The 144,179-nt window shown below is 37.7% G+C and overlaps 2 long non-coding RNA genes across 2 annotated transcripts; both read right to left on the minus strand.

Annotated features, from left to right (window-relative positions):
• Positions 1-9,832: 9,832 nt before the first annotated feature.
• Positions 9,833-12,381, minus strand: LOC114678669 (uncharacterized). The gene is made up of 2 exons (XR_003730128.2): positions 12,246-12,381; positions 9,833-11,171 (listed from the first exon to the last, which is right to left on the minus strand). It is a non-coding gene; the product is annotated as an uncharacterized LOC114678669 (long non-coding RNA).
• Positions 12,382-30,613: 18,232 nt separating this feature from the next.
• Positions 30,614-108,331, minus strand: LOC106998667 (uncharacterized). The gene is made up of 3 exons (XR_003730245.2): positions 108,185-108,331; positions 83,121-83,239; positions 30,614-31,425 (listed from the first exon to the last, which is right to left on the minus strand). It is a non-coding gene; the product is annotated as an uncharacterized LOC106998667 (long non-coding RNA).
• Positions 108,332-144,179: the final 35,848 nt, after the last annotated feature.

Genomic DNA, 144,179 nt, shown 5'->3' on the forward strand with positions numbered 1-144,179 from the left:
CTTTCATTCTAGAAAGAAAAAAGATAACCACAGAATGAATAATTAAAGTCTAAAACTATGTCATCTAGCATGGTAGCCTCTAGGTATGTGTGGCTCTTGAGCACTTGAAATGTGATCAGTTCAAACTGAGATGTGCTGTAAGTATAGAATACATGCTGGCTTTTAGAGACATTCTATTAATATGAAAAAAAAAGTAAAACGTCTCATTCATAAGTCTTTATTGATAAAATGGTGAAATGATAATTGAGATATGTGGAATTAAGTAAAATATATTGTCAAAATTAATTATACAATTAATTAATTGCCAAAAATTATGTAATTTTAAAATTACATAGTGGCTACTAGAAAATTTAAACTTTCATATGTGGCTCACACTATATTTTATGGGACAGGGTTGATTAGGAATGTAGAGCCTGACTACTCAGTGTGTTTCAAATTGTAGCCACATACCATAACAAGCTGGAAGCTTGTCAGAGATGCAGACTTTCTAGCCCCACTCAGGCCTACTGAATCAGAGTCTGTTGTTCAACAGGATTCCCACATAAAGTGTAGGCATGTCAATGAGAATCACTGATCAGTAGTGTGCACTTTTTGGGTGTTAAGGTGAAGAACAAAGCAGGGAAAGAGGATATGACATCCAGGTAGTTGCATGATTTTTGTTTTCATACAATTTTTGGTATGATGTCTAGGGGATGTCCTCACTAAGTCTGTGGGAAGATCTCCCTAGGAAAACAATAATGGAGTAATCATTCAGATATATTGGAAAGACTATTCCAGGAAGACAAAACAACCAGTGCAAAATACTGAGGCATGTATGTTTAAGAAGATAGAGATAGTAAGCATGGGTGAAGTCAAATGACTGCAGGTGTGGTTGGGCAGGTCGGGGGCCAGATCCCATAGAGCCCAATAAGTCATAATGATGACTTTGGCTTTTGTTCTGAATGGAACAAAATGAGGTCTTTTAGTGACGTATAGCTGTCTGAGAAGGAAACAATTTTTTTTCCAACATAGCAAGCATAGGAAGCCATAGTCAGATTTTGAGCAGAGGTATAACATGATCTCACTCTTGTTTCAATACAAACACTCTGGCTGAAGTGTTGAAGAGATTATAGTGAGTCAGGAGTGAAAACAATAAATCTAATTATATTGCAACAATCTAGGCAAGAGATCATAACGGTTTGCTACTGTGATAATCTAACTTAGATATAAGGTGGCTTGAACATGAATAGTAGCAATTAAGGTGATGAAAAGTTAGACTCCTGGTTTAGTTTGAAGAAAGATTCAGCAGGATTCTTTAGAATAATCAATGATAACTCAAGATTTTTTGGCCTGAACAAATGGAAATTTTTGTCATTTTTCTGAGGTAGTAGACAGTAGGGTACATGCAGATGTAGGGGAAATATTAGGAGCTTGGTTTGAACAGGTAAAGACTAAGATGCTTATGGCTATGCAAGTAGAGTTGAGGTAAGCAGGTAGATTTATGAATCTGAGTTTCAAAGGGAGGTTTGTATAAACTTGAAAGATTTTACATATAGTTGATACTTAATTCCTTAAGATTAGAAAAGATCACAAGAAGCTGAGAGTAGACAGAAATGAGGAAATAAACTACTCAATTTCTCAACACCAAATATTGGTATTTTAGATGGAAGGGGAGGAGCCAGAGAAGGAGACTGAGGAGTAGCCTGAAAGAGAACAGGAAAATTAAATGAGTGTAGAGTCCTGGAAATTTAGAGGAGATGGTGTTTGAGGGAGTAAAGAGTTATCAGGTAGGTCAAAGAATGTTGGTTCTTGTATTAGTTCACTTTCACATTGCTATAAAGAACTACCTGAGACTGTGTAATTTATGAAGAAAAGAGGTTTAATTGACTCCCAGTCCCACAGGCTTAACAGGAAGCATGACTGGGAGGCCTTAGGAAACTTACAATCATGGCAGAACATGAAGGGGAGCGGGTGCCTTCTCCACATGGTGGCAGGAGACAGAGAGAATGAAGTGGCAAGTACTACACACTTTTAGATAACCAGATCTCATGAGAACTCACTCACGAGACAGCACTAGGGAGATGGTGCTAAACAACTAGAAACCACTGCCATGATCCAATTACCTTCCACCCGGTCCCTCCTTCAACGTGAAGGGATTACAATTTGACATGAGATTTGGGTGGGGACATAGAGCCAAACCGTATCAGTTCCCAGTTAAGATAAGGACTGAGAACCAACTATAGAATTTAGTAGCATGGTATTGCTCAGTGATCCTGAGATGAGAAGTTTTTGTAACATATAGGTAAGAAAGCTAGATTGGATTTTATTCAAATAAGATTGAGAAGAGATAAACTGGTGGTAGTAAGTATAGTTAACCTTTCTGTTGTTATAAAATGAAGGACAGATTAGATGGTAGTTAGACTGGGAAAGTGGGGGGTCAAGAGAGAATTAATGTGGTGGGAGAAATAGCAGCATGCTTGGTAATGATCTAGTAGAGGAGAAAGTTGATGATGTGGAGAGAGAGAAAAACCACTGCTGATGGATGTCCTTGAGCAGGTTACAGGGCATAGTATCTGGTGGATCAGTGGATCTGGTGGATTAGCTGGGAATATAGACTATTTTTGCAGAAGAAAAGCTCATGACTGAGGATATATACATGTGCAGATGCATGTGTAGATGTACTGGTAGCAGCTTGAGGAAATTTCCTTCTGATTGCTTCAAATTTCTCTGTAAAGTCGGACAAGCCCATGAACTAAGAAAAAGGATGGGAGAGAAGCTGTCAATTTGAAAGGAGAGGAAGAAGGCACAATATAATGGTTCAGAAGAGTGGGAGGCAGAATGAACTGAGGATGCATAGCAGGATTGCTGGGTGGCATTAAGGACCCACTTGAGGTTAATGACTGTAGCAATGACTGTTAATTGTCAATCAAAACCCTTTATTACTTTCTTCCATTGTCATAGAGTTTTAACTGGGCACTTGGTTACCCAGCCAGTTTTACTGTCATGGCTTCCTCTGTAGCTTCATGTGGCCATTTTACTCATTTAAAAAAAATAAACTATGAAAAGAGATGTATACCCCAACCACATCTGGGCCGTATCACTTTGGATATGAATTCCTCCTAGTTCTTTCCTCCTATAGCTTATTAAATAAGGTATATAAGATATATATATCTTAAAAGCAGCCAGCCCCCCAAAATATCTTTTATATATATTTATATACATCTTAAATATATACGAGAATATATGTTACATTTAAACTATGTATCTATTTAAATATATAAATATAAGTATCTTTAAAAATATAAGTATATAGATCATATATATGTATGTCTGTGTGTATATATATGTCTTAAAGAATATAATATAGCCTTTGAGGACTGTGGCAGATTTTATTTTTCAAAGTAGCCCAAATCAAGAAGTAGAGTCTATGTCTCCTTTCTCTTAAGTATTGGTGGAACTTTATGACTACCTCTTTCCATAGTATATGGTAGAAATGACACTATGTATTACAAAATGTCATACACTGCTACCTTATTTTCTTGGTATAGTAGCCTGTGGAATCCAACGACCGTGTTGGAAAGAAGCTCAATGGACAAGACTTAAAAACTCTGGCACACACTCCTGGCTGAGCTGCCAATTAACAGCCACTGTCAACTTGCCAGTCATTAGAGTAAGCCAGCTTCATTCTATATTCCCCAGCTGAGCCTGTCTAGTTGGTTCTGTTTGGAACAGTGACAAGCCATTCCTATCAAGCCATAACCAAATAGCAAATTCATGAGTAAAATTAATAATGGTAGTTGTTTTAAGTCACTAAGTTTTGGAGTGATTATGCAACAACAGACAACTATAACAGATTTTGTACCTAAGAATGAAGTACTTCCATACAATAAAAACCAAAACAAAAAACTAAAGAAATTTGACATAGACTTTGGGATGAGTAATAGGCAAAAGCTGGAAGAACTTTAAAAAGAATGTTAGTGAGAACCTAAAGGACCTCAAGGATAATGTTAATGGGAACGTAAAGGGAAGCTGTCAGTGAGGGCTTAGAGAAATGTGAGAAAAATGTTACTGGAAGTTGGAGAAGAGAAAATCCCTGATAGGAAGTTGTGAATGTTTTGCAACACTGTCATCTGTGGTAGCCTTGAAAATAGGGAATACACCTAATGAAAGACATCTTGAAGATTTAGCTAAATTTCCAGAAAGGTTATCAAAACTTTTCTCCCTTGTGTATAATAAAATAAAAGAGGAGAGAGATGGGCTAAAGAATGAACTGTTAAAGAAGCCAGGACTTTCCCAGCTTTTCTGGACCTCAGTTTCCAAAGTAGACTAAAGATAAGATCCAGAGTGGAATTGTAAGGTTTTGTGTGTGTGCGTGTGTTTTTTGCCAGAGATTCAGAGATTCTGAATCTCTGGCCAGAGGGCCAGAGGGCCAGAGAAAGATTCTAAGGGTCTAAGGATCTTAAGACATCACTTCTCACAGATTCTCTCCTTTAAACACTTTGGCTTATAAGAATCTTAAGGGCATTGTCCAGCAGTAGCCTCAAAGGGAGGTAAAGAAGGCTTATCTTGAAGCATGTTGTGTTTTTGGCTTTTGTGTAGAAGAGAAAAGTCACAACATTTTTAAAAGACTTTTCTAAAATAAATACTTCCAAAGTGAGCTAAAAACAGACAGACTTAGCACAAAATAAGAAGAGGCTTTAAAACAAACAAACCATGAAGATTGTATCAATCAGGCTGATAAAACCACATAACTGCAAACATGGGCCACTTTTAATAGGAAGTCAGAAGGACTCAAGAACTTTTGGGGGAGAACCTCAAGGAATAGGATTTATAACTAATAAGCAACTGGCATCTGCTGCCTAGCTGGATTTCAGAATCACTGTGATCAATGACTGCTATGTACCACCTGATTTTACCATTTTTGAACAGGAATGTCTAAAGTGGTCATCCTATGTTTGTCCCACCATTGTATGTTGGGGGTATGTGTTATGAGATAACTTTTCTTTTTAGTTCATACATTTTCAGAATGAGAAGAACGATGATTAAAGAGCTGTACCTGAGAAGCTACACTTGCAGAACTCATCCATACCTGGATCTGATTTGGGAGATAATATTCTGAATCTTAAGCCTAAGCCTTATGCTATGCAGTGAGATTTGAGGTCTTGGGGTGAGGTAGGAGGTGAGACTGAACATTGGAGGTGGGGATTCACACACTAGCCCAGATCGAGGACTGGCTAAAACAGGGCCAGGGTGGAAGCAGCTTTCCATAAGACCTACACACTAATGTGCCATGTCAGTTTATCATTGCCATGATAACACCCAGATGTTACTGCCCCTTTCCATGGCAATGACCTGGCGACCTGGAAGTTATTATCTTTTTCCTAGAAATTTCTGCATAAACTACCCTTTAGTTTGTATATAATTAAAAGTGGGTATAAATATGACTGCAGAACTGCCACTGAGCTGCTACTCTGAACACACTCCCTATGGGGTAGTCCTGCTCTGCAAGGATCAGTACCTTTGCTGCTGCTGTAACACTGCTGCTCTAATCAAAGTTGCTGTCTAACACCAGTAGCTCACCTTTGAATTCAATTCCTTCCTGGGTGAAGCCAAGAACCCTTCAAGGTTAAGCCCCAATTTGGGGGCTTGCCTGTCCTGCATCAGGCGGAGGAAGAAAGTGTATTTTTGATGTGGGAGGGATGTGTATTTTGTGATGGAATGGAGGACTATGACAGATTGCATGTTCAAAGGTGTCTGAAAAATTATATCTCATCCTACATACTCTTAAGGAGACTTGCCATGTCTCCTTGCCTTGAATCTGAGCACTGTTTGTAATTTGCTAGACCAATAGAGTATGGTGAAAGTGTTACTAAATAACTTCTTCTGAGATAGGTCATAAAAATGCCATATGCTTCTGGTTTGTTCTTTTGTGGTGCCAGCTCTTGGAACCCAAACACCATACTGTAAGGAAGCCCAAGCATCCTGTGAAGAGGCCCATATTAGAAGCATTTGCTTGCCTTGTGGCAGGTAGATCTTTCAATCCCCAGTAGAGACTCCTTACCTGATACTTCATGAGACAGAGATGAAATATCCTTGTCACATCCTGCCCAAATAATAGATTCTTGAGTAAAATGAATGATCATTTTTGTTTTAAGCTAGTAAATTTTGAGGTGGCTTTTTATTAAGCAATTAAATAATGGAAACTCAATTATATCAAGATACCACACCACTCTGTTTTAGCTTCCACTGTTGCTGCTCAGAAGTCATCTGTCAGTCTAAATCATGTCCCTCTACTTTTTATCTTTGTGCTTCTCTTAAGGCTAGACTTTGTCTTTCTTGTTTTTCAGTTTCATTCTGTTGTATATAGGTGTCAATTTATTTTAATTTATCTTGCTTGGATTCATTTGACTTCTTGAAACTACGCTTTGATCTTTCACCATATCTGGAAAAACTTAAAGTGTTGCCTGTGTTCCATCCTTTCTCTGCTCCATCTGGAACTCAAAATATTTGGATGTTAGTGAATATTTGTTAGTTTTAACAATGAAATATTTAGAGTGCCAGGAAAGGAGAGAGAATGGAGCAGGCAATATTTGAAGTGATAATGGCTGAAATTTTCCAGATATACTCACTCTAATCTCCATGTGCCCTCTTCTGTGTCTAATACACTATTAAACCTATCTACCAAATTTCCATTTGTAATTACATTTTTCATTTTTAAAAGTTTATTTGCTTTCTGCATAAGAATACAAGATCATTACTTTCTTTTACTTTGTAGATATTTGCGAGCCTGGCTTTTAATTTTTACTCTGAAATGTTGGTTATTGTTAATAATGTTGGTTCCTTATTCCTTCAAGAATTAATTGTAGGAAGATTTTGAGGTCTAGAATGCAGGCAAATTCCTGCAGGTAAGATTTGAGTTTGCTGTTGCCAGGTTCTTGGGAGCCATCCTAGTCTGGACACTCTCTATACTGAATGCACTGCGTGAATTTGCTGATCTGAATTTGGGCAAAAACTCAGTACAAAAATTAGCTTGTCATTACCATTTGTCTTTCTTCTTTATTTTTCTTTTCTTCTGCTTCGCTTATTGCCAAAGCAACTAAGCAATTTTCTTGCTGTCTTTAGTAATGGGGAGGTGTTACTTTTTCTTCCAGTTAATCCTTAAGCTGAAAGTAGAACCTTTTGGGGTCCCAGCTTTATGGGGGGAAGGCCTATTATTAGACCACCCACGTTGTCTGTGTTCTGCATGTTCTAATTGGAACATGAAAATCACCACTCCAGTTCCCACTTTGGCAAATGCCCTCAGGCCAAAAGGACTAAACCACATGGCTTCCTATTATAGCTTTCAGCTTTGCTTAGATTTTGGCCGTTGGCCGCAGACAGTCTTATTATCTTGCAGCTCATCAATGCTTTTAAGATGATGTGTTTTTTTGTTTGTTTTCGCTAGAACTTTTAGTCATTTTTCATGGGAAAATCAGGCCTAATACCTCCACACCATATTACTAGAAATGCTTCTCTCCCTGTGTGGCATAGTCAGGCCTTCTAAGTGCTTCCCAGGTCCTTTGGGCCTTGTTCCATGTGGATTTTACAAACATGAATTTAAGCCAATGGCCAGATATGGAATATAGACTAAAGATTCCCGAAGCCCATTAGAGAGAACAGATGGGACTTGCTTCCATCACTACCCCACAATGGAAAGAAATAATTTTGGAAACAGAGGGAGTTCCTAGCAGAGTAACCAACATTATGTTGCCTTCTTTTACACACATGGCATATTTAATCAGAAAACAGAATTTAAATGCCACATGCATGGCCTTCAATAGTCTTTGGCTTTTGATTAGGGATTGAAAACAGTCCCCCAGCTGTGGCTATTTGTTTATTTGCTAGCATAGAGTTTCTAAATGACATTTAGGGCAACTGTTCACTTGTGGTGGGAAGGTCCATTAAAAATACAGATGGCTGTTAGATGGGCTTTATTAAGTTTAAGACTAGAAGCAGTTTTCAGTAGATAAGAAAATGAGATGATAATGTAAAATAGCATAAAGAAAATGAGATTTGCTTTAAAATATCAGTGTTCAGAGTATTTGAAGAAATATCCAGGCACAATTTTACCTTAATTTCCCCCTCAATTTTTCTCCAAATCTTACATCTCACTCTGGAGTAAGTATTCATGATTTTGAGAAACACTTATGTATGTTTTGCAGTCTTAAGAAACACACAGCAGTTCCCAAGGGTATAATTTCACAAGAAAAAATACTACCCACAAAATTAGGATTTACTAATAGATAAAAGGAATCCTATAATGACATTTGAGAAGAACTATCAATTACCATGAACATAATTGTAGATGCTTGGGGCTAGGGACAGAAAGAACTAACACCAGCTCTGCACTGCATAGCTTATTCTTTTCCAAGTGCCTGCCACATCCATTCTCCACTTCTTAGAAAAAAAATTTTTTTAAAAAGTTTTTTGCATCTTGATTTCTAAGAGATGGGTCATAAAACCCTGTAGATTTAGCTACTACTGATGGGTTTGGGGATGATGTCTGGACTTAAGGAAGCTGAGTGACTTAGGATGTTATCCTGAATAAGGAGCTCTGTATAACAGAGGCAGTCTGTTCTTCTTGGTGCTAACTTTAACAAACCAATTAGATCTTATTTTTGGGGAAGTTTAAATGTAAGATAAGAAAGACCAAAATAGATAGTAGAATAAAACAGGGAGAAGAGGCTATCAGCAGAAAGCAATGATGCAGTAGAAGCTATGAATTGGCAGAACCTATGAGGTAGGGCAGCAAGCAGAGAGAGGCAATTTTGAATGGCCAGAGAAAATGGGAAGGAGGAAGCTGAGAAGAAAGCTGTTGGATGACAGTCCTATCATTGGGATGCTCATCTTCTTAGTTTCAGGAACAGCATCCAGCTCTCCAGGAAGACTATTTGATTACTACATCTGTTTTTTTTTTATCTTAAATTACTCATGTATCATTCCAATAAACTCTCAGTACTTCAAGAAATGTGTTTCTCTTCCTCCCTCCCTCCCTCCCTCCCTCCCTCCCTCCCTCCCTCCCTTCCTCCCTTCCTTCCTTCCTTCCTTCCTTCCTTCCTTCCTTCCTTCCTTCCTTCCTTCCTTCCTCCCTTCCTTCCTTCTTTCCTTCCTCCCTCCCTCCCTCCCTTCTCTCTCTGTCACTCTCTCTCTGTCTCTTTCTCCCTCTCTCTCTTTCCTTTTGACATGGTCTGGCTATATTGCCTAGGCTGGTCTCTAACTCCTGGGCTTAAGTGGTCCTCCCACCTAAGACTCCCAAGTGTCTAGGGCTATAGGCATGTGCCACTGCACCTGGCTTCTGTTTCTTAATAAGTGGAAGATATTAATCAAACCAACTCTGATGGACAATAAACAATGACCAAATGGGCATTTTAATAAATTTTTCATGAGCTGATTAGTCAAGGTGGTACAGTAGGTATATATTTTGAGACCCCTTCCTCTTCTTCAAACCAAAGCAATAATAAATTTTAAAAAATTATATATTTTATATATATATACACACATATATATGTGTGTGTGTATATATATATAAAATTTACAAAGAGAAAAAATTTAAAGTCATGGCCATAATGAAAATAAAGTTGTATTTGGGAGGCAGAAGGGGGCAGATCACATGAGGTCAGGAGTTCGAGACTAGCTTGCCCAACATGGAAAAACCCCTTCTCTATTACAAATACAAAAATTAGCCAGGAGTGGTGGCACACACTTGTGGTCCCAGCTACTCAGGAGGCTGAGGCTTGAGAATCACTTGAACTTTGGAGGCAGAAGGTGCAATGAGCTGAGATCGTGCCACTGTACTGCAGCCTGGCTGACAGAGTGAGACCCTGTCTCAAAAAGAAAAAAGAAAGAAAAAAAAAAAAAGAAAATCAAGTTGGAGATGTCTTGAACTGAAGCTGAGCTAAATATAACTGACACAGGAGCATAGAACCAACAAGGCAGAGGTCCAGATGAAGAAATGGGCAAGAAGACTGTGTGTTCCATTCCTGTTTGTTCAAAGAAAATAAAAGTGCTCTGTGTGAGCTGGGTGGCTATGACCGGCCTTGCTGCTTTACAGCATATGAAAGGGAGGTGAAAGCTGTGCCCATATTCTGCCCCAGACCCACTTCTTAGGGAATGAGGAAGAGGCAGACTCTGTCTCATCCGCAGGATGTGGCCAACTTTCACTGGCTCAGGGTCAGGAGCAATAATGGCCTAATGGGACAGAGCCTTGGGTAACTGGATGGAGGCAAATGGAAAACTGTTGGATAGAGAAGGGTGAGCTCAGAGCCAAAGAGAAAAAAAGACAAAAGAGCAAACAAGCACCTACTCAAGCTGAACAGAAGATGGCAATTTAGAATCAAGACTGCAACATCAACTCTTACCTGAGCCTCCAGACTCCTGGCCAGACTTGCCAGCTCCATAATCCTGTGAGCCAGTCTTTCAAAATATGCCAATATGTGCCCTCCACCCTATATACTTTTGCTTTTGTTTCTCTAGAGAACCCTGATTAATACAACAACTATTGAGTGTCCAATTGGAGTTTCAACACACACACACACACACACACACACACACACACACACAAACGCACACACACACACGAACAAGAGAGAGACAGGAAAAAGGAGAGAGAGAAGAAACTTTTAGTTTGTTATGATGGCAGAGAACTCTAGTAACTTGGTATATTTAGCACTTTCTTTTCTGAAAAATCAGACTTCCTATGGAAAGGCATTCTCAGGGTCAGCTCACTTACTGGGGCTTCTCTAACTTAGATTTCAGTTTGGGTTCAAAGCAGCAACTCTAGTGCTCCTGTCTGTGGTGAGCAGCAGAATATTTCAGAACACTCTGGTCTCGGGAAGAAAAGACCCTGTGGCATTTTCAAAGCCAAAAGGATCATTGGTCGGAGTCAGCATTAAATGCAAGTTCAGGAGGTCTTAAAAGTCATTGCTCTTCAGGTTGTTTACTCTGACCTTTGTTTTCATTTTTCTTTTTCTCCAATCTTCACTTTTTCCATTTCATCCTCTCCAAGTGGAGAAGGATTGTGAAAGCATTTGGTGCACACCATTGGGCCTTTTTATTCATTTCAAAGAGTGCTCTACTATGGTTATGTGGATGTCACGTCCAGTCAATGGAGTTTAGGAGGTGCATAAGTTTAGGAGGTGCGTAAAAAAACATACCTGTAAGAAAGACACACAGTGATACTGGGTTAGGCATGAGGGATATAAACATGTGGACACATCCATTTCTTGAAAGTTGAAGAGCTTTAGGGAAGACAGACCAAAGAACAGAACATTTCAATACACAACATGATGAGCATGGTGGGCAGGTAACTCTTACAGGAGACCCAAACTCATGCCTAGGAGGGAATGAGCTGAGGTCAGTAAGGCTCCTAGAAGAGGAGTCACACTTGAGTTGGTGAAGTGTAAGAGTTCACAGGCTAAGTTATGCTGGTTCACTTTAGGTCACAGGTCAATGTAAAGCCACTTAAAGCTTGTTCTGACCACAATTTAGCCAGATTTATTCTATCCTCCTATTTAACAACTGTATCATAACAGTAAATTGTGTGGTTGGAACATTGAACACTTTGCGTCCAACCCATTATGTTAGCCATGAAACTTCTTGAATAGATCTAACATATTAGGTAGATTTATTTAACATGTTTATTTTAGGGAAGCCTAAGCTGTATAGACAATTTCATTTATCCTGATATCAAATATCACTGAAAGGTTAAACTTGGTGTTCAGTGACATTGTGCAGCCAAAACTTCCAAAGCTAAAATGGAAAATAATGGCTGTGGCATCCTTTCCAAGAAATCTCTATGACACCCAATCTCAAAACTTCAGAGGACTCAGCTGTTTCAAACTGGAGCTCTGAATACTTCAACTGGACAGTGTCATGGGACTTGGATTCCTCTAGCAAGCAAGAAGTAGAAGGAAGGAAAGAGCAAGAAAGGGAAATAGAAAAAGAAAGAAGAAGGAAGAGAAGGAGGGAGGAAGGGAGAAAGGAGGCAGGAAAAGAGCACAGGCGAAAGAGAGAGAGAGAGAGAGAGAAAGTGGTTGATCATTAAAAGAGGTCCCATTTCCATTACTGATGAAAAGTAATTAAAGGAGATACCCTTGGAGGAGAGAAGTGGAGCAAATGGTGGGCTAGAAGGCCCTACCAATCATCCATTCTATGGGAACACCAAATTCAACAAGTATCTACACAAAAAAAGTATCTTCATAAGAGCCAAAAATCAGGCGAGCACTCACAGTAGCTGGTTTCACTTCATATCACTGAAATAAGCACTGAAGGGAGTAGGAAAGATAGTCTTGAATCACTGATGCCACTCTGTCTCATTCCCGTACAGCAGGAGAAAGATAATCTGTGCTTTTGAGAGAGGGAGAGAACAGTGATTGTGAGGCTTTGCATTGAACTCAGTGCTGCCCTGTTACAGCAGAAAGCAAAACTGGGCTGAACTCAGCAGATGCCCACTCATGGAGGGAGCATTCTGACCAACCCTAGCCAGAGGGAAACCACACATCCCAGTGGTCAGAATGTGAGATCTGGCAAGTATCACCACTACAGGATAAGGTGCTCTGGGGCTCTAAATAAACTTGAAAGGCACTCTAGGCCACAAGGGCTACCAGTCCTAGTGCCGAGCTGGGTTCAGAGCTAGCGGATTTGGGGAGAATGAGACTTACTGACACACCAGCTGGAGCAGCTAAGGGAGTGCTGGTACCACCCTTCCCCCAACCCAGGGTAACATAGCTCACAGCTCCAAAAAAGACCCCCTGCTTCCATTTGAGGAGGGGAGAGGAAAGGGTAAAGAGACTTTTGTCTTACATCTTGGATATCAGCTCAGCCATAGTAGGATAGGGCAGAGGTCAGAGTCGTTAGGCCCCTATTCTAGGCCTTAGTTCCAGAACCAACATTTCTAGACACACTGTGGGCCAGAAGGGAACCCATGGCCTTGAAGGGAAGATCCTGTCTTGGTAGGATCCATCACCTGCTGACTGAAGAGCCCTTGGGCCCTGAATAACCAGTGGTAATTACCAGGTAGTACATGGTTGGTCTTGAGTGAGGCTCAGATGTGCTGTTTTCAGGTTCCAGTTTGACCATAGAGGGTAGAGCACTAGGCAGACTTTTAGGGTCCCCAATCCCAGGCCTTGGATACTGAATGGCATTTCTGTCCCTTCCCTAGGCCCAAAGGGGAGCCCACTGCACTGAAGGGTATGTTTCAGGCCTGGCAGCATTCACCACGAGCTGACTGAAGAGCCCTTGTGCCTTAAATGAGTATCAGCAGTAGCCTGGCAGTACTCCTGGTAGACCTATGGTGGAGGTGGCCACGGAGTGAGGCTCCTCTTCCTGTGGAAACGGGAGGGAAGAGGGGGAAGAACCGTATCTCATGGTTTGAGGGCCAGCTCAGCCACAGTAGAGTAGAACGCCAGGTACACTTCTAAGGTTTTGACTCCAGTGTGTAGCTCCAAGACATCTCTGGACCTGCCTAGGGCCTGGGGGAACTCACCACTTTGTAGGGAAGGACATAAGCCTGGCTGGCTTTGCCACCTGCTGATTGCAGAGTGCCAGGACCTTGAGCGAACATAGGCAGTAATCAGGTAGTGGGATAGTGGTAATAGCAGGCCTTGGGTGAGGCAGTGCTATGCTGGCTTCAATTCTGATGCAGCACAGTCTCAGTGGTGGAAACAAGGTTATTGTGTCACCCCATCTCAAGCCCAAAGAGGCTCAGCACAGACCGACCCCATTTCTTTGGGAGAAAGCTAGGGAAAATAACTGTATTTGTTCTTTTCCCAGTTTTTGAAAAGAATCAGCCTCTGCCTGGAAATACAGATGGTTATTCTGGAACTTATGCAAGACCACCAAGGTGGTACCTCTACAAGTCTGCAAGAACCACAGCATTACTGGGTATGGGATACCCCCTAATGCAGATACAACTTATATCACAACACCCAATTCCTTTCAAATACCTGAAAAGCCTTGCCAAGAAGGATGGGTACAAATAAGCCCAGACTGTGAAACTACAGTAAATACCCAACTCTTTGATGCCTGGACACTGATAAACATCAAACATCATTGCCGTCCAGAAAGAAACATGATCTCACAAAACAAACTAAGGCACCAGGGACCAATCCTGGAGAAGCAGATATGTGAACTTTCAGACAGAGAATTCAAAATAGCTGTGTTAAGGAAACTCAAAGAAATTAAAGATAACACAGGGAAGGAATTCAGAATTCTATCTGATAAATTTAACAGATTGAAATAATTAAAAAGAATCAAACAAAAATTCTGGAGTTGAAAAACGCAACTGAAATACTGAAGAATGCATCAGAATCTCCTACTTGCAGAACTGATCAAGCAGAAGAATTAGTGAGCTTGAAGATAAGCTATTCAAACATACACAGTCAGAGGAGACAAAGGAAAAAATATCGATGAAGCATGCTTACAGGATTTAGAAAATAGCCTCTAAAGGGCAAATATAAGAGGCATTGGCCTTAAAGAGAAGGTAGAGAAAAAATAGGGATAGAAAGTTTATTCAAAGGGATAATAATAAACAACTTCCCAAACTTAGAAAAGGTATCAATTTCCAAGTACAAGAAGGTATAGAACACCAAGAACACCAATATCAAGCATCTTTTGTCTTCACAAAGAAGACAACCTCCAAGGCATTTAATAGTCAAACTCCCAAAGGTCAAAGATAAAGAAAGGATCCTAAAAGCAGCAAAAGAGAAGAAGCAATGTATAATGAAGCTCCAACATTTCTGGTAGCAGACTTTTCAGTGGAAACCTTACAGGCCAAGAGAGACTGATATGACATATTTAAAGAGCTGAAGGAAAAAAAACTTTTACCCTAGAATAATATAGTCAGTGAAAATATCCTTTGAACATGAAGAAGAAATAAAGACTTTCCCAGACAAACGAAAGCTGAGGGATATCATCAACACCAGACCTGTCCTACAAGAAATGCTAAAGTGAGTACTTCAATCAGAAAAAAAAGAACATGAATAGGCAATAAGACATCATCTGTAGCTACAAAACTCACTGGCAGTAGTAAGTACACAGAAAAACACAGAATATTATAACACTATAACTGTGATGTGTAAAATACTTTTAAGTAGAAAAACTAAATAATGAACCAATCAAAAATAGTAACTACAACTACTTTTCAAGATATAGACTGTCCAAGAAGACATAAATAGAAGCAACAAAAAGTTAAAAAGCAGAGGTATGAATTAAAGTGTACAATTTTTGTTAGTTTTATTTTTTCTTGTTAGTTTGTTTATGCAAGCAGTGTTAAGTTTTTATCAGCTTAAAATAATGGGTTATAAGATAGCATTTGAAAGCCTCATGGTGACCTCAAATAAAAAAACATACAAGAGGTACACAAAATTTAAAAAGCAAGAAATTAAATCATACCACCAGAGAAAATCACCTTCCCTAAAAGGAAAATAGGAAGAAAGAAATAAAGGAAGAGAAGACCACAAAACAACCAGAAAACAAATAACAAAATGGCAGAAGTAAATACTAACTTATCAAGAATAACACTGAATGTAAATGGACTAAACTTTCCAACTGAAAGACATAGATTGGTTGAATGGATGAAAAAGAAACAAGACCCAATGACCTGTTACTTATAAGAAACACACTTCACCTAAAAGACACACATAGACTGAAAATAAAGGGATGGAAAAGGATATTCCATGCCAATGGAAAGCAAAAAGCAGCTGGAGCAGCTATACTTACATCAGACAGAATAGATTTCAAGACAAAAACTATAAGAAGGGACAAAGATTGTCACTATAAAATAATAAGAGCACCCTAATATGAAGCAAATATTATTAGAGTTAAAGAGAGTGATAGACTCCAAACAATAATAGCTGGAGATTTCACCACCCCACTTTCAGCATTGGACAGATTTTCCAGATAGAAAATCAACAAAGAAATATTGAAATTAATTTGCACTATAGACCAAATGGTCCCAACAGATATTTATAGAACATTTCATTCAATGGATGTAGCATACACATTCTTCTCAGCACGTGGATCATTCTCAAGGATAAACCATATGTTATATCAAAAAACCAATCTTAAAACATTCAAAAATTTGAATTAATATCAAGCACCTTCTCTGCTACAATGGAATAAAACTGGAAATCAATAACAAGAGAAACTGTGAAAACTATACAAACATATGTCAATTAAGATCTAAGAAAGTGAGTGCAAACCAAACCCAAAATTAGAAGAAATAATAAAGATTAGAGCAGAGATAAATGAAATTGAAATGAAGAAAACAATGCAAAGATCAATGAAACAAAAAGTTGGTTTTTTGAAAAGATAAACAAAATTGGCAAACCTTTTGTCAGACTAAGGAAAAAAAGAGAGAAGACCTAAATAAGTGAAATCAGAGATGAAAAAAAGACATGACAACTGATACTGCAGAAATTCAAAGCATCATTAGTGGCTACTTTGAGCAACTATATGTCAATAAATTGGAAAATCTAGAAGAAACGGATATCCTAGACAAAACCTACCAAGATTTAACCATGAGAAACTTCAAAACCTAAATAGATCAATAACAAGTAACAACATTGAAACTGTAATAAAGTCTTTTAGCAAAAAAAAAAAAAAAAAAAAAAAAAGGCCCAAGGAAAAGCCCAGTATTTGATGGCTTCCCTGCTGAATCCTACCAACCATTTAAAGAAAAACTGATGTCAGTTCTACTCAAACTATTCCAAAAAAAGACAGAGGAAGCAGGAATACTTTCAAACTCATTCTCCAAAGACAATATTACCCTGATACCAAAACCAGACAAAGACACATCAAAAAAGAAAACTACAGACTAATATAACTGATGAATATTGATGCAAAAATCCTCAACAAAATACTAACAACCCAAATTTGACAACACATTAAAAAGGTCATTCATCATCACCAAGTGGGATTTATCCCTGGTATGTAAGGATGGTTCAACATATGCAAATCAACCAATGTAATACATCATACCAACAGAATGAAGGCCAAAATTTATATGCACATTTCAATGAATGCTGAAAAAGAATGATAAAATTTAACCTCCCTTCATGATAAAAACCCTAAAAAAACTGAATATAAAAGGAACATACCTCAACATAATCAAAGCTATGTATGGCAGACCCATAGCTAGTATCATATGAAATTGGAAAATACTGAAAGCCTTTCCCCTAATATCTGGAACATGCAAAGATGCCTACTTTCACCACTGTTATTCAACATAGTACTGGGAGTCCTAGTTAGAGAAATCAGATAAGAGAAATAAATAAAGTGCATCCAAATTGGAGAAGGAGAAGTCAAATTATCCTTGTCTGCAATGATATAATCTTATATTTGCAAAAACCTTAAGATTCCACCAAAAACTATTAGAACTGATAAATTTAGTAAAGTTTCAGTATACAAAATCAACATACAAATATCATTAGCATTCCTATATGATAACAGTAAACAATCTGAAAAAGAAATCAAGATAGTAATCACATTTACAATAGCTGAAAACAAAATAAAATACTTAGAAATTCACTTGACCAAAGAAGTGAAAGATCTTTATAATGGAAACTAGAAAACATTGAGGCAAGAAATCAAAGAAAACACAAAAACATGGAAAGATATTCCATGTTCATGAATTGGAGAATCAATATTGTTAGAATGTCCATACTACCCAAAGCAATCTACAGATTCAATGCAATCCCTATCAAAATACCAATGAGAGGCCGAGGCAGGTGGATCATCTGAGGTCAGGAGTTCAAGACCAGCCTGGCCAATATGGTGAAAGAAATCCTGTCTCTACTAAAAACATAAAAAATTAGCCAGGCGTGGTGGTGTGTACCTGTAATCCCAGCTATTGGGGAGACGGAAGCAGGAGAATCACTTGAACCTGGGAGGCACAGGTTGCAGTGAGCTGAGATCGCACCATTGCATTCCAGCCTGGGCAACAAGAGCAAACCTCCATCTCAAAAGAAAAAAAAGAAAAAAAAAAAAAAAAAAAAAAAAGACTAACAAGGCACATTCCTTGCCAATCATGACCCATGGTCATAAGATGTTTATAGCTGAGGAAACAGCCTAAGATACCTACAAAAACACACCCCTACAAAAGCAAAAAGTCCAGATGTCCCAATACCCGTAACAATATATGCTTTCAAGATAATTGTAGTTATGCTTTGATGTATTCAAACAGTAGAATGCCAAGGATCCTTTTCTTTAAATCAATAGAATAATAAATTTTGACATGCTGTCAGCCCATGTGCACATAGGGACAGCTTAGTTTTGTCTTTATAAGAAAAACTTAAAACGGTGCACTCCTCCTTTTGCTTTCTGAGGATACCCTATGCTGTAATGGAGTAGCTTTCAGTAAACTATCTCTTCTCACAGCACTTTGTAACTTGCCTTAAATTCCTTCCTGCCTAAGATCCAAGAAACCTCTCTTGAGGCCTAGATTGAGACTTCTTTTTTTCTTAGTAACAAAACCAACTTTAGAAATGAAGTTGGTGAGAAGTTGTCAGATTTCATATATGTTTTGAAGGTAGAAACAAAAAGATCTGCCAATGGATTTGAGGTGTGAGAAGACAGGAGTCAAGGATGATTCAAAGGTTTTTGGTCTGAGCAAATGGAGTTAATATTTACTAAAAATAAGGAATATTACAGGAAAGGCAAAGGATTTGATTTGGAAATTCGTTAAGTCTGAGATGTCCAGTAGATATCAAAATGGAGATGTCGGCCATAGAATCAGCTATAAGTATTTGGAAGACAGTGAGAAGTACAGCTGGGAAATAAAGCTTCAAGTTAGTGTATAGATGGCATTTAAAAGCATGATACTCAGAAAGATCTCTCAGGTGCCAAATATATAAAGAAAATAAAAGTGAGCCAGAATTGAACTCTGTAAGGTGGACAGGACAGTTATTGTATATTACAAACAAGAAAACAGATTTAGAAAATTTAAAGAATTTGCTTAAAGGAGAGCAATTAGGAAGACCCCAGGATTTCAAATTAGTTCTTTGGCTTCCAATTTCTTTCTTGTTTTAAATAATGCAGTGTCTTTTTTATAAACCTTTCTGTAATAGGAAAAGTTTGATCAGTACAGATGGATTCTAACCTATTCTCTTTCTTACTGTTCCTGATTAAAAGATGTAATAACTAAAAATAAATTGAAATTTTAGTCATTTTATGGACACATGATTTTTTTCTCTGACCTAGTATAATAGCCTAAATTGTCACATTTATCCATATATTTACATCAGAAATGAGTTTGCATTTGAGACAATCTTAAGTAAACTTCATCAGTTCCAAACCTAATTCTGGATTTCATTAAAATGAAGTTATGCTCTGAAAATCTTATCTGATGGTATCTTATTGATGTTCTTCTCATTCCCATTTTGGGAATGGATAGCTTATGGTTGGTTTATTGTATATTGTCTTATGCAGCTGTGATTCTAATACAGTTTTGGCACACAGTAAGAGCTTAGTTAATGCTAGTTGTTATTAGTAGTATTTTCAAATAACAGAGAACCTAGCTGATGCCCTAGCTCTTCCACTAGCCCTGTAATTTCAGATGCTATGTTTTCTATGAAATTTTGTTGAATCAAATACATTTCACTTTCCTGCTTAGTACAGTAATTGTGTAATTTAAAAGTTGCACACCACCACAGCATGATTAAATTAACAGCAACAGCAAAAGCACTTGTCTTCCAAAAAGGAAGAAATAAATTCTAGAAGCATAACTCCTAGAACATTAGAATGGAAAGAGACTTTATAAATCACTGATTTTAACTGCTTCAGTTTATAGCTAAGTAGAGCTTTACACTGGAGGAAACTGAGGCCTAGAGGAGTCTGGGTACAGGCCAGCTGGGACTGGAATTCCAGCCTTCTGATGTCAAGTGCTAGGGCTCCATCCCCATATGACAGAACAAAGAAAAGAAGGTGGTAAATTAATGCATTTGACTGGCACCCTCAAACATTTCATTATAGTATAGATTTAGAGGAGAACAGAAAATCAGGAAAGAAATGAAAAAGGCAAATTTTCTGCAGTATTTGGGACTAAAAAGTGTTTTAAGGAGCACCATAGCCAAAGCATAGGAAGCAAACCCTATCTTCATCATTCACTTACTAGGACATCTCCATTCCTTATGCCTTCATTTCCTCTTCTGTAAAATGGAGATAAAGATAATTGGGCTGTTTCGAGGATTGAATATAGTGAGATCCACAAAACATTTAAATAATGCTTGACACATAGTAAGAGCTTAGTTAATGCTAGTTATTATTAGTAGTATTTTCAAATAACAGAGAACCTAGGCTGATGCCCTAGCTCTTCCACTAGCCCTGTAATTTCAGATGCATAAATGAATGTTTCTGAGCTTCCGTTTCATGCTGTACAATGGCATCATAGTAGTTTGCCTGCTGATCTTATGGTGATGTCAAGCACGAGGACAAAAATGACAATGGTAAGAACAAGGGTCCTGAAAGGGAGAATATCATTTTAATAATTCTTATTTCCATGCACTGTGTGTGATATTCTCTTTGTAAATACCTTGTCTGAATACGTTTTTAGTCATAGTGTTGACATGATTATTACTATATTAGTTGGAAGAATTAACAGAGCAGCTTGTTTCGATATTGAAGAAAAAGATACAGGACGCTATTAAAGACCAAATATTAGAAGTTTAAAGAATGTAATCTAATAAATTATTTTATATCAAATGAGATCTTCCTAAAGTAATTAGTGAAAAGTACACATTAATCTAGTTTTCCTGGCACAGTGACAAGTCTAATTAGCTTGCTTTTTAAAGCAGTTGGATGGGATTTATAAAATGTTAAAATTACTGAAAGAGTATGGTAATTGTGAAACTTTTCCGTATAAATACCTTTTGGAATATGAAAATGGGGCAGAAAATAATTTTTATTAACCAGTGGATAATTAAGAATCAGAAGCCGTGATGCTTGTTTATGAGTTCCATTTGAATTTTCTGTAGGCACTTTCTTCATTTATGCTTCATTTATTTCATCTTTGAAGGTACTGTTGATTTTTAGCTCTTCTGCTCATGACACTGAATTATGAGGCTTGCATTATAAAAGCTCCCCTGAGTTAGTAACAGAATATTAACTATTGTTTGAGATAGTTACCCTTGTGAAAATACTATTTTAATTGAACAAAGGAAACATGATTAAAATTACAAAACACAGGGTGGTGGAGTATGGCATACTTTTATATATTTATAGTCTTACTTTTTAGTGACATATTCATTATATTTTTATGTGTAATTTTCTTCACAGTTTTAAAAATTAGTCACTTTATCACTCAGGTTACTGGTGCCTAATGAAAAATTTCACATAAAAGTTTGAGTTAAGAGGAGTAAATACTAGTTCTTTCTATCATGTCAAAAATCAGACATATCAGATTTCCATACTGATTTCCAATGAAATATCTCCTCCTAAAAGGAGGCCTGTAATGAATGAGGGATAAAGCAGGCTGCTCGGTAGGTTGTTCCCAAGGCAAAACTGTGATATAAGTAGGTCTTGGCATCTGCTTGTTTCTATTTCTGGGCTTGTTTCCCATTTTCTTGGTCTCTGCCTCAATTCTCCTTTGGCAGGTAGGAACTTCTTTCCTCTCAGCCTGTCTTCCCTCTCAGTTTTATCAAAACATGGACTAAAGAAGGGCTTTGATTTCAGTCCATTTTACTCTGTGTGAATTGAAGCCAGTGAATTATTTTTCCCATGGTTACTTACATTTGAAGTCTTAGCAACAAATATTGAAGAAAATACTTTCTTCTTTTTAATCTACATTTACATCCTTAATAGGTAAAGGAAGCATATTTTTAAGCAGAAAATCAAGTCTCCCTTAGTGACTCCATGATCATGCATTTAATGCTTAAAATGGGTAATGATGACCAGCATCATAGTGAGCACTCCTATTCAAAATGCTGGTGGGATAAAGAGAGGAGATACATGAAGAATTTTGCCTTTGAGAAACAGAGGCATATTTGAGAAATCTTTGGGATTTTTTTTGAGAAATCAGCATATTTAGTTCTGATTGAAACTCTCAAGCTTACTTTCAGATCTTGTTCTTTTGAATTTTATCTTTTTTTAAAAGATGATAAACAAAGCTTTTTATTTTATTCATTACTTTTTAAACTTTTATTTTCAGTTCAGAGGTACATGTGCAGGTTTGTTATATAGGTAAACTTGTGTCTTGGGGGTTTGTTGTACAGACGATTTTGTAACCCAGGTACTGAAATGGAAGAGAACCACGATCTGTATCCTCTTTAGTTGCTTATTTCATTGAATATGTCATTAAGTTTTATTTACATGCTCACTCTTCTCAGAGACAAAGAATGGTGAGTGAGAGTTATATAATATGTAAACAAGAAACATTTAAGAAGAATGACCACGTAAATATGGACCATTTGTTTCTGACATACAGTTGTCATCTCGTTAACTTAGACTGTCTCTGATAGGCAAATACATTTCAATGGAAAGGTAAAACACTCTACCTAGAAAATGATTGTTGGAAAATCAAATATGAAATCTGAATTATTCGCAAACCAGAAAGCTCAAGATTTGTGCTCTCACCACTAGTTTAACTCTGCCCCCTTGTGCGCACAGGATGCATTGAGATGGGGCCAATAAGCTTCCTAGAAGACAAGGCAAGTCCAGTGTCTTTCCTTAAAGGATTTGATTTAAATCTCCTGGAAAAATCATTTACAATTTCTGTATCTTATAGAATAATTTTATAAGGTATTCATTAAATAATATGATAAACATTCTGTGGAAAAATAATAAACTACATTAAATTATATTTACGAATAGAACATCTCTCTAAAATTTGTATAAACTTTACACTCTACAGTGAAAATGATATCCTCAGGAACAACTTGTGCTGCAACAGACCAATGGGTGAAAAGATAAGACATATGAATCTATACCCAGGTGATTTTTGGTATAATTCCCCGTCTTACCTCTATAATATTCTCAAGTATGACTGTACTTCCTAAAAGAGAAAACATTTTGACTTAAAATTCTAACTTAACAAAAGATTATTTGTTTTTTTCTAATACATTTACTACAGTGCTTTAAATACCAAACAACTTAAGTACTCATTAAAGTGAACTCTGAAGTACTCAATTAACTTTGAAAGCGAATTGACTTTTTATAGCAAAAGCCTTAACAGTGTACTGAAGGGTTTGTGATATATGTAGAAAGAAAACAACAATAGTAGCCAAAGATGGAAGAGGCTGCAAATGGAAATAGATGGTTGTAAGACTCTGTTATAGTGAAGTGATATAATGTTAATTTAAGACTTACTATGATAAGTTAAAGATGTATAATGTGATCCCTTAATACATATATAGCCAATAAAAAACCAATAGAGGAGATAGAATAGAATACTAAAAAAGTATTTGATTAATCCAAAAGAAAGTAGTGGTGAGGACTAAAAGAATTAAAAAAAACCCAGAAGGAATAACAAGAGAGCATAGCAAGCTGATAGAATTAAACAAGATTCCATTAATAATTGTGTTCAGTTTAAATAGGCTAAAAACTTTATGTAGAAGGTAGGTTGTCAGACTAGGTAAGAAAAACAACATATAAGTATATGTTGTTTATGAGAGAGTCCCAATAAATATAAAACAAAGCCAATGGAGAAGTATAAAATACAATACACTAGGCAAATTCACACATTATTGCACAAACTAGACTTCAAGGAAATGTGCTTTACTAGAGGTAATGAGGGTCATTTCAGAGTGATAAAAGGATCAATTCATCAGGAACATAAAAACATGAAATGTATACACATAACAGAGACACTATGACATAAAAAAAGGCAGAACTTAAAGAGAAACAGAAGAGTTCACCGTAATAGTTGGAGATTTTAGCACTCCACTGTCAATAATAATTAGAAGACATATATGAAAATCAAAGCATTCAGATTGATGAACAACTATAATGACCAACAACAAAACCATCTAGAACATTGTACTCAATAACATAGAGTACACATTCTTTTCTAATACATGTGGAACATTCATCAAGACAGAATACATGACAGGTCATAAAACATGTTTTGATAAATATGTAAGAATGGAAATACACAATATAGTATTCTGAACATAAGAAAATTAAATTAGCAATTAATAAATAAATCTACAAAATAACAAAATATTGGGAAACAAGCAACCATTCTTTAAGTATGAATTAAATAATTCATTAAGTATGAAATAAACATTCATTCAGTATGAATTAAATAATATGAAGACACAATATATCAAAATTTATAAGATGCAGCCAGAGCACTACTTAAGGGCAAAATTATGGCTATAAATATGTAGATTAAGAAGCTATAAAAATAAGCCATAAAAAAGAAACAGAAATTAAAAATAAAAAACACAGAATTACAAAAATAAGAAGTAATAAATATGAGTAGAGATAAATAAAAGAGTAAAACATGAATAAATCAATAAATTTGATATAAAAATAATAAAAGTAAGAATAGCCTATCTAAATTTGTTCTCCCCTGCAAGGAAAACAAAACAAAACAAAACACAAAGAGAGAAAAAACACAAACTACTAATATCAGGAATGAAAGATAACACTTCACTACCAATCCTGCAAGCAATACAGATGACAGAGGAGTATCATGAATAATTTTGTGCCAATAAGTTCAACAATTTAGATGTGATGGAAAAATTTCCACAACAAGCACAAGAAGAAATTAAAAATCTATATACCTGTGTCTATTTATAAATTTGAATTTTTAGTTAAAAATTATCTTTCAAAAAATTGCCTGGCCCATAGGTTTCACAGATTAATTCCTTCAAACAAAACACTCCTCAATTCCTTTCATCAGGACATATATCCTTGATACCAAAACCTAAAAATGGCATTACAGGGAAAGGAACTTATAGACCATTATCTCTCTTGAACTTAGATTCAACAATTCTCAAAAATTTACAAATTAAATCCAAGAATACAAATAAATGAATAATTCATCATGGCTAAGTGGGGTTTATCCCAGGAATGCAAGGTTGGCTTAACATGTCAAAAATCTTTCAATGGAATTTGCCACACTAATCATAAAAGGAAAGGAAAACATGACCATGTTTATATGTGCAATGAAAGTATGACAAAACTCAGCACACATTAATGATTGAAAAGAATTCTTTCAATTTTTCTGTATATTTTAAATATTTTTATTTTTACTTTTTATTTTATTTTTAATTTTTTGAGATGGATTTATTTATTTATTTTTTCACTCTGTCACCCAGGTTGGAGTGCAGTGATGGAATCTCAGCTCACTGAAATCTCTGCCTCCCAGGCTCAAGCGATCCTCCCATCCAGCCTCCCAAGTACCTGGGACCACAGTTGCATGCCACCACACCTAGCTAATTTTTTGTATCTTTTTGGTAGAAATGGGGTTTTACCATGTTGCCCGGGCTGGTCTTGAATTTCTGAGCTCAGGCAATCCATCTGCCTTGGCCTGCCAAAGTGCTGGGATTACAGGCATGAGCCACTATGCCTGGCCTATTTCAAATATTTTAAAATATACTGTTGGGAAAAAAATTGTAGAGACATGATTATGTACAATATTATAAAAATATAATTATCCTTAATTGATCTATAGATGCAATGTAATCCTATTAAAAATACCGGCAGGGTGTTTGTCTTTTTTAAGAAACTGTTTCTAAAGTATGTTTAGAAACACATACACACACCAAAAAAAAAAACAGGAAGAATGAAAACAAAGAACAAATTTGGAGGACTTACCCTACCTGATTCAACACTTACTATGAGGATATAATAATCAAGACAGTGTGATCTTGGTCTAAAGATAGGCATGTAGATTAATTGAGACGTCAGAAATAGATTGATCCATATATAAATTTCTTTTTTGATAAAGACACCAAATTAATTCAATGTGGAAAAGGAACCTTTCAACAAAAAGCTCTGGAGCAGTGGATATCTGTAAGGAAAAATAATAAGCTTCAGTTCCTGCCTCATGTAATATATAAAATTAATTATAAAGTAAAACAAAAATTGTCTAGAAGAAAACATAGCAGAATATCATTTTGACTTTAGAGTAGGCAAAGTATTCCTAAACAGGGTAAAAAGAGACAGACATGTCTTTTTTCCTATTTATGTTACAAACTGTAAGTGCTTTTATCCATTTTAATGGCTTGCCTGTTCCCAGCATTATGTGGATCTTCAGCACAAGCTTCTCACTTATATAACAAAATGCAATTTTACTGCTACGGGACATATTACATTGGAGGTGTAATGGTAACACTCAAATAGATATTCAAGGTAATTTTTAAGGAAAAGCAGAGTGAGTTAGAGTGCTTTGGTCAAACTTCCAAGGAAGTGAGACTTGAACCTTGCAGGCTGGTTTATCAGTTTCCTATTGCTGCCGTAACAAATTACCACGAACTTAGTGGTTTAAAACGCAGATTTATTCTTAAAGTTCTGGGAGTCAGAAGTCCCAAATCAGCTCACATCAAGGTGTCAGCAGGGCTGCATTTCTCCTGAGGCTCTAGGGGAGGATCTGGTTCCTTCTGGAGGCTGCAGTATTCCTGGTTCATCTTCCTAACCTCAAAGTCAGCAATCACATAGCTTTGTCCTCTGCTTCCATCTGTAAATGTCCTTCTCTGACTGCTTCTCCTGCTTCCTTCTTTCACTAATAGGGATCATTGTGATTACATGGGGCCCACCCAGTTAATCCAGGATAACCTCCCCATCTCAAGATAGTTAACAACCATATCTGAAAAGGTCCTTTCGCTGTCTGGTGACATAGTCACAGGCTCCAGAAATTGGGGTCCTTATTCTGATGATCATATCTGGATAGAATTAGGATAGCTAGAGAGGAAGCACCTTTTAGATCATAAAAAAATGAGTATGCTTTCATTGCAATGAGGAAGCTTTCTACTGGGTTAGAGTCTCACACTGGGAGGTAATGAGAGAATGAATCAGCAGAGGGGTGTTTCAGTGGGCAGCCAGGTAATCAGGAATATTGCTTTCCAGGCACAGCAGTTTTTTTGACTTTTCTGGTCAATGGGAGTATTTTGAAGTTTTTAAAGTGTGGAATCAAAGTTCCTGGAGCTTTATAGCATCTTAGGGGAAGTCCTGACCCCATCCTGTGCCTTCAGGCATATGAAGTGTGATGAAGTTCATTTTAAAGATAAGACCACAAAAGTCTAGCTGTTGCCTTACCTGAGGCATAATTGTGGAGTATTAGCTAGCCTTGTTACTGCATGAAGAGTGATTCTGGTTTGGAATTGGTGATACAAATTGTCTACACATTATCTTCAAGGGTCATTCATTTGTTAACTTTTCCTGTGGCCACATAAAGAAGAGATGAAATGTGTCTGGGCTTTTCTGCCAATCAAAACTTCTCGAAGTCACAGATACCAATTCTAATGACAGTCAATTAGCATGTAATATTTTTATATTCCATGGGAAATAATAATGAACCTTTGAAATCCATCTGAATTCAAGGGAAATTTTTTAGACCGCCTGAAAAGAATGCTTGCTTGGTCGTCAAACTCTGAAAAGAATTTAATGCTTGTGAATATTTCCAGTCTTCAACTTTAACAAATTTCTTCTTAATATTGTTACTCTTTGGAATTCTGTCCCTTTCTTGTGCCTATTTAAACACCTCACCTCATATTTTTAGAATTCTCTATACTAGTATGGCTAACTATGAAGTCTTGCATATTCATGGCTATATATAAGATTTCATTTGATGAAAAATGGAATTGGAAATACAGGGTTAAAGGAACTTACCACTTAAAATAATTTAGGAATTAATGTCTTTAAGAAAATAGTAAGAAGATTTCGTGTTTTTATATAGTTGTCCCTTTTGATGCCTTTTTTGGTATGATGTTATTTCAAAGTTGGTTCTGAAGTATATACTTTATGATTTTTACATCTTTTCTTCTAAATACACATTCATACATTTTGTTTACCATCTTATGAGAGGTATCTGCAATTTTTTATATGTATAAGTTTAATATCACTTATCAACATTGCTCTTATACCCAACAAGTTTTTTATTCTCAGTATTAGCACAATACTTTAAGTAACGTATGTCTCTTGGTTTAACACCAGGTACCATACCTATCAAAACTTCTTTTGTACAGCTATATTTTTCTTTTCCCCAAACACCTTGCAAATGTTACTTTCTAAGTACAACCCAAGACACAATTAGTTTCTAAGATACCAGTATCATTGTTGGCAAAACATAACAATCTAGGGAGTTGCTTATTGAAGGATGGATAACTCTACGTGTTTCCCACAGTGGTGTGGGAAAATAATAGTGCATCAGGTAAGGTTACTGCAATATTGAAGAACTACTAGGGAGATTTTTTACCCCTTGGGGCTTAATTTTTATTCATTTCAATTCAGGTGAAATAGTGTCCCTTCAGCATTGGTTGGCACATGAAAGAAGATTAGCATGTAGAAACCTATATATCACTCTGTATCATGAAATGAGGAATGAAGAACTATGTCCTTCTTAGGTCCTTGAGCTCTAATGGACAAAATGTGGTAGCAGAAAAAATATGGGCCCCTAATTTTCAGCAGGAATCATTTTTAATAAGTCCATGACAGTGGATCTTCTTCACCCTGCAACCGAGACTTCGGACCACTCCAGAGAGATGAGGAGGAATGGAGAATTGTTGTTCTTCTTCTGGTGCATTTGCTCACAACTCCACACATTGCGAACAATCAACTTTCTTCAATGGATGAAAGACAACTAGCAAGGGCCCTTTGACAAAGGATGGCAACGGGCGATGTGGCAGGCCAGGAGTAGTGATGGATTATCCATTGAGAAAAGTGATTAGATCAGCTCCTTTAGATAATGGATTATTGCTACATTCGTTCTGCTTCCAAATTTGTTGTTCCTCGATTTTCTTTAAAGGTGGCTAAAACCGAAAATCACTTTTTTTGTTTGTTTTTGTTTTTTGTTTTTTTTGAGTTGGAGTTTCTGCTCTGTTGCCCAGGCTGGAGTGCAATGGCACAATCTCGGCTCACTGCAACCTCCACCTCCTGGGTTCAAGAGATTCTCCTGCCTCAGCCTCTCAAGTAGCTGGGACTACAGGCACCCACCACCACACCCGACTAATTTTTGTATTTTTAGTAGAGATGAGGTTTCATTATGTTGGCCAGGCTGGTCTCAAACTTTTGACATGATGTGATCCACCTGCCTTGGCCTCCCAAAGTGCTGAGATTCCAGGTGTGAGCCACCAAGCCCGGCCAACTGAAAATTACTTTAAGAGAACAATGATCAACCTAAGACAAATTCAAACCTAGATACAAACAAAACAAAGTTGTAAAGTTTTCTCATTAACATAAGCCAGGTGGAGGACTGATCCTTTGGAAATTATTTTCTATATCACCTAAGTGGCAAAAGTCCCCTTAGAATAGTCAAGGACGTTGATGGATAACTCTTGAACTTGGGCTTAGAGTTGACTGTCTACAAACTCCAGGTGAAGTTTAAGGTATTTCAACTAGGTTTTTGTAGTTTGGGGTCTATAAGGAGTTTCTGAAAACTGGCACAACAGTGGATTATTATCTCTTGGATCTAAGAGCTAAGTTGTTGTTAAATGGCTGTGGATGATGATTCCACAGCAGGGAGCCTGGACTCAGAATGGACGGCCTTGACAGTTGAGGACATTAGTACTATAGATCAGTGGATTTAGGTAAGGTCTCTGGCTGTGGGGTTCAAGTGACATCTTTCTTTGACAAACTGTGTAAATGCTTATCTCACAGACATCCACATGACTGTCTTAACTCCTTCAAGTTTTTGCTTAAGTATCACTTTGTAATGGTTCTTTATTTAAAATTGTAGCATATCTCCACCCCCTTCACACTCCAGAAGCCTCCAATGCTGCATTCCTTTTTCTCTTTTCCATAGTTCTCATTATCATTTAATGTACTATATCATTTAATTATATATTTTGTGTTTTTAAAATTGTGTCTTGATGATAAGATCCAAAAGGGCAAGGATCATTGTTTTTTTTACAGTGCTGAAACTCAAGGAATGTTTATGTAGTTGGTGTGCAACAAATATCTTTTAAATGAATGAATTAATGGAAGGAGTGAACGTGGTCCTTGGTATACTTCAATAATGCTTAAAATAATCATAAACCAACATTAGGCAACACACAAGTGTCCTGCCACTGGAGGGCCCTAGGTAATAACAAAAGTCTCAACAATCTAGCCATTAATATTTTATGTGGGGAGAAACCCAAACTTTTATTTGCTGAAGATTTCCAGCTCATCAAAACTATGGTTAGTATATTTGGCAACTTCATGCATTTGCAATATTTGCTTTTTAAATAAATATTTTATCCTTCAATTGAGTTCTTTAATTTTTCCATTTGGAAGGCACAGTTTCCAAGTAGAAAATCATTTTTCATTGGGTACTTTGATTACTAATGTAATGAATATATTTATGCCAATTTGTAAGTTTAAATAACAACCTTCTTTGGAACAAATTCCTTATCTGTAAGATCCATGAAGATCACCACAGTTTGGCTATGAGAGGAGACAGGGTTAATGAAAATTTAACTTTTCCAGAAATTTTGAGAGTTTATATTGGCATAGTTTAGGTTGTCAAAGATTTTCTTTATTTATTTATAACATGTGTCAGTAATGTCTAGCTTCGTCTTATAAATTCATATATGTTTTAATATATAACATATGAACATATATATACCTATACATATATGATACATGAATACATACTACATGTCTATGGGCAATATATACATATCTATGAGTATTTAGTATTAGGGATTTTATTGAGATTTACATTTTCTAATGACTTTAGATTCAATATGAACCTCAGAATTTGCATGGTCAATGTAGTAAGATCATATTTTCCCTTTCCAAGAGTCCCCTAAAAGAAGAAATTAAATTCAAAGATTTAGAACTGACATTGATACTTTGCTCAAAAGTTTGACAATTCCATTATTTTTTAATGGAACTTTTCAGAGCTCCCAACTCAGGAAGTCTTACTTAGGAAGTAAATCAAAAGTTACACATTTCAAACGCAGAAAAAAATGAGAAATTTTATGGCAGCCTGTTGTGAACCAACCTAGTTTGTGTCAGTGGAGGTTGAAATTAGGATGGTCTAAGTCTCAGGTAAGCCAGGCAAATATTCACCTGGTGCAAGAGAGACACCACCAACAGAAAATACTTGGTTTCCAGGACACTAAAATGAAAGAAAAATCTTCACCTGCAAATGTACCTGCTGGGGTGGCAGGGGCACTTCTGAGGACAGGGCACAGGGCCAGATGGCTGGTTTCACCACCTGCCTATGCCAGGGCACCGTTTTGGGTCCCCCATCTTGCTCTCATTGTCTAGGTGTTTTCTGACTCCTCTTTCCACCATGGGGAGCTTTTTGTCCATGTCACACATCTGCAAGGGAAGATACAAAATCTTTTATACTCAATATTTTAAGATAAGTAATCTAACATTGTCTTCCATTTATCGTATTTTCCTTTATCCACAGGAAGAAGAGAGAGAATTTTGGTCTCTTGTGTTAAACAAAAAAATCTGATTTTCTATGCTTTTAGAGTTACAGATGCTAGTTTGAAAACAGCATTTAATTACCATGCAATGCTTTGAGGTGGAGTGTGTGTGTGTGTGTGTGCATGTGTGTGTGTGTGTACATGCATGCATGTGTGTGTGTGTAGTGGTCCCATTCCAAAGGACATAACATTAAGTCATTCAAGCCCACAGAGTTCTAAGGGAACTTCCAAGACATCCTAGCGAGGAAATTTTCCTGGTACCAAATGCCAAGCAGAATTTTATTCTTAAAAGATTTTTGGGTTTCAACTTTGACAGGATGTTTGAAATGAATTTACTATTTGGAATTTCATACCCTTCTTGCTCCTTCATAAACAGCCTCTTCTTATCTTCTCAGAATTGCATTTACCAGCCACAGCAGTTTGGGACGGCTTACAGTTTAAAAGCTTCAGAGAGGAACCCTTTTGCTCAGATTGAACCAGAAATCGAGGACATAGAGTAATGTTACGGACTGAATGGTGTCCTCCAACATTTATAGGTTGAAGCTCTCACCCCAATGTGACTGTATTTAGGGATAGGCCCTTTAAACTGGTGAAGTTAAATGAGGTCATTAGGGTGATATCCTAATCCAACAGCAGTGGTGTCCTTATAAGAAGGGAAAGAAACACCAGGGATGTGGCTACAGAGGAAAGACCGTGTGAGGGCACAGCAAGAAGGCAGTCATCTGCAAGACAGGGAGAGAGGCCTCAGAAGCCAACTCTGCTGACACCTTGATTGGGGACTTTCCACCTCCAAAACTGTGCAACAGTACATTTTGTTTGAGTCATCCAGTCTGTGGTATTTTGTTGTGGCAGCCCTAGCTAACTAATATAAGTAGTGATAAAACGTTAACAAAAACATAGGATATAGTAGTTATTTCAATATGAGGCCCACTGGTTGTTTGCAATAATGGCTACACTTTTTTGCAGCTCCTTCCGTTAAGAGGTGTCTCTTTTTTTACCCGCTGGATGTCTTCTGATTGTTTTTCCAAAATCTCTCTCTGTGTCTCCATCCCATTCTTGCCCTCAGACGCTGACCTATATAGACCACACCAATCAGCTTGTCTGCCCTCTGACTTCTATTGCGTTGGCTATCAGGGAGCACCAGCAGGTGATGGGAGAGAGACAAGAGGGTGATAAGGGCACTGATTTGCCCAGAAACTTGTCTGCAGGGTCACTATGGGTTGGCTGCATCTCCTAAAGGAAAGTTCTCTCCACCCAGACTTCTACCTGCTTTTGGGTTCTGGTAGCTGCCAGCTCCCTTCATCTCTTCAAACCTAAAGCTGGTAGAGAAGGGATATGGTTTGGCTCTGTGTCCCCACCCAGCTCTCACCTGGAATTGTAATAATCCCCACATGTCAAGGGCAGGACCAGGTGGACATAATTGAATCATGGGGGTGGTTTCCCCCATGCTATTCTCATTACAGTGAGTTAGTTCTCATGAGATCTGATGGTTTTATAAGGGCTTTACCCTTCATTCAGCACTCATTCTCTCTCCTGCTGCCCTGTGAAGAGGTGCCTTCTGATTGTAAGTTTCTTGAGGCCTCCCCAGCCATGTGGAACTGAGTCAATTAAACCTCTTTCCTTTATAAATTACCCAGTCTCGGGTATTTCTTCATAGCAACGTAAGAATGGACTAATACATGAAAGCTGTTTCTTTCTGCTGCTTGCTGGAAAGAGACTATAAGTAGAGAGGCTTCTATTGTCCTAGCTATCCCAACTGAGGCCATCAAAAACTTGCTAACTCCAGCTGACTTACTAGTTGACTAAAGACCTATGAGTGAATGCAGCCAAGATCAATCAACACTATCCCAGGTTGGAAACAATCATCTAGTTTAGCCCAACCCAAACTGCCAAAATGCAGAAGTGGAGCTAAACAAGTGAGTTTGTTTTAATCCAAGTTTTAGGAGTGGTTTGTTATGCAATCAGTCTTGGTAAAATATTGTAGTTCATCAGGGCTCAAGGCCCTTCCAGTTCACTGCTCTGCCATTCCAAAAGTATCAGCTGTATCCTGATATTCACAAAGAGGCTGCTGGAGTGCTAACCATTACATTTGTATTCCAGACTGCAGGAAGAGGAGAAAGTCAAGAGGAGCCTTCCACGTGAAAAGGTGGCCTCTATTAAAGGAGCTTGCTTAAGAACACCACCCAATGTTTCCCTTATATCCTTAGCTATGCCTATTTCCAAATAAAAATGAGAAGCATAAGTTTGATAGCTGGGCACATTGCAACCCAACCTCCACATAGGAGTTCTGTCATTGAGGAAAAAAAGGAAAAGTGAATATCACTTAGCAGTTACCAATGTTACTACATTATTGTCATGAACCCTCTGAGATTTTAGGATAGCTTAACTTTGAGTCTGTTGATGAATGACTCTTATTCTATTACATAGAATTCCTGTGTCATAACTAGGTTGGAGTCCTCATGTATGCCTTTATCTTATTATCATTTTTCTTTTTGCAAAGTGAAAGCAAGTTTATTAAGAAATTAAAGTAATAAAAGAATGACTACTCCATAGACAGAGCAGCCCCGAGGGCTGCTGGTTGCCCATTTTTATGATTATTTCTTGATGATACGCTAAACAAGGGGTGGATTATTCATACCTCCCCTTTTTAGACCATATAGCATAACTTTCTGATGTTGCCATGGCATTTGTAAACCGTCATGGCACTGGTGGAGTTTAGCAGTGAGGAAGACCAGAGGTCACTCTCGTTGCCATTTTGGTTTTGCCGGGTTTTAGGGCCAGCTCCTTTACTGCAAACTGTTTTATCAGCAAGGTCTTTATGACCTGTATTTTGTGCTGAACGTCTATCTTATCCTGTGACTTGGAATGCCTTAACTGTCTGGGAGTGCAGCCCAGGTTTCAGCCTCATTTTACTCGGCTCCTATTGAAGATGGAGTTGCTTTGGTTTGCATACCTCTGACATTTCCCCCCTTTCTTTTATAAGAAAGTCTTAATCCTAAGGGTTGCAGAAGGACAAAGATCCATCTTCTGTAACTTCTTCAGGCTGAATAGAGGCGATGATATTCCCACCTACTTATGAGGGTCTCTTGCAGTCAGAGTAGAGAGGAGCTCATTCAGAAAGCATCAATATGGCGAGGGCCATTCGTGACTCTTGAGTTTCGACAAGAGGTGATATCTGGAAGATTAATAAGTGTTTAGTTTAAGAAAACATTCAGTAAGCTTTTTCTGTATTCCTACACAAAGAGTAAAACAGCAATATATTCCACAGAAGTAAAGCAAAATAAGTAAAGTTATTCCAAGTAAACTAAATTAGAAGGCTTCTTATGAACTGGGCAACTGTTGGAACTAAGCTTATATGGGGTTGTTAACTGATTGTAATGTGTCCAGAATTAGAATACTGATCCAGATTTTTACATTGCCCATCCCTCTTGTTTCTTCTGAGTAGCAGTCAGAGATCACTGATTGGTTCACAGGAATAAGCAGGGTTATCCTAAATTGCAGAAACAAACTTAAAAACAACTAATGAGACTAGAATTTAATAACAAGTGTACCACAGTTCTGGAACATAATATTTCTGACTCCAGTTTCCCATTTTAACTAAAGACAAATCATGGTAAGACTGACTTGCTTTATTATATTTGGTCTGATTATTTGTATAAAGTGCAGCAAGAATAATTATTTTTCACATAGGCTTTTTAATTGGCTTTGAAGGAGCTCTGTTTCATAAGGAATCTCAGATAAGACTTTTTTAAAGCTGAGTTCTGCCATGGGTTTGTACCTTCAAATACCTATGAGTTGGGTAAATTTCTCTCATTTGAGGGCCTAAGATAACTTGGGGCTCCTGGACCTGCTAGAAAGTGACATTGTATACTTATCACAGGTCAGAAACCCCATATAGGGACTGTGTAGACAAGGTATGAGGCCAGTTCCCCAAGGAACTGGGGAACTCTTATTGGCTCTACAAGTCAAGTTTGATTCCTTGAAGGAAAACACACCATTCCAGTCAAAACCTTGGTAAAACAACCAATTTCTCCAAATTGTGTTCCGTTACAAAAGAAAACAGATTCTTGTTGCACCTGTGCTAATAACTATATTGCCATAGGTTAAAAGGGTACTCACAACTAGTTTCCAAATTCCAGAGAAATCAGGTATAGAGAAACAAATATGCTCTAAATTTTCTTCACAGGAGTATACTTTACTCAATTGCTGAAAGCTGTAAATAGCTCCAAAAAAGTTTCCTTGACTCTGAGAAACAAAATAAAGGGTTAGCAATGTTTTAAGCAAAGTTAAAAAGATTACTTCAGTTTTCTATTGGTTCAGTTAATTCAGTTAATTCCTGTTCTATTTGATATACGTGAACATTCTAGCTCTTCATGAGAGTTCTGAAAGTTGTTTCCTCTCTTCTGGTGTTATAATTTTCAATTAGAAACCTGCATTTAAGAACTGCTAGACTTCTATAGTTCATTATAAACCACCTTCTAAAGAGGATTAAAACAAGACAATTGTCTGTGGATGACAAAATGTTTTAGGACAGTCACTATTAAAGCCACAATTGATAAGGAAATGTGGTAACTTCTGTGGCACACAAAATTTTATATAATTATAATTATTAACAACGTACACTAAGTCATATTAGAATTACAGGAGTTTCCCATAACTTTGGAACATATACCAATAACACATTTATGCAAATATAGTTCCAAGAAATTTGATAATTTCACATTTGATAATGCTTCTTGTGTGACTTTTACACCAAATAAACCAAATTTCACTTTCACATTAATGTACTATTAATGTTAAACTCAATATTTAATAAAACCTTATAGACATATTTACCCAATTCTAACGTGTAACCATAGGTAAGAGTCTTATAAACCTTGCATAACCCTTTACATTATTATTTTTTTTTTTGGAAAGAGCTGATCAAAAAAACCTGTTGTGCTTTTATTCCAATGTTTAATTTATGGAAAAACTGAATAATACCCCCTTTAACTTTAGCCAATATGTTCACACACAAAATCTCTTACAATTAATTTTTATGAACCTTCCACAACTTGTTTAAATCTTTAGATTATTTTCTTACTTAAAACAATCCTTTAACACCTTAATCTAGGCAGAAAAAAAATCCACATTCCCATGACTTCTTATCATCTTTCACCAAAACACATTTTACTTTCTTTACACACCTTCCATGCAAAATTGTTTCTTTACTAGTTTTAATTACATGTTATAATGTTAACTCTTAGAAACTTTTATTTTTGGTGGAAACCTTAGTAAATTTGAAATTTTAATTATTCACTAGGTGTGGAGCCTAGCCTAGGACACACCAAGCAGAAGTGCAGATAAGAGTTGACTCTCCAGCATAGCTAGGGGGTGTGGCTAACTCCACATGTCCCCAGGCCTTATCTAGAATCTAATGGCTTTAAGGTAGGTAAATTGAACAATTTTCAAAAGTCAAACAAACAGTTTGACCTTAAAACATTTAACAAATCTGATATCTGACCTTAATTTAGACCAAATGTCTACATTTTCAAGACATTTTATTTTACCAATAATCATTAAAACGGTCTTTATTTCCAAAAGATTACTAAAGTTACGTGAACAGAAAGCATTAAGGTTTCTATTGTTCTGACAAAATATTTGGTGTAAGTGCTTATTTTTCTAAGCCAATTAATGAGAGCTCTTTGATATATAAACATACAACACATATACAGTCAGAATATTCAGCACTTGTAAGATTTTTCATTTGCCAGTTTCTTAATTGGATTATAGACTTCAGGGTGGAGCCCTTGGAAAAACAGGGCCAGGAAAACATGCATTTCTAGGGCTAAATAAGCAGCAAATAAGCAGCTGAAGGCAAAGACAGATCCCCAAAATTAAGGATGCCATTTTAGACTGGTTCCGGAATTCCCAAAAGGAGGGAAGTAATATGGGAGAAGACAGTGCAATGCTTCTACTCTGCATTTCAATACAGGGCAACCCAAATCAGCCCATTTTGTATCAGCCATCCCTCATGGGAGTCTCGTCTCCCAGTGGGGGGTGGGAATGTTTCCTTATCTTCCAGGTGGCCAAAAGCATGTTTCTCTGATCCAAGTATGCAAAGAGTTAAGTATCCCTTCATAACTACTATTAGCCATCCCTTAAAATATATTTCCTCCTTAGTCAGTTATTACACACAAAAGCTCTCTCATAATGTGAAGTAATTTCTGATACCCCCCAAACTCAAAACCATCAGATAACACAATGCAAAACACAACAGAGCCTTTGATTTTGAGAGGGATCTATCTGCTTTTAATTCCCGGGGTTTCATGAAGAAAACAGCTTGTTTCATTGTTGTTGTTTTTTCCCCCAAACGGGGTCTGTGGCACCTCCTCTGTTTTCCCAAGGACTCCCAGGCTACGAGAAGTTACCTTAGGGCCTCTTATTTGTGCATTAAGAGTGGTAAGACCAAAAAAATGGAGAAAAATAATTCAGTCGACTGAGAAGAAAAAACCTTTTTCCAGAAAGGCAAGTTCCAAGAAGAGAAAAACATAAAGGCCTTTAAAATGTATCGATAGCTTGTTTATCCACTTTTAATTAAGCTGATTTTAACCATAACACTCTTTAATAAAGTCCTTTTAGAATTTAATATGCCAAATGGCCAATATTTCTGGCTTTTGAACTTCACCAAAGGTCGCCTCCTAGGTGCTTAGAGAAAGGAAAATTTAAGACAGTCCACAGAGAAGAGACTAGACAAGGTCATGCAGTTATTAAGCCAATAACTACTTACTTCCTAGGTGGGGAATGGAGCCTGGACAGCCACCTTCAAAATGCAAAACCTTAGCTAGTGAGCTATAGCAAGGGGCAGTCTCCACTTCTTTTCCCAGCATGAGTCAGAGTAGTTAATTTTGAGCTTGCAAAGGCTTTTAACTATTTAATATAATTTTTAGAGCTAACTATGACATGAACCCTAAAATTCTTGTTCCCTGTAGGCAGAGACCAAAAGAAAGTACTGCCACCTGGTTAAAAGGTGAAGCTCCCAAGGGAATAAAACAATGTGGAGACTTCATTCAGTTTTTCTGTTTGTTCCAGGGACCTGTAGCTAAGTTTGTTACTGACCAGCTTGCTGGGGTCATCTTGAAAAGTGGGCTTACAGGGTTCTAAGCCCGTTTTTTATCCTGAAGTACCCTTCGACACGGAAAAACGAATTCATAGCACAAAATACACCAGTTTAAGGCTAGCCTTAGAATTCTTTTTCACATTAATCAAAACTTTACAGAGGAGATACACACTGATTTTTTTTTTCCATTCATTCAACTGTTTGCACAGAGAGAGAGAAGCCAGAAATCTGACTGCTGAGAAATTCTTATCATTTTGCCCAGCATGCCAGGCTTCTGGGTCCTCTTTCCCTGAGCAGCCCTAGTGATCCGTCTTACCGACTTGCGGCATCATCGCCCTGGGGACCAAGCCACACCATAAGGAATATTATTATTTTTTCGTTCTGGCCAGAGCAAAATACATGTGATAAAACATAGACATTAGCTACTCTGCTTAGCACCTAATATCAAACTGGCAAGGCCTAAATTTGCCCCCAGATAGGCCCCTTCATCTTTAATCCAACCTCTGACTTGGAATTTCAACACGTGGTCTCTGGGCAAGGTGGTTACCCTAAAAGAAAAGAAAGGAAAAGGAGAGAGAGAAAAGCATTGTCTGTGGCAGGGTAGGGAAGGTGAAATGCCTAGGGAGGACAGAGAAAGACCCAGCCATTGCGCTGACACTGAAAATTTCAGGCGGCTGAGGCTGCTGTTGTGAAGGGATTTTTTCCCAGCAGTCCCATCAGTTCTCATGTTTCCCCTTTTAGGGAGGAAAAAGCTCCCCATGTACCACGATCCTGTAGGTGCCTAACCCCGTCACCCACAGCCATCAGCAAAGCGTACAAGACAGATTACTCCAAAAAGAATAGCAGTTGACATCCCATAATGCCAAACCTGTTCTTTTTTTTTTTTTTTTTTTTGAGATGGAGTCTGGCTCTGCCGCCCAGGCTGGAGTTCAGGGGCGCAATCTCGGCTCACTGCAAGCTCTGCCTCCCAGTTTCACGCCATTCTCCGGCCTCAGCCTCCCGAGTAGCTGGAACTACAGGCGCCCGCCACCACGCCCGGCTATTTTTTGTATTTTTAGTAGAGACGGGGTTTCACCGTGTTAGCCAGGATGGTCTTGATCTCCTGACCTTGTGATCCGCCCGCCTCAGCCTCCCAAAGTGCTGGGATTACAGGCGTGAGCCACCGCGCCCGGCCCCTCGCCTTTTATTAAGAGGGGCCTCTAACCCACTGGGTGGTAGAAGAGATTCTAACTCCCCTAAGTTGGGTCTCTAACCCAATCTCATTCTTTACCCGCTCGCATACCCCACCACTTACCCAAAGTCATCCAATCAGTGCTGCAGTCTATTTCCTTTGGGTCAGAGGGGTCTTCTCAGTATTGTCCCTTTTGTGGTTTGTGAGAAAGATGTTACCAGAACCCACCACTTACCCAAAGTTAGCCTTTGGGTTGGGGGTTTCCACGCTATAGTCGCTTCCGTGTTCACCAGAATAAAGTTACAGGACACCAACGCTTACCCAAAGGTAGCCACTGGGTCAGGGTTTCTGCACCGTAGTCCCTTCTGCGGTTGCCAGAAATACATTACAGGAAAGGGGTCCCAATCCAAACCCCAAGAAAGTGTTCTTGGATCTCGCACAAGAAAGTGTTCTTGGATCTCGCACAAGAAAGAATTCAGGGCGAGTCCACAGTGCAAAGTGAAAGCAAATTTATCAAGAAAGTAAAGGAATAAAAGAATGGCTACTCCATAGACAGAGCAGCCTATCATTATTTTTAATAGAGAAAGCGTCTCACTGTCACTCAGGCTGGAGTGCAATGGCATGATCACAGTTTATTGTAGCCTCAAATTCCTGGCCTCAAGTGATCCTCCCATCTTGGCTTCCCAAAGTGCTAGAATTACAGGTATGAGCCACTGTGCCAGGCCATATATGACTTGAAAAACGAATGTGGTGATTCCTCATTTGGCTTTGTTTCCATTTGTCCTCACACTTGCCCTAGAGATACAACTGTGAAAGCTGATTGGCTTTCAAATGCTTCATATCCTTCTGAGACTTGGTAGTGAAGGAGGAGGGCAAATGGCAGGAGCATTGTTTTGAAATCTACCCTGAGATCAAACACTAATGTGAATAAGACTACCTTAGTATCAATAGTTTAAATGAGAATGGAAGATGTGGGGGAAATTGTCAGGGTTTCCAGATTCTTTTAGCACTTCAGAATTTTGTTTCAGTTTCTGTTTTAGTTCCCACCATGTAAAGTTTACACTTGGAAAGCCTGGTGCATGATCGTGACAAATATGAAAATGGTCCATCCTGGGATAAATCTGTGTAAGAATCGATGGCAAATAAAAATAAACCTATCTACTGAGGTGACTATATATTTATCCTAAGGTGTCCACAAAAACAAAATGTTAAATTAAATTACTGTGCACGTCAGTTGGTGCCCAGAACTGTTAGAGATGCTTTAGAGCGGTGATTTTGAAGTTATCTGTGGGGAAGGACCCTTTTATAAAGTTTCGCACCTCTTCATGTCTGCTACATGGTTATCCTGCACGTGACTAGCAGACAACATGTATCATGGGACTCATCTAACTGGTCCCTGCCTGTTCACTGGGTAAGCCCACTGATCACATGGTTGGATGTTCTGGCGATGGAAAATTGCTATAAGAATTTCTAAACACTTACTCTTGATTTATGTACTTATCTCATTGCAGTGACAAATGGCTCACAGACCAACAAATAGCTCACAGACCAGCAGTATGCTCTGCACCAGGGGAGCTTATAATCTTGTTGGGAAGATAATAATTAAGGAAGGGAAATCATTATTTTTAAGGCAGCAAGGAAGAAAGTGGGAGGTGATGTTGTTTCTGTTCTGTCCCCAACAAGCAGACCTATAAACAAGAATTTGGGTGGAGAGAGTGCGTGGGAAGATGCTAGAAAGTATCTACCAGAAAGTACCTTTAGGGATGTGGGAATGCGAGGGAGAGAAAGGAAGGATGCCAATCAGAGTGCGTCTATTAGCAGGTTATTTATCGCTGTAGGAGATGAATATGCTGGACCCCTTAGACTATGTAGGGACTGAGTTGTCCCATACAACATACTGACAGAGCTGAAGTATCTGTCCTTCAACTTTCAGATGTCATTGCTTGAAGGTTGCTTTGTTTCTGGGGAATTCTGGAGCAGGAGCACTTCCTCCTGCTCTACACATGAGCTGGGCACGTTCCATTGACCACAGAAATCCTTCAGGCCGAGTCACAGCTTCCTGTAGAAATGGTGAGGAGTGAAGGGACATGAGTGGGCTTGGTCAGCATCTGCTGATGCCATGTGTTCTATAAATAAACCCTACGGACTGTGGAGACTATCAAGGGTTATTCAAGAAAGTTTTCTTGGGGGAACTTTACTTTGAATGTGGCTATAAAGAATGGATACAAACAGAATGTCAGAGACAGAAAGGCCTAGCACTGGGAATGCAGATAGTGAAAACAAGGACAAAGATGATAGTAAGTAAATAGCTGTGAGAGCTACAAAGGAACAGCCTACCTGGAATAGATGTACCATATTGCCTGGAGTAGAGGTGCCACAATGGGGAACATGTGTGGCTTGCATGGTATTGGTTAAAGATGTGTCATGAATGAAATATAAATAATAAAAAATGATAATAATTGCTAACATGGAGTGGGCATTTATATGTTTCTGCTACTATCTTGTCCATGGAGTGGGCATTTATTTATGGCTGCTACTGCTGAATGCCTTATTTTCATTATGTTTTATGTAGTATGCATGAAACTTTATTCCATGACTTTCAGGTTTAAGCAATTTTTAAATATAATTTAAATCTACTCCCCAATCCTACTCGCTCAGGTGATGGAAAATTCTCTCTTGGTTATGTTTTATGGGAACTCTTCCCCTTTCTCAGACCACGCCTGAGTCCCAGAACAGAACATCTAGAGATGAGTCTGCTGGCCTTGAGTTCACTTTGCTGCTCAATTTCCAAGCTCACGGGGCTCCTTGAAGACAAGTAACTCTGATATTCTGTGTCAAGCACCGGCATAAGAATCTTTGTCAAGGAAAAAGTACTTTGTGGCTTTTCCCATTTAAGGTTCTGAAGGTTTCCTTGTGGAAACCAGGTACTGCTCCCACTATTCGTGGACCTGAAATGTCCCATCCACCACCTGATATGGTTTGACTCTGTGTCCCCACCCAAATCTCATCTCAAATTGTAATCCCCTTGTGTCAAGGGAGGGACTTAGTGGGAGGTGATTGGATCATGGGGGTGGTTTCCCCCATGCTGTTCTTATGGTAGTGCTTGAGTTCTCACGATATCTGATGGTTTTATAAGCGGCGGTATCTGCTGCGCTTTCTCTCTCTCTCCTGCCTGCATGTAAGACGTGCTTTGCTTCCCCTTAGCCTTCCACCATGATTGTAAGTTTCCAGGGCCTCCCCAACCATGTAGAACTATGAGTCAATTAAACCTCTTTTGTTTATAAATTACCCAGTCTCAGGCAATATCTTTATAGAAGTGTGACAACAGACTAATACACTAACCCTAAGGAAGGATTCTCAAAATCTTCTATGCTCATCTATTTCTGCCCACTGAGATGCTGAGACATCCTGGGTGTTAGGGGTGCTTGAAAATTTCTCTTTTCACTTCAAAGATCTAAACTACCAAGGGAAGAGATGCAGAATTCATAACACAATGTCCATCCAGCTTCTCAGGATAAGAGAGAAGGGCTATCTTTCATTCCGTTCAGTGTTCTAAATCTATAAATACAAAAGCTTTAACTGATATTCAATAGATTATTTTACAATCGGCACAACAACTCTATGAGACAATATTATAAAGCTCATTAAGGAAACTGAGGCTTAGTGAGATTTTAAAAATACACCTAAGATTTCATTGTGTGTTAGTGTGAAGTATGTCTAACTTCATGATATAACACCTAAAAACTATGTATGTGGTCATTTAAATTTCATTGAAAATTTTGCAAATTTTGAAGCACTTGCGCAAGGTTAAGAAAGCAGTCTTTTGAATGTTTTGAAGCATGGAGAGAATGGAGATGTGGAAAATTTTAAAGAAATTGGTTCAGCAATGCACAGATGAGGTTAGGAGCATCAAAACTAGAAGATGTCACCCAAGATGATTCATTGATCACTGAAAGGAACAGAAGAGGAAAGTTGAGAAGAGATAAAGATAGCGTAAGATTTCAACCTCTGTTCTCCTTATACCCCCATCTGTCTCATTAAAATATTTAAGTTTTTCCTTACATAATTATCACATAAATGGCTGCATGGAATAGTTAAAATCTAATAATCTTGTCATCATGCTTTCAGACTAATTCACTTATAATTACCATTGAATCTGAGATTAAATCTTTCTGATGAACTTCAAGATTAATTTGCCAATGGAACAAATTCTTTGGAACTTTGATTGCAATTGTATTACATTTACAGAATGCGTTTTAGATGAGGTGGCAGATCTATATTATTGAGATTATCTGTGTTGGAACATGATATAATTTCCTACCTTTTCAATTCTTCTTTGATGACTTTCTATAATGTTTAAATTTTTTCTTTATATCAAGCTTGCACATTTCTCATAAAGTAAATTTCTGTACATTTTATAATAACTGATGCTATTATAAATGGGTTTAATTTTGTTATACTATCTGATTATTGCTAATATAAAACAAAGCTATTAATTTGTTAAATTAGTGTCATATTTAGCCCCATAATACTGAATATATTTTATGGGTTCCAAAAGTTTTTCCTGTTTTTTTTTTCTGAGTTTTCTAGATAGGGAAATTATATTTTTTTTAAAATAATAATTATTTTCTAAGAGTAATACTTATCTTGCCTTGCTTTAGCACATTGGCTAAACACACAGACAATGTTAAATAATAATGATAGTTAAAAGAAAAACTTTTATAGCAAGTGGCATAAGTCTGATGAAATCTAAACTATTAGTGATGCAATACCTCAATTTACTGTTTTTGATTAGGTTTGTTGAATAAAGGGCTGTCGTTTGTTCTCAAAACCATAATTCCAAGGCCAATCACTTCTTTAAGAGGAAACTCATTATGAATGGGAGATGGTTGAATTCCATAGGATGCTAATGTCTTCAAGAGACAAGATCTCGGTACCTGAAATATCTATTATTACATGACATATTGTTGAATGGTTCATTTCCAGATAACTTTTGACCAAGTCAAATGTATCTCTACTACTATTAAAAATGTCTCATTTGGGGGAGTGGCATACTAGGAAGTTTATACTATCAAAAACAGCAATAAATACAAATATAATTAGTTGTTAAAAGAATTTAGGAGTTAATTCACATTGGGTCCTTATTTCAAGTAGGGTTACATGATTCATGTAGTTCACTTTTATTCTTTGTTATGCACCAAAATAAAATGACATCATTAAAGATAATCTGAAAATACCTAGAATTGTGTCACTACTTACATTCCTTTAGAGAACAAATAGACACATTGGCAGGGAAAGTAATCAGAGGTAGTGCTGGGGAAATGCTAAATGTCAGAAGAGGCAGAGATTTTTAAATACCACCTGAAGTGGAGTCATGTGCTTGGAGGGAGGATGCTGGAGAAGTGAGCCCATTGTGGAGTACTGACACTGGCTGGGAAATGAAACAGGTGTCCAAAATAAAAATTAAAAAAAGGAAAGTAGGCTCTTTGGCTGGGACAGAAATTGTATCCCATGATACAGAAGAAGAAGGCCATCATAACCACCATGACCAAACCTCCAAAGCTAATGTAAAATGGATAATTGGAACAATTTTGCCTGATTGGTGTCTTTTCCTTATTTTTCCAAGGACGTACTTTAGTGGTGATTCAAAAAGATTATAAACCTCAGACAAAGTATGCAGGGCTTCTTATCAAATTGATTCTAGCTACTTGAGTCTTTCCTTTGGTTTTAGACATGAGCTCCTGAATAGGAGAGTGGCTACTGAGAGCTGAGCTCTGGCTGAGTCTATACAGACACAATCGCCTGATGAAGAAACAGAGACATCCCTCCGAGAAAAATTGGCATGAACAAGTCAACATAAAAAGAATGGATGATTCAATAAAACGAAAAGGAAATGACTTCAGAACACATAGCAGATATTCAAGAAATGGCTGATGGATGGCATTGAATTAACTTTGGTAAATGAAATACAATCCCACATTGCCTTATGCTAAACAGGTGTTCTCAAGTACTTGAATGATGCCTGTGAAATCTACCTTTGCTGTAGGATCAAATGTGCACCTCACTTAGCATTGGCCAACAAAGTCTGTTGAGCAGATTGTGCACCCTATGCTCTTTGCTAATGTTTCTACCAATTTTGGTCCTTGACAAGACACTCACTTGTTGTCATGAAGTAATATTTCATGAATTGTCAGTGTAATACTCATGACAAAAAATAGTGTTGATTGTATTTAAAAAAAATCATAGAAAACATTCTCTTATGTAGAATATTAAAATTAGTATATCCTGATAAGCCAATATTTTGGTTGTTTAAAGATTATGTATTGACAATGCATACATTGAGCAAAATCAGCATGATTTTAGTTAGTTTCTGATAGTCCACCAGGATCTTGTGATTTCTTAAGATCTTTTATTTTTTTGAGACAGAGTCTCACTCTGTTGCCCAGGTTGGAGTGCAATGGTGTGATCTCAGCTAACTGCAACCACTGCGTTCTGGGTTCAAGAGCTTCTCCTGCTTCAGCCTCCTGAGGAGCTGGGATTATAGGTGCCCGCAGCCATGCCCAGCTACCTTTTGTATTTTTAGTAGAAATGGGGTTTCACTGTGTTGGCCAGGCTGGTCTTGAACTCCTGACCTCAAGTGATCCACCCACCTCAGCCTCCCAAAGTGCTAGGATTACAGGCGTGAGCCACTGCGCCTGGCCAAGATCCTTATTTTGCAGTAGTAATCATTGTACAGCACTACATACAAAATCTAGTCATTTTTAATTTGATTTAACTGTTATTTAAATATAAGGTAAATAGAAAGTTTAATATATAATTCTGAATTACTTTCCAGAGGGACAAAAAATATCCTAAGGAAGTTGAAATTTTCTTGAAAGAGAAGAATTTCTCAAATGGCTTCACTATAAAGGAGATATGTTTTTAGGAAGATGTGTGCCTCAGGGAACATTATAGAAGAGAGATCTTATTTATGATCAAAACAATAAAGCTTTTTTTTTTTTTTTTTAACTTTGAAAAGCAAAAGGAGACTCCTGCAGTGGGGAGTGGGCTCTCTGTCCCTGTGGCCTTCACCTTTCCAGCCCTTATGGTACCTTAGAATGAAATCTGCATGAGTCTGGTACAAGAGCAAAAGAGACCAGATACAATTCTCATGACATTAAGAGCATATTACAGCAAAAATTGGTGGTTCAAACTCTGCAAGGTTTGAAACACTGTCCACATACCAATAAACACCAGAGCTACAATATTTAATTAATGCCATAGCAGACACAAACAGCTGCCAAGCTCTTTGCCACCCATAAGTTCCAGTGCTGCTCTGCTATTATTATATGCTATGCTCTATGCAAATATTTTGTTTTTTTTTTTTTTTTTTTTTTTTTTTTTGAGACGGAGTCTCGCTCTGCCGCCCAGGCTGGAGTGCAGTGGCCGGATCTCAGCTCACTGCAAGCTCCGCCTCCCGGGTTCACGCCATTCTCCTGCCTCAGCCTCCGGAGTAGCTGGGACTACAGGCGCCCGTCACCTCGCCCGGCTAGTTTTTTTTGTATTTTTTAGTAGAGACGGGGTTTCACCGTGTCAGCCAGGATGATCTCGATCTCCCGACCTCGTGATCCGCCCGCCTCGGCCTCCCAAAGTGCTGGGATTACAGGCTTGAGCCACCGCGCCCGGCCAAATATTTTGTTTTCAATGAAAAGATCCATTTTTAGCAAAAAATGCTTAGCTCACTTTTGAAAGTCCTCTGGCACGTCTCTAGGATAAGAAGCAGCAAAGGGGAAACCTTCAAATACAAAGTCCCAAAGTACTTACAAGGAATTTTGTGGAAGCAGATTATGGTATCTCCTCTGTAAGTGAGACTGAAGAAGTGCCATATGACTAAGGTACCTCTCCTGGCTTTTTCCTTTTGAAGTATGCACTTGTTGTTGGATTGTCTAACACCCCTTTCTTTTTGAGGATGACTCAGCTCTTTTCAAGGAACTGCTTATTCCTTGACCAGTGATAATACTCTGCCAATTTACCTATCTTCTGCCAGAGACCTGACAGAGGTAACAAAACACAAACCAGGCTGATCAGTCTTTCCCTTAGAATTTTCCACTTGTAACTTGAAGAAGAGTGATCTTTACTGTCAGGTGGCAAACCAGGAAGATATGTGTCTAGTAGCTGCTCCCAGTCTTAAGGAGAAAGCTCATGTGCCGCAGTAGATAATGAAGCTGACCACTGGTATGAAGCAGAAACCAGCTCTGAGACACCCTGTAACCTCAAGCCCCTGATTTCAGCTTTCTGCAGCCCTATCTGATCTTTTCCAGTGATGTGAGTCAACCAATTCCTGCTTTTGCCCAGGTTGATTTTTAACAAAAAACAAAGCAAAACAACATTTATTTTAAAATTTATTTTGACCTTCTTCTCATACGAAATTTTATTAATCTTCCTTCAAGTCTCAGCTCAAGTGTCATCTCCTCCATGAAGATCTGTATATCATTTCATGTATATCTCCCAGAAATTCTATATTATATATACCTCAAGGTATAACTCTTTGGGCAAACATGTTTGGCACTTAAATATTTATTCGCTCTGCCATATTGCCTCACAAAAGTTTAGGCCAATTTGCTATATAAAGCTAGTTGTTTACACCATTGCCAACATTAGCTATTATTGAACTTAAAAATAAATGCAAGTTATCAGCAAAAATGATCTTATTGTTTTAATTTCCATTTTCCTGACTTTAGTTTGAAAATATTCTTGCAAGTGTTTTAACAAGTTTATTTAAAGTGTAAAAATTAGTATGGGCAAAAATATCATCAAGAAACTTTTTTTGTTAAAATAATTTTCTATTGTTGAAAATGTATAAGAACAGATAAAATAATTTTTAAGGTGTCTGGATATAAGATCAATATGCAAAATCAATGATCAGTGGTTTTAAATTTAGTGGAAAGGTATTAGCAAAGCAGTAATAAAACTATTTGTCTTTTATTCAACTTATATAAGTAATAATTAGTAAACATAGACATACAAAAATGAAATATAGGCACTATCCCGCACACAGTAAAATTTACACCTGATGAATTTAACTCTGGAAGTGTTTGCTTGGGATAGACAGTGGCCACAAAGATAAACTCACAATGGCAACAGCTCAGATCAGTAAAATCTTAAACTATCTGCTTCAGAAAACAAACCCACACCAAATTCCAAAGAGAATCTGGTAAAAACCATGAACACTCTCTGAGGAAACGCACACACACAGACACACATATACACATATAAACACATGCATATACACAACTTTATATACTTTATCACATATAGTATCAGAGATTTCACTGAATAAAAACCCTAAGTTGATAGAAAATATGTGCACTAGATAGTTAATTATTCTTATTATTCCATTTGGTATTCTTGAGAAGTGAGAAAAAGACATTCCCGGTGATGGCATTATTTCTCTCCAGGTTCACAGCACTCCTGTACATATTTGAAACTTGTGCATTCGTTTATGACCAAGTAAGCCTATTTTAAATGTATGTATTATATAATGCTTAGTTTGTGAGTCCCTAACATGTAGATAGCATTTTTAAATCATTAAAAGGAGAAAGAAGTAGATCGCAAGAAAAGAGTTCTCAGAATCAGTTCCTCAGTCACTCTGGAATATCCAGATCTTTCAGAGTATGAGAACTCATAAAAGAAGACCTCAAAAGAGGAAAGTTTCTTTGGTACAAGGAAAACCAGGATATTAGGGAGTGTGATGTCATGAAGCTAAAAGAAGAAAGCATTTAAGACCAACGAAGTGGTCAACTATGATGAATGTTGCTGAGATGTTAAGTAAATCACTTTTTTTTTAGTATGAAAGTTAAAAGACAAAAGTATTTAAAGTAATAATACCACAATAATGTAATGGATAAACAATACAAAAAGACATAAATTGTGGCACTAAAACACAAAATGTGTGTGAGGGGATGGAGTAAAGTTGTTAGATATTTTTATGTGATCCAAGTTAAGGTGTTATCAGCTAATATAGCTTGTTATAACTAGAAGATGTTTTATGTAAGCTTCATGGTAACCACAAAGCAAAAGCCTATAGTAGATACCCAAAAGATAAGAAGTAAGTAATCAAAGCATACCACTAGAGAAAACTATCTAGTCACAAAGAAATACAGAAACAGAAAAAAAGAAATAAAAGATCTCCAAAACAACCTGAAAACAATGAACAAAATAGCAATAGTAAGTCCTTGTTTACTAATAATTACCTTTAAAGTAAATGAAGCAATATCTCATATCAAGAAGCAGAGTGGCTGAATGGATTAAATAAAAAAGAAGGAAAAACAAAACCCAACTATATGCTGCTTACAAAAGACTCATTTACCTTTAAGGATGCACACACATTGAAAGTGAAAGGACACAAAAAAATCATGCAAATAAATCCAAAAGATGGTAAGGGTAGCTACACTTAGATAAAACAGACTTTAATAAAAAATGGTAAAATGAGACAAAGAAGATAATTATACAATGATAAAGAGGTCAATTCATCAAGAAGATATAACAATTATAAATATATATGTACCTAACACCAAAGCATCTAAATATATGAAGCAAATATTAATAGACCTGGAAGAAGACATAGACTGCAATACAATAACTCTAGGAGACTTCAATCCATTAATTTTGACAATAGACAGATCATTGAGACAGAAAATCAGTAAGAAAACAATGGACTTAAACTACACTTTAGACCAAATGGACCTAATAGATACATACAGAGAATTCCATCTAGCAGCAGTAGAATACACATTATTTTCAAATGCACACAGAACATTCTTCAGGATAGGTCATATATTAGGCCACAAAACAAGTTTTAGCAAATTTAAGAAGATTAAAATTATAACATAAATATTTTCTGATCACAGTGGTATGAGACTAGAGGTCATTAACAGGAAGAATCTCAGAAAATTTATGCATTCATGGAAATTAATATGCTCCTGAGCAACCAATGGGCCAAAGAATAAATTAAATGAGAAATGTAAAAATGACTTGAGACAAATGAAAATGAGCACCACATAACAAAACTTACAGGATGTAGCAAAAGCAGTTCTAGGAAATTTCATAGCAATAAACATCTACATTAAAAAAGAAAAAAGATCCCAAATAAATAACCTAATGCTACACCTCAAGGAATTAGAAAAAGAAAAAATTAAACTCAAAGCTAGCAGAAGGAATGAAACAATAAAGATAATAGCAAAATAAATGAGAAAATGTAGTGAATATATACCACATTGGAGTATACCACATGGAATACTACTCAGCTGTAAAAAGAAATGAAATAATGGCATTTGCAGCAACCTGGATGGAATTTGAGACAATTATTCTAAGTAAAGTAACTCAGGAATGGAGAACCAAACATAGTTTATTCTCACTTATAAGTGAGAGCTAAGCTATGAGGATGCAAAGGCTTAAGAATGATACAGTGGACTTTGGGAACTTGAGGGGAAGTCTGGAAGGGAGGTGAGGAATAAAAGAATATGCATTGGGTATGGTGTACATTGCTTGCATGATGGGAGCATCAAAGTCTCAGAAATCATTACTAAAGCACTTATCCATATAACCAAACACTACCTGTACCCCCAAAACTATTCAGATAAAAAAAATCAGTTAAAAAAGTAAAATAGGAACACATAAGCAACTCTTGGATTTGCAGCATTGAAGTTATTGCTGACACTGGTAAGAGCAATGTCACTGGAGTAGTGCAGATGGTAGGTTATTGTAGTGCATTGAGGGGTTAACACAAGACGAAGAATTAGAGACGGTGACAATGTACAGATCCTTCCATGAAATTTTGTTTGAAAGGGAAGAAATAAATGGGGAGGTAGGTGGAAAGAGATGAAAGGGCAAAGAAGAGATTTGTTTTTTAAATTATATATGCCAAGGCTTATTTGTATACTAGTGTGACTTACTCAAAAACAAAGGAGAAATTGATAGGGTAGAAGACTAAATTGCCATAGGATTAAAGTCCTTGAGAAGGTGAGAGATGATGATATCCACAGCGCTGGTGGAGGAACTGGCTTTAGAGTGGAGACATTCTTTTAAATGTAATAAGAGAGAAGACAACATGTCAGGTACATACCATGGAAGATTATTTAATTCAGAAGTAGAAAAGAGAAAGTTCATTTTTTAATAGTTTATGCAATATGAATTATGTTCATCAGCTGAGAGGTATGTTTAGGGAGAAGTGGCAAAGAGTGTTTTGAAAGAAGAAGAAAATAAGAAATAGCCATTTGGAAAGTGAGAAAGGAAATATATTAGGCAAGTCCAGTAGGAATGATGAGTCGTGGTAAATTGTCCTCTGAAATATGTGATCATAAATTTAAAGTGCGACCATACAGCATAGTTTTATAGCTTTATCCAGTAACAGCCACTCCATTTCAGGGAAGGAATTGGGGGAGTTCTTTTTCTACCTTTTGATTATGAATGGAAGAAGTGGAGTCAAGGAGTTAAGAGTGTTCGTGAAAAGATTATAATGATGGACCATGTAATTTAAATTGGGTAAAAAAAGACATAAAGCTATGCAGATAAACATGGATACAGAAAGGTCATATGCTTAGTGGATTTTATTTTTTTTTTTTGGAAAGAATTAGCAGTGAAAATGAATACAGTGTTACTGGAGTCATTATCAAAGAATAAGAGATGTGGTTGGGATGTTGATAGATGATGACAGAAGGTTTGCTGAGTGGCAAAGTCAAATGACATAAACTCCCCAGGTAGAGCAAGGTTTGAAATAAAGAGAAATAAGATGACTTGGAAATAGCAGTGAATAGCATGAAGCAGCTTATCCCAACTCCATGAAAGACATGAATAGCCATGTCCAAAAGTCAATGTTGAAAGACATGAACAGTCACTGAACAGCATCCACTAAATAGGACAGCAAAGGAATTTTAGTTGCCAGAGGATAGGACAGAAGATGAATGAAATTTTCAGAGAGGTTGAGGATATATAGAAATTTTCAGGTAACAGAGCACCAGGCATGGCTCAAGGGCCACAAGTGAAGAGGATTGAAAAGATGGGTCAGGTTCAGGGGAGTACAGAGGCCAAGGATGACCTGGGAGGTTTAGGCTTCTCTGACAGATGACATCAGGGTTGGGTTGGTCCAGAGACCTTGAGAGTAGGCAGATAATCAATTTAACCTGGGAGGTCTGGGTCCAAGGCCTTAATGACTGCAAGCTTCTGTTGTGTGCCAGGACAGCCTGGGAGATGGCTGCAAGTCTCCCTTCACAGAGGGCTGATCTTTTAGGCAGCAAAAAGTATGAGACAGTTGGGGTCTCTTGTCTCCTGCAGAAAAGTAGTACAGCAGACCATGGATCACTTGTTTTGGCTGAAGCAAATGACTTTGAAATGACCTTTACTCTCCTCTCCCTTTGCATGATTCCAGAACGCCAAGTAATAAAGGTTATTGACAAATCTTGGGAAATAATGAACCTCAGCAGTTTCACTCTCTTCAGGTCTCTATACAGTGTCGTATGCCCAGGTCCCTCTTGTAGGGCATACTGACACAATCTCCCTCCAGAATCCCCTGTGAAATATCACTCTCATAGAGATCCTCTCTGTGAAGAAACTCTTTAGCCCATTTTACTTAGATCTTAATGTCTTCCAGACAGAGATTGTATCTGTGTTACATGCTGTAGAGGTGGCCGTGATAAATCATTCTTTGCTCAAGACCAACAAGAATCGGTGAGAGAATGCATTTAAACAGCAGAGACCAAGTCAGCCAGGAAGATATCTTTGGGTGGAGAATTCCTTCCTCTGTCTGGGAGACTGAAAGAAATGGTAATGGAGAGGAAATTACAAAGGACCAGGAGCTGATTTTGAAAACTGAAGTTCCATTGCTGTGATTGCTTAGACACAGTCCAAGTGCACTGCTAATCACACAGTCCTGGGGCACATGGCCAAGTGGCAGAACTGGGTGAACTGTTTGCCTTCTGTAGGTTCACAGGATAGAAAAGTCTTCTACTATTGCGCATGTTGAAAAGACCACGTCCTTCAACTCAGTCTATTCTTGACATTCTGTCCTTGAGTTCCTGGTGCTATTACTGAAAGGACCCATCAGATTTTTTGAATTTCTCAAACAGCTGCAATTTGTAAGAACCCTGACTGTCACTTTAAGTATTTTCTAAATTCTTCCCTCATTATAGAAGCTTGAAAATAATAACCTCTTTTTAATGGGTGCAAATGGGCAGAGTTAGTTTAGAGTCAAGTTATTCGTCATTCTGGTCTCGGTCCTGCTACAAATTAGGGGAATGACTTAGAAGAAAGACACTGCTTTGCTGGCTTTGTCTTCTCATCTGTAAAATAAAGGAATTGAGCCCTTTCCAGTTCTAACACCCTGTGAACCATAAAACAGAATTCCAAGAGGAGAGAGAGCAGTTTGTCTCCTGACCCTCTTAACAGGAAAATTGTGCCCCACTGGCAATCAAGAAAATAAAAATTTAAAATCCATGTCATTTCAACTTTTGGTCATCAAGATAACAAAGTAAAATAAATGATTGTCTGGGCTGTATTGAGTGCAGAAAAAAAGACCCTCAAGTATTGCTGGTGAGAGTGTAAAGTGGAACATAAATTGGAAAGCAATTTAGCAATAGTATCAAGAAAATTAAAAGCATACAAGTCCAACAATTCAACCTTTGAAATATTTACTTACATTTTCTATAATAAATATGTACTGATTTATTATAAGCAAAAAAGAACATAGAGGAAGTAAGTAGAGAAGGGAAAGAAGGAAGGAAGGAAGGAAGGAAGGCAGGAATGAAGGAAGGGAGGGAGGGAAATCAGTCTTGGGCCATAGACATCCCATGTATAATTCTGCATTCTGAAAACCTAATTATCCTTACATGGCCACACCTTTTGGGTTACGAATGAATGAAATGCAGTCTCTGATAAAGTGGAAGTATATGTTAGGGCCACTAGCATATGTATTTTGAGTTTTAAATATTTTAATAATAATTTTGTGGAAGCTTCTTTATATTTACTAATTCAACAGAAAATATGGAGCATCCACTAAGGGCTGAGAATGGTCTTCAGTATGCCTGATAGGGCAGTAAAAAATACAGATACTCTGTGCTCCATTTGATATGATATATAAGATAAATGTTGATGAGAAGAACTTGGAGGTTACAGAGTGCTGAGACAGGGAGCTGCTATTTTTTTTTTTTTTTTTTTTAGGATGGTCATGGACAATCTCTCTGCAAAGGTGATATTTGAGAGTCTATCTGCATATGGTGATGAGTAATCCATGCACCTATCTAGGGGAAATTATGTGAGGCACAGGGAACAGCACATGAAAAGGCTGTGGGCAGGGCATCACTTGGTATGTTTGGGGAACCACCAAGAGGTTAGTGTAGCTGGAATGAAGTGAACAGCAGGGCTGCCACCCCATGGTGTTATACAACCCACGTGAAGGCCACCATATGGTGGCTTTCATAGAGGCAGTAGCAAAAAATGAGATCAGAGATATGCAGGAGGTGCAGAAAAAAACATCAGAGAGTTGAAGGGGGTAAAGATTATGTATCATCATGCAGCTGAGATAAAAAATTTGGATTTTACTCTCAGATGGAAGATCACTGTGGAATTTTGAGTATAGTAGTGGTGTAATCCAACAAAAGTTTCAAAAGAAACTTTATTATGGCTCTATGTTAAGGGTAGATTGTAAGAGAGCAGGTTAAAGCAAGAAGACCTGATAGGCAGCTGGGAAAAACAACCAAGATGTCACATCATGGCAGCTTAGCTAAGGCTGGGTGTGGTGAAACTGAAGAGAAACTATCAGATTTGGGATCCGGGTTTCTCGTATGTTCTGCATAGGCCTGTTGAGTGGGTTGGCTTGGTTATGGTCTGTGAGATAGAGGAGTTGAAGTAGATGCCAACCCATTTTTTTAGTCTAAACAACTGGTAAAATAGAATTTTTGTTTTTTCATTTACTGAGATGAGAAAGAATGTAAGAATGCAGGATTATTTTTGTTTTCTGTTTTTAATTTTCTTTCTATTTCTTTTGTTCTTGGCTGGGTTGAATCAGGAGTACAATTTTTGACATATTAAGTTTGAAATGGATATTAGACATACAAATGGAGTTATTTAATAGGTTTTGTATATAAATGAATTGGATATGCTCCATTATTTTATTCAAGTTTTTCTTTTGCCTAATGGCATGGTTATAACTTGGTTGTGTTTGGAGTTTTGTTTGGGGTTATATAAGGGAATTTAAATATAATTGTATATACTTAGGCCCCATGGGATTCAACCTTTAATTGATAAATGCATTTTGTGGTCATGTCAGTATCCTTGATGTATTTAAGAGTGGCATATGCTGGTATAAAGAAAATTTTATTTTTATTTTTGTTTGAAAAAAAGTCTATACTTCTATAGGCTTTCTTTCAGATGGAGTGATCCTGTACCCAAGGAGCATTCCTTATAATGTTTCAGGTTAAAAAATATATTTAAAGTTGTTTACTAAGATTTACCTCATTCAAGAAATGTGTTCATTCTACCATGGGAAGCGGGAGAAAAAGAACCTAATTGCCATCCTGAAGCACTTTACTGAAAATGTGTCCCAACTTTGTTTCAAGTCAATCCAAAGTGAAATTTTTCTTAAAATGAGGGAGAAAAAGGGGATCATGATTTTACTATGAAGTACATCTGGCTGGTTAAGTCAATAGTAAGAGAGAAATGATGATGGTTTTACTTTGCAGGCTTAGCTCATCTTTGACATTTCCTTTCAGAAAATGGAGTGTCTGCAACCTTTCACATACCTCACTGATGAAGCAGCTGCAACAGAGCTGGTATTGGAGGCAGATGAACCCTCACTTGTGATCAGACGAGTTTGAGGGAAATTGGACATCTCACCTTTGGAATGTGGCATGTTTTTCTGAATAGAATGGTTATATCCTGTGGGTTTATGCAAGAGCTTAGTAGTTTATGAGGGATGAAGATAAACTAAGTTTGCAATATTTTTTAATTTTTTTTTTTTTTTTTTTTTTTTTTTTTTTTTTTTACTTAGAGGCTGGTAATTGCTACAAATATTTAAATAACATATTGGCATTTATCTAGGGAATAGCAAATCATATTCAAACACACTGTAGGACAAGACGCAGGCACCTGCTTTAGTCAGGATTTTTTTTAGTTGTGAGAGAAAGAAACTCAGTGTCTGAGGCATGGAGGGAGTTTGTTGGCTCACACAACATCAGGTCTAGGGTAGGTAACAGGAGGTGAGGACGGAGCCAGGTGCTTCCACAGCAATGTCTGGAACCTGTCTCTCTCCCGGTCTTCTGGCTCTGTGCATTCTGTCTTGGCTTTATTCTCAGACAGCCCCTTCCTTCATGGTGGAAAAGACGAATCCCAGCAGCTGCAGGCTTATAGTCCATCGGCTAAGCAATCTAAGAGGAAAATGGAGTGCCCCTTTCCCAGTGTCCTAGGGCAAAACCCAGGACTATTCTGATTGGCCTGGCTTGGGTTGAATACTCAATCCTGAACCACTCTCTGCGGCCCAGGATGGAATTTTGTGATGGAGTGAGCAATGATCACATGCCCACAATTGGAACTGCAGCATTAAAATGAGGATTATTAGCACCTGCACCATAGGAGGAGACTGGGTATTGTATTACAGTTTGCTAGGACTGCTAAAATCAGATATCATAGATTGAGAGGCTTGAAAAACGGAAATGTGTTTTGTCCAGTCCTAGAGGCTAGAAGTCCAAGATCAAAGTGTTTGCAGGTTTGGCTTCTCCTGAGGCCTCTCTCCTTGCTTACAGATGTCCACCTTCTTGCTGTGTCCTCACATGGCTCTTTCTCCGACGTCTCTTTCTCCTCTTGTAAGGACACCAGTCCTATTGAATCAGGTCTCCTTTATGGCTTCATTTCACTTTAATTACTCCTCTCAAGACCCCATCTCCACATACGGTCACATTGGACTTTAGAGCTCCAACATGTCAAATGTGAACTTGGTGGTGTAAGGGAGAGTCACAATTCAGTCTATAACAGGTGCTGATTTTTCAAAAGGAAGACTAGTCAGACAGAATCCTGTCTCTCATGAAAACCATGAGAAGAGGTAGCAGAAGGGTGCTCCAGGTACCAAGTGATAAGACATGGGGAATTCTTGCTCAGATCATTCAGGTGCTTCTTCCAGAGGACACAGAATAGTGTGGTCAGAGTAAGGAAGGGCATCCCAACCCACACATGGGCAGAGCTTTGATTCCTTGAATGGAAACCCTACACAGCTGTAATGAAAAGGTAAGACTGGGATACAGTCTTCTGACATCTAGGATACAGTCTTCAAGCTTCTGACTTCTCATCTCAGTGTTCATCTACCTCTTCAGGCCAGGGTTTGTATTTCCTAGGACTTGCTTTGTTGATTCTCTTACATGGAGTAAGGAATAGCCACCACTGAGGTCAGCATTCTTTGGTGGCATTCTATTATTAAAAGTGGAAGAAGGAGAAGATGAATGTCAATGGAGGCCCTAAGAATGACTGCAGTGGAGGGAACAATAATTCTTTTTCACTAACCTCCTCCTAAATTTCTTCTCAGGGAGAGGGGCCCATCAGAATACTTGAGTAGCTGCTCCCCAAATGTATGTGGAGCACTGGATCCAACCGGCACAAGGGCTGGACTGTGGCAGGCATAGAAATGTGCCCCTTCAAAGAAGGATTTGCTTCTAGCTGTAGGGAATGGGGTCACCAGGTGGCCTCCAGCAGTCAGCTCCCGCAGGCTCTGCTGCTGTTGAAAGAGCTGGCTTGCCTACATTTACGTCCTTCCTGGTGATGCCTGAATCCCATGGATTTAAAACTCCTAGGGAATTTTAAAACAAACAAACAACAAAAAATCCTAGCTAATTTAGCAAGGTCACAAAATGCAAGGTCAAAAATCAAATCTGTTATATTAATACATACATTAATACATGAATATTACATTCATCAACAACAATTTAAAAAAAGAAATTAAGAATCAATGCTTTCCTATCCACCTCCTAGAAACCTAAGGGAGGGGCACTAAGTTCTCAGGGTTTGCCTACATCTGGGGGTTTCATCTTATTGAAACTGTTTTCCTAGCCACCCATAGACCCTGCCCAAAAAGCAAGGAGGAGTAAATACAAGGAGATGGGGGGTGAGACCAGCAACAACATGGTGAAAGACATATTCAAACAGATTTTTATAAAGTTTTTTTTGGGTAAAGTACAAAATGACTTACCTCTTGTTTAATCCTAAGAAATTCTCAATAAAATTCACGTTTATACTAATTGCCCTTAAAGTAGCTAGTTCCTGTTCCTTTCGTAGGTTGAGGCTACTGTATTTTTCAATTTACAATCATTTCTCTATTGCCCAATTACTTAAAAATGGCTATAGGTCCCTTTGGGGGAAGGACCGGGGAATCAATTACCATGTATATTTCCATGAATTTTCAGGGTCCTTCATTCTGTACACCTGAGCACCTATTTAGCCAGTGGGTTTTGAGACTGAAAGTGCTGACAGGCCGGAGCACTGGGCAAGGGCTCATAGTATTTTATTGGGGTCACTACCCTACCATTAGTCTGCTAATCATTCATCCTTTTTTTTTTTTTTTTTTTTTTTTGAGATGGAGTCTCTCTCTGTCGCCCAGGCTGGAGTGCAGTGGCATAATCTCAGCTCACTGCAAGCTCCGTCTCCTGGGTTCACACCATTCTCCTGCTTCAGCCTTCCGAGTAGCTGGGACTACAGGCACCTGCCACCTCACCTGGCTAATTTTTTTGTATTTTTAGTAGAGACAGGGTTTCACTGTGTTAGCCAGGATGGTCTTGATCTCCTGATGTCGTGATCGGCCCACCTCGGCCCCGGAGTGCTGGGATCACAGGTGTGAGCCACCGCGCTTGGCCCATCCTTTGTTTGTTTTTCATTGAGTAATGCCCTGGACAGATGTCCATTGATTTTTGTCCCTCAGAATGTCATATTAATGATCTCCACAACTGTCTATGGCTGCCACTCTGGCTTTGCCTGCTATTGCAATAAATGTGACCTCATGACTTCTGGGTGATTAAATGTCACCACCTGGCCTCTATTATTACCAGGTCTTGTTTTCCCCTGTACTATCAGTGAGTAGAGTTCTTCCATAACTGTGCCTCTTACCATGAACCCTGGTCTACAAAGGAGAGTGGCTGCTGAACTTTTTAAAATTCATACTGGTGACTTTCTCACCAGTACATTCCTTATGGTCCTGGGGAATAATGTATCCTCTGATCTTTTCCATGGAGGTTAATCATCTGGTGGATTTTCCCATTATATGTATGTATCCATCCCAGCACATTTACTTTCCTAAGCCTTTTTCTACCATCTTTCATGACAATTATGGCATTAAAACTTCATCAGAGGGTGATGGCTTCTTTCAGAATTCTACGAGTCAACTTTCCTACAAGTTTGCACTATCTCCCTTGTCTTTGCCTGGTTTTAAAGCATAGCATCTCAGGAGAGCACTCCCATGTCAGCACACTCTTTCCTACCCAGTTTCATATTCTGAATATCTTAATCTAACATTCTCAGAGTCTATTTCCACACACATGCCTCCTAGGTCTTGCCAGTACATGCTGGCTAAATCTTTCAGGTCCCTTAAAGTATAGCCCATTTCCTCCTTTAGCAGAATCAGCTCATCCACAGCTAAGCTATGCTGTGATTTACCCCTATAGACTTAATGGCCCAAATTTGAGGTGGAGGAAGATTTTGAGTGGAGCACCTGCTGTGAGGGGGAGGACTCTGCATTGTCTTCCAGCATGGGATGGAGTGCTAACTCTTACTAGAGAAGAGTGGATAATTTATGCATACTCAGATGATTCAAGTGAGTCTAGAGAGTCAAAATCTTTGGAGCATCAAACAGATGTGCCCATCCCATGTGTCAGGATCCAAGATTTTTACAAACAGGGTTTCAGATCTAGGCTTATCAGATCTACCTTAGTCGAGCATTTAAAATTCCTTGAAGTTCAGCCTTTTGGGTTCTTAATTCCTGGGCTTAATAATCTTCTGCTCTGTTGCTGCAGGATATGAAAGCTTCTTTGTAATAGGTTTTCATTGCTCATTATGATAAGTCAGTTGTTAGTTGTATTCCAGTAGGGCATTAATGCCACTTAGCAATAGCCCTCCTATCTTGTTATGTTTATATCTACTGTTTTATCCATGAGTCTGAACTGATCCATTACATCCTCTCATCCATTGCCTTCCAATAGCAGACCATTCTAATTTATTACTGGTGAAGGTTCAACATTTGATCCACTTCCACGTGCCCAGGGCACATGGTCTTCCACCAAAACCAGCTTAGGATTCTCATTGTCATCTGAGCAATGAATGATTCATCTCCAAAACTTCATCTTATCACCTGCTTTTTCAGAACACTGTCAGTACTAACTCTTTGAGGTCGAGCTCTCTGAAAGCAGATGTTGAGACAGAGTGTGTGATACAAAATATTTAATAGGAATTAATCCATGGGAAAATAAGGGGGAAGAAGTTCAATAGCGTAGAGGAAGAAGTTGAACCAAGATCCAGGCAGACAAAACATTGGCCCAAATAGCAGGGAACTCTGGAGTTAATATTGCCCAGCTGGGCTGAAATAACTGGGACTTTGTACCTCTGCCTTATTTAGTCACCAGATGCACACTGCTTAAAACAGAATTAGGCAAAGCAGCTCTCTATAGATAAGGCAGGTCTTGAAGGAACTGATAGCTGGAGGCTGTGTGCCAATCCTATTTCCTACAGCTATAGTTGAAGTCCTTCCTTGAAAGGGGAACTGGGCAGTGCATCTTTGTGTCTATTACAGATATTGTCTCATAGGTCCCAAGATACTGTTCCTTTTCTTTATTTCTTTGTTTCTTTGTTTATTCTTTCTTTCTTTCTTTCTTTCTTTCTTTCTTTCTTTCTTTCTTTCTTTCTTTCTTTCTGTCTGTCTGTCTGTCTCAGACAAAGTCTCTCACTTTGTCACTCAGGTTGGACTGCAGTGGCATGATCTCAGCTCACTGCAGCCTCCACCTCCCATGTTCAAGTGATTCTCCTGCCTCAGCCTCCCAAGTAGCTGGAAATACAGGCTGTTCCTTTTCTTTAATCTTGCATTGTTTCTGTGTATTGGTTCTTGAGTTCATTGGCTCTCGTGCTATCTACAATCTGCTGTTGAGGCCATGTTGTAAATTTAAAATTTTTATTCCTTTTACTTTCTGTGTTTTAGAATTACCATTTTTTAAAAATCCTGTTTTTTGTTGAGATTTTTTATTTGCTGACTCATTTAAGACCATATTTTCTTCAAATTTTCAAGCATATTTTCCTTTAATTCTTTAAGTATGCTTAAAATCAGTGCTTCCAAGTTTTTACCACAAAGTTCAATATCTGGTCCATTTTTTAGGTTTGCTTGTAATGACTGACTTTTTTCTTCACTAGGGTTAACACTTAATCCTCTCTTTTTGCATATCAAGTTTTTTTTATTGTATAATAGACTGTGGATGCTACTTTGTAGGACATCAGAGTCCATTTGTCCTTTTTGAAGAACACTGATATTAATTCTGTTGCATGGATCAGTTAGTGATTGACTAAATTTGAACTTGGGTAGGCTTAGCATTATGTGTTATTAGAGAAGATCTATAACAAGACAGAAGTATTTTCCAAGGCCCTCTAGGTTGGTTGGATTCAACCTTCAAACTCTTCCTTTGCAGATTATGTTAGGGTTTGATGTTAGGCTTCGTTAGAGTGGATTTAAAGTTGACATCCTCTGGGACATGGTCCTCTTTCCTGAGGATGGTCCTTTCCTTGTCTCAACTGGATAATTTTAAAACTATTTTATTTATATTTGTAATTCACACATAATAATTATACATATTTGTGGGGTACATAGGGATGTTTCAACACATATAATGTATAACACTCAGATCAGGATGATTAGCATATCTGTTATCTCAAACATTTATTATTTCTTTATGTTGGGGATATTCAGTATTATCCTTTTAGCTATTTGAGCCTATATATTATTGTTAACAACAGTTATCCTACAGTGATATAGAACACCAGAACTTATTTCTCTTATCTAGCCATAATTTTGCACATATTACTTTTTGGTTTCTAATTTGAAATGCACATGCAATCATACAAAAGCTTATTCAGTAATGAAACGTAAGCCTCCCTCACATCCTTGTTCCTCAATTCCTCATTTCCAAGGCTGCCATGTAAGATTGTTCAAGTCATTTGCTGCACAACCGCACCTGGCTGAGGTAGTTGTAATCTAGCCAGAGCACTGCTGCCTAAGCCATAAATCATGGCTCTGAGAAAAAGAGTCCTTTTTATCTCTACCACACAAAAGCATTTTGCACCAAAGTGGGTGCCCTGCTCTTTTACTCAAAGGCATGGCTGTGCCTAGTTTCTTGTATATCCATCCTGACATAGTCTAGGTTGTCCAAACACATACCACATACTGTATGTATGAAAAAGTTATTTTAAAAGAATAAAGAAGTGGCGATACAATGGTGACAAAAGGCAATACAGTACAATCAGAGTTCAAGTATTCCTAGATAATTCATTCAATGAAGCATGGTAAAATTGAATTTAAATGGAGAAAAGAAAATTGGAACAAATAAATCTTAAGGAAAGAGGCCTAAGTGTAATCGTTGTTGGATTGTTTTCCACTTGAGTAATCCTTAATTCACATAAATTGTTTAAGCAGCTAGTGAAATTGATTGTATCCATTGCCAAGGGGGTTGACATTTGGTACTTCATCCACAATGTTCCCCACGGCTTAGAAGAGTGTGGAGGCTTGTTTGTGGTCTAGCAACCACTGCAGAAACTTTCAGGATTTTAGTCTGCTGAGAAATCTGAGAAGGGGTGTCCCCATGTGAAGACTGACACTTCCATCTCATTCACTCTAATGTCCTTCAAAACAAGAAGAATTGCTCCAATGGATAATCCTAGGGCACTCTATCAATTTGAATCCTAACATCTCTATATTCATTCTATCTGGGGTGAAATTTCAACTGGTTCAGAGAAAACAATCATTAAATCAGCAGATAAGTGAAATTATGAAATTTGATTATAAGGATTGCTCTGCCACTCTGCGTAACTTCTGTCTTTGTTTCTGTTTCATGTTTTGTCTCATTCCAGAAGACCCATACTGGTTTTCTTTTGGGTTCCAATGCTTTTGCCTCAGGCTGTTTGTATTTGTTGTTCTTTAAGTTCTGAAGACTTTTCTCTACCCTGAGATTTAATCCGGTGAACTCACATTTATCTTTCAAACCTTGGCTTTAATGTTCATCCAGCAAGGCAGGTGAGTGCCCCATCACAGCAGCTTGAACGTCCCCTCTCATTACATCCACCACATTTAAAACTACCTGCTTACGCTTGATTTCAACACCAGACCGTAAGCTCCATGGACACAGGGATCATGCCTGTCTTGTGATGATGGTATTGTCATTGCTGAGCACAGTGCCTGGCTCCTATTAGGCATTCAATAAACCTGTTGAATAGACTCCATCATTGAGTAGATGGAATTGTAAAAGCTATTCATGGCCCTACAAAAGGAGAATTTTTCCCTGTTAAAAAAAAATAGAACTAGGACCTCGCGCAGTGGCTCATGGCTGTAATCTCAGAACATTGGGAAGCTGAGGTAGGAAGATTGCTTGAGGTTGGAAGTTCGAGAAAAGCCTGGGTAACATAGTGAGACCTCGTCTCCACAAAAAAACAAAGAAACAAAGAAACAAACAAATAAGCAAAAAATTAGCAGGATATGGTGACTTTAGTCCCAGCTACGTGGGAAGCTGAGTTGGGAGGATCTCTTGAGCCCAGGAGTTGGAGGCGGCAGTGAGCTGTGATCGTACAACTGCACTCCATCAGCCAGATGATTTTTAAATTAATTATGGGGTAAACAGATCTTTCCACGCTGGCTGGGTTGAAAATTCAAATGTCTTCCAGTAGTGGTCATCTTCAGTATCTTTCTCTTTTGACCTTGTAGCAGCCAATCTCCAGTAATTCTCACAGAGTTGAGCGCACATATGCTGCCCAATGCTTAGCCAGAACTAGTGGGGACATTTTGGTGGATTTTTCTGGGGGGTTATTTTTAATCATGGTAAAATATATTAACATACATTTACCATTTTGATAATTTTTAAGCATGTAATTTATGTGGCATTAATTACATTCATAATGTTGTGAAACCATCACTACTATTTATTTCCAAAACTTTTATTACCCCAAACAGGAACCCTTTAACCATTAAGCAATGATTCCCATTCTCCTTTCCCCTGGCCCCTGGTAATATCTGTTTATTTTCTGTCTCTATGAATTTACAGATTCTAAATACTCCCATAAGTAGAATCATGATAGTATTTGCCCTTTTGTGTCTGGCCTATTTTACTCAGCATAATGTTCTCAGAGTTCATCTATGTCATAGCATATATCAGAACTACATTTGTTACACCTGAATAATATTCCATTGTTTGTATATATCACATTTTGTTTAACTGTCAATCCATTGATGAACACCTGGGTTGCTTCCACCTTTCGGCTATTGTGAATAATGCTGCTACAAACACGTGTACAGATATTTCTTTGAGACCCTACTTTCAATTCTTTTGGGTATATACCCACAAGTGGAATTGCTAGATTATATGGTAATTCTATTTTAAGTTTTTTGAGGAACCACTCAACTGTTTTCCATAGTGGCTGTGCCATTGCACATTTTCACCAACAGTGCATGAGGATTCCAAGTTCTCCATGTCTTAGCTAACACTATTTTCTCATTTTATTTTTATTAATAGCCATCTTAACAGGTGTGAAGTAGTATTTCATTGTGGTTTTGATTTGTATTTCTCTTATAAATAGCAACATTGAGCATCTTTTCATTGGCTCTTTGCATATCTTCTTTGGAGAAATGTCTGTTCACATCTTTGGTCCATTTTCAAAATGGATTGTTTTTTGTTGCTGAGTTGTATAAGTTTTCTATATATTCTGGATATTAACTCTTTATGAGATATATAATTTGCAAATATTTCCTTCTATTCTGTGGCTTGTCTTTTTACTTTGTTCATCGTGTGCTTTGGTGCACGAAAATTTTAATTTTGATAAGTCCGGTTTATTTCTTTTTTGTTTTGTTGCCTGTGTTTTTGGATATCAGATTCAAGAAATCATTGCCCTATGTTTTCTTTTGTGAGCTGTATAGTTTCAGGTCTTACATTAAAGTATTTAATCCATTTTGAGTTAATTTTTATGTAAGGTATTATGTAAAAATAATACTTCATTATTTTGTTTATGGATATCCAATTTTCCCACAGCCATTAGTTGAAAAGACTGTTGAATGGGGAAGCACCCTTGCTGAAAACCATTTGGCCACATTCATGAGGGTTTATGTGTAGGCTTTCTATTGTATTCCATTGGTTTATATGTCTTTATGACAGTACCACACAGTTTTGATTACTGTAGCTATGTTGTAAGTTGTGAAATCAGGAAGTGTAAGATCTCTAATTTTGCTTTTTGTCAAGATTATTTTGGTTATTTGAGGTACCTTGAGTTTTCATATAAATTTTAGAATAGGTTTTCCTATTTCTGCAAAAATATAATTGGAGTTTTGATAGGTATTGCATTAAATGTGTAGAATTATTTGAGTAGTATTGCCACCTTAACAATATTAAGTCTTCCAATTCGTAAACACGAATGTCTTCCCATTTATTTGTGTGTTCTTTACATTTTTCAGCAGTATTTTACAGTTTTCAGTGTAGAAATCTTTTGTCTCCTTAAACAATTTTAGTCCTAAATATTTCATCATCTTTTGATGCTATTGCAATGAAATTGCTTTTTAAATTTGTTTGAATTGTTTGTTGTTGGTGTATAAAAATGCAACTGATTTTTGTGTGTTTTATACCCTGGAACTTTCCAGATTTTATTTATTAGCTGTAACAGTTGTGTTGTGAAGTCTTTAGGGTTTTTCACTTATAAGATGATGTTCTCTGTGAACAGGGATTATTTTATTTATTCATTTTCACTTTGGATGCCTTTTATTTCTTTTTTTTTTTTGTCAAGTTACTCTGGCTAGAATTTCCAATAGTATGTTGAACAGAAGTGGTAGAATTGGGTATCTTGCCTTGTTTCTGATCTTAGGGAAAAGTTTCAGATTTTCACCAATGTTTATGAGGGTAGCTGTGGGATTTTCATATGTCACCTTTATAACATTGAGGTAGTTTTCTTATATTCTGTTTGTTGAGTATTTTTTTAACCATGAAAGGGTAGAGAACTTCATCAAATGCTTTTTCCTGTATCGATTGAGATGATCACATGTTTTTTTCCCTGTATTCTGTTAATGTGGTGTGTTACTTGATTGATTTTCATATGGTAAAAAGCCTCCTTGTATTCCAAGGATAAAACACAGTTGGTCACGGTATAATCTTTTTACTGTACTGAAGTACTTTGTTTGCTAGTATTTTGTTGAGTAATTTTGTATCAATATTTATTAAGGATACTGGTCTGTAGTTTTCTTTCTGCTTTTTGGTATCAGGATAACTCTGCCCTCATATAACGAGTCAGGAAATGTTCCTTCCTCTAATATTTTTGCAAGAGTTTAAGAAGAATTGGTGTTAATTCTGCTTTAAATATTTGGTAGAATTCACTAGAAAAGCCATTTGGTCATGGGCTTTTCTTTGTTTGAAGATTAATTAATTAATTTAATCTTCTTACTAATTATGTTTATTCAGACTTTTATTTCTTCATGATTCAGTCTTGGTAGATTGTGTGTTTCTAGAAATTTGTCCATTTCATCCAAGTCATTCAATATCTTAGTCTCATAATATTCTCTTATGTTTCATCGTTTATTTTGAATTTTAGTAATCTAAGACTGCTCTTTTTTTTTCTTAGCCAATTAGCTAAAGATTTGTCAATTTTGTCAATCTTTTCAAAGAACCTAATTTTTTGTTTCATTGATTTTCTTTAGTTTTCTATTTGTCTATTGGGTTTGGTAACATTTTTTTCTTTTTCTTTTCCTTTTCTTTTTTATCTTTTTTTTTTTTTTTTTTTTTTTTTGAGACAGAGTCTCATCTGTCACCTAGCCAGGCTGGAGTTCAGTGGCACAATCACAGCTCACTGCAACCTTGACCTCCCAGGTTCAGGGGATTCTCCCACCTTAGCCTCCTGAGTAGCTGGGACTATAGGTGCATGCCACCATGCCCGGCTAATTTTTGTATTTTTTGTAAAGATGGGGTTTCACCATGTTGCCCAGGCTGCTCTTGAACTCCTGGGCTCAAGTGATCTGCCCACCCCAGCCTCCCAAAGTGTTGGGATTACAGGCATGAGCCACCATGTCTGACTAATTACAATTATTTACTTAAAGTCTATTTTACCTGATATTAGTATAGCCACTCCTGTTGTCTTTGGTTTGTATTTGCACAAAATATCTTTTTATATCCTTTCACTTTCAACACATGCTTGTCCTTATCTCTTAAGTGAGTGTCTTGCAGACAGAATATAGTTGAATTTTAAAAAAATCCGTTCTGTCAATCTATGTCTCTTGATTGGAGAGCTTAATTTATTTACATTTAAAGTAATTATGATAGGGAAGAACTGACTATTGCCATTTTATTATTTGTTTCCTGCATGTCTTATAGCTTTTTAGTCCTTCATTTCTTCTTGACTACCTTCCTTTGTGTTTAGTTGATTTTTATAATGACACTTTTGATTTCCTTCTCATTTTCTTTTGCATATATTTTATAGATATTTTCTTTGTGATAACCATGGACATTACAAGTAACATCAGAAAGTTATACAAATCTATTTTAAGCTGATACCAACTTAACTTCAATCACATACAAAAAGTACTCCTTCATAGCTTCATGCTTCCCTTTACGTTGTCACTGATTACAGTATATACTGAACTTATTAACATAGATTTATGAAGATTTTTATGCCTTTGCTTTTTAAATCTTGCAGAAGCATAAAGAGTAGAGTTATTAGCCAAGAGTACATTAATACTGGTTTAACATTTGTCCATGTATTAATCTTTACAAGAACTTTATACATTCATATTGCTTTGAATTGCTCTCTAATGTCCCTTAATTTCAACTTGAAGGACTCTCTTTGATATTTCTTGTAAGACAGTTCTAATTGTAATGAACTCCCTCAATGTTTGTTTATCTGGGATATCTTTGTCTCACATTTTTGAACAATAGTTTTGCCAGATATGGAATTCTCAGTTGACAGATTTTTTTTCTTTCAGCATTTTATATCATTTTACTGCCTTCTTGTCTGCAAGATTTCTGCTGAAATATCAACTGCTGAGGTCATCAAAGATCATTTGTTTTGTTGCTTTTCTCTTCCTGCTTTCATAATTCTATCTTTTCTTTGGTATTCAATAGTTTGATTATAATGTGCCTTAGGATAGGGTTTGCCTTCCTTGGGGTTTGCTGAGCTTCTTGTATTTGAATATCCTTGTATTTCTTCACATTTGGAAGTTTTTCATCATTATTGCTTCAAATAAATTATCTGCTTCTCTTTTTCTCTCTTCTTTTTTGATCCCTACAACATGTACTAGGTCCACTTGATGGTGTCCCATAAGTCCTTTAGGCTCCCATCACTTTTTAAAATTTGTTTTCCTTTTATTTCTCAGACTAAATAATTTCAAATAAACTGTCTTCAAGATAATTGCTTCTTTCTTTTGCCTGTTAGAGTCTGATGATGAACACCTCTAGTGACTTTTAAAATTCAGTTATTATATTTTTCAGCTGTAGAATTTCTATTTGGTTTTTTATAATTTTTCTTTGCTGATATACTCTTTTTTTATAAATCATTTCATAGTTTCCTTTAATTCTTTGTCCACGTTTTCCTTTAACTCTTTGAGCATATTTAAGATAAGTATTTAAATGTCTTTTTCAAGTAAATCTAATGCCTGTGTTTCTTCAGGGACAGCTTCTGTAGATTTATTTTGTTTCATAAAATGGTCCCTTTTTTGTTTTGCTGCATACCTTTGAGCTTTTGTTGAAAAGGAGGCATTTGTTAAAAACAGCCACCTATTCCAATCTTTGCACGCTAGCTCTGTGCAGGGAAAACCTTTCACAAATCATTCCAACAAAAACTTAAAGTCTTCTTAGCCCTTTTCAGGCTTATGTCCCTGAATTTGTGTTTGTGCTTTTTCCAGTTCCTCTCTATACATGGCTGCTTTTAAATGTCTTAATTTCCCTCAGAGTCTCACCTGTGCTTCTTCTTGGAGCCTTAGCTGTTCTGTTTAATCCTTCAATCAGCAATCTATTACTTCAGGCATCTAAGGGTCTGTAGTTTTTTTTTTTTTTTCCCTTTGTTTGTAGTTTTCATAAGCTTTGTCTTCTGCTTAACATGACTTTCTGTAGCTTAACATCCCAGCCAATTTTGGGTGGCTGAACTCCAAGTGAGGTGACATAGACACAAATCTCTCAGTTAGCTTATAGACAGGTTAGAACATTGCAAATTTGCTCAGTTCTGCTCTTGCTGGTGGAAGGTAACTGGAGATCAAGCCACCACTTCCCCCTGAACTGTGCTGTGCCGTGCCAGCTAAGAGGTGGAACAAGGACAAGTAGAATACCACAAAATGTCCTAGCATTTTGAAGTGGCTTTTTCTTGATTGAGCATTTGCTTGGTTGCCATAGATCTTTGACTAATTTTCCAGAGCTCCTATAAAATTATTTTAATCAGTTTCTAGTTATTTGCTTAATGTTTTCATGAAGGAACAATGGCCTGGAAGTTCCTCGTTTGCCATCTTGCTAATATCACCCTCCGTCTTTTTTTTTTTTTTAATACAATGGAAACTTGGACCAAAACATGTGGTATCTGAAAAATGATGTTCTTGTCTAAGTGAACTCTCAGCTGGTCTAGGAACTAAAATGGATGCTCAGCACATCCGTGGGACACTGAAATTCCTATTTTGAATTGTTACTATGTATTTCCATAGGAGCCTCTGAGAACTGGAAGGGCAAGGGCAAATAGTCTGAAGAAGACTTTCTTTGTCAGGCATTATATTTTCCCAATTAACATTTCCTGCAGACTTCCTGTTAAAAATGCGAAGATTAGACAAAGTTGGCTGACATTGTAATTGTCCTCCTGACCTTTCTCTAAACACAGGAAGTAGGACCATCAGTTCAGATTTACGTCAATTTATAAACCAGAGTGGATTACTGCTTACTAGGTGAATTGCAGAGGAATTAACTTTTAATTGAGGTGACCCAAAAAGGGAAGCTGTTTCAGCAGAGACCTCTGCCCCAAAATATTGGCTTTTAATGACCAATTTCCTTTCATGTCAATTTACTAGAAATTGTTAGGTTCCGGAATCTTTTACTTACCTCTGATGCTGGAGAGTAAACTCAGGAGAGAGGATAAACACTAATTAAGTTTGCTTTTGTGACAGGGAACTGAGAATGTCATAAGTCTGCTGAAGAATGTCAGAAAGGGAAGAAAACATTGTGTGTTGTTAAATAATAGAACATTTAAGCAATTAAGCTCTTGACCTTGAAGCTCCCTTAATACAGAATAACTTCTATCGCTAGAGCTCATAAAATGACTGTGGACACAGGTTCATTAGAAATGATAACCACTGATTATAATTGTTACATGCCTTATGTTTCTCTTGTTTTTGGACAGTTGGTCTCTTCCACTTGCGTTTGCGGATTTTGCAAAAACTGACACCCATAGAGTGGTTTATTTAAAAATTGATAAGTAAATTTTAAAAATTGTTTATATAGTTATCAATCTATCTTCTATTTTTTTAGGGTACTTAGTAAGAATGCGTCATTTCGATGAAGTCAAGGAATTATTTTCTTGTATGATTTAAGGAATTCTTTCCCACTATTTTATAGTTGCCACCCATGTAGTGGGACTATCAAATGATGACTGCTCACGTTTAAGGAAGAAGAGGAAGGCTTATTACATGTGGAACAGTCTAGACAAATGATGATAAGATTATTTAAATTCTTTTAAATTTGTATAAAGTTATGGGGTACAAACATGCATACATTATGTAGTGGTGAAGTCAGGGCTTTTAAGGTATTCATCACAGGCAGAACATACCTTGTACCCATTAAGTAATTTCCTATTATCCACTCCTCCCACTCTCCCTCCCACACACATCTCTTCTGAGTCTCCAGTGTTTCTTTCTCATTCTACACTCTATGTCCATGTCTACACTCTATGTCCATGTCTACACATTATTTTGCTCCCACTTGTGAGAACATGTAGTATTTATCTTTCCGTATCTGTTGTTTCACTTAAGATAAAGGATTACTTAAATTCTAATTATGTTCTTATACTAACCCCTATGTAACTTAAAGTAAAGAATCACACAAATTGGCATAAGAACTGCGTACTAAATGAAATAATTGATAAATATGCTCATTAAACAAACAAGGAGGTACTATGTGTAAATATAAATGGGTATGATCTTGCTTTGACACCCTTCTAATTGAAATATGATTTTTTTCTTCTCACTAATGCTTATTTTCTCAAATAAGGAAGAAGTAGATAGAATAAAGAATGAAGGAAGTATACCAAGCAATTTCTTTATTTTTAATGAGCTTGTAAAATTGAAATTTCAAAGTGCTATATATTTGTCATAGTGAGGTACATTCTGAATCACAAACAGAATTTTCATTGGAAATCTTTTTTTAAAAAACTACCACATGGATAAAAATAAATGTCCGTTTGCATCAGTCATGGCAATAACAATTCAGGATTATAATCAGAAATCTCTTTGTTTGAAAGGAGCCCTGAACACATGCTGATGTTGGCAGATAGAAAGCGTTGGGGGTGTCAGTTTCAGGACGAGCTGTATTAACCCCACCCACCTCTTGAAAAATTATTTTACTATCACGGAGAACAAGCCATTTTCGCTGATGAATACAGTCATCACTGCAATAGCTAAACATACAGGGAACACATCAGAGTGGAAAAATAAACATCGATTTCCTTGCTAAAATCAGTAAGTCTGTCTATTCCATTTTGTAAAGGGAAGTCAGTGACCTTTAGTAGGGAGTGTTTCATGCACGATTATAACTACTTCTTTTGTTAAATCTTACATCCTAAACTATGAGGTTTGAAAAAGGCAATATTTGTAAAAATGAAACTGCTTTGAAAGTCTACTAGTGCCTTGAAACCCAGGGACATCAGAAGACTAAGAAGTGAATTTTCCATAGTAGCATGAGCAAACATATTCGAGTACTGGTAGATTCAGTCTTTCCCACCTTCCCTCTCCAGGCAGATTCCTGGGGTTGGGAATGAGGAAGACTTGTAATCCAAACACATATTTGCTTCCCCAAAAAGTTTTTATAACAAGATTCCCAAGCTCTGTTGATTGTAGTTTCTGTTAAAGAAAATTTATCTTTAATTAATAAATCTTTGTAGTTTTCTACTAATACTCAGATCCAAGCACCCTGAGAATTTTTCTTATTTCTTTCTTTGAAGTTCAGTGTTTTGCTCCTCATATTCAGGGAAGCAGTGTAGGAAAGCCAATGCTGTTTTACAGGCCCCAGGTGAGTTATTTTAAACTAAGAAGGTTATGTGCAGGAAACCCCCTAGTGGGAACTTTTACTTGGATGTTGCATGGACTTTGATCTCTTTCCTCACTGCTCAGCATGGGGAGAGGCTGCTCCCAGCTCCTGCTGACCCAGCTATGTTCTCAGCCATAGTACTATTTTGATACCTGTGGTTTTCTTGTTCTCGTGAGATCATGTGTTTGCTGGTGGGAAGGGTGAAGGAGCAGGAGGCTGACCTAAGAGTTTTGCTTGAGGTATGAGATTGGGATGTGAAGTCTAGAAGTGAAGTCAGAAGTGAAGTCTGAAAGTCAATAAATATCAGAAACAAGCTTTCAGTACTTCTATCCAGGAATCTGTCTCCTGCAGAAAATTCAGACCACAGTAAGCAAAGCCCCACAGCTCAATACAGTAGAATAGTAGATTCGATGTATTTAAATAATAATGAATAATTAAATTTATTTAAATCAAACTACTCAATCAAGCCTTTGAAAAGATTTTAGAATACCTATATGTCCACTTGTACATCTATCTATCCATTTGTAAGACTCAAATCTGTCTTAAGAATATATCACTGAAATGCAATAAATAGAGCTAGATGAACTCACACAAAATCGTGACAGGAAATCTTTTTTTATAGTTAAGTAATACCTTCAGCTCTTGTTTATACACGGTTAACTTGGAGTGAGTTTTCTCAGTGTTGCAACCTGGGGCAGTTAATAAGGGCCAAATGGAGAAAGAAATCCTGCCCAAGAGGAAAGGGGAGATTTCTTAATTACTTCCAGTGCCCAGGAAGAGTTATGAAAACTGGAGAATGGAAGGTAAGATGGTCACCTCACGTGAAGATGAATGGTTTCTTGGAGGCAGAGAGAAGGTGGTTTCTCTTTGGCTTCATTTGTGTAAGTTGTTAATACATTATTTTCAGAATGATTTTCAGAATAATGTCATATACCACTGCAGTGATTTCTAGAAACCACAGCTTCAGTTAGCTATATTTCGAACACATTCATGGCTCTGCTGACTTTGCAATTCTGAAAATTTATTCACACAAGAAAATGTGTTTGAAGGGGATCTTGGAAACCTCTGGTTACATAATGTAATATGGGAAGAAGAATGCAAAGCTGTTTGTTAAATACATATTTTTTAGTTTCTGGAAAGTTTGTTAGAAGTAGAATTTTATGTACCAAGTTGATTGAAGTTTTTTTTCCACTGGCAATAAACAATGTTTAAGTGTTTAGCTTGTCTTAGATTTTTTTTTTTTTTTTTTTTTTTTTTTTTTGAGACAGAGTCTTGCTCTGTCGCCCAGGCTGGGGTGCAGTGGCCGGATCTCAGCTCACTGCAAGCTCCGCCTCCCGGGTTTAGACCATTCTCCTGCCTCAGCCTCCCGAGTAGCTGGGACTACAGGCGCCCGCCACCTCGCCCGGCTAGTTTTTTGTATTTTTTAGTAGAGACGGGGTTTCACCGTGTTAGCCAGGATGGTCTCGATCTCCTGACCTCGTGATCCGCCCGTCTCGGCCTCCCAAAGTGCTGGGATTACAGGCTTGAGCCACCGCGCCCGGCCGCTTGTCTTAGATTTTCTAACATTAATTTTGAATTGAGTTCTCTTCAGTTGTTCATTCATTCATTCTTTCTTTCTTTTTCATGTTTTCCTCAAGCATGCCTATCACTCTGTTCCCTTTGATAGAATAAAGGCCATCCTAGACCATTGGGCTTTTGAGGAACCCAACGTGTAGTATGTTTGCTGATAAATGTTTTATCATTTTATATATAAAATATATATAAAATAATAAAAGGGTTTGAAGTACACACTTAATACCAGAAAAATTAACACAGCAAATCAAGAGTGAAATGAAAATACAAATTAATCCTAAAGCATGTGCAACTAGCTTGGAAGATTTTTGAAGGCCAAAAAAAAATTCTTATTTTGAATTCCCCAGTGCAACTGGAGTATGTTTGGTGGGTATTCAACTGATGCTTGTTGAATTAATTCAACACAATAAAACGTTAAAAGGCAGCAGGCCGTAAACTGCTGTCTCATATGCTTGTTGTTGGGACATATTAAATTCAGAATGTTTTGACAGAAGGTTAAGCTCTGTATGATTCTTCTGTTTCCATCCTCCATCTATTTTCAGCTATTTTCATTACATTACCCACATCTCTCAAGAGTTCAATTCTTTCTGCTTTTGTTTCATTATTCTAGACAGGTTTTTGTGCTTTAGAAATGCTCAGCAGAGTGCTTTTTAATTCACTGTTTTTCAAGTAAGATTAATTTTCACATTTCCCACAGGTTTAGTCTTTAATCTGCTATATTATAGGACAAGAAAAACATAGCAACAATGGGTAGATGAGGTTTTGAATTTCAAGACGTGGAGCCAAGTTGATGGTACAACAGAAGGGAAAAATATCTCTTTCTCACACACAGAAACATCAGTAATGTGTTTCGTGGAAACTTTTAGGTAGCTAGATCCCAAATTTAAATGAAAAACAAAAAAGTAAGCAAGCTAGGGAATCTATGAGTAAGTAAGCAGAGGATATCAGCCCCTGCCATTCTCAGTGGATTTGTCTGATCTATATATTTCTTCCAATTTTAGACCCAAATTTCCCCAAAAAGGCATTTTTAAAAAATTGTATAAGCCAAAGTGACTTAATTCTTCAACACCGTTATGTTCATAACTTGGCAAATGATCATCTCCAGCTCTTTGGAGAAGGTTGTTAAAATTCATCTTGTAAAGAAACCACCTAATTGACTTATTCTAGGAAAAGCAACAACTCTTTTTAGTGTAATGAGTGACCTTAGGGACTTTATTATATTTCTACTGCATAGAACTCAATCTGAAAGGTTTAAATATAGTTCTTTACACTAGAGAAAATTCCTTAAACACAGTATTTTATTTTATTAATGCTAAGTGATTGAGAATAGAAGGTGACTGGTCTTTTTGTTAACGGATGAATTACAAGATTAAAGAAAAGTGTCTAAGTAGAATAGCAAATATAGTCAAGTTAAATAGGAACGGGGCCAGAGTTGTGAACATGGTCTTACAGAGGGACATTCTGAACTCTAGACTTTTGTTTATGAGAAAGCTCTTTTTTGTCATGACCATTTATATCATTCAGCCACTTTTTCTCCTTGTCTAAAGGAGCATGTACCTCAGTGTCATTTGCCATGCTCTACAGCTACTGGCTTGTATCATTGCTTCTTCCTTTCACCCAAAAAATTCCTCAGAACTCTCTACTTCGTCATCCTCTATTCACTCTCAATCCATTATAGTCTGCCTTTTGCTTTCACTTTCACCCACACATTCATTTCTAGAAAAAAAAATAGTAAAGAGTTTTTTTAAAAATTGTTTTTATTTCCCTTTAAGATAGGTGAATTCATCTTAGGAAGTAACTAGTTTTAAATAGTTTTGAATTTTGAACAATTGCCTATCCACTGATGTCAATTTAAGGAGAAAATGGCTCTTTAATTTATTAAATAAAGAAAAAAGAAGCTTCTGCAGAATGAAGAAAATGTCAGGCCTTGGACTTTGACTTAGAAAACCAGCCATGGTATTGCAGATAAATGACATAAGTTTATGGAGAATCTTAGATCTCTTTGGCAAAGCTTAGAAGAAAGAGAGTGAAAAGCAATCATCTGATGGCTTATTCCCAGAGCCCACCTTACCTGGCATTTCTGCATTTTTCCACAATCTTGTCCCTAACTATTTCTGGTAGCCTTCTCCCAGTCATCCTCACCCGCACTGACTTTCTTACACGTAATTTTATAGTTTTCCACCTGCTCCTTCTCAGTCACCTTCTTGACTCAATAACTGTCGAGATGTTATTCCCCAGGCACTCTTTCCAGTTGTGGACCCTCCTCTGAGCTCAAGACCTATGTTTCCATTTTCTCCATGCAAATCTCAACTTGCTCATCTTTTAGGGACTTTATATTAATAGATTCTAACTAATATTTTACTCCTTTCACCTTTCCTGTCCAAACCTGTGTCTCCTGCTGTGTAAATTGCCCCACATAATGGAATTGTGTTGCCTCAACATTCTCATTCTCCATATCCAGTCACCCCCAAATCCACTGTCAGATCTTCTTCTGAAATAGCTGTCCAGTCTCTTTTCCCTTATCCACTCACCACCTGTTACCACTCACCACCTGTCACCAGCATGTTCAAATAGTCTCTTGCCTAGGCCCTCTATTCCTAGTTTCTTTTTCTTCCAACCATCCTCTAAACATTCTAGAGTGGCTTTCAATTACTCCAAATCCTAAAATAAAGTGGAAACTTTTAGCTTGTCGTATAAGAACTTTCAAGCTCTGGCTCCAGTCTAGTTGGCCAGCTTCATCTTCTACAGGGTCTTCCTTGGCACCAGTCAAGAATTTTTGTGATTTCTTGTCAGTTATTCCACTTGGAAAGACCTAATTAAATACTACTTATTCAAAAGTGCAGATGGAATGTATATCCTGTTGATGCCCCCCCTCAATCTTCGTTCATTCCAAAGGGATTGGTCCATACCTCTGTTACAAGAATATAGAAGGTGCTCAGTACGTTCCCTCTGCAGCTCAAGGAAGCCTAGATTTGTTTACTATATATAGACAAATTATAGTTGTATATATTTATAGGTTTCCTGGATTTAAAATCCATTGATCTGGCATAATTCCTGGCTTACCTGTTTGTTATATGACCATGGATAGGACATGTAAATAGATTTAATAATAAACCACCTGATGAATTTGTGAGAGTTAAAAGGAAAAAAAGTATATGAAATGACTTTGCAGATCATAGTATTTTATAAAAATACATTTTTGTTCACTGTCCGTAAAAGTTGATCAGGAATAAATCTGATGGTTCGCATCCATTTAAGAATCAGAAAACAGAACAAGTTCACTTTATGATGGTTAGAGAGGTATGTCTTTCCTTCACTCCTGATTTCTATGAAGAGAGATTTTCTTGGTTTCTTTCAATGTCTTTACTTTCTCTAACTGAGAATATGGAATAAATTACCTGATAGATAAATATCAGAATAATAGCTGGTGGGCATTCTAAGCTTAGCTTCACCCTTCTTTGTTTTGAGAGCTGTCTTCACAGAGAGGAGGAGTTTTCTTCTGCTTCCCCTCTGTAGAGGATGAAATGTGTGGAGGAAAACCTGTCCACTTGGTCAGCAGACCTAAAGCTATGTCCACCAACCTGGATTTTATCTGTTATATTGGTAATATAGTTTGGATTTGTGTCCCCACCCAAATCTCAGGTCAAATTGGAGAAGGGACCTAGTTGGAGGCGACTGGGTCATGGGGGTGGATTTCCCCCTTGCTGTACTCATGACAGTGAGTGAGTTTTCACAAAATCTGATCATTTAAAAGTATGTAGTGCTTCCCCCTGCTCTCTCTCCTGCTGCCATGTGAAGAAGTTCCTTGCTTCCCCTTCACCTTCTGCCATAATTGTCAGTTTCATGAAGCCTTCCAGTCATGCTTCCTGCTAAGCCTACAGAACTGTGAGTCAATTAAACCTTTTTTCTTCATAAATTACCCAGTCTTAGGTAGTGTTTTATAGCACCACCTAATGCTACTTGGACTAATGCAGAGAATTGGTACTGAGAGTGGGGTGCTGCTATAAAGATAACTGAAAATGTGGAAGTGCCTTTGGAACTGAGTAATGGGCAGAGGTTGGAAGAGTTTGGAGGGCTCAGAAGAAGACAGGAAGATGTGGGAAACTTTGGAACTTCCTAGAAACTTGTTCAATGATTTTGCCCAAAATGCTGATAGTGATATGGATGATGAAGTCCAAGGTGAGGTGGTTTCAGATGAAGATGAGAAACTTATTGGATACTAGAATAAAGATCACTCTTCCTATGCTTTAGCAAAGAGACTGGCAGCATTTTGTCCCTGCCCTAGAGATCTTTGAACTTGAGAGAGATGATTTAGGGTATCTGGCAGAAGAAATTTCTAACCAACAAAACATTCAAGATGTGACCTGGCTGTTTTTAAAAGTGTGCACTCATGTGTGCACAAGGGGATTTTCTGCAACTGGAACTTATATTTAAAAGGGAAGAAGAGCATAAAAGTTTGCAAAATTTGCAGCCCAGCCACGTGGCAGAAAAGAAAAACCTTTTTTTCTGGAGAGAAATTCAAGCCTGCTGTAGAAATTTGCGTCAGCAAAGCGGTACCAAATGTTAATAGCCAAGACAATGGGGGAAATTGTCTCTAGGGAATTTCAGAGACCTTCACAGCAGCCCCTCTTATCACAGGCCCATGGCTCAGGACATGGCACCCTGTGTCCCAGCCACTCCAGCTCCAGCAGTGGATAAAAAGGACCAAGGTACAGCTTGGGCCATTGCTTTAGAAGGTGCAAGCCCCAAGCCTCGGCAGCTTCCATGTGGTGTTGGGCCTGCAGGTGTGCAGAAGGCAAGAGTTGAGATTTGGGAACCTCTGTCTAGATTTCAGAGGATGTGTGGAAATACTTGGATGTCTAGGCAGAACTCTGGGAAAAGGATGGAGCCCTTATGGAGCAAGGATGGAACCTCTACTAGGACGGTGTGGAGGGGAAATGTGGAGTTGAAACCCCCACACAGAATCCCCACTGGGGAGCTGCCTAGTGGATCTGTGAGAAGAGGGGCATAATTCTCCAGACCCCAGAACAGTAGATCTATGAACAGCTTGCACCAGGCACCTGGAAAAGCTGCAGATACTCAATGCCAGCCCATTAAAGCAGTCATGGGGACTGTGCTCCTCAGAGCCACAGCGGCAGAGCTTCCCAAAGTCTTAGGAGCCCTCTTCTTGCATCAGCATTCCCTGGACATGAGACATAGAGTCAAAGGAGATTATTTTGGAGTTTTAGGATTTAATGACTGGGCTGCTGGGTTTGAGACTTGCATGGGGCCTGTAGTCCCTTTGTTTTGGCCACTTTCTCTCATTTGAACTGAGGGCATTTATCCAATGCCCCTTGTATCTGGGAAGTAACTCTTTAAAAACTCTTTCTTATTTACCACTTATTATAACTATCTCCTTGCTACTATTACTAAACAATTTTTATGTGAACAATTATCTTTCTAGGCATGAACAGCTACTTAATTTCATGAAGTTGCATATGTTTATGTCATTTGCCATATTTTGCTTTCGTTCTTGTTTTTTGTATACTGTAGTTTCTCCTTATCTATGGGTGAAACATTCCAATACCTCCAGTGGATGCCTGAAACTGTAGATATCATCAAACCCTATATATGCTGTTTTTTTAATCTGATAATTGAGAGGGCTCCTAGGTGACTAATGAGTAGGTAGTATATACTGTATGAAAATACTAGACAAAGGTATGATTCACATCCCAAGTGGGATGAAGCAGAACAACTTGAAATTTCATCATGTTACTCAGAACAATGGCAGTTTAAAATTTATGAAATGTTTATTTCTGGAATTTTACATTTAATATTTTTGGACCAGGGTTGATCATGAGTAACAAACTGCAGAAAGTGAAACCACAGGTAAGGGGGGCTATTGTACTTGACCCTTCCTGCCTCTTGGATTATATACTACTGAGCAGGAGACATTGTTATACTCACCATTGCAAACCTCCACAGTACCTTCAATATGCCAGAGGTTTACTTAATATTTGGTGAACTGAGTGTGTAGCTCCATGTTAGATTATTAGACTCAGTGAATATTAGAACTATTGCATTCTTGTATACTTTAAGCCAGTTATTCTTGATGGGAGATGATTTTGCCCCTAAGGGAGCATTTGGTAATATCTGGAGATGTTTTTCATTTTCACAATTGTGTATGTTTAGGGTTCCATGGTATTTAGAGAGTAGAGTTCAGGGATGCTGCTCAACATTCTACAAGGCACAGGATAGTTCCCTGAAACAAAAAATTATCTGACCCAAATGTTGATGGTGATAAGGTTGAGAAATCCTGCTTTAAACACAAAAAATATTATCCACAAAAATACCTTTATGGTCCAATATAGTCTTGTACTAATAATAATAACCAGAATTTTAAAATAAATATCACTTAAATAGGGTTCAGCATTTTTTGAGAAATGCAACTCTGTTATTTGAGGGATTTCTGAAATTAGAAATTTGAGAGTTTTTATAGAGCTTTTTTCCATCATGGTGTGAACTTTATTAACCTCATAGCTCATCTCAACTTATGATATAAGTCCAATAGAGGAATATTTCTCCTGCTTTAAAAATTTGGTTTATGGCTGGGCGCGGTGGCTCAAGCCTGTAATCCCAGCACTTTGGAAGGCCGAGATGGGCGGATCACGAGGTCAGGAGATCAAGACCATCCTGGCTAACCTGGTGAAACACCCTCTCTACTAAAAAATACAAAAAACTAGCCGGGTGAGGTGGCGGGCACCTGTAGTCCCAGCTACTCGGGAGGCTGAGGCAGGAGAATGGTGTAAACCCGGGAGGCAGAGCTTGCAGTGAGCTGAGATCCGGCCACTGCCCTCCAGCTTGGGTGACAGAGCGAGACTCTGTCTCAAAAACAAAAAAACAAAAAAACAAAAATTTGGTTTAATGTTTTATAAAAATGACAAACAGATGCCAACCTTGCATATGTTTTTAAAAAGTAGTTTCAATGTTTTCAAATGTGTTTAAGTTTTATAAATGTGATCATAGAATAAAATGTTATGGGTATATTTAGTTTTTTATTATGTATTATTTTGCAACTGAAGAATTAAATGCAAAGGGCATGAAAGAGCCTGCTACAGATAAAGACATAGAAAATAGAGACATAGAGAACAGAGAGAATAATACTCTTTTCCTTTGCTTAAGACATAAGATACCCATTTTCTGCTTCATCCATCTTAGGCAAGCTATGGTATTAGGGAAGTAGTGGCAGAATGGTTATGTTGGGAATTGGAGAAAAAGCTGTGGCAAGACTTGTTTAAAGTAGAAAAAGAATTCACCCCTGCGTTCCCCTTTTCTAGCATCTTCCTTCTCAGTTGCTAAGAATGTGGCACAGCCTGTAAAGTAGCCTGATTCTTTATGTGGAGTGCGTGATTCTGTAGTCCAGTAATATTTCAGGGAATGCTAAAGTTGTGATATTTCTGCCATCTGCCTGTTGAGACATTGTCATATCATATCTTTTGATGCTTGGATCCACAAGAAAAAGAAATAGGAATTAGTTTTCTACATTAGGAGGTTTTCACCTTATCTCTTTTAGTTCAACAAAAGGCAGGGCACATGCGTTTTCTACTCCTCTCTCTTTATTTAAAAAAATGATAATGATGATGATAATAATACCTGTCCTACATAAGTGAAACTACTGGTTTGAGGATCAGATTTAATAACATGTGGGTTTTGAAAGCTAACACACTTTACAAATTGCATGAATTATTATTTAACAAGCACGTACTTGAGTTTTGAGGAGAGAAAGAAAACCCTTGAAAACTTTTAGAAGCCTCCTGTTTTTCTGACAATATGGCAGTAAGTGAAAATTTTCCTTCTGGAGGATCCTAGAAACTGCTGTGTTGGGTCACAGCTTTTGAAGATAGAGTAAGTTTTACTGTAAGGAAAAGTTGATAGAATATGTGCTTCCCCCCACCCCTTTTAAACTTCAAAAATAAGACTCTAATTACAGATATCTTTTCCAGATTGAACCACCACTAATTTAACCAAAAACATGTGTGTGTAACAAAAGAACTTGTAAAAGGAACATTTGAGGTTTCACATGGATTTTTGCAAAAGACAAACACAGTAAAATCACAGAATTGGCTGACGGACACTCTGCTATACTAAGGCTATAAAGGTTTTATTGAATCCTTGGGACTTATAATATCCATTCATCCTTTAAGAGAAACGAAAGGTCTTAATCCACAGAGGATCTTTCCACAGCTTACCAGAGAAGCAAATCCTCCTACCTTGAATGACACAGTCTAGGGTTTTCCGGAGCCCATTGTGATTTGCACATCTGATCTTCATCGATCCCAATATCAGATGTGCTGTGGAGAGGTCTCAGCCCTGTCATTTAGCATATGACCTGAAATGATATGAGAACTGGAGTTATTGCAGTATGTTTCCGATTAGGAAATTGCCCATTTTGCAACTCTCATTTCAGAAAGATGCCTAATAATGCCAAGAGTACTAAATAGATATTCACCAATCACCAAACAATGTAAGTTTAATTGACTCATATTCAAGATGAATGTGCTCAGAACCAGACACCTAGAGACCACTTATTAAAACCAGGAAGGCTGACAAATGGAGATTCACTCCACACCCCATGGAAAAGCCCTCAAAGTTTTGTAGTAATATTGAGAAAATTTATTTAATAAGTTGAATTCAATAAACAGTTCATTTTCCCTGGTGCAGCCTAGTTACACACTCTTATTTTCTTTGTCCTTTCTCATAAGCTGTTAAGAGAAATTGTTGAGAAGTTGAGCAGACCAATACACTAGACCATGAGCCTTAGAGGCCGTCAGCTAGCTTAGATAGATAGGCAATATCTGCTGTATTATTACACTACTTGGAAATGAGGAGGGTCATTGTAATGAGAAATGTCCTTTGGACTGTTTTGAAACACTGTGATTGAGGGGGAGGAGAAAAGGGAGCTGTTGCTGAGCAGTTATCTATCCCTTTTGTCAATTATAGGGCCCAGTACATCCACATTCCCAGTCCTGAGCACAACAGATTCTTCTCAAACATGAAGAAAAAAGAAAGACCTGTGGGCAAATACTATTCCTTTTTTTTTTTTTTTTAAAGCAGCTTTATTGAGGTATAATTGACAAAAATGTACATATTTAGGGTGTACAACATGATGATTTTATATGCATATACATTATGAAATATTTACCACAATCAAGTTAATGAACACATCAATCATGTCACATAATAACCTTTTTTATTTTGTAGTGAGAACAGAAGATCTAGTCTCTTACAAATGTCAAATATACACTATAGCATTATTAAGTATAGTCACCATACTGTACATTAGAGTCCCAGAATGTATTTATCTTATGAATGCAAGGCACTTGGGGTAATGCCTTTATTACTTATCTCTCAAATTCTTCTATACTGGTAATAAAAGTAATTGTGCAGCCACCATCTCTAATAATCACTGGTTATCTGTTGATACATACAGCAGTTATTATATAGAATAATATTATAATTTCTTGTCTAAATACTTTCAGTAAAAGGTAATAAATATCTGGTTAAAGGCAGCAAGTAATTCAGGGTCACACACATTTTTCCAATATTTAACAAAATAAAATTTAAACAGTTAACCAAAAAAAAAAAGCAGCCAAAAATTTACTAGTAGCAATCAAACCAGGAAAAATACTGAATTTTATGACAAATATTTCTAAAGGTGAAGCCAAGGAAAAATCTCAAAATGTTTCTACGTGGGTTTAAGCAATAGTGAGATCATCAGCCAGAAGCAATACCAATGAAAGACTGATAATTAATAAAATCTTATGAATATGTATCACTATTCTTTAATGTGGAGAGATGTGAGTCAATGAAATGAGTAGGAAATATTGGGAAATTAGAAAAATATTCAAGTATGAAACACCTACATGTCACTGTAAGACCAGAGCAAAGGCAGAGAGGACAGTGAGGGTTTGCAGTTTTCTGGTCCCTTGCTGAACTGGGAGAATGGAAGGAGTCTACATCCATGGTGGGTGGAATGAGTCCCTGTGCAGGATTTTTAATGGAATTTTGGAAAGGAAATCAGAGTTCATGTCCCTTTTGATGAGTCAACCAACTAGGCCCTTACACTCACCAATTTGTACACTGAAACTTCAAAAAAGTAAACAGACAGCAGCTCCTAGACCTCAAATTATAGCTTGAGTAGGAAAAGACAAATCAATCCCATATAAGAAGAGAAGGAAATGGAAGATAATTCACTTATACCATATTAGAGCTCATAAGTTCTGCATATTTTGCATAAGCAAGGTGAAAAAAAAGTCATGACAGATATGCAAATGTATTAAAGCAAAATGTTTTAAATGGGAAAAAGGGGAGAAAGGAAGGAAGGATGAAGGGAAGGAAAAAAAGATGCAGCAGGCATAACAAAATGGACTCAGTTTGAAAGAAAACACAAACCAAGAAAAAGAAGCAGATTTCCCACTAGTGTCAAAAAAAAAATTGAATAAGATTCATTCAATAAAACAGGCCTATGAATTTTTTTTAAAAAGGGAGAATAATGTTAACATGGAAAGTGAAATAAAGAGATAAAATTGAGAACCAGACAAAACATTACAGAGTTACCAAGTTAACCATAAAGGGAAAGGAATGTAATAATGGCAAAGAGAAAATCCTTGAGATAATTACTCTGAATTCAGAAAAAAAGGAGACAAGGAATAATCACAGAGTCGATGAAAAAGATGGAAGGCAGAAATGATACAACATAGGAATAATTGGTTTCCTTTAATTAGGGAACTGTACTAATGGAACAGAAATAAGTTTACAGAAAACTTTTCCCCAAAGGAAGGAAGGAATAAACTGTATATTGAAATGACATGTGGTATATAAGCAAAAAATTGATAAAGAAGAATTTACATGGAAATTCCAAATAAAATCTGAAGACCTTCAATTGCCTCAGAGCCCAAGGTGACACATGTGTCCATTGCCTCTGTGACTTCATCTCCTATTTATTCTTGGCAGCACTCACTCTTCACTGGCCATGCTTGTCTTCCTTGCTGTCACTGAATACATCAGGGTACAATAATGCCCAAGGTCTTTGCATCTGCTCCACTTTCTGCCTAGAAGGCCCCTCATCAGATACCCACATGCCTGGGTTCTTTATTACCTTCCCAATAAGACTTTCCCTGCTTGTTAAAATCGAAGCACAGTATTCAGTCACTCTTATCCCACTTTCTCACTTGATTTTCTCCATAGCAATTATCTCCTTCTGATATATTATGTAATTTACTTTTTATTTTAGTTTCTGTTTCTCTCTACAATACAAGGTATGCACCCCCAAGGGCAAGATTTTGCTTTTGTCTTTGTTTTTACTGCTCTTAGTTCTAAAAAAATGACTGACATAGTATAGATAATTGATAAGTATCTATGAAATAAATGATGCCTGTGGGTAATTACTTACTAAAGAAGCAAGTCAGCCATCTCCAGTGAACAAGCAAGAATGAATCAATAAAGACTGTAAAGGCACCAAGACTAAGTCTGACAGGCAGTGCTGTGCCGGAGCCAGTGTGCCCTGGCTCCTGGAGCCAACTCAACTCTGTGTTCAGTGACATCATATGGTAACCTGAAGTCAGCCATGAGAGCATTTATACCACAGAAATCAGCGAATGCTACAAGTGAGGGCATTTTTCCTAGAGGAACTGGCTATTCAACCTTTACTAGTATGTGGCTATGTAAAGGAAGCAACCAAACATGGAATCAGAAGGCTGAAATTTGAATCCCAGCTCTACTACATACTAGTTCTCTAATTTGGGAAGATCATTTCCCAAGGCTGGGTCTTGGTTTTCTCAACTTTAAAGTGAGAGGGAGGAAACCCGTCATGAAGGTGGTCTGAGAAAAAACACACGGAAGGGACTTTGGAATGTCTGAGCTCTACTCACTTGGCCTCTCCGCTCCACATAGCCCAGGCACCGTTGAAAACCCTCACTGTCTACCCCCTGGATTATCTGGGCTATCAAGTAACGAGATTTATTTGTATTTACATGGTTGGATACAGCTTCCCGTATTTTGTTAATAATTTTGACTTTTAGTCTGTAATTTTGTAGTTTAGCTACAAAATTCTGTAGATAAGACTTTTCTATCTTGTTTTGGAATCAAAGTAATACAGATATCATTAAATAAATTGAGAAGCATTCTCTAATTTTCTGTTCTCTGGGAGAGTTTTTATAAGACTGACTGAAATAATTTCCTTTTGGAATATTTGATAGAACTTGCTTGCTTCTGGACCTGGTGGTATTTTGAAAGCTATATTTCTATTGATTTGATTTACTTAAAGGTTACAAAGATACTAAGAGTTTTGTTTTTGTTGATTCGGCTTTGATAAGTTATATTTTCTCAGAAATGTGTATATTTTATCAAATATTTAAGGTCAATAAACATTCAAAATGTTTTCTCTTTTTTTAACTATAATTTTTTTTAAAAATAGCACAATCTACAGGAAATACCCATTATGTCTAAGGCAGGTAACCTGACTCTAACATTAACAAAATACTGCCTAGCATCAGGAAAATAACTCATGCCAGGTATCAAGAAGTCAGAATATTAGAAAACAAGAAGACAAGGTACATAAGGTACAGTTAAAAACAAAAGGAAAGTACCATAACAAAATCAAAATTGCTAAACAGGAAGAGAATATAAAATCTGTAGTTTCCATATTAAAAACAGAAATTGTAAAAGTAAATATACATTGCATTTTAAAATAAGGCATATATTTAATTTACTAGTAATGATGAAGACTGAAGGGTGGGAAACATTATGGCTAAATTTATATTTTTAAATTGATTATGAAATTGGGCTTTTACATGGAATTATCAATTTGGTAGATGCTAAATAACTGTGTGCCTCATTGCTGCTCTTTTATTTGAACTGTTTGTTTGTAACCTCTCTTTTTCCACTGGGTTGGTGTTATTTTTTGTTTGTGAATCTTATTTTTTCTCTGTGAGTCTCAATTTTTTGATGTACATATGGGGAGCTTATGCCATTAAGTGACCATAATAGCATCTCAGATATGTACATACATGTACACACAGATAAAAAGAAAATATATATATATATCTTCATGGTAAATTTTTATCACTAAGAATGCTTTAGGGCATAAAGCCTATTTGCCTGTTACTAAATAGCCATACTAGGTTTATTTTGATTGGTTTTACCTGGTATATCTGTTCCCCATGCCTTGACTCCAACTTGCCTGTGTTTTAATTCCTTGTCTGTTATAACATATAAACCTGGAATTTGTTTTTCCCTTCTCCTGCCATTTCAATTGATTAGTATTTTTAAATTCAAATTTTCTCTTTATTTTCCTGGAGTTTACACATTGTATTTCTATCATGTTAGTGGCTACCCTTAAATTGTTAACATTAGTAATTGATTAACACAGCCTAAAGTTAATCATTATCTTTATTCTCTTTTCACATAACGTAAAGACCTTAGAATAGCTTAAAACTAACCAGTCCCTCTTAAATGTTATTGCTAGCTAGTGCACTATTTCAATAGAGTTCTAAGAACAAGTATTATTATTGTTTGAAATAGTATTTGTTTAGATATAACCATGTGTTGACCATTTTCTTTGCTCCTCCTCTTTAGTGGATCTCCACCCTCCCTATTGGAATCATTTCATTTGTTTATAATGCACTTTTTAAAAAGTGCATTGTATGTTATGGCATATTCTCTTGTTTTTGTTTCTCATTTGAAAAGATCTGTTTTTTGGTCTTCATTCTTGAATGATAGTTAAGTTAATGGCTATTTTCCCACAGCAATTTAGAGATACCAATTCACCACGGTCAATCTTCCATTGTTACTGTTGAGCAATCTACTGCCTGTTAAATTCCTTTGTGATTAATCTCCCTTTCTCTCTGACCCTTTCGCAGTTTTCTCATGGTCAATATGTGTAATCGCTCACTGTCGTAAATGCCTTCCTGTATAACTAGCCTAAAATATTTTATGTGTTAGGAAGATGATTTTTTTCTTAGTCGTAGGAAAACTATATTCTATATGGTTATTTGCCGTTCCTTTAGTAATTGTTTCATTTAATTAACATTTATGGAATATCCTCTACATTTATGGAGTTGTTCTAGGTGCAAGCAATAGAGGCAAAAACAAAGCAAAGAAGGCCTGTGCTCTAATAGAGCTTATCTTCCACTTTTAATTAAGTCTCACCTCATTCTTCCATAAGCTTTCAAAATATTGGGTTAATTAGCAATTTTCCTTATGTGCTCAATTTTCCACCCCTGACAATTATTATCTTTCTTGTAAGCCTTCTCAACACCTACTTTGTAACCTTGAGTTTGCAAAAGTATATTAATGATAAGCAAGGCTCTAATGAGGACTTTGATGGTCTCAGAGTCAAAAGTTCTCTTTAATTTCAGAGTTACAAAAAAGCACACCAAGGCGGAATTTAGGATACTAGTACCCTTGTTCAAGCTTCAATGGTTGAGCGGTCTTGAAAAAATTCCTAAACCATTCTGAGTACTAATTTCCTAAATTCTAAAATGAAGAAGTAGTCTCAATAATTCTTCAAGTTCATCTAGTTCTACTGCTTTACTTTCCAAAGCAGTAGCAAGTAGACACCTTGGATAAGTCCTGAAATTTATCCTCTCCTATTCAGTTGTAAAGAGAAAGAGTGCTCTTTGCATAAGAGCATTTGTATCAGGAACGACTTCATTTGAGAGTACAGAAAATCTGATTTCATGGATAAACAAATGGGAGATTAGATTTATTATTTCATATGATAATAGGTCTTAAATAGGTGACTTCAGGATTAATATAGCGGCTTACATATGTCACAAGGGGCCCAGGCTCCTTCTACTTTTCTACTTTGTCATAATGAGCAAGAAGCATTGGTTCTCACTGTGGCAGGATGGCAGCCATGCCTCCGAGCCTTTCGTTTCCCTTTCAGGAAGCAGAAGAGACAAGGAGAAAAAGCTGAAGAGGCAAAGTGGGCCACAGCAACTGAGTCTATTCCTTTCTTAAAAAGCTTTCTTGGAAATTCTCCCACTGACTTCCATGAATGACTAATTATCCAGAATTGTGTCACATGGCTATTACTATCTATAAATAGCCATGAAAATTTTACTATTTTAGGTTTCAGCATTTCTAACAAAGAAAGCTAACATGTACTTAAATCAACAAAGTCATTACCCATCTTGCCTTTGTTAAAAAAACAAAACAAAACGTAAAGACTCAGATACAAGGAAATGTTCTAGGAGAAAACATCTAATCATTACACAAACAGACAAGACAAAATTCAGTGATGGAAAGTAAGAATTAACTGAAAAGGTGTGTTTTGAATGGAATCGTAGTAAGAATTAACTGAAAAGGTATGTTTTGAATGGAATCGTGTTTCCTTCGCTCTGCATTTTGATCATGCCACATGTTCTCTTGATACAAAAGCAAGATGCTTTCCATTACCTTTGTTCTATATACACACAGATGATCTTAAAGTACAGAGACAGAGGGACAAAGGAAGAAGGGAGGTATTCAATACAGAGTTGAATGTGGTTACTTTCTATGTTCTCAAGCCACCTTGACTTGATGATGATCACATAGCTTTTAATTATATACAGTGGAATTCATGTTGTCAATCAACTGGGTTTATTCTGTGGACTGCTCTTTGCATAGAGGAGAGTGGCTTTAAACAAATTATCTTCTATATTGTTTGATTTTCCTGCTGATATGAATCCTCTCTAGTGCACTCGGCTCTCAATGCTTAATGCTTTAGGTATACCACGAGTCTGACTGCTTAATGTTGCTTAATGCTTCAAATATGGTGCAACATAATGGAAATGATATGAGGTTAATGATCACAAGACCTGGATTCAAGTGCTTCCTTCTCTGAAGCTCACCAATCTTATCATCTGTCAAAACATTAAAGGAAACATTAGTACCCACACCATGTGATTGTTGTAAGAGTCAATGAGAAAAAAAATAACCATTAAGTCCCACCTATTTATATTTGTTTTTGTTGTATTTGCTTTTGGGTTCTTGGTCATGAAGTCTTTGCCAACGCTAATGTCTAGAAGAGTTTTTCTGATGTTATCTTCTAGAATTTTTATGATTTCAGATCCTAGATTTAAGTCTTTGATCCATCTTGAGTTGATTTTTGTATAAGGTGAGAGATGAGGATCCAATTTCATTCTCCTACCTGTGGCTTGCCAATTATCCCAGAACCGTTTGTTGAATAGGGTGACCTTTCCCCACTTTATGTTTTTGTTTGTTTTGTCAAAGATCAGTTTGCTGTAAGTATTTTGGGTTTATTTCTGGGTTCTATATTATGTTCATATAATTTAATTAAAGAGCTTCTGCACAGGAAAAGGAACAGCTGGCAGAGTAAACAGGCAGCCCACACAGTGGAAGAAAATCTTCACAATCCATACATCTGACAAAGGACTAATATTCAGAATCTGCAAAGAACTCAAACAAATCAGGAAGAATAAAACAATCCCATCAAAAAGTGGGCTAAGGACATAAACAGACAATTCTCAAAAGAATATATACAAGTGGCCAAAAAACATATGATAAAATGCTCAACATCACTAATGATCAGGGAAATGCAAATCAAAAACACAATGTGATATCACCTTTCTTCTGCAAGAATGGTCATAGTCAAAAATCAAAAAATAATAGATGTTGGTATGGATGTGGTAAAAAGGGAACACTTCTATGCTGCTGGTGGGAATGTAAACTAGTACTACCACTATGGAAAACATTGTGAAGATTCCTTAAAGAATTAAAAGTAGAACTTTCACTTGATTCAGCAATCCCACTACTGGATAGCTACCCAGAGGAACAGGAGTCATTATACAAAAAGATACTTGCACATGCATGTTTACAGCGCACAATTCACAATTGCGAAAATATGGAACCAGCCCAAATGCCCATCAATCAATGAGTGGATAAAAAAATTTTGGTCTATATATGCAATGGAATGCTACTCAGCCATAAAACAGAATGATTTAATGGTATTTGCAGCAACCTGGGATAAGATTGGAGACTATTATTCTAAGTGAAGTGATTCAGGAATGAAAAACCAAACATCCTATGTTCTGGCTCACAAGTGGGAGCTAAGCTCTGAGGATGCAAAGGTGTAAGAATGATACAATAGACTTTGGAGGCTCAGGGGAAAGGGCAGGAGGGGGATGAGAGATAAAAGACTACAAATGGGGTTCAGTGTATACTGCTTGGGTGATGGGTGCACCACAATCTCACAAACCACTGCTGAAGAACTTACTCATCAATCTTTCCTGTAATTGTGGAAAATTAGCATTCAGCATTCTACAAATCTCATGGAGAAATAGACAAGTAATTATGTATTTTATAATATAATCATCACTAAAATATAAATAATACACAAGTGAAGCAGTAGTTATAATGATTATCTAAATCTCTGTAGAGGGGATAGGAAGGGCTGCTTAGAGAATATAATCCTTGCACGGAGACTCTTAAGAACATATAAGATCTTCTAGGGAGATAAGATGTGGGAGAGAATTCATGAAGAAGGGGAGGAGCCAAGAACTACTGAACGTGATGTATTAGGAGAGGTGTGATGGATAGAAGGCTGGAAAAGAAAGCAAAGGTCACACCGAAAACAGTTTTTATCATCTTAGAGGAAAAACGATGCTCATAAAGAGCCTTAGTATATGCCTGATTAAGGAGGTACATTCTGTTGTGTAGGCTATAGGGAAGTTTCAAGAACTTTGAGCAAGGTAAAGAACAAAGAGAGAGAGAGAAAGCGAGAAAGAGAGATAAACAAAGCGCCCCAATAACATTGTCTAGAATGGATTGAAAGGGGCTGGAAGCCTGTGAGTAGGCTGTTGCAATTGTCCTACATGGAATGATGGATGATACCATGAATACGTGGGAGTGGGCAGGTGGGTTGTGGACTATTTGGGAAATAAATTAACTGAATGTTTTGATCAATTTGATATGGAAGGGAGTGAAGAAACTGATTGAGACTCAGATTTTTGACTGGATATTATTATTCTCTGAGATAAGGAATTTAGAGGACAGAGTCAGAGTGGCTTAAATGATTGAGAGTAAAGTTTGAAGCAACCTGAGTTTGAGATATAGACAAGGTAGGAGATGGGGCTTTGGAGGATCTAAGTAGCGATGTACAGACAGCCATTAGATATCCTGTAATTCACTCATTCAATATTCATTAAATATCTATGGGTCAGGCACTAGGCTGGGCAGAGATGATGTAAGATGATAGAATAGAGTTTCCTCAAGGATTTTATTGTTCCACTGGACAATAGTCGTATACTCCTGCAAGCTAAATGAAACCATGTAAATGTTAAGATAAAGGTAAATAAAGAACATAAGGGGTAGTACATTAATTTGGTTCTTAAAAGGAACACCTAGAATGGAAGTTCATTGGGTTAAGAACATCAACATGGAGGCAATTGATGAACCAATGGGCATTGTTGATATTGCACAGGGAAACATGTAAGATGAGAAGAGAAAAGTACTGAGGTCTACCTAGAAGTCACCAACAAGCTTGAGAAAGGGGAGGCAGGACAGAGTGGTATTTAACAGCTGGGGTGTTTTTTCAGGAAAGACTAAGATGTGAGTCCCAACTCTGCCTCTTCTGAATGATTACCTTGTAAAACTTATTCAACCTCTTTAAGGATATTTTATCTTTTAAAAAATGAGCATATTGTTATTAGGTCTGACTCAAAGGCGTGTAGAAAGAATTAGAGAAATGATGTTTAAGTCTAGAAAACATGTAGTATTTTATATTAAAATATTTAAAGATATTTTCAATCTCCAATAAAATTGGAGTTTAAAGATGAGAATAAAAACAGGGAGACAGTCCTGTCTTGGAAGCTAGGAAATAAAATAATTTCAAAATAGAAGTCAGTAGTCATCTGTGCCAGATATTGCAGCAAGGCTGATATAGTGAGGAATAAAAATTGTCTGTTGGGTTGAGGGATAGAAGGCCGTTTTTTGCCTTTAATGAAAGTAGTTTCTAATGTCTTCTGGGGCCAGTGGTTTGAAGCTGGATGGAGGGTAAAGAATTGCAAAGAGCAAGACAAAATTATTCTTTCAGGAATATTGGTGCTGAAAGAGAAGGTAGATAGCCTGAGGGAGATGAAGTGTCAAAGAAAGAGCATTGTTTTTCCTCTAAGATGGTAAAAACTGTTTTCTATGTGGATAAGAGAGAATCCGTGAAAAAGGAAAATGGTGAAGAAACAGGAAAGAAAAAATACTTGGGTTGAAGTTCAGGAGACTGTTGAAGACATGAGGACTGGAGCATTTACTGCTGGGTGAGCTTTGAAGAGGACCTAAGTTAGCAGGGATGGAGAAATTATCTTGATAAGGTCATCTCTGTGTGTTGAGTTTCAGTTTTCCTGGAGATGGGTGGTTATTGCCTAATGGGGTCAAGCAGATGGCTTCTATGAATGGAGCTGGCCTGCCTGAGTGCATCTGCAGACATTATGTGAGTGGTAGGGCTTGGATAGAATTAGAGCACTGAGGCTCCTCAGTCCCAGCTGGTTGTACCTTGTAAGAATATTGAGGCCAAAGTTGTGAGACATTCCAGTTTTTCAAAAGAAGCCAAAAGCTTGGATTTTATGTGAAATATCCTGGTTTTATTTGGGTTCTCATTTAAAGGGAACAAAAAGCCAAGCCCAACAAAACCCACCTGCATGCTAGACTTGGCCCATGGACCACTAGCTTGTAACTTCTACCAAGAGAAGAGAGAATGCAGTGTTGGAGAAGATAGAGACCATGAAGCAGGAAGCAGACATCCTGTCACCTTGGTCAAGAAAGCATAGGTCTCTGAACTAGTAAGGCAAATACACAGACGGGTCACACTGTCAGAGATCAGGAGACTATGAACTATCTCACTCATTGTTGCTGTAAAGGTGGGTTTAATGGTTGCTGTGGAGGAAGACATCAATAAAAATAATAAGAAAGCCAATAACAGCTTTCATATTTTAATCCCCACCTTGCACTGACACGTGTATGCTCAGCCATTCTTGCATGTGCTCCTCCCCTGACCACTCCAAACACATCCAAGCATCTTCCTCCATTACCACCGGGATTCTTCACTTCTCTTCTGCTCCAGAGGAGTTTTCAATCCAATTTCATCCCCTTTCCCACCTTATCCTGACCTTAAACCTATTGGAAAGGATGGCATTTTCCTATATTACAAGAGTAAGTTGCATTCCACTAATATTATAGTCTCCTTGGCTCCATCTCTAACCTGGCAAGCATGGAAAAAATGGAAGTTTACATATTGAAAAAAAAAACAAACTTCATGTTTTGTTTGGAAAATGTATGACTCTGACTGGAGATAGTATAGTAATGCAGTTCCTTTATGGTGTGGGGGGATATTGTGACATTTCCTAAGCATAGTAGCTTCGTGGTTTCTTGGATGGTAAATGTCTAAAGGAAACTTGCAAAAAGTTGTTTTGTAAACTCAACAGAAACTTAAGATAAAAAATGTCATTTTTGGCTCTAACTGCAATAATTGCTTAGAGAGTACCACATGTGTATTTTTAAAAGGTTTCAGAAGAAAATACTAAATCATTACATGCTGAATTATATGTATATTTCTTTAGTAAAAAATGTTGTTTTCTCTTATTGTAGAATGTGGAATAAGAGAAGTGTTCATTTCTCTTCCTGTAGGTAAGTATAATTGTGGTAAACCTAAAGTAAGACTGATGGCATGTATTGCCAGGAGCAAAGATATAAATAATGGCTGGATGGCACTACCAGGGACCTTCAAAAGCTTTGTGCAAGAGGAAACTGCAGGTGTGCACTCACTGCTGTGTCCTTGGTGACTAGCTCAAAGTCTAGACTATGCAGAGGGCTCCCTAATAATTTTTAAAAGGAAGAAATGGGAGTTATGTGTGAGATACGTATTTTAGTTTGCATATAACTATTTTGTTACTTTACTTTTTAAAGTTTGAATTTTGCCTCAATTAGATTATTTTCTTTATTAGGTTTTTATTTTAAATATATAGCATTGGTACTTCATTGTAGTAACTCAATAAATTTTTGGTATGTCTACACAGCTCTTCCACATTGAACTAATTTGTTCTGATTTTTTCCACTTAGCTGCTAAAGTCCTTCAGCATTGTGCGGATACAGTAAAGATGTATTTTCTAGGAAATTCAAGAGAAGTTTTTAGTCCCCATTGCAACTTTTTCAGTCTCTCTTCTGTAGAACACTAGTGTGAGTCAAGATGTTAAAGAAGTCTGCCAAAAAAAAGTTTATGGTGGCCAAGTAAGTTTAGGAAATACGGCATTTTGGGACTAGACATTTGAGCCTTGATATATATTAGTTTATTAAGAGGTCTGAAAAATCCTTCAATAAAATAAATCTTTTCAGTTTTATTTATCCAAGCACACTCAATATTTTTGACCATGGGATCTATTTCTAGTGGTATTAAGTGTTCCATACAAAAGGCTTACAAAATGTTGCCCTGCCCTATACTTATATAGTTGTGCTAATTCTTAATATATTCTAAATCAAATTGAATGTATCATGAAAAAGAAATAAAACTAAAAGAAATTTGGACGTCACTTTCTTTCTGATACTTGTAAGGTTTTTCTTTATTTTTAAATAATATACAGTGAACTTTAAAGTATACGAAATGTGTGCAAAGTAGTTAAATGACCTAACAGTGTTCTTTGGTTTCTAATGTATAATTTTCTAAGCCAAAAAGGACACTATGCACCTTGGAAAGTGGAGAAATAGATACAGTTATCCACGTTATTGACCATTTTCATTTTGTCTGTAATACATTCAAAATTCCCAAGGCTACACTGCATTGTCTTCAGATACAATAAATTCTACTTTGAACATGAAACATTCAGCTCTCTGGTATTGGCAGAAAATTGTCTCTTGACATGCTTATATGCCATAGAATCTGAAATGTTTTCGAGATGAGAGAAAATTTGATGTTGTCTATGTCAACATGATATGGACTGTGCTTTATAAGAAACTGAAATCCAGTTTCTATTAGGTTTACATACATTGTTCCACCCTTGGGGAAAGAAATATGTATAGTAAACATATGATAAGAGCTGTTGAGAACTGACAGTTCTTATTTAATTTGTTTTAAAATCCAAAGGCATACTATATTTCTAAAGAGCCTGAGACATCCACATTGTAAAAGTTGAGCAGCTAAGCTGCAAAACAGATTAATATGTATGACTGGAATTTAGCATTCCATATTTTATTCATACTTCACTCTTCGATGTATTCTGGAAGGTTGGTAAAATTATTTTAGGTCTCACTTTTTTGTCATGGAAATGGGGATAACAGAGGGCAGGATATGGATGTGTCCTCTCTACAAGAAGAAATTTAGAAAACAAAACATTTTGACTGCATAGGCTCTGGAACTGACCTAGACAGCTTGGTTTCCTAAGCCTTGAAAAAAATTGAATTCAGGAAGATCATGATTCTAATGTCTATGACGACTACATAGATAAGAAACAGCATCTACATGGACCAAGGGATAAGTATGATCAGGCAGTATCACATTGATATCTTTTCTTCATCAGTTCTGAGAAAAACTGTTACAAATGAACAACTGCTTGTGACATAAGAATAGGAGTACATCCACTGTCACTCTTTTACACAAAAAGAATAAATAGTGCTATAAGGGAGAGAGTTATTTGGCTTATTCAATGCCTTTGGACGTTGTTGAACATGAGTAGTCCTTTGTGAAAATCCCAAATTCCATGGACAATTAAGATTCCAAGATGCTTATTCAAACTATCCAGAAAAAGCTTCCCCTGGTCAGTTCAACAATAATTAAGTATATACATATATAAAGATCTTTGGCAGAAAATCTTTATTGGATTATTAAATAAAATGACAGGTCTGGATAGCTAAGCCTACCCAGCCTCATTGTTGCCTAGGCAGGAGTGCAATGGCGCCATCTTGGTTCACCACAACCTCTGCCTCCCAGGTTCAAGTGATTCTCCTGCCTCAGCCTCCCAAGTAGATGGGATTACAGGCATGTGCCGCCACAACAGGCTAATTTTGTATTTTTAGTAGAGGTGGGGTTTCCCCATGTTGATCAGGCTGGTCTCAAACTCCCGACCTCAAGTGATCCACCCGCCTCCCAAAGTACTGAGATTACAGGCATGAGCCACCGCGCCTGGCCTTGTCTCTTCCCAGTCTTCATAAGCAGGAGTCTAAGGCTTTGAGGGTAACTCTTTAACAGAGAAGCCCTTCTAAGGTTTGTGACCCTTCCTGTTGACAAGGTTACAAAGTTCCTCTCCTTAGGTTATGATATTTGTCCAAAATGGAGTATTTGGTGCTTCTGGAATGATGTGGTTACAGAGAAAGCCCTGTTGCATAGAATGCTCTGTGTATCCCATACTGCTTCCTTTTGCTGGGAATACAGGAAGACCACATTCTCCTAAATCTCTTGCTGTGTAGTTGGGGCAATGAAACTGGCCACTGTCATGTGCATGTAAGTGATGTTTGCTACTTCCATATTTGGTGCTTTAAAACATCCCATGGGAGCAGTCTGAATCCCTGAATTACCCACCCAGAGCTGCCCAAACTTCATTACATTTTGTGAGAATAAAAACTGGACTTTTTTTTGGTATTATGTCACTGGTTTGTGGGTTCATCTGTTGCAACAACTAGCATTAATTATCCTGAGTAATAAACTCAGAAAACAATCAAATAAGCTGGCAGTCAAGTACTTTCATTAAATTTTGTCCCATTAAATATTTTTATATTGGTTGATCTCATTAATAATGGGGCAAAAGTGTCCACAGGCCCCTCATACACTTACCAATAGTCTAGGAATGTGGTATCACATGGAAACAAGCATTAATAGTCTGAATAAACATGTCAAAGGGTGATGGGTTGTTATTTTGTTTACCTTAATGAAAATCTTATTCACAGACAGATTTTTATTTTAGTGTGGCTTAGATTCTTTTAGTCCATTGGCCTCAGGGCTTTTAAAAATGTACATTATAGGCTGAGTTCTGGGACTTCTGTCCCAGAGAAACAAGAATCTTGTGCAATTCAGGCAAGAATACTTAATTTTAAGTATTTATGGCTACTTAGTATTTACTACTAGTGCTTTCTCAGATCTGTCTCGTGCCTCCATATCAATCCATATCAGCCCCGCATAGAACTAAGCTACATTACATTTCTGTTGAGTGATAGAAAAATGTAATTTGAGTCAGAGTTATTCAAATATATGGATAATTTTCCTGCGGAATAAATAGACACTCTTGAGGACACTGGTTCCATTGGTTCCTACATTTAAATGACACCGTTTGAATGTAGGAATCGATGGATATGTCTGTCCAGCTGATGAGGTGAGGGAGGGAGTGGGCCATGTGGAATCAGCAATGGCCTTGGGACTGAAAAGTCTGCTGCCAAGTTCTTACCTGACAACTACTGTTATGTGACCTTAATATTTATCAGGAATAACTTAGTGTTTGAGAGAGTCAGTGTTCTGATTTGTAAAACGGGGATAATAATATCTGGCCAGTTTCCTTCACGTGATTGCTTTAAATTGTAAATAAGTTAATATACATGAATGTGTTTGGCAAAATGTTATACCAGCCTATTCTTATGGTTAATTTAGTATTATTAGTTAGGAGTCTTGAACCAAAGCTGGAAAAGCACAAATGTGCATGCCATTCACTTTTTGAATAGAGACAACGTGGAGGAGCTATTAGAAGGGAGCAACTCTCACCCCACTCATCCACAATTGCTCAGTGTTTAGAGTTAAGAGGTTGAAGATCCCCTGCCTGCAGAACTTCGGCAATGGACTCCTGTGGATGTGCTAACGTCAGCGAATAAAACAATATTTTTGCCTCTAGATTAGTTAGCCCTTTAAGATTAAGAAAATAGGCAGACTTCACTGGAGGGGCTTTTAAATAGGGGGAGAAAAAGCATCCCAGATACAGACAGAAATCATGTGATACAGATCATAAAATTTCTCCTGAGCTGGATTTAATTAGAAATTGCTGGAACTATTTGGCATACAAACAGCTGCTGTCAGATCTGCACAGCATTTCCCAGCCTTGGAACAGCTGTATATAGTTTTTCTTTCTCTTTCCAACTAGACCTATGTAGAAAACCTGTTATGTTCTGGCAAGAGCTTGGAGTTATTCTCATGAGCTAATCAGATCAGCTTAGACAATACATGAAAAAGATTTGAGTGTTTTATATTTAAACAATCCTTTATCCTTATTTTGTTGAAACTTTCTCAGAATGTTTTCAGTGTGAGCTCGTGAATTTTTTTGAAGGGAAAATATTTCAAAGCACTCTGGAAGCTCTAGCAGTATTGCAGAGGGTCTATTACACTTTGAGCCGGTACAATTTTAGTACCCTTAAACTCATGTGAGCTGAAGGCACTCTTTAGCTCAGGCATTTGGAATGTGCTGCTAATTATAATGAGGTGAAGGGGCGAGGGATCTTTGAATTTTGTACTGAAAGGATAGACAATGCTTCTTGTCTTGAACAGTCACCATGCAAATGAATTGTGGTGGTCACAAGGATGAGAAGAGGGTGAATATTTCTGTGTGGTCCTCCCCACTACTGGGGAAACATTAATTTCAAACACATGCTTCACTGGTGATTAATAGTATTATATAGCCATGCCCAAGGGAATACAGGGTGTGTGTATGCGTGTGCAAATGTGCGCGTGTGTGTGTGCATGCGTGCACACCCATAAAAGCTGTTCTGAAGAGTTCATGGGACTTTAAGATCTGCTATGGGAGTGGTTCTGCTAGGGAAATTCAAATCCTTTCCCCCAAAAGCAACTCTAACAGTGGACAAAATGGTCAAACACAACCATTTCGCAGCACTCTAGAATCTGATCAAAAGCATGCAACTTGCTAAGAAGGGCTTATTCATGAGAACTACTGGATCTTGGTTAAGAATGGAATGAACCGGTGACTCTATTCCCAGGGGCTATTTCTAGCCTCCCAACTCTGTCAGTGTAGTAGCTCAACCAGGGCAGGCAGGGCATTCATATAAAACCCTCCAGCTTAACCATTCCTGCAGAAAGGGTGTCTTCATCCTTTCTGGCTGCTGTAATAGGCTAGGAGGGTTATAAACAACAGAAATTTATTTCTGGAGGCTGAGAAGATCAAGGATGAGGCACTGACAGATTCAGTGCCTTGTGACGGCACCCTTCCTGGTTCAGGGCCCTAAGAGTCCACTTACTGGCAAAGAGGTTGATTTAATTTGGAGCATTACCAGTTAAATGGGCAACTTGGTGGTAAGTGAACAGGGAGGACCAGCAGCTCTGTTTGCATGAGATTGTGAACCCATGTGGGGCAAGCAGTATTCAGAAGAACAGGCAGAGAGTTAGCAGATATTTTTCGGATGTAAGAGAGCTTTAAAGGCTTGCTAAGCTCTGCCCTATGGTGGATTCTGCAGGCTGTATGCATGCACAGCAGAGATCAAAGCAGCTCACGCCACCATGCCACACATCCTTGGCAGATGCATCCTGAATACAGGGGTGCAGGGTAGAGGGGAGGGAGCCAGTCATTGGCCCCTTCATTGAAGATTCTTCTATGCACCACTAAAAACTTTGGACTCAATCCAACAGCAGTGAAATGTCACTTGGATTTTGAAAGAATCACTGTAGTAGCCACGTGAAATGGGGAGAAGATGGGAAACTAAAGTTGTATTCCTCAAACTGTGATGCCTTGTCCTTGAATAATAAAACTGTATCAGGATCATCCAGAGAGCCTACCAAAATGCAAATTCCTGTGTTCCAGCTCAGACTTACTGAATTAGAAGCATAATTCAGCAGTTCAGGGGTAGGGCCCAGGAATGGACAGTTTTTACAAACATGGCAAGTGATTGTGATGCATCCTAAGTCGGAAGGTTAAAAACCAGGGAATTGAGAGGCAGAATGTTGGTCCAGGTGACAGAGGAGTTTGAGATTAGGAAGAAAAAAAGAATTGAAGTTTTTGAGCACAGAGGAAATATCATAGTAGTTTGGTCATTCTAACTGTACTATGCAAAATATTTATACCTTTTGGCAGCTGCAGCTTCCATTTTGAGTGATAAAATATCATAGCTTATTCAGATACAATTATGAATTATGTATGTACCACACTAATTCCAATTAACAGTATATGGTCACTAAATTTAAAAATAAGAAGAAATTATAATTACTAATCAGCTTAAAATACACTATTATAATAATAAGATGTTTTATGTAAGCTTTTGAGTAATCAAAAATATACATACAAATACACACATCAGAGGAAGAAAAAAGTCAACAGCATTACAATAAATCAATAAAACACAAAGGAAGATAAGATAGGAAAATAATTACAATATATAGAGAAAAAAATGAATAAAATGGCAACAGTAAGCCTTTTTATATCAACCACTTTAAATGGATTAAACTTCTCAATCAAAAACATAGAATGGCTGAATGAATAATAAACAGGACCCAACTATAGGCTATTTATAAGAGACTCTCTTTATATGTAAGGACACACAAAGGCTGAAAATGAGGAGTTAGAAAAAGATATTCCATGAAAATGGTAACCAAAAGAAAGCAGGATAGCTATACTTATATCAGACTAAAGAAACATTGAGTCAAAAACCATCATAGAGACAAAAAAGACATAATATAATAAGATCAATTCACCAGGAAAATATAACATTTGTAAAAATATATGTACCCAACATTAGAGTACCTATAGATAAAGTAAATACTGACAGAACTGAAGAAAGAAATTGATAGCAATATAAGAATAGTAGAAAACTTCAATATAACACTTTAATAACAAATAGAACATCCCAAGAGAAAATCAATTAGGAAGTGGGAGACTTGAATAACACTATAGGCCAAACGGATCTTACAGACATATACAAAACATTCCATCAGCAGCACACTATATATTCTTCTCAGGTGCACTCAGGAATTTTTCCAGGACAGATCACATGATAGACCACAAAATAACTCTTAACAAATTTAAGAAGATTAAAATAAACTAAGCATCTTTTCTAACCATAATGTCAAACTAGAAATCAATAACAGAAGGAAAATTAGAAAATTTACAAATATATGGAATTTACACAACATGCTTATTAAATGGGTCAACATACTTATGAAATAGGTCAAAAAGGGATAAAAAGTGAAATCAGAAAATATCTTGAGACAAATAAAACTAAAAACAAATTGTACTAAAACTTATGGGACGCAGCAAAAGTAGTTTTAAGGTGGTTTATAGTGATAAATAACTTCTTTAAGAAAAAATAACAATATGAAATAAACAATTTAACTTTTCACCTCAAGGAACTGGAAAAAGAAAAACAGGAAGAATAATAAACAAAATAAATCTAACATTAGTAAAAGGAAGAAAATAACAAAGATTAGAGCACTAATAAATAAAAAAAGACCAGAAAAATAGAAAAAAATCAACAAAACCAGGAGGTTTTTTTAAAAGATAAAATTGACACACCTTTAGCTAGGCTAATAAAAAAGGAGACAACTCAATTAAATAAAATCAGAAATGAAAGAGAAGACATTATAATTGATGCTGCAGAAAGGAAAAGGTCATATAAGACTTGTATAAACAATTATATATGCAACAAATTTGATAATCTCAATGAAAATGATAAGTACCTAGGAATATGCAACCTACCAACACTGAATCATAAAGAAATAGAAAATCCAAACAGATCAACAATGGGTAAAGATATTGAGTTGATAATCAATAATTTTCCAACAAAGAAAAGCCCTGGAACAGATGGTTTCATTTATAAATTCAACCAAAGATTTAAAGCAGAATTAACACATATCTTCTAAAAAGTTGAAGGGAAGGAACTCTTTCAAACTGATTTTATGAGATCAGCATTACCTTGACACCAAAGCCAGACAGACACAGCAGGAAAAGAAAATTACAGGCCAACACTCTTGATGAACATAAGTGCAAACGTTTTCAAGAAAATTCTAGCAAACCAAATTCAACAACACACACAAGGATCACATACCACAATAATGGGGGATTTATCACTGTAATGCAAGGATGGTTTAATATACACAAATTAAGAAATGTGATATACCACATTAACAGAATAAGGGATAAAAATCACTTGATTATCTCAATAGACCCAGAAAAAATATTTAACAAAATTTAATACACTCTTTGGATAAAAATGCTCAAGAAAATAGGTATAGAAGCAATTTATCTCAATATAATAAAGGCAATATATATTAAGCTTAAAGCTAATATATAATAACTGGTAAAAAGCTGAAAGCTTTTCTTGTAAGATGAGAAGCAAGACAAGGATATTCACTCATGCCACTTCTAGTCAACATAGTACTGGAAGTTTTAACCAGAGCATTTAGAAAAGAAAATGAAATAAAAGGCATCTAAATCAGAAAGGAAGAAGTAAAATTATCTCTGTTTGCAGATAACATGATCCTATTTGTAGGAAACCTTAAAGACTCCACCAAAAAGTTTTAGAACTAATAAATTCAGTAAAATCATAGGCCACAAAATGAACACACAAAAATAAGTTTCTATACACTAATAATAAACCACTAGAAAATATTAAGAAAACAATTCCATTTAGAAAAAATATTAAGAAAACAATTCCATTTAGAATAGCATCTAGAAAAATAAGTGAGAAAACGATTCCATTTAGAATAGCATCAAAAAGAATTAAGTACTGTGGAGTAAACATAACCAAGGAAGTTGGACTTGTACAGTAAATACTATAAAACATTAACACAAGCAATTAAGAGAGACACAAATAATGGAAAGGCATTCTATGTTTATATATTGGAAGATATATATCTTCTTATCTTGACATTGGTCTTGACAATGCACCAAAACATAGGCAACAAAAGTAAAAATAAGCAAATGAGATTATATCAAGCCAAAAAGCTTGCACAGAAAAAAAAAAGCAAAATGCAAATACAACCTATGGAATGAGAGAAAAACATTTGCAAATCATATATCTGACATGGGATTAATTTCCAAAATATAGAAATAACTTCTACAAATCAATAGCCAAAAAGAAAACCCAAATGGATAATAACGTTGGATAAAACCCAATGGATAAAGAAAATGTGATACATAAATACAGTGAAATATTATTCAACCTTAAGAAAGAAATCCTGCTATATGCAACAATATAGATGAACCTACGGGACATTATGCTGAGTGAAATAAGCTAGTCACAGAAGGACAAATCCTGTACAAGTCCACTTAGTATGAGGTATCTATAATAATAAAACTTATAGAAACAGAGAATACCATAGTGGTTGCCAGGGGCAGGTAGGTGGGGAAAATGAGAAGTTGTTGCTCATTTGAAGAGTATGAAGTTATAGTTACACAAGTTCTAGAATAAGTTCTAAAGATCTGCTGTAGAACATCATGCCTATAGTTTACAATACAGTATTGTGCACTTCAAACTTTATCAGGATGGTAGAGCTCACATTTCAAATTCTTACCACACACAAGCTGGACACAGTGGCTCACACCTGTAATCCCAGCACTCTGGGAGGCTGAGCCAGGCGGATCATCAGGTCAGGAGATCAAGAACATCCTGGCTAACATGGTGAAACCCGTCTCTACTAAAATACAAAAAATTAGCTGGGTGTGGTGGTGGGTGCCTGTAGTCCCAGCTACTCAGGAGGCTGAGATGGGAGAATGGTGTGAACCTGGGAGGTGGAGCTTGCAGTGAGCCGAGATCACGCCACTGCACTCCAGCCTGGGTGACAGAGTGAGACTCTGTCTCAAAAATAAATAAATAAATAAATAAATAAATAAATAAATAAAATTCTTACCCCACTCCACCCCCCCGACACACACATGCAGAAAACAAAAACAAAGAGAGGCAAGGAAGCATTGGAGGGTGTTGGGTTGAATATGTCTACTATCTTGATTGTGGTGATGATACAGGTATGTGTATATGACCTGTGTAAGTTTTCAGGATGGAAATGGTGTCACTTGTATCAAATCCTAACAAAAAAATAAGTGAAGGCAGGAGTTTAAGAAGGGAGGGCCCTCACACACATATGCCTATGATAAGAATTAGTACAAAGCCTCTCTGGAAGACTCTCGTACACATAAGCCCATAACAGAAACTTTTGCTGAAGTTTTTCCTTCCCTCAATTTCTTTGGATATGTCTATGGTTCCCATAACCCACATATCCCGGATTTGCAAATCCCCTGTGCACTTCTGAGTAAGCTCATTATCTTGAAGAATCTATCTCTGTTTGTTATTTAGGTGAGCAGTCCAAACTCTTCAAACAGTACACATTAAATATATGCAGTTTTTTACATATTAATTATATCTCAATAAAGCTGCTTTAAAAAGCATAAATGACTGTACTAGTTTTTAATTGCTATTGTAACAAATTACCACAAACTTAGTGGCTTAAAAAACAAAAATCTATTATCTTAGAGTTCTGGAGGTGAGATGCCCAACACAGGCTCTTAAGAATTCATTTCCTTGTGTTTTCCAGCTTCTAGAGGCTGCCCATATTCTTTGGCTAATGGCTCTTTCAATTTTCAAAGCCAATAGTGGTTAGTTCAGTCATTATGACTGATTACACTAAGCCCTCCCAGTAATTTTTTTTACACTTGGCCTGCCCAAATTACCCTAGCGGATGATACAGCCACTGTATTGTGAGGAAATGCAAGGCTGCCCCATGGAGAGGCCTGTATTTTAAGGGCTGTATTTTAAGTTCAGCTGATTAGCAACCTTAATTATATCTGCAACCCTAATTCCTCTTTGCTATATAATGTGACCTATTCCCCAGTTCTGGGAATTAGGACATGCACATCTTTGGGAGGCCATTATTCTATTCTATATTCTGTATTTGAAAGGAATGTATTGGTTATAGGAAAAGATTAGCAAAATAGATGGGATATCAGTGGTCATTTCATAGATTTAAACACATATTACAGTATATACTCTATCCATTACATATGTGAATCTCACATATAATACTAGAAAAGACCATAGAAGAAGTTGAAAGTATGAAATCAATGTCTACTTAGCACATCCTGGATGCAGAAACTTGGTTGAGTTTCTTACCCTTTGCTCTCAACTCTGCCCATGGCTTAATTTTCATTTGTAAAATGGATATTCTTATTAGCTAATAAGAATAGTACCCAGCTCACATACAAAGTTATCATAGATATTTCTTTCCCTGCATTCATTATATACCTATTATCCTGACACTCATACACATTAGCATTTGCCCTAAGTTTTTATATTTTAATTAAAATGTATTTTATATACATACATATATATGTGTGTGCATATATATGCATGTGTATATATATACATATATACACATACATATACAAATATACACATATATACACACACACATGCATATATACATACATATATACATCTATATACGTACGTACATCTATATATACATACATATATATAAACACACACACACTGGGCAAATGCTAATGTGTATGGGTGTCAGGATAATAGGTATATAGTGAATGCAGGGAAAGAAAGCTCTATGATCACATTGTATGTGAGCTGGGTACTATTCTTATTAGCTAATAAGAATATCCATTTTACAACTGAAAATTAAGCCATGGGCAGGGTTGAGAGCAAAGGGTAAGAAACTCAACCAAGTTTCTGCATCCAGTAAGAAGAACCTATAAGTTTTATCCTAGAGCTAATGTTGTAAATCACAGTAGAATTTTACCTTTCATTTAAAGCATAACTTTTAATATGTGACAGAATGCATTTTGATAAATGGCCACAATACTATTTCCCATCCATTTGCTCTGCTTACGTGTTTTGGAAACTCCTCCCATTGAGAGATGTTATCTCTGTTCCCTCCACTTGTATATGGTCAGACTTGCGACCGACAGCAAAAGTGACAGTATGTGATTTCTAGGTCATAAAAAATACATCTTCAGTCTGATTCTCTTGAGAGTCTCTCCCTTGGAATTCTCTCTTTTGGAGCCCAGGCACTGTATTGTAAGGAGGTGTAAGCGTGCCCCTTGGAGAGGCCCATATGGAGAGGAACTCACAGCACCAACTTGCCAGCCAGGTGAGTGAGCTATTTACGTGAAGTCATTCAGTGCCAGGTGAGCCAACTGGATAACGCTGCATAGGGCACTGTTGTCTCCATATTTGTCATGAAAATAAGTAATTGATATTTTCAGCTTTTAAATTACAGAGATGCTTCTTATGTAACAATAATGAACTGGAATAGGATGACTCTCTGTTTCTAAAGTCAAGTAATTGACTCTATTCCTTCTTTCCCCTCTAGAAATGACATTTTCTGGCAGTTTGGTATGGTAGTGGGAAGAAAAGCAAGGGCCGTCACCTGATGGAGTATGTTTGGAATGTGTGATCCTCCTCCACTGAAGAGTACATTGTAGGGTCTGACAACAGAGTTCCTCTCGCTCAATCATGTGAGGCTTGAGTCTAGGGACTTGGTGTCTTCCCCTTGTCCAGGGACTTGGTGTCTTCCCCTTGAGGCCTCCCCCAAAGGGTTAATAGTGAAATGAAGGCCATAATCAGGTTATTAATTTAAGGCATTAAAACAGTGCTTTTCAACTCTGTCACACACGTGATTCACCTGGGAAGATGTAAAAAGTGCTGATGACTGGGTGCTGCTCCCATACCCAAATGATTCTGATTTAATTGGTTTTGGGTGGGGTCTGGGGATTACTATGTTTTAAAACTTCCCCAGGTGATTATAATGTGCACCCATGTGTAAGGACCACTTGTTTAGTGCTTAAAAAGAGGATTCTAAAATGAGCAAAAGAGGAAATAAGGATTAATTGATGGAGATAAAAAAAAGTGCCTGGAGCATTTGCAGAGTAGTAGAATTCTCCATAGGCATGAAGCAGACACACCCGACAGCAATAACTTAACTGAAGCATACCCTGAGAGTGGCCCTGTGGTCTAAGAAGAATGTGTGCTCAAAATTCCCAGCTAAGGAATCTGGGAGTGGCCAACCCAGCGTTTCATTCCTTATCTGTGAGGAACATCTGAATCTCTAGCTCATCTTGTGAAATGCAGGCTGTACAGGGGTCTAGGCCTGTTGTTTTGGGTTAAATGAAAGTGGCCAGGTGGAGATTGCTAGGGGGAGGATGCTAAGTGAAAATGCTGTATAAATCACATGCTTTTTACAAGTGGTTGTGGTTCTCCTGTCCAGCCTGCTGCCACTGAACTGCCCTGTATGTAAGTCTCCTCAATGAACCCTATGTCTTCTTTGCTGGCTCCAGGTCTCTTCTTCAGCCTCTAGAATGTGGTACCATCCCTACCGAAGTCAACAGGGGTCTAGCATGACAATGAGCAAGGCAGCAGAGCCTGGTGTCTATTTGTGTGCTTCAAGTTGGTTTTCTGAAATGTCCCTGTGGTAGTCGCTGGGACAACTCCCCTAAATCCAGTTACCCTCTCCTTCTGAACTTATATAGATTGAATTTGGGGCCCTGTTATGCTTTAGTGGGGCCATAATACTAGTACTGGCCAATGGGGTGAGAACTCGAGCATTTATTTGCAGGTTTTGGATCCTCCAGAATGTTTATTAATTTTTTTCCTTTCTGGCATGGACATAAGCAACATTTGAAATGTGGCTGTTCCATCAGCATGGATCAAAAGCCATTATACAGAATCAAAAATGACTACCAACCTCTGTCATTTATACAGTGTGAGGGAGAAATAAATTTCTGCTTCAAGCCACTAAGATTTTGGAATTGTTTGTTACTGAAGCATAACCCATAATATACTGACTAATACAGAATGCGAGCAAAATGAGCATGCATTTTTCTTCAGAGAATGAGGAAGCAGAATTCCTATCCTTCTGCAGTCAAGTTATGCCCAGGATTCCTTTAAGGAAAACAAGAGAACAGAGAAAAGACAGAATTTTCAGTTCATGCTTCATGAATTAAAGCAACATGCTTTTGCTTCAAGTCAGAGAGCTGAGTATTTTATTTTATTTAGAAACCAGTCTTTGGATACTGGCAGTTTTCCCCTAAGGGTAAATTGGATACTATGCCAAGTTCACACTCATGGAATTAATTGACTGCTCGACTTTCAACACAAGGTATCAAAGCCTTCCACATTAGTGACCCATGTAAAACAAACCTTACCACATGGTCTGTGGTTTTCAAGAAGTCTTCTATTAAATGAACTACTCAATATAAGTTTACTGCAGGGGGTGGGAGGAAACGGAAAAATACATGCACACTTAGAATGGGCCTTTGTGTGTTTTCTTTCTTCTAATTTTATATCCAAGGGCATTTTTTCAAAACTTTTTGGTATTCAAAAGTCAACATTATTTGGCAGAACTTATTTTAGTCACAGGCTTATTCCTAGTGTTGGAGCACAGAAGAAACTAGTTCTTTTAAAAATAAAGCCTACATGTAGAACTCCCATTGTTTGTGCATTTTTGATCAGTTTACTGAACTTCTGATGGTCCTCTTTGCCATGTAAATGCTTAAGGTCGTCTTCAGGCCCAGCCTGCTTTGTAAAGATTCATTCTGTGTCTATTTCCTGTCCAGTTATTTTCTGGGGTCCTCTTTTTCAGGACTGTCTTTGGAGAAGCTTCACATTCATTCTTGAAGGCAGATGCACAGCTATGGCAGAATATCTTGTGGTGTTTATGTCTGCATTTTCTACCCAATATTTCCTTTTTCCCCTTTTACATTAAAGAAGGCTCACAGACAGGACTAAGAGCAGGAAAGACCTCTGATCTCCGACATTTAGTGGTTAAGACAAAATATTTGACCAGAAGCAGGGGGGAAAATGAAGCGTCCCTCTAAACCTACAAAACTACAAAAGATGTTCCTGATTGGAGGAAAGAAGAAAAGGGGAGACTTTTAAAATATAGTGAATTAATAGAAAATTTGAGGTCTAGTAATGGCAACAGATCAGGAGATGATTTTTGTTGAAAGACAGTTCGTTATTCATAGTTTTTCCCAAAGGGAAGTAGGGGGCCCAAACAGGGCAGGGTTGATCAGGGGCTGAGAGATGGGGGGAAATGGGGCAAGAGGTTTTGTCATGGTTTCTAATGAAGAAACAGGCTAAGCAGGGTCAGCTGATTTAGGATGGCTGGTCTGAATAATTTTAGCAGGCTCTGGGGCATAAGGGCTGTCCCTGGTGGTCCAGCACTTGGTCCTGGGGTGACTAGGACCAGTGGATAGTGGCCCAGAGTATAAGAGGCCAGTCCAATAAAAAAGGTGGTTGGGGTATGGGCTCCTTATTGGTTTATTTGCATTTCACAAAGCACACCTATGGGCAAGTTGCTTACTGTCTGTAGGTATTGGCTAACCCCGGGAGGAGCAGGGCTAGTAGGACCCCAGATATGACAGCATCAGATACAAAAAGTAAAAGCCATTGTTATTTCAAGAAGGGTTTTTCTCTCTAATTTTTTATATCAGTAAGACCCAAGACAGATATGCAAGGCCCCAGAGCAGAAAGAGCTGCATTAGTTACGTATTGCTGTGTCAAAAATTACCCCAAGACTTAGCAGCTCAAACCAACAAAGATTTATGATATCACAGTTTTAGTGGGTCAGGATCTAAATTTGCTTTAACTGGATCCTTTGTTCAGGGCCTCTTACAAAGCCTCTATCAAGATGTTGGTCACGGCTGCAGTCATTTCGCATCTTGGCTGGGGGATGATCTGCCGCCAAGCTCATTCGCGTGATCACTAGAAGGGTTCAGCTCCGCTGAGCTGTTGGATTGAGGGTTCCTTTCTTGCCATATGGGTCTTTCCCTAGGTCAGCTCACAGCATAGCCGCTGGTTTCCATCAGTGAGCAAGCAAGAGAGCAAGAGAGGGAGAGCAAGATGGAAGCCAGCATTTTCCATAACCCAATGTCAGAAGTGACAGCCCATCACTTTTGCTATATCATGTCTATTAGAAGTATCAGTAGATCCTTTCCACAGTCAAGGAGAGCATGGATACCAGACTGCCTCCCACATGGACTAGGGTTTAATTTCTTGGCATTGTATCAGGGAAGCAGTAGATCCCACACAGCCTCTCTGCATCAGGACATAAACAAACTTGGAAAGATGCCACTACCCAAGTCTAGGACACAAAGTCCCAGTCCCCAGGCCTGATTGCCCACACAAGCCAAAATTATGGATATTTCAGAGAACACCTGAGTGACTTAATAATTAGACCCTTCTCCCTTCCTCCCAAAATATGTCAACCTCTTGGAACTTTGAGACGGCATGAGGACTGGGGAGGTGATTCACTAAGGTGACCAAATGTGGACACCAGGACACATTTGAGAGTACTTATAATGATATGGTTTGGCTGTGTTCCCACCCAAATCTCATCTTGAATTGTAGCTTCCATAATCCCCATGTGTCATGGGAGGGACCTGGTGGGAGTTAATCGAATAATGGGGGCGGGTTTTTCCTGTGCTGTTCTCACCATGGTGAATAAGTTTCAGATCTGGTGGTTTCATAAAGGGTAGTTCCCCACACATGCTCTCTTGCCTGCCACCACATAAGACATGCCTTTGCTCCTCCTTCACCTTCCGCCATGATTGTGAGGCCTACCCAGTCATGTGGAACTGTGAGTCCATTAAACCTCTTTTTCTTTATAAATTACCCAGTCTTGGGTATTTCTGAATAGCAGTATGAAAATGAACTAATCCACATAATTATGCTAGGGTAAGCCAGGACTGTTCCAGGCAAACCAGGACTTAGGATCATCCCAGGGCTAACCTGAAAGATGATAAATTTGTTTCTGCTGTCCTGCTAAGGGAGGTCCAAATGGAAATTAAGTTGATGTGTGGAAAATAAAGTTCTGAACTGCAAGCATACCCGCCATGCAATCCTTTCCTTTGTAAGGATTTCATTACTAATCCTTACTGGGAAATACTTGTTGGGAGAAGATGTTGAGGAAGTTGCAAATGTGCCAGTATCACATTTGATCACATTAATCACAATAATCACACTTGATCATCCCAGCAATGGTCTGTAGTCTTATTACCTTGCCAGATAATATCTTTATATCCACCATGCCTGAGTGTGGAGTCATCCTACTCCTTTCTCACTCTAGCTCTGTAGTCCCTAGGTTATACAAATGCTTCTGAGGTAGAGTTAGGTCAGATCAGGACCATTGAGGAGTCTGCATATCCTCCCAGCCATATAGGGAGTGTCATTGTATCAGGCAGAAATGGTTCTCCTTGCTGGTTAGCGCTGGCTAGCACCAGAATCATGCTACAAATCCTTCTAAATTATTTTCCTTAAGGAGAGGTATTTCATCATCCGGTACAAACGGTGAGTTTTTCACCATACAGACAAAAACATAACATCTTTCATTTGCATGTATGGATGTTTAAGACTTTTAAACTGTCCAGTCTGTAAGAATGAGCAGATGGCGGGTTAACGGTGAACACAGGCGTGTGCTTAATACAATTTCATGATTTCATTAGCAAATCATCTCAGTTGCCACTCCCAGTACACTTCTTTGGGTAAGAAACAAATACTCGTGATTAGTAGTTGTTTGATATGAAAATCCTTTTCAGAGACTTTCATGCTTGTGGTTTGTAGATGTGAGACATTTGTATTTTGCACCAATATATATTTTTAAATCCAAGATGTGATATAAAATAAACTAACGTTGCAAATCCAAAGGATGATTTTAAATCTAGAGTTTATTCTTTTTATTCTAATACCAGGAGGAATTAGAATCTCCATTAGTGTTTTTGATGGAGTCTCGCTCTGTCACCCAGGCTGGAGTGCAGTGGTGCTATCTCGCTCACTGCAAGCTCTGCCTCCTGGGTTCACACCATTCTCCTGCCTCAGCCTCCCGAGTAGCTGCAACTACAGGTGCCCACGACCATGCCCAGCTAATTTTTTTGTATTTTCAGTAGAGATGAGGTTTCACTGTGTTAGCCAGGATGGTCTTGATCTCCTGACCTCGTGATCCACCCACCTCGGCCTCCCAAAGTGCTGGAATTACAGGCGTGAGCCACTGCGCCCAGCATTCATATCTCTATTCTAAATCTTCAGTCTCACCAGGAAAGTCCCTACATCTTCTATTGTTTCTTTTCATAAAGATGACATAGTGATAATATTTGCTGGGAGATTTGTGGCTGTCCACTATGACTGACATTAATAGACTAGTTTTCTCGATTATTACTTTGCTTTTATATTACATTCCATTTCAGTTTTCTGTGGACATGCTTTATACACAGCACTAAATCTGCAGAGTTTGTATGAGCCTGTGTCTTTAAACTCTTGACAATTCTGAAGATATTCAATATTTGCTATAAAGATCCTGAAAGGGGAACAATGCCAAGTATTTTTATGTATTTTTGAGTAGCAGAATTCATAGAGAGTTTGAGTGCATTTCTTTAAAAGAAATTAATTATCTCCTTTAGCTAGGATATATAAAATATGGATATTCTATTTGGTCATTCATAAAATATTATAAATAGATACCATGTAAAGCATTATTTTCTGTGTTTGACTGAAGTTGGTGTCAGGAGTAGCTTCAGAAAACAGTCCTCAAAATGTGTTTCTGAGATTGAGTTGCTCATAATACTGGGTGAGGACTCGAATAACCTTGTTCTTCGGGGAAATAGGACACCAGTAATCCATGGCATGCAATTCCATGGTAATAATTCAAATTATTACCTGTGGTAGCACAGGGTGAAATATACATGTGGGGTGGGACATTGGGAGATCAAGTGGCTGTGGCATTTAGGCACTATGGCAGCCGTAGTAATTGCAAAGGTTGCAGTCACACTTGGTATGACAGAATGGCATTGTTCCGTATCTCTTCACTAACTCCCACTGGGATGAAGCATATTTCCCGTCCCCACTGACTTTGGACTTGGCCACATGTCTTGCTTTGGCCAATGGAAACTGAGCAAATGAGAGGTAAACAGAGATATTTCTATAGTTTGAATGTGTCCTCAAATTTTATGTGTTGGAAACTTAATCTCTAAAATCATATGTTGACTGGAGGTGGGGCCTGTAGGAGGTAATTACAATTAGATAATTAGGTAATTAGAATTAGTCACAAGGATGGGATCTCCATGATGGGACTAGCTTTATAAGAAGAAGGAGAAGGGAGAGCTGAGCTGATATACACGCTTGTTCCCTCTCACCATGTGATGCCTTCTGCCACATTATGAAGCAGTAAGAAGGCCCTCACCAGAGTCCAAGTAGATGCAGATGTCATGCTCTTGGACTTCCCAGCCTCCAGGACTATGAACCAAAATAAATGACCTTTCCTTTAAAAATTACCCAGTCTGTTGTATTTTGTTATAGCAACAAGAAATAGACTAAGATACGTATTAAATAAATTGTGCAGTATAACTCACATCTGCACCCCCAAGATTACTATGAGAAGAGCTTGTCCCAGGGCTGGGCGCGGTGGCTCACACCTGTAATTCCAGCACTTTAGGAGGCTGAGGTGGGCAGATCACGAGGTCAGGAGATCAAGACCATCCTGGCTAACACGGTGAAACCCCGCCTCTACTAAAAATACAAAAATTAGCTATGCGTGGTGGTGGGCGCCTGTAGTCCCAGCTACTCGGGACGCTGAGGCAGGAGAATGGCATGAACCCAGGAGGCAGAGCTTGTGGTGAGCCAAGATTGCACCACTGCACTCCAGCCTGAGCGATAGAGTGAGACTCCATCTCAAAAAAAAAATAATAATAATAAATAAATAAATAATAAATAAATAAAAGAAGAGCTTGTCCCTGCTAGCTACTGATTCTTTAGCCTGGTTCTCAGGATAAGACAATTGGGACAGATGCAAGCCTAAGCTAAGGCCAAACACAGCTCAACTTCAACTCAAACCAAGGTCACTTCAGCCAGTCCTCAGACCTGTAGTTGACAAAAGTAAATGCTCTGTTATAAGCCGTTGAGTTTGCGGGGGTGGATTGTTACAGGGCATTCATTGACAACTGACTATCACATCTGGCTGCTGCTTATTGCACTACATATACGAAAAATATCTGCTTAAGAACATGCATAGAGAACCAGAAGCCCCCAGTGATAGTTTTTAAGTAGTCTTTTATCTCATGCAGACTCAGGGCAGATACAGTGAGCATCAAGCTATGGTTTGAATGCTTGTGTTCCCCCAACATTCGTATGTTGGAATCTAAACTTCCAAGATGATGGCATTAGGAGGTGGCATTTTTAGAAGGTGATTAGATCACGATGGCAAAGCCCTCATGAATGGGATTAATGACCTTAAATAAATGACCCCAGAGACCTCCCTTGCTCTTTCTACCATGTGAGAACACAGGGAGAAGTTGGCATCCTGCAACCTGCAAGAGACCCCCTGCCAGAACCTAACCATGGTGGCATCCAGATTTTAAAGCCACTAGAACTATGAGAAATACATTTCTGTTTTTTTGTAAGTTATTTAGTCTATGATATTTTCTTATAACTGTTCAATGGACTAATAGTTTTATTGTAAGGGTTTCAGAGATGTAGGGCCAATTAAATGCTAAAAACTGTCTCTTACTCTAAAGTGGAAATTGATGTGGAGAAGGATTCAGAGAAGTAAAAGTGACAGTGCATGCTGCCTGCCTGTGCCTGCATACTGAGATCTCCACTAATTGCCTGCTCCATTCTGTCATTCATCCATATTCCGGAAACCCAGCCTTGCCTGCCCTCTGCTTTCCAAACCTCATTCATTATACTTTCTCTCAGAACATGTTTCTTTTCATCATATCCAACCTCTCTCTCATCTTGTCCAGGATTTTGGTTATATGAAACTGACAGGAGATATTGAGCTATGATTTCTGGCAGTAAGTGAATTTCTCATTGAAAATTCCAAAGCTTGTAAAGGTCCCGTGAACTCCTTAAGTGTAGGGGCTATGTCTGAACTCATCTTTGAGTTCTTAAGTCTTATACCAGTCTCTGCAATTCACGGGAGCTTAATCAATCAGCTCCTGTAAATTTTTCCCCCTTGGGGAGAGGAGTTTAACATCTGCTATATTTTTCAAATATATCTGTTAAAAAAGCAAAAAAAAAAAAAAAAAAAAAAGTTTGCATGGCAATAAAGTTTGAGATAAATCTCTGAAGGGTTAAGTATGTGTTATTAAAAACTCCAGATTTGCAAAACCACAATGAGATACCATCTCAAACCAATCAGAATGGTTATTACTAAAAAGTCAAAACATAATAGATGCTGGTGAGGCTGTGGAGAAAAACGAACACCTATACACTGTTGGTGGGAGTGTAAATTAGCTCATCCATGTGGAAGACAGTGTGATGATTCCTCAAAGACCTAAAAACAGAGATATCATTTGACCCAGCAATTCCATTAATGGGTATATACCCAAAGGAATATAAATCATTTTCTTATAAAGACACATGCATATGTAGGTTCATTGCAGTACTATTCACAATAGTAAAGACATGGAATCAGCCCAAATGCCCATCAATGATAGACTAGATAAAGAAAATGTGTACTTATCTGCCATGGAATACGATGCAGCCATAAAACAAACAAACAAACAAACAAAACAAGATCATGTCCTTTGCAGGAACATGGATAGAGCTGGATGCCATTATCCTTAACAAACTTATGCAGGAGCAGAAAATCAAACACAGCATGTTCTCACTTATAAGGGGGAGTTAAATAATGAGAGTACATGGACGCAAAGAGGGGAACAACAGACTGTGGGGCCTATTGGAGGGTGGGGGGTAGGAGGAGGGAGAGGATTAGGAAAAATAACTAATGGGTACTAGGCTTAATACATGGGGGATGAAATAATCTGTACAGCAAACCACCATGACACAAGTTTACCTAAATAACAAACCTGCACATGTACCCCTGAACTTCAAATAAGAGTTAAATTAAAAAGGAAAAAAGAAAGATAGAATTATATTTTTAATAATGGTAGATTGAATTACTTAGAGTAACCCCTTCTCTGAAAACAAAATGCTGAGAAAAAAAACCCCTCCAGATTTGGTTGAGGTCCTGGTCCTACTGGACTGCCCTCTCCTCTCCCCCGCAACTCTCCTGAAGCATTTATGTAAATGTTGCTCATTCTCCGCACTCCAGGTGCCTCCGGGTTGGGAAGAAGGCTGTTTCTTCTCACTTCTCATCGCCACTTCCAAACTATTATGTCTCTACTCTTTACTGCCAAATTGTTGATGATTCGATTTGTCCACAGGAGTAGGACACAGACTGGAAATGTAGGCTGAGTTAGTGCATAAATGACCCTGTGGATCATGCTATGGATTTAGGATTTTATTCTGTAGGGAGCTATTGAAAATGTTGATCAGTGGCATGGCACGATCAGATTTGCCTTTTGGAAAGATAATTCTGGTGGTGTGTGAAAGCTGAGTTTGAGGGGGTTCACACAGAGCAGGGAGCAGCTAATATGCTATTCAAACAATTAAGTTCAGGCTTTAATGTGGCATTGAAACTGAAGAAGAGAGGATAGATTCAAAACCTATTTAAGAGGCTCAAAACCTAGCACTTGCTATGTTGTACCCTAAAGGCTCTTTCAGTTTTCATCGATACCTTCTCTCCCGATTCAGACAACTTGTGAGTGTGTGGCCTGGTAGAAGCATCTGCATGCCAAAACAGGATCCTCATATTCTCTGACTCTTGTCCATCTCTGAACCCACTCCTACACAGTCTCTATTGGACATCTTCTTCCCTCAGAATGAATTCTCTAAGACTTACATTACATGAGTTAAAGTCATATTCATTTAATGTTCTGATAGTTAATCCTCTTCTCTATGAAATATCAGTCGATACTTAGGAAGAGGAAAGCATGTTTTGTGTTAAAGTAAAAAAATGGCAAACACAATTTCTCCTTAGCTGATGAATAGTAAGATGTGTATAAGAGAATATATCAAAAACGGTTTCTCTCAAATTAAACATTAAATGTAATAGAAAAAGAAAATAATGGAAAAGTAATAATTCACTTTGGTTACATTGTTTATATTACACATGATCAACAGTGTGGAAGTTGCCGTGGTTCATAAATAGTCTCCATATGGTGTCAGATTATTCACTCTGTCTAGCAATCTGCAAACAATTTTCTCACATGATGCCAATTTTTAAACATACTAAATATGAGAGGTTTACCCAAACACATGAATCTGTACACTTTTTTTGAGATAACATAACTTGTTTAATGTCATGGAAATTCACCTACAGATTTATTCGAAATAGTATTTCTGTATTTATATACGACTTCATTCTGAAATTGTATCTCTTTTTTTGAGATAACACAGTTTGTCTAATATTGTGGGAATTTACATCCAGATTCATCTGATGTTTTATTTTAAGTTAAAAAATGCAGGTTCTCAACAGAACTGATTGTAGTCCTTATTCACATTGTATAGCACCTTGCTGCCATTGTGCTAGAAATCAGGGAGAACATACCTCAAAGCCAAGGCGAGCAGCAGTCCATCCTGATAGGTCCCATTGAGGGGCGAAGATCTTCCCAATGCTGCCGAGTGCCTTGTGGGAAACTAGGAGAAAACCAAGCCTCTATTTGCATGAATAAAATCTCCATATGGCTTCAAGAAGCTGTGCATGTGTGTGTTTTTAAAGTAGTTTGCTCTTTCCCACGATCATAGGAAGAAGATCATGCTTTAAGAATTTCAGTTTATAATAGCCATGCAGCTGTGGTTTAAAAAAATCAATAGTTGTGTGTGTGTGTGTGTGTGTGTGTATGTGTGTGTGTGTATATAAAGAAGGCAGATATTGAAAGAAAACAAGTCAAGGGACAGATAAAATTATGTCAAACAAAACCCAAAGGTGTGTTATGTAATGACAGAACTTTGGTAACTTTTGCACAACTTACTTTGAAAACCTTGAAGGGAAACTTCAGTGTAGAAAACCATCACCCTTCCCTCCTTGCCATACTCTCTCTGTAGGGGTGGAAAGGGCTACAGAAAGTCCCTATTGTTTTTGTGTGTGTTGTTCACTGTTTTCTATTGTCCCACCCACTCATTCCACACTACCTACAAGGACCAGCTGTGGCTCTCTAGTCATGAGACAGAATCCACAAGGGACACACATCCCTGGGGCATGGCTAAGACTAAAGTGAGGAGAGTGAGGTTGCTGGTCTTTGTGCTGTAGTGGGTTGGATAGTGGTCCCCAAGAAGCCCATCCAAGTCCTAACCCCTGGAACCTGAGAATGTAACCTTATTTGGTCAAAGTCTTTGCAAATGGAATTAAGCATCTCCAGATGACATCATCCTGGATTAAGACTGGGCCCTAAATCCAATGTCAGGTGTCCTACCAGAGGAAGGCAGAGGGCAGGCTGACACACAGAGATGCAGGGAGGATGGCCATTTGATTAAAATGAAGGCAGAGATTGGCCTGATGCCACCACAAGCCAATGAACACCAAGAGCCACCAAAAACTGCAGGAAGCAAGGAAAAATCCTCTCCTGGAGGCTTCAGAGGGAGTGTGGCCCTGCCAACACCACAAATTCAAATGTCCGGCCCCCCAGAACCATGAGAGAATAAATTTCTAATATTTTAACCCACCTAGTTGTTCGTGATAACTTGTCATGGTAGCCCTTAGAAGCTAATATAGGTACAAAATATGAGAGTGCCAAAAAACCCTGTAATCAACAGAAACAACATTTTGATGCAATCTTTCTTAAAAATTAAAATTAATGTTTAAAAAGCCAAACTCATTATAAACAACATGTAGAAACTACAAACACAGATAACATCCATGAGGTCATAGCAGGGATGGCCATGACCATCCTGGGTGCCCCGGGTGGGCTGACCACAGTAGGTTAATAACTTGGGACTTTTTAACAGAACTTAAGCAAAGAACAAATGGTTCCACTTTAGTAGAGGCCAAACCCCCCATGGGAGAAGGAGAATAACCATAGCTGCACCCAATATCTTTCCTATGCTTCGGGTCCAGCTATGCCTGGTTCACACACCACAAGACAAAAGCTCTGAAGTGAGCCAAAGCTACAGTGGAGGACTAGCAAAGATTTTGTTTAACCTCAAGTGCTTTGAGACATGCTTGGTAGGAGTTAATTCCTCTATGTGGCTACATTTCCTTTAGGTTTATGGTTCTAGCACCTGCCTTCCTGGCTTCTTCTGCCTCTGACTTCGCTGACATCCTTCCAGCCCATCTTAGAGTCTGGCCAAAGCTGGGAGCTTCAGAAATGAACTGATTCTAAATGGAGGAACTGCCTTCAGTGGAAACCAGCTGTTTGTGCTCTTCCATGATCTTCTATATGGAGTATGAATCTGTCTTCCCGGCCCTCCTAAATTGTCACGGGGCCCCACTAAAGAATGAGGGTCAGAGCCTGGTGAGCTACCTGACAGGTGGAGGGTCTGCTGTTCAAGAGCAGGCCATGTTCTCACTATCAGAGAGATGCATCACATCCACTGGTCAAGGTTGCATCATTCATGTCTAGGGAGACACAGGCTCTACCAAGAGCTCCCTCTCCAATTCAATTGTATTTCTAAGCGCCTACTGAACTCTTCCAATATACCAGGCATTGTGGCAACTTGGAGCAATGGGGAGATAGAGGAATGGAATAAAGTCACCAAAAAAAGTGAAAATATCTAGTAATAACTCGCAAACGCCCATGGACAGTGGGCGTACAGGAAAGAAGGAAAGGTCTACATGAATGACTATAGGAGGCTTAGGTAGCCTTATTTCTCCCTAAGACTCTTTCCACAGCTACAAGCTGTTTCCTTGGATTATTCAAAATATGCCAAAGATCTCCCATGGCTCTTTTCTACCTGTGGAGTCAAGTAACAAATTCTGAAATGTCTCTATAACTTGTCATGACTTAAAATCAAGCCACAGAAAGGAATCAAGACCTGCATGATCTTTGCATTCCAATAATCAGTGACTGTAACTTACCACCTTTTTCTATAATACAGCTGGAGGGAATGATTTTCACTTGTGATTTTAGGGCAGGTTTTTTTTTTTTTTTTTTTTTTTTTAATGTATGGTGCACACATTTCAATTACTGATGATATCCTGTATTAAAATCTCCACAGATAACGGTGGGAAATGCAGTAACTAATCTAAACTTTTAAGGCTATGAAGCTGAGTATCCAAGTATCTGGACCTAGTCTTTAAGTCCAGATGTGAGTGGATGTGACATCGACTTAGAGGAGGATGTAGCTCACACGGTCCAGGTCAAGAAGGGCTGAGGCAGTTAGGTTCTGAGTCACTGTGGGGGTTGGGGGTGGCTAAAGTGCTGTGCAGGAAGTGTCATGGTGTCCATGTTTCTGCACAATGTGGGGTTCACTTTTATCTTTCTCTCCAAGCAGGAAATGACTTCTTCTGCCAAAAGAGTTTAAAAATCCATCCTATCACCACAGCCTGCAGCAGACTGATGATCCTACAGAGAGAACACAGCTGTCAGAGCAAGTGAGCACCGCTTCTCACAAAGAGACTGAATGAAGCTGCTGGCAGACACAGAGCCCTGAGATCAGAGAGAAATGCAATGAGGAAACACAGCCAGTGCCAGGAGTTTGCAGAGGATTTTGGATGAAAGCAAAGCCTTCCATTGAAATCAATTGGTAAAGGTTCAGTCCATAAATGATGGACTTTGAGTGCATATATTGGGATATGTTTACTAAGATTTCATCACACAGGCTCAAAGCTGGAGATGGCCATCTCATACCATCTCATGTTTGATGGGAACAGCCCAGGACACTTTGAACAGGGTCCAGACTCAACCAACACCGCATCTTTAGCCCCAATAAAAGCTATTCTATGCTCCCTCATGAGGAAGGACTGTGGACTGATATCACGTTATTTAAAATGTATTCTTAAGTAGGTACATGGGAATCTCAAATCGCAAATGCAAGTGATCTAAGACTTCTATTTTTTTAAATGAATGTAATTCTGTTTGGAGCCTCTGTGCCGTCAGGCAGTAGAAATTTAATCTCAGACAACTCAAGTTTATGTCTCCACCTCTACCTCTTTTTCTCCAAATCTATGTCTACATGCTCAGGAGACTGTATTGTGCTCTTCACTAGGCTAGGGGGAAAAAACTGGTTTTCCACCCATCTGGCTGTCCTGTTTTGTCATCCTTTCTGGTCACTGGAGGGCCATCCAAGGTTACTGCTGGCCTCACGCCCCAGGCTGAACACAAGGTTCCCCATCTCAATTCTTCTATGATTCCAGGGCCATTCCTTAGCATGCTACCCCATCAAACAGCCTCTGCAGCTATCTCCAGGGCCCTTTGGGAATTTTTCCATTGATCATGCTCAACCCAGGGCCATGGCCACACTGACTTTGCCTAGGGCCCCATCTACTTACATGTGCTTGTAGCATTATTACTGCGGGGTTTTGCCACCTCCTCAGAGCCCTCTGGAAAAGACCATGTGACCTTCTCTGCTGTGGATGAGTAGGACAAGGGGGGAAATGGTAGAGTCTATGTTCCTCCCTGGAGATCCTCTAGCATCTCATGGCCATCTTTCTGGTTCTCTCCTATCCCCAAGGACTAGGAAGAATTTTTTCTAGTTGTAGTAAAGGAGGAGCATACAGCAGATATGCTTTTCCTTAATAGACATTCTCCCAAGTCTACTGTTTGTGCCTTTTCTCTGAGCTTTGAGCTTGTAAAACCAGAGCCAGCTTTTCTTGAGTCCCCTGCTTGGTGCTGCAGCTCCCCTTCTGCGGGCAGTGGGGCAGATGCCTACCTGCCTGAGTGAGAGAATGAAGTTCTTCAATGAACTTCAAATGAAGTTCTAGGTTTAGTTAGCCTATCTGGCATCATTCATCTTCTGTGGAAACTACAACTAGTTTATTAAAAATACAGTTTCAAGGCATGCTGACACTTTAAAATGTTCACGAAGCATTGCTGATTGCTGGTATTTCCTCGCAGTCTGCTTCTTTCACTCAGACAGGTAGGCACCGCACTGCCGCTCGCAGAAGGGGAGCTGCTCCACCAAGCAGGGGACTCAAGAAAAGCTGGCCCTGGTTTTACAAGCTCAAAGCTAGGTGTAGGCAACCTAACTGGCATCATTATTATAAATATTGCTGGTCTATGCAGACTCTATCTCTTAGAATTAAGATTCTTATGTTTATAATGGGAAATAAAACAACATGAACATTATCTTTCAGACTTATCTCCTTGAAAGCTATATTTGATATGTAGGTTCATCAACACATCTGAAACATAATCAGAATGTGGTAAGTACCTAATGTCTAAATTCAATCGAATACAGTTTTGTTTTTTTTTTTTCGGGTGGGGGGTGGGCAGGGTGGGGATTCAAGTCTAAAGTGAATGACTTACTGGGAATAACAAGTTAAGCCTAAATCTTAAACATAAAACGTTTCCACCATCTATATGTAGATAAATACATCTTTCTCTTTTAACTAAAAAACCTAATATTGAGTCTATGCAGTATTGAGAAGTCAGTTGTTTAGGAAATTTGCAACTTGTTATTCACTTTGCGGTAAACATAATTTTAACGTAGTGACCAAAATTTTATCACTTCCAGAAAACTCTAAAATTTGAGCAAAATGACCTTTTATTTCAAACATTTATGAGGTTCTCTATATCTAGTTTAAATCAGTCTTGCAGCGTTTTATCATTCTTCTTACAAATTCACTTAACAGAAAGTGGTTTCTAGAGTTGGAAATAGTGTTAGAAGAGAAAGCCAATAGAAACTTCAAATGAAATGAAAAAGCAACAAATGTCAAATAAAGTTTAGACTTATTGAAATTGCTCACTAAGTTTCAAAAGGGTTGACAGGCACAGAATTTATCTTGATATAGTTAATGTCCAGCTCTTACCTCCTTGAGGAAAAACTGCCAAATAACCCAATAAACACTGGGCTGCTTACCAGAGGCAGCTTAAAGATTTGCACCTGCAAAGTTAGAGAAACATCTTAGATAAAAGGCAAGAGCTTTAATTCTTTCTGCAGATTTAGGCCCCCCAATTAGGACACTGGCTTAATAACATCTGACCTAAATGTGTGACTATTTTGCAAGGGGAATGTACTGAACTTTAGAATAAAAGTTGGTTTTATTCTAAAACTGGTTTTTCAGTTTTTCAGCTGCCAGTCACCTTTATTCTGCAGGGAAAAAAAAATACAGTTTGCTTTGTGGTACAACAAGTATCAAAATGTGGATTGTAAGTGGAATAATACAGGTCACATCATTCTCTTAATAATCCAAGCCTTTTTATGCCTTCTACTTCCTGAGAATTATCGAATACATTTTCTCATTTGGTTCTCAGAGGACACGAGTGGTTACGGAAACAGAATTTCGGAGATTACATCACTTGCTCAGGGTCACTGGGGATAATTTATACACAACACCCCACATTGCCCCTCCTCCCCCACCCCATTTCCTTTACCTGATCAGTGTCTTAGTCAGCTCAGGCTGCTGTAACAAAATACCGTACACCAAATGGCTTACACGATAGGTATTTATTCTTCATGGTTCTGGAGGCTAGAAGTCCAAGACTGAGGAGCTAGCAGATTAAGTTAGTGGTGAGAGCTCTCTTCCCAGCTTGCAGATGGCCACCTTCTTGCTGTGTCCTCACAGGGTAGAGACAGAGATCATATGGCTCTTCCTCTTCTTACAAGGACACTAATCCTACCCACCATGGGGCTCCACCCTCATGACCTCCTGCAAACCTAATCACTTCCCGAAGACTCTACCTCCTAATTACCATTCATTGAGGGTTAGGGTATATGAATTTGGAGATGGGGGGGACATGAATGTTAGTTCATAACAATCAGCAACCAATTCCTTCAGGAAGCCTTCCCTGACTTCTCATTTTGATTTGGTTTCGTGGTCTCTGGAGGCAACCCCAGGGAATCTAGATCTTTCTGTATCATAGACTGCACATAACAGTGGGCCTGAACACTTGAGTTTCTAATAGTGCTTAGCCAGGTGGACCTGCGTAGTTCCTTCTCACCCCAAAATGTGGGTTATTGATATGCAGCATTGTGAATCTAGCCCATGATCCTTCCACACACAATCCCTCTCTTTTTCTCTGTTCTCAGTGACTTTGAAGGCCATGTGTTGAAAGTAGCATGAGTGATGGAACATTTTGAGTTTTGCTTTACATCAAAAGAAAATACAGTCACACATCATTTAACAATAGGCGTATGTTCTGAGAAACGTGTTGTTAGGTGATTTTGTCATTGTGTGGACATCAAGGAGTGTACTTACACAAATGTAGATGGCATAGCCTACTACCCACCCAGACTACAATGTGTGGCCTATTGCTCCCAGGCTCCACACCTGTAGAGCGTGTTACTGTATTGAATATTGTAGGCAACTGTAACACAATGGTAAGTATCTGCATATCTAAACATATTTAAATATAAAAGTACAGACAAAATAAGGTATAAAAGATAAAAAATGGTATACCTGTATGTGGCAGCTCTATTATAATTTTTTTTTTTTTTTGAGAGGGAGTCTCATTCTGTCACCCAGGCTGGAGAGCAGTGGCACAATCTCCGCTCATTGCAAGCTCTGCCTCCCGGGTTCACGCCATTCTCCTGCCTCAGCCTCCTGAGTAGCCGGGACTACAGGCACCCACCACCAGGCCTGGCTAATTTTTTGTATTTTTAGTAGAGACGGGGTTTCACCATGTTAGCCAGGATGGTCTCCATCTCCCGACCTTGTGATCTGCCCGCCTCGGCCTCCCAAAGTGCTGGGATTACAGGCATGAGCCACTGCGCCCGGCCAGCTCTATTGTAATCTTATGGTACCATTGTATACCTTGTCTGTAGTTGACCAAAAAATTGTTATATGGTGCATGATGATATGTAATAGAAAATCCCTTTCTTTTACTAAAATATAATTTAAATTTTACTGTATCTTTACCAGATGAATTATTGAAACTGACTACTGATGAAGAATTGAAGTTGAATTTTGAGAATATGTTATTTATTTCACTTTACATAAAAGTTAAAAATGAGTATTTTGAGCTTGCTGAAAATACTTTATGATTTCTTCTCCTGCTTACATAAAGATACCTCTGTGACTGCAATGTCCCTATATTGAGAATCATTAGCACAAAACATAAGAGCAGTTTAGATACACATTATCCCTTGAGAAAGGCTGTCACCAATCCAGTCTAGATTATGTAAATGAACAAACCAGAGACAAGTTTATTTTTCACGTGGAAAAACCTATTGACATGCACAATGTTTATTCAAGCATAAAGGTGTTTTATTCAGGAACCGCTGTTTTACTCATAACGAGTGTCATAGTAATTCTCTATATTAGTCTTCCCAAAATACATTCTCAATAAGCAATTTTGTAAGTTTTTTGGTTTGTTTGTGCTAGGTTTATTATCATTATGCCTAGGGAAACGTAATTTTGTGACTATTGAATTTAATAATCAAAGATCAGACTTGTATTTTGTATATTGCTTTATTTTATTTTTTCCAGTTTTCCATTTTTGTTAATTATTTTAAAATATTAGTCCATGATGGATTGGGGCGGGGGGGGGGGAACTAACAGCCAAGTAAAGCAAGTCCTTCCTCACACCTTAAGAAACACCGGGGTTCCTGCCTTGGGGCTTATGGTGAGGGGAACCAGATGATTTGTCTCTCTAGTCCTCAGGAACCAGATTAGTGCCACATCTGGGTAGGACTGATGAGTAGAACACAGCCCTACCCATAGATCCTGAACCATAGCTGCACACGGTGACGGGGTGGGATTTTGTGTTTTCTCTCTAGAGGGTGGTGGTGAGCGTACTTTATGTGTGGGAAGAAGAGTGAAATTATTTGCTAACCAAAAATGGATACTGTTTCAGAGTGCTCAGATAAGAATTGTGTTAATGTCAGCAAGGAAACGAATATCCAGAGGTACACAAGCTGATAACATAATAGTAGTTAACTTTCTTTGAGCTTAGTCTATGACAGGTTCTACGCAGGATTTCCCAACCTTGGCACCATTGACAAGTGATTGAGGGGAGGCTTTCCTGTGCACTGTAGGATGTCTAGTAGCATCCTTGGCCTCCACTCCCTCAATTCCAGTGGCATCCCTGCCCCCGTTGTGATGACCAAAAATGTATCCAGACATTGCCAAATGATTACGCCAGAGGGATAATCAGTCCCGGTTGTGAATCACTGGTCTAAGTGCATTGCAATGGCAGGTCTCTGAGTAGGTGCTGTTACTATCACCTGCATCCTTCAGATGAGGACAATGAGGTGCAGATTAGCTAATGAAGGAGCCCAAGGTCAGGAAGATAAGTGACAGAGCTGGGGCTCGAACAAGCACATGTGGCAGGGACCCAGACAGCTGTGTCTGGGCTGCCTGAGCTCTCCCCAGCTTCCGTAGCTGAAAGGTGGTAGTGGCTTCAGCCTTGCAGGCTTGCTTTCCAGGAAAACATTGTAGCTGTGTCTCCTCCGTGACCTACTTTGAAAAACTGAAGGAAGGGTTACTGGTTCTGTAACACAACTTAATGCTTTCCTTAGAAACTTGCTCTTCTTCTCTTTCCTTTCTCAGCAAAACAGTACCTCCAATGAACCCGTTACTCAATTCAGAAATTTTAGCTTTCTTCTTTTCCAAAAACCCCTAGCCCATTACAAAGTTGTAGAGTATCATGCCTATAAATTCAATTATAAAATAATCTGAAGTAAAAACCTGTTTTTTTCTCATAAAACAATACTGTGAATATTTTCATAGATTATTAAATATTCATCTTCAGTATAACATTTGATGTCAGCATAATATCCCATCTTTGAGAAGTAGCCAATCTATTTAACTAAGTCCCTATTTTGGTGCACTGCAAGTTTTTAGTTGCACTGATGTTTCATGTGTCATGATAATTTTGGAATGCACTGGGCTCTTTGTGTGCATCATCTAATTTAATCCTCACAACATTTTTAGATGGGAATCATCACTGCCATGACCAATTATAAAAAATGTTCAGGAAGTCACCCCATAGCAGATACTCAGCAGGTTTAGGCTTCAATAGCTCCAGGAATCATGCTTCAGCTCTCACAGCATTGCTGCACTAAATTAAATTGCTCTATATTCAACTATTAAGATTCAAACAGAAAAAAAAACAATAGAAAACATTTTATATTTTTTTGAAGTGTCTAAATCAAGGTAGAATTTTAATAATAATAAGCTCTGGTATTCAGTCTCCCTATACCCTTAATAAAGACAATTGTTGCCATTACACATTCAGAAAAAGAACTTTAATTCTGACACTATTATGTTACTAACCATTAATAATTTAAAATGACATCTGCCTTTGTACCACACTCAAGGAGTTTTCTAAGAATGTTTTTTTTTGTATCCACAAAATTTTATACAGAATTATGACTGCATTTGAGGAACATTTTGAGTATTCTCCAATGCTTAGAAGTACAAAAGCGTGCCTGCCTATAATCCCAGTACCTTGGGAAGCCGAGACGGACGGGTCACCTGAGGTCAGGAGTTCGAGCGCAGCCTGGTCAACATGGTGAAACTCCGTCTCTATTAAAAAAAAATACAAAAATTAGCCAGGTGTGGTGGCGTGTGCCTGTAATCCCAGCTACTCAGGAGGCTGAGACAGGAGAATCTCTTGAACCCAGGAGGTGGAGGCTGCATTGAGCCAAGATCGTGCCACTGCACTCCAGCCTGGGTGACAGAGCAAGACTCTGTCTCAAAAAAAAAAAAAAAAAAAAAAAAGAGGAAAAATGTCTGTTTCTTGTATCATTCTTATCACTGAAATAAGTCACCTAAACATCTTTGCTAAATGGTCCTTTAGTTTCAGTGACTGTTCATTCTCCAAAATATTGAAAATTTTCTTCTCTAAAATGAAGTCTCTAATATTGTTTTCCCATTAATATGTATCTGTCTCACTGCCCATTAAAAAAGTAATATACATTACATACTTTATATCTTTAAGGCATGAGGTATTTTAAATAAAATAGAAAAATAATTGTTTCTATTGTCCCATGTTGTTCTCCTCCTTTTTGTCTTTTGAGTCTCTTTAGCAGTTTAGAGGCAAATGCCATTTGTCCTGTAGTTAGGCTTGAAAAGTTGCATTCTTTTGAAGGACATAGTGATTCAGAAGATTAAAATATTTTATCCTACATTACTGTAGTGATCATATACTTCAACTTGCAGAACAGAAAACTTCACTAAAAATAAGAGAAGATCCAAATATTCTAAGCTTAATGAGGGCCATATGTCCAGCTGGAAATAACTTATTACAATGCTTGCAATAAATACTCATAAGTAGGACCAAATCAGATAGAGAAATAGAATAATATAGAAATGGGGCAATTCTGGGGTTATGGGGTGGGGAATAGGCACAAGGTGCAACCTGGAAAGGCAAACGAGCTTCAACTCAAGGGGTAACTTCCATCATTATCATTAGACAGTGGCTGAACGGAACACATGACAAAATAGATTCTAAGGCTGTGCCTGAGCGTATGGGGAAGGTTTTTGTCATTGACTAGTGATGTCCTCTGAGTAAGAATGATGGTAGGGATGTTATGAATTCACCCAGTAGAGGATGAGAGATGAGAGAGATATGGAAAGGACTTAAATACTAGGAAGCAGAGAGGAGCAGGCAATGAAAATCCCAGGGTATACCTGGAAGTTGGAGGAGGCACCAGACGTAAGGAGAGGAGGAAGGCACACAGGCCCAGCGAGGATGCAGCACCAAGGGAGGCTTATTCAGGCAGCTCTCTCGACCCACAGCCTGCATTTGGATTCCCCTAAAAACACAGATCCCTGCACTACTCCACCGCCAGCCAACTCCCGGACCAGGGCTCCCCAGTGGAGACGCAAAGCTATCCTGCCTTCCAGGACAATTCAAGACATTTGAAATCCAGAGTACATGTCAGCAATATATGTCATAGAATGTTAGAGGAGGAATTTTAAACCGTTTTCTTTCTTTTTAAAAACATTTCTGTTCCAAGTAGCCCCTTAAAAGTAGTGCTTTTTGGATTTATCTGTCTTGCTCTCCATTTTTCTATCTGCTCATTGCCAGTTATTGTTAGGAAACCTGAATGAAGCAGCTCTTTCATCTTTCTAATTTTCTTCTCTTTTATTTTTTAGTCGTTATATCAACAAGTTTTTGGGGAAATATTTTTATTTCAATATCCCCCAAATAACTTTGTAAAACACTTTACGCCTGACATACAGTTTACAATGAAAGCTAAAACATTCAGCCAAATGATTAAATACTAGCAAAAGATATTATTTCCAATGCATTATAAATATTGACATTTTAAATAGAAACAAATATTTCACTCTTTTAAGTGTATCTAAAAGAATTTAAACTATCTATTGATTTGATACCCACATCATCCATTTTAACAAAATATGAACAAATTCTTCTTGGAAAACCTTAAAGTCTCTATTTTTTTTCTTTCTTCAACTTGCATTATCATTTTACTTTCTTACAGAATTTCCTTCTAGTATAATATATTTATGTTCAGAATTTGGTCACCCTGTCCTGCTACTCTGCAACAAAATTATAGATATAAATATAAAACTTAGAATGCTTTTATTTCTTGTGGGTGTACCTAAAGTTAATAGAATATCTTCCAGATTATCATTGAAACCATTAACAGTTTCAATTTTATTTTCAATTTCAGTTTACAATTGACCAACATAACATAAATATATTACAAATTTTGCGAAACAATTTTAAAACTTAAGAAGTAAAATTTTGCTGCAAATGCATCTTTTAATGAGTTAGGTGAGAATGCTTTTTAAAAATTAGTTAATGGATCCTTGGATTAAAAAAATGAGACAAAATGTAGCATCAGCTCTACTCTTTTTTATAAATCAGACAGATGCAAAGTATGAAAAACAGTTCTCATGAGTAAATAGAGTATTTTTATTATTGTCTTGCCTGTCAATTCTTGAATTCCTTCTAACTTGGAAACCCATCTACCACTCAAAGAACTCCTACACCACTGTTTTGAATGAATCCTTTGCTTAGGGCACCCCAGGTTCTTACCATCTGCACAGAGCTCCTTATTAAGGTGTGTACCTGCTTGAGTAAAGTGAGAGACAGTAAATCACGAAGTGGGAAGTAAAACAGGTAAACCCGCCAGGCATGGTGGCTCACGCCTGTAAATCCCAGCACTTTGGGAGGCCGAGGCAGGCGGATCACCTGAGGTCGGGAGCTCGAGATCAGCCTTACCAACATGGAGATACCCCGTCTCTGCTAAAAATACCAAATTAGCCTGGTGTGGTGGTGCATGCCTGTAATCCCAGCTACTCAGGAGGCTGAGGCAGGAGAATCGCTTGAGCCCAGGAGGGGGATGTTGTGGTGAGCCAAGATCGTGCCATTGCAATCCAGCCTGGGCTACAAGAGTGAAACTACGTCTCCAAAAAAAAAAAAAAAAAAAAAGGTGAAACTGTACCCCCATGGGGGATGCATCCTTAGAGTGTTCCCAAGAATTTTAAGGTGAATCTGAAAAATAATTCCCTTAACACCACCTTTGGGTGTGTAAAGTACCCCCAGGGAGGGGGCAGATAGCCCATTATAGAGACCTTTGGTTTAGAGAAGGAAGAAATTATGTGGAGTTCAGGAAAGTTTTGTGGAGAAGCTGGTATTTAGGTGAGCTTCAAAGGGTGAGTGGGATATTAATACTAAAACTCTACTCAAATTAATTTTATTATTTCATTCATAGATGGTACTGCTTATCATCTAAAAATTCCACAGACACACAGAAACCCTATCTGTACATTGATTTACTATTTGGGAAATACCATAATAATATATTATAAACATAGTGATATAAACTATAATATCTTTTATCACTGAGCATTGAGTCACCGGGAAAATAAAAACTTTTCTTTAGATTGTTACAGTAGATTGAATGTTTGTGTCCCCCAAAATTCATATGTTGAAATCCATGGCCTTTGGAGGTGGGGCCTTTGGGAAGTAATTAGGTCCTGAAGGTGCAGCCCTCATGAATGGAATCAGTGCTCATATAAATGGGACTCCAGAGAGCTTTCTCATCTTCTTTCCACCATGTGAGGACGCAGTGAGAAGATGGTATATATGAACCAGAAAAGGGGTCCTCACCAAACACAGAGTCCTCCAGCACCTTGATCTTGGACTTCTAGCCTCCAGAACTATGAGAAACACATGTTTGTTGTTTTAAGCCTACCAGTCTATTGTATTTTGTTATGGCAGCCAGGACTGATTAACACATTGTCTAATGAGTTCAATTACAAATATATGAAGTGTCAATTAAAACATTATAAAGAATCAGAATAATCATGACAGAATTGGAACTCGTGACATCAATGAGACTGAGTCCTTTAAATCTAATTCTTAAAAATTTTGACAGTTATTCCCTATGGCTTTAATACAATGGATATATTAGTAATGATTACTGTATTATCATTTAGTAAAGTATGAATAATCAAATTAGGATTAGGTAGAATTCTATATAAATGAAAATATATTTCTCTATAGAACAAGCAATTAACAAATATGCATTGACTTCCAACTCTGTTCAAGTTAAGAAATACATGTGAGGTAATTTCTCTCTACTTCTTCAGTTGAATTATCAAAATATTTGATATTAAAAATCTTGTGAAGCAAAGTACATTATATTTCAGGGTCACCTCATTAAATTTTTGCAGAAAACCTAAAGTAACTCACAAGTATGTCCCATAAATAATTAATGAAACTTTGTTAGTGAAAAATATAATCAATCTACAAACATTATTGGACATCCCTTCTAGCACCATGTTAGGAGGTATGTGAGGGGGTGTGTGTGTGCGCGCGTGCGTGCGCTGAGGGTGTGTGTTTGTGTGTGCACACGTGTGTGTGTGTGTGTTGGTACATCCCCACTCAGAGAAATGGATAAATCAAGGAAACCTACTACTATAGTAAAGGGCAGTAGATGTTACCACTTAGGGAAGTATAGATCCTATGGCAGCCAAAAGGTGGAGAATGAATGTCAACTTTGTGGGGAGATAATCATAAAACCCTTTTTGGAAGAACTAAATCTTGGTTTAGAGAGCCAGAAGGTAAGAAAAAATGCTTACTTTCTTCCTGAAAGCAGAAGGCTTAGAATATGAGATCAGGTGGTCTGGAGTAAAGGCAAGCAGTGGATACACGGGAGTGAGTGGACACACCAAAAAAGAGTTTACCGCACCCATTATGGTCCATCAGAGAACATCCTCCATGAGAGTGTCTGAACAACCCAGGAAGGCAAAATGACTAGGTTGGTTGATGTTTGCCAATCCTTGTCAACAGCCATACCAGAACTAATGTGACAGGAAAATTAATAGAGGTGCCATGAGGTCAGAGATGGAGGCTATATATGGGCCCAACAGCCTGGATTCCCAATTACCAGGGCTGATCTACCTCCTGCTACCACTGGCCCTCCAACCTATCAGCAACAAAGAACAATGGTAAGACCTGATGGCCCTGTTTTTCAAGTGAACAACCGGTTACTTGATAGCAAGTCAACCACACTGGGTACTTTCCATGTGGGAAAGGCCAGTAGTTCATCTTTGCAGGGATACTTATTCTGGCTTTGGGCTTTCATTTCTTGCCCAGAAAGCTTTAACCAGCTCCCCTATTCAGTTTATGGCATTCTACAGGCTTGGAATCTCATCTGATATAACGTCTCTCCAGGTGATGTATTGTACAGTTTCACTGGACATACTGGAAAATTTTAACCAGAAGGCTAATGTGATTGATTCTGATTGTAGAAAAATCATTCTGGAAACACAGTTGAGGCTGAATTGGACAGAAATGAAACTGGATTCAGGGAGAAGAGTTGGAAAGCAACTGAGATGTGATAAGGTTCTGAAATAAGGTAGTGGCAGTGGAAAGGGCTTAAGAGATATTAAGGAGTAGGATTTACAGGACTTGGGGACTGATTAGATAACAGGGTTAGGGAGAGGGAGAAGTTTAAGATAACTCCTGGATCTACACTTCCTTATCATCCTGCTTTTAAAAATTAACCATGGAGGGATAAATTAGACTTCAGTTGATTGACAGAGCTAGAAGAAAAATAACTTGAGAACTATTTTGTCTCCTTGAAATCTAAACCATTTTAATCCCACTTGGGATCAATTCTGTTATTCATTATAATATGAAACATTATACTTTTTAAAAACTCTGAAAAATGAAGGAGGAACTAATTCCCCTTTCACTATTTTGTTTTTCAAAAAAATATGATCCTTGCACATATATATTTGTCTGGATAGAATAAAAAGACCTTCCTTGATTCTTTCTTGTGTAATGTGTGGGCAAAAGGAAAAAGAATGAAAATATAATTTACTTTGAATTATTAATGATCTAATCATAACAGCTTAATTCAATCCAGTAAAATCCATTTATTTTCTATGCCACGTGATGCTCTGGCTGGGTGCTGGGCTGTACCATGCCTACGCCAATTAGAGGCTGCTGAAAATGCAGGGCCCAGTGGGAGCTCCTGAGCTAGACAGAACAGGTGACCAAATGATTTGTGTATGGAATTGCCAGGACAGAGTTACAAAATGAGTTTGAAAACCTGGAAACAGAGCCTGAGTTACAGAAATTTTTGTGCTCTAGCTTTTTGCACATGTAAATGGATTAAAACAGTGTGATATTTGATTTGGCACACTAGATTTGAAAGTGAAAGATCTGCTTTGTGAAAGACTGCTAAATTAGATTCCTGGAAACTTTCCCTATCACTCTAGCAAGGAGGACTAGGTGATTTCTTACTCTTGTTAATGGATGACTAAGCTCAAGACCTTTGCTTTACATCCTGGTGTCTTTAGGTCTAAAATAAACAAACAAATTCAGAAGTAGTTTCTCCTTTAATATAAATCAAAAACGAAGCAGAAAGAAACATCATATATCAATGGTGATGTTTCCTAAAAATATATTTAGTGTACTTATACAATCTTTAAACTTGCACATCATTTTTCTTCTTTTAAATAAATATTGATCAGGAATACAATGTAAAGCACAAGTCAAAGAAATGCAAACAATGATGCAATATTAGTACATCCTCTACTAAAACAAAATAATTTTATTTTTATTTTTTTATAATTTCAGCTTTTATTTTTGATTCAAGGGGTATGTGTGCAGGTTTGTTACATGGGTATAGTGCTTGATGCTGAAGTCTGGGGTATGATTGATCCTGTTATCCAGGTACTGAGCAGAGTACCTGATAGTTTCAGTCCTTGCCTCACTCACTCCTGCATCCCTACTTTAGTAGTACCCTATTGATATCTATTGTTGCCATCTTTATGCCCGTAAGTTCCCAATGTTTAGCTCCCACTTATAAGAGAGAATATGTGGTATTTGATTTTCTGTTCCTGCATTAATGCACTTAAGATAACGACCTCCAGTCACATTCGGGTTGCTGCAAAGGACATAACTTCACTGTTATTATTGTTATTATTATTATTATTTTGGGATGGAGTCTTGCTCTGTCGCTAGGCTGGAGTGCAGTGGCGCAATCTCGGCTCACTGCAACCTCCGCCTCCTGGGTTCAAGCAATTCTCCTGCCTCGGCCTCCTGAGTAGCTGGGACTACAGGTGTGCACCACCATGCCCAGCTAATTTTTGTGTTTTTAGTAGAGTTGGGATTTCACCAACTCTATTGGCCGGGATGTTGGCTGGGATGGTCTCAATCTCTTGACCTCATGATCCACCCACCTTGGCTTCCCAAAGTGCTGGGATTACAGGCATGAACCACCACGTCCAGCCAATTTTATTATTTTTATGGCTGCATGATATTCCATGGGGTATATGGACCATATTTTCTTTATCCAATCTGTCATTGATGAGCACCTAGGTTTATTCCATGTCTTTACTACTGTGAATAGTGCTGTGATGAACATGTGAGAGAATGTGTCTTTTTGGTAGAATGATATTCCTTTGGATATATACCCAGTAATGGGATTGCTGGGTGAAATAGTAGTTGTGTTCTAAGTTTGTTGAGAAATCTCCAAACTGCTTTCCACACTGGCTGGACTAATTTACATTCTGATCAACAGTGTGTAAGTGTTCCCATTTCTCTGCTGCCCCACCAACATCTGTTGTTTTTCACCTTTTAATAATAGTCATTCTGAATTGAATGAGACAGTATCTCATTGTGGTTTTGATTTGCATTTCTCTGATGATTAGTGATATTGAGCATTTTTTCATGTTTCTTAGCTGTTTGTATGTTTTCTTTTTAGAGGTGTCTGTTTATGCATTTGGCCCACTTTTTAATGGGGTTGTTTGTTTTTTGCTTGTTGAATTGTTCACGTTCCTTGTAGGTTCTGGATATTAGACCTTTGTCAGATGCATAGTTTGCAAATATTTTCTCCCATTCTGTAGGGAGTAGTCTGTTTATGCTGTTGATAGTTTCTTTAGCTATGCAGAAGATCTTTAGTTTAATTAGGTCCCACTTTTCAGTTTTTCTTTCTATTGCAATTACTTGTGAGGATTCAGCCATAAATTCTTTCCCAAGGCCAATGTTCTGAATGGTGTATCCTAGGTTTTCTTCTAGTAGTCTTATAATTTGAGGTCTTACATTTAAATTTTTAACCCATGTTGAGTTAATTTTTGTATATGATTAAAAGTAGGAGGCAAGTTTTATTCTTCTGCAATATGTCTAGTCAGCTTTTCCAGCACCATTTATTAAATAGGGGAGTCCTTTCTCCGTTGCTTATTTTTGTCGACTTTATCAAAGATCAGATGGATGTAGATGTATGGCTTTATTTGCAAAATTTATTTGCAATCTATTTTGTTCCATTGTTCTATTATCTTTTTGTACCAGTACCATGTTGTTTTGGTTACTGTCACCATATAGTGTAGTTTGAAGTCACGTAATGTGATGCCTCCAGCTTTGTTCTTTTTGCTTAGGATTGCTTTGGCTGTTCAGTTTCCTTTTTTGGCTCCATATAAATTTTAGTAAAGCTTTTTACTAATTCTGTGAAAAATGATATTAGTCATTTCATTAAAATAGCATTGAATCTGTAGATTGCTTTGGGCAATGTGGCCATTTTAACAACATTGATTCTTCCTATCTATGATCATGGAATGGTTTTCCATTTGTCTGGATCATCTATGATCTCTTTCAGCAGTGTTTTGTAGTTCTTCTTGTAGACAGCTTGCACGTCCTTGGTTAGATGTATTCCTAGGCACTTTACTTGTGTGTGTGTCTATTGTAAATGGCATTGTGTTCTTGACTTGGTTTTCAACTTGAACGTTATTATGGAAAGGTTACTCATTTTTGTATGTTGATTTTGTATCCTGAAACTTTACAGAAGTCGTTTATCAGTTCCAGGAGCCTTTAAGAGGAGTCTTTACAGTTTTCTAGATATAGAATCACATTGTTAGTGAAGAGAGATAGTGTGACTTCTTCTTTTCCTATTCGGATGCCTTTTATTTCTTTGTCTTGCCTGACTGCTCTGGTTAGGACTTCCGGTACTATATTGAATAGGAGTGGTGAGAGTAAGCATCCTTGTCTTGTTACAGTTCTCAAGGGGAATACGTCTAGCTTTTACCTGAAGAAAATGGTTTTCATTCACACTTTTATTCAATAACAAATCTTTGTCTTTTATTTGTTTATCAAACTGTTAAGAGTTTACCATATGTCAGTCACTTGTGTAATAACTATTATTATTAATAATAATACTCATTCATTATCATTAAGTAAATAATACAGACAAGACCTCTACTTTCAATGTCAGAAACACTTGTTCTCTGTCACATTTAATGCTACTAGGTCTCCTTTTGAATGCAAAAGGAATGAAGATAGCCAACAGTTGGGAAATTATTTTTCTAATTACTTCTATGATTTTTATCTAGTTTTCATTACTTGCATGAAGCATTCTTTAAGTTCTCTTGGATCATATGGAGATAAAGAAGATACAGTTCTTATCCTTAAGGATTTTGCCGTCTAGTGAAAGTAATTGACCAATTCCAAGATTATGGAGATAAACTAAGAACTCCATGTTGTCCTTCATGTGAAATTTTTGTAATACAAATGTCCCCAAATTACACTCCTTTTATTATACTCTCACCTGGTAATTAGCCTGCATACAGCTAAAAATGCTAAGATAAAGGAAATGGATAACATTTTAAGCATTATCAAGAGTTTCTTTTATGGAAAGCCTCTCTTAATATTACAGAAATTAACACTTTTAAGAAAATATAAAATAAAATACTAAGTTATGCTATAAATTTAGTAAGCACTTAATTTTTACAGCCATTATAACAACTTCCTAGGAAAAACCCACAAAACTTGAGATAAGTTTGCCATCAAATCTTTAAGAAGTAGTTGACAGTAAGTGAACATGAGAAAAACTGAGTTCTCTAGAGTAGTTGAATTGACTTACGAGGCTGGGAAGACAGCAGAGAGGTTTGGCTTATAAGGCTGAGAGAGAGGGAATGTCATACCTCTCACATCATAGAGAAGAAAGAGAAAGAGGAATGAATTTATTCTTGCCCAGTTTGGGATCTGAAAGTAAACAGCCATCAAAATGGCCTACAGCCAAGGTCAGACATGTTCTTGCACCACTGCCAATAGAAAAAGTAGTTTCCTGTAGCTCAGTTTCATGCCCTGACCCAGAGATGCCTTGAAGAAATGGCAGCCTTTTAGTAGCTACAGAGAAAAGAAGCTAAATAAGTCATGACAGCAGCAGTGGTGAGCTAGTGGCATTATTGCTATGCTAGGAATATGATGGCACAAGGACATTTTGGGTGACAGCAGTGTCAAGTATGTAGATTAATTGAAAACTCTTCATAATTCCACATAGTAGCCAATTGAGGTTTGTGAGATACCACAGGAATTCCACCCAACTACCTCCCGTGAGTGGGAGAAAAGGACTTAGTGGATATGAAAGTTCCCAAGGGTGAATTCAGAGTTAAAATATCTTTATAGTATCTTATACCAGAGGAGGGGGGGGGAGAGAGACAGAGAGAGAGAGAGAGAGAGAGAGAGAGAGAGAAAAGAAGAAAGAGAAGGAAAGAAAGAAAAGAAAGAAAAGAAAGAAAGAAAGAAAGAAGGAAAGAAAGAAAGAAAGAAAGAAAGAAAGAAAGAAAGAAAGAAAGAAAGAAAGAAAGAAAGAAAGAAGGAAGGAAGGAAGGAAGGAAAGAGAGAGAGAAAGAAAGGAAGGAAGGAAGGAAAGAAGGGAAGGAAGGAAGGAAAGGAAGGAAGGAAGGAAGGTAGGAAGGAAGGAGGGAAGGAAGGAAGGTCACACTAGTAACAATATTCATTCATAGACATGAGGAATTGGGAAATTGATTATTAACATCTGCTGTGCTTTTTTCAGAGGTCACAGAATAGCTCAGTGTTCCCTCAGTTTCTCAGTCTCGCTTTCAGTAGGATTTAGCTCTGACCATTGGAATACAGGCAGAAGTAATGGAAGTCACATCTAAGCCTGGCTCATGAATACACTCCTCAAGATTATCCAGCTGTTTCCTGCCTTGCCACTGTGCCTTAGAAGGATCGATATGGCATAGGGACAGGATGAAAGAGGACGGCCTGTGGTCCTGTATTAGACTTTATGTAGGCAGGAACTAAACCTTTCCTGTGTTAAGTTCCTCAAACTTGTCTATTGTGGCAATTGAGGTGGATTACCTGTACAAACACAAGTCCTAGATTTCTGTCATTACTGAGGTGATGGGATAGAATTGCCACTCCCGACTTTGAGATACCTCTTCACAAGGCCTTTTAGTAAGAATTATCCCATTTCTCAACTTGGAAGATGACTCTTTTATTAGTTTTAAACTCATAGAAACAAGGGGCTGGACATAAACACAGTGTATTTTATCCCAGTGGTCTCTACTTTGTCTCAAGTATAAGTCTGATTTTAGGCTATACCAAGGAGTTAAAAAAAAGGTATCTAAAACTGCTAAGTGTATGGTCTAATTGGAGAAACAAAACACTCTTACCTTAGACTCTAAAAATAATCATTACCAATCCTACAGGACCCTTTCCTTATGTTAGGACACATCCATATGGTTAATTATCCATATTTTTTGTGTAAGGACAGAGATTCTGATCATTTAGGGATGACTTTTATCTTAAAGAGTTTTGTGTGTCAGTCATTAGCATTGCACTTTTTTACAAGTTATTGACGACATACATTTTAGACATTATAGTAGATCCTGGGACAACCAATTATAAAGTTATATCTTTTTATTTGTACAATTTGATCTTGCATTTCAAACTTACATACACACACACACACATATATATCTCAACAAGAACCCATGTGAAATAGAATAATAAGGGCAATTTATACATGAATCAATAACATCTCCTCCACTCAAACCTGTCACCTTCAGGAAACTATAAATATCTTTTGTATTTTGTTGCCTTTAAAAAATATCATTACACTGAAAAGTGGTTACTCTAATCAACTTTTGGAGCAGATAATAGAGATAATAAGCTTGAAATAGGAAAATAGAATAATTGCATAGCTGACTCTAAAAGTTTATTATGCAATTAGCTACATGCACTTGTTTGCCCTTTTAAATTCTAGACTACTACTATAATTTTTTTAAAAAAACTTTAAACACAGAAAGAATAACAAAGCTATAAAACATGTAGATCTGCTTACAACTCAATGATAACTAACTAGATGATCAGATGGGTAATAAAATGGGGAGTTTCCCAATAAAACAAACCATTTAACATCAGATAAAACCTACTTACAAAGGCAAAAAATTTTAAAATTTTACCTATCAATTTTGATTTTAATAACACAGCTTGAGGATATTTAGTGATTTGCCCATTAGAATGAATCTTTTAGGAAATTTGAATTGGAATAAATATTATAACAAATTAATATTATCAAAGTTAATGTCTATTTAATTTCTGGCTGTAAAACTAGCATAAATAATATTTTCATGATCCATATAGTATCATTTTTTCCAAGGTAAAGCATTCAAAATTAGTGATTTCACTTTAGTCAGTGTAGATACAAACTAGGCACAAAATGCAGTGCTGATATGATCATGAATATTTACTTGTAAATAAAATAAGGTAACGTAAGGCAGATGGCCTGAGCTTAGCTACATGGTAATACATGTGATATTTAATCTCACTGTACCTAGAGTTTCCTTGTTTCTAGATTAGCTTTTATGCTGAAATCATTTAAAATTATTCCTAACTCTAAAATTGTCTTTTCATTAATATACAAAGAATAATATGCAGAGAAATGCATTTATAAGTAACACATTCATATAGACAAGACAAATATTAGTTTATAACATCATTCCATAATGATTGCTTACTTTTGTTTCAGACTCATTATATGCATATTAAGCCTCCTTAACAAAATTAAGAAAGTGCATTATAATTAACTCAAATTATAGAAGAGGAAATGATTTAAAGAGATTAAGAATCTTCCCCAGCTAGAATTGATAAAATCCAATTTACATTTAATTACGGTTAGTTCATTTGATTTGAGACATTCTGAAAAGCCCAGTTCTTGATATTTTATTTTCTCCCCACTGTCACTGGGTCAAACACTCTATGCTGGAACTCAGCACCATTCCTTTCTTGCAAGCATTTCTCCATATTGCATGGACTGAAAGCACCAGACTTCCCTGCCATTAGAGTCCCATTTAGATTCTTCCAATGAGAGGTTCTTAGTGAAATTTGAGAGGCAAAATAGAAGTTTCTATTCTACAGTGGCAAATGGCTATATATGTTGCCAGTGGCTTTTTGATGACTTCTTAGAACTATCTATGCGGTGCTATAAAAATATGAGCTCATTCAGTGACAGTTTTCTAGGATTCCAGCACTTCTGAGATCCTACTGCTAGTAGAAGGCTTCTGTGATTTTCACTTCTCTGACCTTTCCGGTTAGAAGCTGTGGAAGCTTCTAATGCCCAGAAATAGCAATGGTGGTTTCTAGTTTCCTTACTGAACCTCTCAGATACAGAATTTGATGCCAAAATTGGATATAGATACAGAACCTCCTAGATGGTAAGCTTAAATTGGTTATCTGACTGTGTTAGATTTGAAGGCAGTAAATGATCTCAGGACCAATAAAATATGGGCTATTGGTAGTTCACAGCATGCAGAGACAAAGCTTTTGCTTAAAATAACACTCTTGCAACTGTGTGACTACTGAAAAGAAAGACGCTGGAAGGCCAAGTGGCTATTCCAATACAATGTTATAGGGGAAATGATTATTATACAGACTTTGGAATTATTTGACAGCTTCATATTGCAATAGAGAGCTTTGAGTCAGATAATGGCAAGTTTATGGTTCAGAGAAGCAGAGAGCTCTATAATGATCCTAAAAATATATCTCTTAGTACTTACACAGCCAAGGGATCCAAAACCCAGACTCCAGGTTTGATCCTATAGGCTGTAGAATTTAAACACTAATTGATTTCTTTTTCATCAGGTCTCTTTTTTTTTTTTTTTTGAGACGGAGTCTTGCTCTGTCGCCCAGGCTGGAGTGCAGTGGCGCGATCTCGGCTCACTGCAAGCTCCGCCTCCCGGGTTCACGCCATTCTCCTGCCTCAGCCTCCCGAGTAGCTGGGACTACAGGCGCCCACAACCGCGCCCGGCTAATTTTTTGTATTTTTAGTAGAGACGGGGTTTCACCATGGTCTCGATCTCCTGACCTTGTGATCCGCCCGCCTCGGCCTCCCAAAGTGCTGGGATTACAGGCGTGAGCCACCGCGCCCGGCTTCATCAGGTCTCTTATGTGAAAATTAAGGATTAGACAAGACTGGGATCTGGAGAACTGGAATGGTAACTTTTGGATGTATCCCAGTGACTGAGTATTTTGATCCCCTCCTTTCATTGAGCCTTCCTTTTCAGAAGCAGCAGCCACTGCTGAGCCAATTCCTCCATCATTCCCCTCAACCTTGCCTAACGATTCTCCAGTGACTTACCCTGAGACCATCTCTTGCATAGAGATACTGATTCTCCTTCTATCCCACTCCCAATATCTCTCCTGGCTGCTTGCCCATAATTAGCCCAAATTCAGACCCAATAGGAGATAGCATACATACCAAAGATCTGTGCATTTTTTGCTCATTTATATTAAGGAGAACTCAGGGAATGTGTGTGAGGAACAGATTCTAAGCAACAAAGACCAACGTATAAGACACTAACATTGAAATAGGTTAAATGTGTTGATATCCCTGCTAACACTAGAGCTTCTGGATTTAATCTGTGGCTGAAACATCTGAGATAAACTCTTACAATTTTATTGGTTGGCTAATTGAAACGTGGACTCAGGGATTTCCTTGAATAAATGAAGCTGAGATATAAGAATTTCCTTAGCACAACAGAGAGGAAGGAATCCAAAGGCTAAAAGAAATAGGTATATTGGAATACATTGATTATGTGCAATCAATTCATTATTTCTCTTACCATGTGTCTGTGGAAGATCACAGGAATCTAGAGGCTACCCCTTTCCAAAGACTTTGAGAAAATATACTGATGAGGGGAACAAAAGCATCCTTATAGGTATTGTAGTGACTGTTGTCTATAGGTCAGGGATGATGGT

Source organism: Macaca mulatta, chromosome 6, assembly GCF_049350105.2.
Source record: "Macaca mulatta isolate MMU2019108-1 chromosome 6, T2T-MMU8v2.0, whole genome shotgun sequence".
NCBI classification, from domain to species: domain Eukaryota; kingdom Metazoa; phylum Chordata; class Mammalia; order Primates; family Cercopithecidae; genus Macaca; species Macaca mulatta.